The following is a 144179-nucleotide window of genomic DNA, read 5'->3' as shown; positions in this document are numbered from 1 at the left end:
TGCTTCCCTTAAATGACTCAGGAATCCAAGGATCTCCATCTTGGGGTCTCAGGTCTTTTGTGACCTATTTTTAAAAGTTCCGTTCACTTTCCATTGAAATCAGTTGTAAGTTAAAACCATATTTCTCTTCCAGAGATGAGGTAAGGATTCACGACTAAGCTGTACTACTTAGCATCCTTTTGATGCTTCAGATGTAATTCTGTATGCAGTAAGATTAGCACAGTAGTTTGGGATTAAGGCAAATTTATTCTGCTCTAAAGCCCTTTCTATGTTAGATGGTATATTAGTGCATAAAAACGCTTTGCTAAACCCAAAGTAAACCACTGAACTAAGGGCCCCTTTTACAAAGCCGCAGTAGTGATGATGCTGCGATAAATGCATCAAAGCCCTTAGAAATTGAATGGGCTTCTGTGTGTTTTCCGTGGCAGCATCACTACCGCAGCTGGGTAAAAGGGGCACTAAGTGCAGCACAATTTGTTATACTGACTTTTTTGGGAAGTTAGCTGGTTGAAAGTCTGTCCCTCTCTACTGACCATGTTTTATCAGGGCAAATCATTACCTAGACATATTTACCTGGATTAAAAGAATCAGCGCTGGAGCCATTTCTGACATCATTGGAGCCTTGGAAGATAAGAATGCTGCTGCCAGGAGTGTTTGCACTGCAATGGAGTAAATATTACTCTGGCAGGCCTGGCATTGTGTGGGAAGTTTTTGGAAGCTGTTTCTACTATGCGTCTAATAAATTATTTGTAGTTGCATTGAGAAAATTAGCTCAAATTCCTGCAGCAATTTATCAATGATCATAAGAACATAAGACAGCAGACTTTAGAATTGGTTTCTTTCTATTTGTAATATTTCTTGTAAAATATATTTCACCGATGTTATTCTTTTCTTGTATATCTACTGTATATTTGATATGTATAATTGAAATTACTAAATTTAAAAAAGAAAATGGACATTTTTTTCTACTGGATTTTTTTAGACGTCCTATCAAAAATGCTTCTCCATGATTAGCAAAGAAAAATAAGAGTGCATATGTAAATTTCACTGCTTGACAAAAGATAAATTTATTTGGGAACAATTAAAACTACAAACAAGTTTAGTCAGATGGCATTTTGGAATCACTATCTGTAGCCAAAAATGGAAAGAATCAGCACTAAATTGAAAGAGTTCTTTTATATGTCTGTTCACATAAAGGGGCATTTTTAATAAGACATCTAAATCCGAGTTTAGATGTTTTTCGGAATGTGCACAGAAATCCAGTAGCAGGCCTGACCATTTTTCAAAACAAGAAATCATCCATCTTTTTTTTTATTCGAAAGTGACTATTTTCTCAGATGTATTTGTCTTCAGTGCATCTATCTTTTTGAACTATTTTCGGAAAAAAAAACATGTCCAAAAGAAAATCATACAAAACAAGCTATTGGGATGTAGGAGGCACCAGCATTTTTAGTAGACTGGCCATACAGACATCTCAGCAGAGCAATGGGGCACCCCAGGGTGTACCGCAGTGAACTTCACATAAAACGCCCCAAGTACACATCCAAGTTTCCAAGTTTATTAAAATTTGATATACTGACTATAAAATTTTCAAAGCGGTGTACATTGCATTAAAAATATAACATTGTGAAAATATTATTAATACTTTGTGTAGATACATGACAGACTGAGACATAAGGGAAGAAAGATAGAACTTCAATCATTTATAGGAGAGAAGGAGAAAAGGATAGCACAATAGAGGATGGAAGCTATGCTCTTCCTTAATTTTTTTTTTGGCAGTAGTCAATCATCTGGGTCAGACAGGAAGCCATAAATTATATGCATCTTTGAACATGATATTTTCTTCCTCTCTTAAGTAAGCTGGTAATGGATTCCAGTGCTCGGGTGCACTTACAGAGAAAATGCGTGTGTGGGTTGTATCATAGAAAAGATGTCTTAAAGAAGGGATATGTAAAAGGTGTTGACTACTGGATCTTAGAGTTCTTTTTTTATTATTTATATATTTATTCAATTTTCCATACACATCCAAGCATATTAATCTTGTACAGATAGTGTGGTTAACCAATTAAAGAAATTAAGGCATGGTTCTTAAACAAAACAACAAGGATACCATACTAAAATTTAAAAAATAGTATAGTTACAAATAATTAATCACACTCAAGTCCACTATCAGATCCAAGAATTAAAGAGTAACAACATTTCAAGAATAAGAATTATAATAAAACTTAAATGTCTGCTGCTAATCCAGGAACCCAAAATTTACTCATGAGTGATAGTTATAGTTCCTTCCTTTTCTGCTCGTTTTTGAGAAATAAATGATGTCAAATGGCTCGGATCAAGAAAAACATATTTGAATGAGTTATCCTCCGATCTGGATCACCCCAGGTTTTAACAAAATAAACTGATGATGTCTTTTTTGAGTTTCCTTTGAGACATCAGGAAATACTTGAATATTCAATCCCAGGAATTCTTTCCTCCTATTCTTGAAGAACATATTCAGCAGCTAATCTCTATCTGGGGATAGTGCCATTGTAATTAACAGAGTAGCAGGAGTAACTAACTCTCGATCAGAAGTTTCCAGCAATGTAGATCTATCTAATGAAGCTTGTCTTTGTTCATTTGTTTCTGTCTCTTGATTTTGCTGCAATGTTGGCAGGTAATATGCCCATGTAAGTGGGGGCAGGGATTCCTCAGGAATTTGCAGAATCTCAAGAAAATATCATTTTATCATTTCTCTGGGAAATATTGAGAAAATCTTAGGAAAGTTTATTAAACGTAGATTATTGATTCTGTTATGATTTTCAAGATTTTCAAGTTTTCTCCTCAATAAAATATTATCTTTGACCACTAAATCTTGATTTTGTTTTAATGTTGTAATCTCTTTTTCTATTTTTTGAATATCCATTTTATGCTCAATAGATTCATTTTTTAAGACATTAATCTCTTCTTTATGAGTATTCATTTCTTTTTCCAAAATCTTTATTTGGGGAGTAAAGGATTTCCCCAAATTCACAACTAAATCCCAAATAGTTTTAAGTGTTATTTCCTGAGGTTTAATAAGCTCAAAAGAAGAGCTTAGCATAGTTAGTGGAGGTATAGCCGGTGTTTTTACCTCAGAAACAACTCTCATCTCCCCTGCTTGTGATGTTCCAGCCACAGCTTCATCTCCGGGAGAAAACTCAAACCGGGTGGTCTCCAACGCCATGCTTACAATTCAGCCGCAGGAGTCGAGAGCACTTCCTCTCCGGATGTGTTCTCTTCTTGCGGTGAGTTGTCTCTCTGTGGTGTGAGTTGCGTGGGAGGCACTCTTGCGTCGGGGCTAAGAGTGACGTCGAGCTCAGGAACAGACGCTGCCGCGTTACTCTCCAGCAACGTGTTCAGCAAGCAACTTCCCGACAGTGAGGATTACGGATGCAATCTTCTGAGAAACTCATCAATCTTCAAAAGAGGAGCTTCTAAGCGTCGTGAGGCTCCACCGGCACTTTTGCCCCGTCTCTTCGGCATCCGCCTAAGTTCTCAAGTCGTTTAAAGAAGAAAAGACTACAAGGTACTCAGGAGCATTCAATAGCAGTCAGGCATCCGCGGCCATCTTGGATCCTCCTTCTCCACCCTGGATCTTAGAGTTCTTGATGACTCCCTTATATAGTGAGCCTTCTATAACCCACCTAAAACCTACTATCATACCAATACGGTAGCCCTTATGCCTGCAGGTGTCACTTACAGTATATATAGGTACAGTGGGATTAGGATGGGATTTGGAAGGCTCACATATTTCACCATAAGTGCAATAGTTAGAGTGGGATATGGGCCTGAGTCCCTATCTCTATAGTTCACTACATTGACCACCATGCTACTCCAGGAACCTGCTTGCTGCTCTAATAGGACTGGCCATAACATCTGAAGCTATCATAACAGGCAGGTATGTACTGTTTTCATTCGCATTTTGGGGGGCTGGGACAAGGTCACTGACCACTGAAGGAGTAAAGTGAAGTCATGCCTCAACCCTCCAGTGGCTATCTTGTTAGTTTGGGCACCTTTTTGGCATTTGTTCATTGTTAAAACAGGTCTAGCCTCAAACATCCAACCTGTGCCCTGGATGTACTCTACAATATTCCATTATAGCAAAAAAAAAAAACAAAAAAAAAAAAACACATCAAAATCATATGCCTACCCTAGTCTCAACCAAAACACGCCTCCAACATTCCCCTTGAGATTTAGACACACTGCAGACAATCTGAATAGAAATCCATCTACAAAATGGGTTTTGAAAATAAAGATTTGTAAGGTTTGGCAAAGAAAAATGTCCTTTATACTATTTTTTCAAAGTTTTTCTTTTTTGAAAACAAGCCCCTCGGGGGTCCTTTTACTAAGGCACGCTAGTGCGTCATAGCATGCGCTAAAAATTAGCACGCACTAAGTGCTAACGCGTCCATTATATCCTATGGACGTATTGCCATGCATTAGCATTTAGCGCGCGCCTTAGTAAAAGGACCATGTTTTAAGGATTTTATTTGTTTAAGGTTTTTTTTTTACATTTGCAGATATTTGCTGTTTTCTTGCTGGATAGCTTGCATGTGTAGCAAGGATAATACAGATTGGTGAGAATCTTTTTACTTACAGCTCTGTTTTTATTTATCATCAGGAATGCTGGTCACAAATGGGTTCCAACACAAGCTTATTAATGTTGGGTTTTACTAAACCAAGGAAGAGCTTCTTATTGCAGGCTAGCGAGGTAAATGCTCTGACACTCAAAGGAAATGAATGAGCCTGGGAGCATTTACCTCATGGCAGTACTATCATATGATATTGTGTTATTTGGTACATCAATGAGAGCTACGAGCCAAATGTCTTTTAATAATAATAAACTTTTACTTATTATGACAGGGGTTGCCATACAGCATATTACAAAAAAAAAAATTGGAAAAATTGGGACCGCCTGAGCTATAATTTTTGGTGGAACTCTTTATGCCATATCTTTAAAATGGAGCGACTACCAACACCTAATTTGGATGCCTAGTGATGCCTAAGCCAATCAAGCCTATTCTCTGCTCCTAACCATGCCTATTTTCAAGTAAGAATCGTCAGGGCCGGGAGATCGAGGGGGCGGGTCAAGATGGCGGCGATGTGAGGAGCTGTGAGAGACGCGTTAAGATCTCTCCGTGTTTAGCTTTTGCCTGAACTTTTTACCTCGTTTTTCATGCCTCATATGAAGAGAAAAGGGGTGGTCAGGGGACCTTCCTCGCCGGCCCTGGCGTCTACTCCTCGACAGCAAACGATGGACAGCTTCTTTTCGGCTCTTCCGGCACCTGCAATATCCGAAGTAGAGAGCCCGGCACTGGGCGGCGAAGAGAGGGAGTCGCTTGCCCTTTCAGGCATAGAAACATCTCTGTCTCCTCCAGTTTCCCTCACTCCTCCGTGTCCAGCGACTGCTGGAACGCTGTGGCGAGAGACACCCGATCCCGGAAGTGAAAACGCGGGGTCTCCCAACGAGGGCACAGCGTCTGGAGCGAGTCAGCTGATGGAAGTCAACGAGAGAGAGGGGAATTTGTCCTCTCCGACGGAGGTTTCCCTTCAAAGCATCTGGATTTTACTTCAGCGAATGGAGACAAAAGTGGAAAAATCATCTGAGGAGGTAACAAAAATAGTGGATAACTTGGACTCATTGACTAAAACTGTGGAAATAATGAAAAGGGACTCTAGTGCTCAAACTAAGCAGATGCAGGAGGATATATTGCATTTACAACAATTCAAGGTGGCTTCAATTAAAGATAGTTTCCTTATAAACAAGAAATTGGAGCAATTTGAAAATTTCAATAGACGTCTGAACCTCCGCATTTTAAATTTTCCTCAAATTCCGGGTATATTGCCTTTTGACTTACTGAAAAGATACCTGATTGAAAATTTAAAGATTTCGTCAAATTGTATTCCCCCTATAAATAAAATCTATTATTTACCAAATAAGAAGATACTCGGAAGAGAAGAAGGAGAAAAAGAGATTGAGAAAGAGATAAGGAGAAAAAATAATGAAATAGAATTTGCTAATGTGACTGCTCTTCTTGAACAAACAATTACTGCTGATACAGTTAGAGCTACGCTCTTAGTATCATTTGTTTTCGAGCAAGATGTGAACATGATTATGAAACTATTCTTTAAAAACTCACAGAAACTATTTGGGGAGCAAAAAGTTTGGATATATCCTGATGTCGCAAAGACTACACAAGAACGGAGGAAATAATTTCTTTCTATGCGTCAAGATATTATTAAATTGGGAGCAACTTTCTTGTTAGCATACCCCTGCAAATGCTTAGTTAGATATTTGGGAGTTAAATATACATTTTTCTCTCCTAATCATCTGAAGGAATTCTTGGATGTAAAGAAAATCATCAAGGACTGAGGGAAAATAGAAATTAATAGCTGGTGCTTAGAACATAAAGCCTAATCGTTTAATTAAATTCCTCTATAAATTCTTCTCTCAAAAAGTTTCGATTGACCATCCCCCTATTATAGTGGTCTAAGAAAGGAGAATCTATTTATGTCTATAAGTATGAATCTGTAATACTTCTGTATTGTTTTTCTTTCCTGTGTTTATTGTAACAAGATGTATTCTTGTAAATTTTGTTGAATAATTAGAAATAAAATAAATAAAAAAATAAAATGGAGCGTGTAATAGCCTTTCAGCAGGGGCATTTCAAGAAGTTTAGTGATGTTTGGGACCCATTAACAAAATATTGTACAGAATGAATAATTATTTTTTTCCCTTTGTACATACACGTCCAGGGTGGGGAGGGGGGGTGGGGATACTTTATGTTTTCTTATGCTTAAGAACAATTGTTGGGTATAAGGAGGGGAGGGATATTTGATATGTATTAGACTTTGATGGAATATTAAGTGATGTTTAAGTGTAAAATAATTGTATCTTATGTTGCACTTATTGAAAGCTTTGAAAATGAATAAAGAATTTAAAAAAAAAGCTCTTCCACAGTTTACTAAAAGAGCCCATTTAATATTTCTTAGTATTCACCTTTTATTTTTGTTTTCATTGAGTTTTACTATTTATGTTATTTACATTACATTACATTACATTAGTGACTTCTATTCCGTCTATACTGCGGATTGCAAAAGAAGATAACTGGACATTTCCAGGAAAAGTTACAGGATAGGGTGCTAATTACATAGTTGAGAATTTGCTTGGAAAATTACAAGATTGGGAATAGTTAAGATGTGTTAGTTTTTTTTGATAAATTTTCTGAATAGCAGGGTTTTAATTTCCCGTCGGAATATTTTGTAGTCGGTCGTAGTTGTCAGTATGTTTGAGAGGTGTTGGTCTAGTTTCTCCACATATTTATGGAATTTGAATTTATAGTATGTTAAAATGTATGATTTATATGTATTTTATATAGATACTTTGGGGCTGATTCTGGAAGTGGCACCTGCTGTGGCAGGTGCCTACAGGTGCCTGCCACTCGTCAATCACGGTTAGGCGCGGCTTCCAGAATCATGGTGAGCACTACCTTAAGTGCCAGAAATATAGGCCAGGGTTTAACAGGCCTACATTTCCAGTACCTAGGGGCTTGTCAGAATCGCAGCCTGAGGTGCATAGTGACGCCAAAGTTTGGCACCTACACACGCCCACTTCCAGGCTTTCGCATTGCTATGCACCGCTAGCTGCCAGGGACTTAGGCGCCAGTTCCAAAGGCCGAGTAGCGGCGGCTATTTCTTTTTTAATGAAGGTTTAATTGGGTTTTAATGGCACAACCAATTATTGTGCCACTTAAACCCAATTAAACCACTTACTTAGGTGCCGGTAGGTGCAATCTAGGTACCTGCCATCATCTAACGTATGCCGACTTGTTTTTGAATCTGAGCCTTTTTGTATAAATTTTTGTATTATTTTGAACAGACCCCTGACACTGGACTAATAATCAGTATGATTGCAATATTCATACCAAAATTTCCCCTATAGCTCCATGGGAAATCCTTCCTGATGTTTTGCCTTCTTAATCTTTTGACTCCTCTCCTCTATAGATTTACTCCAAATACTTTTTTGTGCAGGATACTAACCCTGTAAGTTCAAGGAAAATATTCCGGAACCCTGGTTAAAATTTCCTTGAGAATTCTTGGAATTGCAATCCTGAACCCTTGAGTGAAATTCTCAGTTACTATATACTAACACATGCAGAGCTACGAGTCACTCAACGACAGGATGGAGATTGTCAGCCAGTTCTAGATTTGAGCTTTTTTGTATTCTCATTTTTTTTAATTATTGCAAATCACCTCAGACAGTCACAGCAAAATGTGAACTCAAATGGTGGTAAAAAAAAAAATAAGTAAATAGTTGAGCACTTTAATTTCATTCAGTAAGAATTTAAGACATTTGAAAATAAATTTCTTCATGTACCATTTTTCATATAAGTAAATCTTTGATATTTCCATTGCAAACTACCACATCATTAATCCCATGATAAACCAGGTTAATACAAACCTTATGACCTGTTCGACTGCAGTTCCAGAGGACTACTTTGTAGAAAGTCATTTCCTTGTTCTCTCTGTGCAGTGGAATTTTTTTTTCCTTCTCCTTCGTATATTGCTTAGGTTTAAATCAGAATCCCTGAAAGAGTTTTCTTGATTCTGAATATATGATTATTCATTTTGACAGAGGAATCATATTGCTCGGTCCAGACTCTTGATTACAAAGTAAGTCAGCCTACTTTCCCATGGCAGTCAATCCCCAAGGGAGACAATGTCCAGTTGACATACCAGTAATTCAAAACACAGCCATGATCAGCAGGTTCGCTGAAAGCTTAGCTAAACAAACAGGTTTGCCTGTTGAGTTTGTTTAACAATTTGTTCAAATTATACTGGTAAACATTATAACTGGTGTGTAAAACCTTGGAATGATACAAGATAAGGAGGTCAGGAAATGGATGTAAATATTATGGCAAACTTACCTCTTTGTTCTCAAAATTGTTAAGGAAAAAGTCAAGTGGAAAGCAACTGAACCCTAAGTGACCTTAAAAGTTTTCCTGTTATAACTGTGAACACTCAATTTTGTTTCAGAAATAACAAGGTCAATAGTCAGCTGCATGGCCGTGTTTAAACATCTTTTTTTTTTTTTTTTTTTTAAATATCTTTATTCAATTTTAACACTTTCATTAAGTGAATACAAGAAAAATTCATTTTACACTTTATACATCACTTAAAATCCTTAAAATATATAAATACATCAACACATTTTCCCATCAAAAATGATTATATAGTTATTAATGAAATATATTCATATCCCTCAAATAGCATATTTTTCATCTTTATAAGGAAATACTAAGCACCTACATAAATATTTAATTATTCAAAACCCAAACCAATCCAACCCACCCCATCAATCAATAAAAAAAAATTCAAAAATTAAATTCAAAGAAAAATCTACCCCCCCCCCCCACCCCCCGGATGTGCATTGATGTCGTTTGTAGAATTATTATAGGTTCTTTTAAAAATTTGCTGTTTAAACATCTTAATCTCTACATTTATTTAAAATGTACAGACCACTAATCCTAGTATTACTGTTTGTTCTCAGTGGTTTACAGGTAAACAACCATAAGTATAACCACTCACATACATAAAATAATGAGTTATACTGATAAGTTATGTGTATTTGCAGTATTCCTGGTGATGAAAATTCATGTATAATTTGAAACAGGTGGTCATATGTGTCAGTTATATCTGCTGTTTAGATGTTGGTAAATAGTTATTTATTTTTTTGGTTTTAAATCTCGTCCTTCCAGGAGAGCTCAGAACAGGTTTCAAGTTTACATAAATAATAAATCCTGGTACAATATAACATGACAAACATGGCGCAATGTGACACAGCATGATGAGCATTGCACGGCAAACATAGGATGGCAGCTTAGCATGGCAGACAGTCATATATACAAGCATAGCATAAATGATAAGCATAGTATTACAAGCATGGCAAACAAAGCATGGTAAACATAGCATTATACTGTATATACAAATGTAGCATGGCAAAGATAGCGTGGCAAAACAGTATTCAAAACGTGTTTAACCTAGTATGACATGATAGTATGGCACTTAACATGGTAGAACCTAGCACATTGGACATGAGATAGCAAATATTGAGTAGTGGATATAGCACGTGAATTTGTAGCATGGTAGACATGGTATAGCTTATATAGTAAGAAAGATACAATGCATAGTAGAGTGGGAGAAAAAGGTGACATTATGGGCTCCTTTTACAAAGGCGCGCTAGGGCCTTAACACGAGGAATAGCACGCGCTAAATTGTCGCATGCGCTAGCCGCTACCGCCTCCTTTTGAGCAGGCGGTAGATTTTTGGCTAGCGTGCGCTAATCCGGTGCGTGCGCTAAAAACGCTGGCGCACCTTTGTAAAAGGAGCCCTATGACAAAATGTGGCAAAGCATTGTATAACAAAGACATGATGACATGGTAGGTTAGAGCATTATTTGATGGGCAATATAAAGTGCGACAGTTCCTGGTACGGTGGGCAAAGCGCATCCGTGTTTGAGATTTGTGAAAGCAGAGGGCTGGTGCTCTTCTTTGTTAGGTTTGGGATTTGAGTAGGTGCATGTAGAGGGTCAAGGGAAGAGGTGGGTTTTTATTGCCTTCCTGAAGTTCAGTAGACCTTCTAATGATTTTATGTGAATAGGTAGTTTGTTCTAAAGACGCAGAAGGTAGTGAGAGTACGATCTTTTTTGTGCGGTCTCAAGGTGAAGGGCATGTCCCAAGGGCGTGCATAATCGTTTTTCTTCTTGCATGCATAGAAGTCGATTTGAGGTGTATGATAGTAGTTCGTTACCCTGTGGTTTGTAGACCATTATTAGGCCTTTGAATATACATTATTTGTCAATCGGCAGCTAGTGGGCAGCGCTGAGGAGATCAGGTCTCATATGTGAAGGTTCTTCAAGAGTTGGATGGCGGTATTTTGTATTCATTGTAGTTGATGGGTATTTTCTGTAGTAAGCCCATTTAGGAGCAAGTTGCAATCGTCCATACGAAAAGGGACAACAGCATATAGTAGTTGAGTGAGGTCAGGCTTCGAGAAGTATCGTCTGATTTTCTGTAGCTGCTGGAGGTAGTAGAAGAAGGCAGATATAACTTGGGAGATATGGTCAGAGAGTGAAAGGTCACCATCAAGGATCACCCCCAGGTTGTATACTTTGGGCCTGATGCTATATAGGACGCCAGGTCTCAGCAACCACCTAAGCGCAATTGAGAATCGCACATGGGAATTGCGTTAGGCCTGATTTTGTAGAGGATGCTCAGTCTCAGCAACCATCTAAACAGCTTTTGAAAATGGCACATGGACATCCTATACAGAATCGCCACCCCAATTTTCTAACCAGCATCCATGTCACAGACGCTGTTTAAAGAATTGCATTGCTGCTGAGCTGATCACGGAAAGATAATCCCCCTGCAGTGATCAGTTGAGCAAAAACGGCAGGGAACTCGCCATCCCTGTGATGTTGGGTGGCAGGAGGGATGCACACTCACTCCTGCCACCACACCCCCCGAGCAACCCCTATCAGGAGGAGTGTCCAACTGCAATAGGCTGGAAGGATGCTCACTCCCTCCTGCCAGAACCTCCTCCCCCCCAAAAAAAAAAACCATTCCCCCCCCACACACACACACACAAACCCAACCGCAATAGGCAGGAAGGATGCCCACTCCATGCCAGAACACCCCCCATAAAACACCCCTCTACCCAACCATGATAAGGCCCTGATTGACTCAGATGCCTAAGGACCCTCCCATGGAATTGCTCGGGGGTTCCAGCAGGAGGGATTGGGCACTCTACCTGCTGGGGAATGCTTTGGGGGGGATATGCTTCGGGAGGGGTTGGCAGGAGGATGTGGCCCTGTACTTTTTTAAAAGTAGCAACTGATTGCTTAAACCACATCACAAACAAAAGGTGACTAGAAAGTCCTTATAGTAAAATGTAGTCAAAAGTTATTGTATGAAGTAGCAAATGATAAAAATTAGCACATAGCTGCAGTAATCGTTACTGGACCGACATGACAACACGTGCTAATTCATGCACTAACCCCTGGTATTCTATATATGGTGCCTAGATTTGTGTCTAAAAAACTGAGACTGAAATATTCTTTATTCACAAAGACCCGACACAGCCAGTGTTTTGGCTAAAAGCCTGAATCAGGGGTCTGTACAGTTGTCTCATAAATTCTTTCAAAATATTAAAGGTAACAAAGTCCCAAATAAAGACCAACCCGAATGTGTAAAAATGCAATCGCAAACTGTAGCTATCTCATAAATATTTCCAGATTGTTAAGGATTCAAGAACGCAGTTTGCATTTGCAATTGCATTTTTATACATTCAGGTTGGTCTTTATTTGGGACTTTGTTACCTTTAATTAAGTATTTATGAGGCAACTGTACAGACCCTTGATGCAGGCTTTTAGCCAAAACACTGGCCATGTCGGGTCTTTGTGAATAAAGAATATTTCAGTACCAGTTTCTTAGGCCTTTGTGCTGTGTCTTTTGGGCCCGCTGTTAATGCTGTTGCTGCTCCACAGGGAAAGGGGGTGGAAATGCTGCTGCACAGGGAAATGGAGGAAAAGAATGACAGACAGACAGCAGGAGGGAGGGAGACAGAAAGGAAAAAAAGACACAGGGGCAGGGAGAGGGACAGAAAGACAGACAAAGGGGGCCAAGGAGAGAGTGAGAGACAGCAGGAGAGAGAGAAAGACAGAAAGAAAGAAAGACAGACAGACATATATTCTAGCACCCGTTAATGTAACAGGCTTAAAGACTAGTAAAGAATATTTCAGTACCAGTTTCTTAGGCCTTTATGCTGTGTCTTTTGGACCCGCTGTTTATTGTGCACTTGTTAATCCCTTTCTTTGTAGTGGCCTACATTTATGCGTCAAAATTAAGGCATGCTCCCAAGATATGCATACAAATTAATTGGCGAATGAGACAATTAATATCAAGTAATCATGTATTAACATCCACTTTTTTAATGCTAAGTGGCACCCATAAAAATATGCCTGCACATTTGGCTGCACGCTATTCTATAAGGCAGTGCCTAGCCAACTTTCCGGCCAGCGGCACACTAAACCCAGTGCCCCAGCCGGAAGGCACCCAGAAGTATGCGGTTGTCGACATAATGATGATGTCACGCACATGCATGACATCACTGCGTCGATGTCCACGCATACGCGAAGGCCCATCTGGCTGCAAACCCACTTCGGTGGAGGGATCCGGGAGGAGGGGAGGTGCGGAGAGAGGAGTAGAGATGCTGGAGAAGAGGACAGTCATCTGCGCTACCTGACTATATACAGGACGTGCCTCTCGCTGCTAGAGGCATGTCCTGTAGGCAGTCAGACGGCACGGATGACTCTCCTCCTAGTCAGTATGTCACAGCACATCTGAAATCTCAGGAGGCACACTGACGTGCCGTGGCACACAGTTTGCGATACAAGGCATGGCACTTAACTGTCATAGTGCATACCTCAAAAGGGGGTGTGGCTATTGGAGAGGCATGAGCATGTCAGGGCCATTCCTGAAACGTTGCACACGTTCTAACACAACACTGCCTTAAGGCGCCTAACTTGGGTGCTGTGGTTCACACCAGGTTTCAGCAGTCATAAGTCTGGTGCCAAAAATTAGGTGTGAGAATCTGCGCTATGCGCATTTCTATAAAGTTTCAAGTTAAATTTAGTTGATATACCGCAAATATAAAAACCAGAGTTAAAATCTAATCATAAAAAAAGAGGAGGGGAACAAACAAACAGACCATTGACAAATACAGACTATACAATCATCTACAACAGGGGTAGGGAACTCCGGTCCTCGAGAGCTGTATTCCAGTCGAGTTTTCAGGATTTTCCCAGTAAATATGCATTGAAAGCAGTGCATGCACATAGATCTCATGCATATTCATTTGGAAAATCCTGACAACCCGACTGGAATACAGCTCTCGAGGACCGGAGTTCCCTACCCCTGATCTACAAGAATATGAGGAAAAAGAAAAATGGATTAATTACAATAAAATCTAAGGTATGGGAAAGAGGGAAAAGGATAAACATATAAGGTAAAGGGTAAAAATAAGATCTCATTTTCTTTAACCCGCACTATCGTATGCACCCTATATAGAATCACACTTAATGACAGGGTTTTTTTTGAGTTACTGATTTTTGAGTGTCATTTATTGAATTCTTCCCTAATTGTACTTGCCTTTCCCGTAATAGGGAAGGAAACAGATGGGTTATGGATGGACCGTGCCTTACAGTTAGTGAATGACAACATGTCACCAATGCAGAGAGTATGGATATGCCTCTCAGGTTCTGAGCTACTAGGCTGTACATTAACAGTATAGGAAGGGTTCGTTCCCTAAAGTGATCACACAAGTTTTGCAGGGACTGTGTAGTAATTTGGGCAATTATCACATGGTAAGCGCAAAACTTTACTAACTCCACTGTACTGTTGAAAAGGAATAAAACCACGGAGAGAGCGAATAACAATCTATCTGCAATGGTAGCAGGTAGAGAAAAAAGCCTCAGAATAAAGTGACAGTCATAAATGTAGGTGATATAGTACTAAAAATAAATAGAACCAAGGGAGGCTGTTAAATAAATCTATATCAACATGACACAACCTCAAAAATATAGGATAACAAGTCCAAGTGTTACTCTCTGTCTATATGGGTTGCTTTGATTTTCCCTATTAGGCACTGAGGTCTTTTCTCCCTTGAGAGTAACACTTGGACTTGTTATCCTATATTTTTGAGGTTGTGTTATGTTGATATAGGTGATATAGTACTGTCATGAAATCAGTCAGTGGCATAAAAAACACTCCAACCTGTATATTCAACCTTGCAGCATAGTTGAAACACTCACAGCTGGGTTAAAGGTGCATTAGAGGTCACTTATTGGGTATGGTCTTATATAGCTGTGAGAAGAAGCTGATTTCATGACAGCACTATATCACCTATATTTATGACTGTCACTTTATTCTGAGGCTTTTTTTTTCTACCTGCTACCGTTGCAGATAGATTGTTATTCGCTCTCTCTGTGGTTTTAATCCTTTTTAACAAGAAAGTAGAGTTAGTATTATTATTCTGTTGAAACCCTTTATTGTTTGCAGTTAAGCGCAAAAACTTTACCACATTTTAATAAAGGGGTCACATATTATTTTTCAGGAAGAAAATTAGAAAAAAAAATCATAAAATAATAATGAAACAATGGCAATGAGTGACCACAAACATTTTATTCATGTCAATTATGATGCAAAGCTAGTAATGGTGGTCACAGCATCGAATCACTGGATTTTTATCACCCTAGAAAAGAGGAAGCTGTGAGGTTTCAAAGAAGATATAGAAGGTTCTCTGAAATTCAAAGACACATTTATAAAGAATTTTTTAACAAAAGCACCTAATTGCAGGGCTTTTGGTCTAAGTTGCAAAACACAAGGGGTTTTTTTTCCTTTTTGTGTGTTGCCTTAGCAACATCTGCAAAAACTCTAATTTTAGAATTAATAAACATCCTCCATGTATCTGAATAATGCTCTAAAGAAAGCAATGAGAACAGTGGCAAAAGATATGTAGACTTAAAAAAGTGATGAATTGAGAAAATATGAACATTGTGAAAAGGGAATCTAGATCCAGAAGTCCCCTTGATTCATGCTGATACCTGGTGACCACACAGTGAGGGAATCCTTCCCCTTTGTGGTTTTCTTGGCATGATACAGGAGTGATGTGCCATTGCCTTTTTCCGAGGTACAGAATGTTAAGTGGCTTGACCAAGGCCACAAGAAACTGCTGTGGGATTTGAATTTAGGAATAAATAATACCAACTACTAAACAGTCATTGTTCAGCCTGCAATGATCAGCTTTTCTCTGAACTCTGACTACCACTGGCTTAGTTGGTCCCTGGTTATTTAACGCAGGAAATTATGTGATTACTAGCACTGAGTATCTTGGCACTTGTAAGCAGTCAAAATGGACTTGGTAGCCTAATACCTGGTTAGCTAACTGGTTAGTAGGCTGAATATCAAGGGGTCCTTTTATCAAGCTGCGGTAGGGGTTTAATGCGCAGAATACCACGTGTTAAACCGCCTACCGTGCTAGCCGTTAACACCTGCATTGAGCAGGCATTAGTTTTTAGCCGGCCGCGGGGGTTAGTGCGTGATGAAATGTCCGATGCGCTAACCCCGCTAGCGCGGTTTGATAAAAGGACCCCCAAGTTCCTCTGTTTTAAAAAAAACTGCACATACTCGATTGTTCCCCTCGACCCTGAAGAAAAATGTTGTTTGAAACATGCATGTCGGGAGAGGTGGCATTGATGAACGTTTGAGAGCTAACCTGGAAGCTAAGTACCTAATTAATAAGATTTAATTAGAAGAAAAAGACATTAAGTAAGGAAATGAAGTAAACCAAAATGAAATACAATGAAGAAATAGTTATGGAGTTATGAAACTAAGAATAAGTATGCAGTTAAATGAATTTTAGTTTTGAGTAAATAAAAAATAAAGTGGACTGATGAAGACAAGAGATTGCTGGGCACTATTTATGGTCCAGTTGATATCCGAAGGTCCGTACAAATGAAAAAATGAAAAAATAAAGAATTACCGGTAATATGTATATTCATAAACATATATAATGAAGTGTATGTTAGTATTAGACCAATAATCTCTTTACAGTGTATATGGAGCCGCAATATGTAAACAGGCACCATATAGCTTTATAAGATTAGAGATTTAAAAAGAGTACAGAGAATAGTTAGTGTTTTAGAGAGAAGTGACTAAGAGCGATTACTGCAGCAGCAGCAGCCGTTAGCGCAGCTTTATAAAAGGGGAAGGGTAAATGGTTCATTCCTTCTTTCCAAATTACTACTACTACTATTTATCATTTCGACAGTGCTGAAAGGCATACTCAGCACTGTACATTTAACATGTAATAGATGGTCCCTGCTCAGAAGAGCTTACAATCTAAATTAGACAGACAGACAGAACATATAGGGGTTGGGAAGTTCCTTCCAAATTAATGCACAGTGCATCTTGCTTACCTGGTAAGCCTTACTATTTTGTAGGAGATTGATTTAAGAAGTTGGTGCCCATAGGCAGAACTAGAGAACAGAGAGGAGGAGAGCATTCCTCCCCAGAGATCATAAATGATGGTCATAAAGAAAGCAGAATGAGACACCAATGGGGAAATTCTATAAGAGGTGCCTAAAGTTAGGCGCCTAACTTAATTGGTAAATTGGCTTCAATAATGAGCTTTAACAAACTCATAATTGGAAAAAATAAAATTGAATTGCCTGTCTTCGAAGGCGCAATTCTACATAAGATGGGCACCTATCGCATGGTGCCTAGCAGTGCCTAACACCAAAGTAGGCGTATTTAGGGGTGGAGAAAAACTTAAGCACTGCTAGGCGCGATTCTCTAAAGCAGTGTTCTTCAAACTTTTTACACCTGTGGACCGGCGGAAATGAAATAATTATTTCGTAGACCGGCAAACTACTAAGACTGAAATTTTTTTTTAAAAACCATCTCCGCCCCATCCCCGTGAGCTCGGTCCCACAAACCATCTGATCCCATCTGCACAAGCCTCAAATAGTTATGATTTTATATTGAACATATTTTATTAAAGTATAAAAAGAAACAATATTCTATACAATTGTCATTTTATAAATACAAATAATACAGGGCAAAGATCAACAAAACCCCTGTCTCCCCTCCCCTTCACATATATCCCCTCTACTATCAAGAAAACTGAATAAGTTAAATTATTACAGAATACCCCAGTCACACATGACAGGAATGGTGTTAGGGGAGTGGAACTAGGGCAACTGCCCCCTGGTCAGAGAGAGCCCTAAACCAGTTGGAAGCTAAAGAAGCAGTGCCTGGGCTTTGCACTCCCCAGTTATGTCTAGCAAGATACATACTTCAAATCTGATATATTTGAATCACAAGATAGAAATAAAATTATTTTTTTCTACCTTTTGTCGTCTCTGGTTTCTGCTTTCATTGCCTTTTTACTCTCTTCCATCCAGCGTCTGCCCTAAGAACATAAGAACATAAGAATTGCCACTGCTGGGTCAGACCAGTGGTCCATCATACCCAGCAGTCTGCTCACACGGCGGCCCTCTGGTCTAAGACCAGCACCCTAACTGAGACTAGCCCTATCAGCAGGAACTTGTCTAACTTTGTCTTGAATCCTTGGAGGGTGTTTTCCCCTATAACAGCCTCTGGAAGAGCGTTCCAGCTTTCTTCCACTCTCTGGGTGAAGAAGAACTTCCTTACGTTTGAACGGAATCTACCCCTTTCAACTTTAGAGTGCCCTCTTGTTCTCCATACCTTGGAGAGGGTGAATAGTGTTTTTCTCTACTAAGTCTATTCCCTTCAGTATCTTGAATGTTTCGATCATGTCCCCTCTTAATCTCCTCTGTTCGAGGGAGAAGAGGCCCAGTTTCTCTAATCTTTCGCTGTATGACAGCTCCTCCAACCCCTTAACCATCTTAGTCACTCTTCTCTGGACCCTTTCGAGTAGTACCGTGTCCTTCTTCATGTACGGTGACCAGTGCTGGACACAGTACTCCAGATGAGGGCGTACCATGGCCCGGTACAGCGGCATGATAACCTTCTCTGTCTCTTCAGTCCAGCATCTGCCCCTTCTATCTCTCCTCCTGCCCCCCCCCTTCCCCCCAATTTGGTCTGGCATCCATCATCTTCCTTCTGTCTGGCATCTCTGTCCTTTCCTCCCCCCTGTGGTTTTTAGCATCTCTCTCTTCTCATTTCCTCCACTCAGATCTGATATCGTTCTCTGCTCTCTCTTCCCTTTTCTTCTCTGGTCTTCCTTCTCTATTTTCTGCCTCCATCTAAATTAAATTCTTTCTTACTATTTAGTCCTGTTTCCCTCTTTTCACTATGTCTACCCACAGCTTGTCACCCCTTTCCCTCACTCCTCCATTATCTTACTATTTTCTTCCCCCTTTATTTATCTCCTCCTTCCATCCAGTATGTGTTCTTTCCCCACTTCCATTCAGCATCTGCTCTCCCCTCTCAACTGACATCCATCTGCCTTCTGCTCTCTCTCCCTTCTCACTTCCATCATCTGTCCCCTTCTCTCTCTCATCTCCTCCATTCCATCATCTGCTCCTTCTCTATCCCCCCCCTCCAACTTCCATCATCTGCCCCCCTTCCCCTCACCTTTGCGGGTCACTTTCTTTCCCCTGAGGGTGTCTCATGTCAGAGGGGAAGCTTTGGCCGAGCAGAACCGCTTGCAAGGAACAGTGGAACTTACTTGATTGATGTCGATGCTGGGGCCCGTTGCCGTTTGAAGGAAAAAAAAAAAAAGGGACCTGCAAACTCTCAGGGAGGAAGGGAAACCTCCAGGACAGCTGCTCTTTGCCCTCCTTCAGCGGCCCAAGAGTCCAAACCACCAGCGGCAGTTCTGTGTGCTTTTAACTTCGGCACAGAGCTGGCCCTAAGCAGTAGTTTAGCCCGGTTTCATGAGGCAGCCTCGGGGCCTTTGCTAGGCCGGCCCGCTTTGATAAAGCGATGTGGGCCGGCCTAGCAAAGGCCCCGAGGCTGCCTCGTGAAATTGGGCTAAACTACTGCTTAGAGGCAGCTCTGTGCCGAAGTTAAAAGCACACAGAACTGCCGCTGGTGGTCTGGAGGTGCGGAGACAAGGCAGGAGGCAAACGCGGTGTAAGGCAGGAGTCCCAGCGAAGGCAGGAGTCCCGGCACAGCGACTTCAACAGGAAGTTGCAAGTCAGCTGACGCCGGCCTTTCGTTGCGGCGGGGACCGAATCCTTCGCGGACCGGCAAGATTTTTTTGCGGACCGACACCGGTCCGCGGACCGGCGGTTGAAGAACTGTGCTCTAAAGGACTTAGGTGCTTTAAAACCCTGGTCTACATTACAGATGCCTAAGTTTTAAGTTAGGTGCCGCTAAGTGCAATGCTATAATGGGTGCCTAAGTGTGATTGATATGTGATAGGCACCTATTCTTTAGGCACCTATATTCTTAGGTGCTAATTACAGAATTTGGCCCCAGGTATTTGGTGTTTACTGTGTTGCCTAAGCCTAAATCCAGGGTTGCATTCTGTTGCTTTAGTATTATATTTATACAGAAGCAAGATTGAAGAGTGGGTTGGGGGACTGTTGGGATAGGGGAAAAAGGGCCTAACTCCTCATCAATGCATTGATTTCAAACAATATTATTACCAAAAATATAAAATTAAATAAAAAATTAAAAGGTACAGATGGAGTAGAAAGAGAAACTTAGAAACATAGAAACATGATGGCAGATAAAGGCCAAATGGCCCATCTAGTCTGCCCATCCGCAGTAACCATTATCTCTTTCTCTCTCCGAGAGATCCCACATGCCTATCCCAGGCCCTCTTGAATTTGGACACAGTCTTTGACTTCACCACCTCTTCCGGGAGACTGTTCCACGCATCTACCACCCTTTCTGGAGGAGCAAGGAAGAAAAAGAAATTAGAAGAAATGAATATCCATAAAAAACCGCACAGAGTGGAACCAGAACTTGGAGCCAGAAAATAAAATTAGCAATGCTTTTTTGAAAAATATAACAAAACACACACTGGAATCTTGGCCTAAACCTTGATCCTACATGGGCCATATTTCTGCAAAGATTGCCTTCCTCAGGGGTCCTATGTCCATGCTGACGCGGCTGAGGTTCCGTGGGGGTTAGATGGAAATCCAATTGGAAAGCTGAGGAAATCGTTATAGAAAAACCCACAAATTTTCGCTGCAGAATGAAGACTTCCAGAGCAGGCCTACAGCAGCAAGCTCACTTGTGGCTGCTGACAGCTGCACGAAGATTTCAAATGACAGCGGCCAGGGAGGAGGTAGGTGGGAGAGCCGAGAGCCAGAGAGAGAGGTCTAGGGCAGAGCTTTTGCCACCTCCCCATTCCCCCCCCCCCCCCCCACATAAAACAAAAGTGTTCCGCTACCTATGAATATAGTTATGGTTTTTTGTTTACTTTAAATTTTTTTTTGTTAACATTGTAAACCACTTTGTTATTAAAAGTAAAAAACAGTACAGAAAGTATATTGAACTAAACTATGGTGCAATTTTCAACCTGCTAAATATGCAAATAAATATATAACTTAGGAGTGGCCTAGTGGTTAGAGCAGTTGTGAGTTCAATTCCCACTGCAGCCCCCTCTGACTCTGGGCAAGTCACTTAACACTTCATTGCCACGGGTACAAAATAAGTACCTGTCTAAAAATATATAAACCACTTTGATTATAACCACACAGAAAAAGCAGTATATCAAGTCCCATCCCCCCTTTTAAATGCACCACAGTCCACAGGAACTGAATGGGCTTCAGTATGTTTATCATAGAGCATCGCTAGCGCAGCTTTGTAAAAGGGGCCCATAATCATCACATCTTCAATACCCCATACCAAGAAAATAAAATCTAAGAGGTTCATAATCGAAATGAAAATACATCTAAAAACCCACCTAAATCAGCACTTGGATGATCAAAAAGACAGGTCATCCATGTGCCGATAATCAAGACGGGTTTTAGACGTATCTAAAAAAAACTTAGGCCTTTTCACTGCCCCTGTACGTCCAGAGTGAAAAGTGGCATTTTTCGAGGCGTGATTAGGTTGGGAGGTGGGCGGGATGTGGGTCAACTTAGTCTTAGTCATCCTGCAATGATAATCAGAAGTTTAACGAGACTGTCTAGACGGAACTTATATGTTGTGACTTAGGTGATTAAAAACAGGTCTAAATGCCCAGAAGGTATCCAAAGTGATCAAATAACCACTGTAGACACAAAGTACAGACCCCCCACACATTCCCCCAGTGATCACTGACTCCCAACACTGCCATAAAAATCGAAATAAAAACGTACATACCTGCCTCCAAAACATCAGCACCTGGCATAGGAAAGCCTAGTAGAGCTGCACAGAGGTGGCTTAAATAACTGGGGGTGGGCTAGTGAACCATAGAGAGGAGGACCCAGGCCCATAAGCCACTCTAACCACTGCATTTATGGTGGAACATGTGCACCCACCAAACCCCCCCCAAACCTTACTGTACTGCCATATAGGTGACACCTGCAGCCATAAGGGCTATTGGGGTGGTAGACAGGTGGGTATAGTGGGTTTGGGGGGACTCATCATGACCTACAAGGGAGTTGTGGTGAGATGTTTATGTGGCACCCTTTTGTGAAGTTCACAGCAGTGCCCTATAATATGCCCCACTACTCTGTTGCCATGTTTGGGTGGCCAGTCCTTCACTTTGCTGACCCCTTCCACATCCAAAAGGTCTTGTTCTATGTGTTTTTGACTTGGATGATTTTTTGGATGAGAACGGGGTATAAATATAGACGACTTAGCAATCTGGATGATCAAACAGCTGGACGTAGTAGACAATTCTGAAAAAATATATATATTTTGGGCGTATTTTTCAAGAATGGACTTTGGACTAGAGAGTTACGCGGAGACAGAAATCCCACCGCCAGGATCCTTTCTGTCTCCGCCAGGATCCTTTCTGTCCCCACCCGTCCCCACCAGGATCCTTTCCGTCCCCACCCATGAGGAATTCCCTCCATCCCCGCCTGTCCCCATATAAAGCAGCAATTACTTCTGACAGGATCATCAATTCCACAGTTTCTTTTGTGTTTGCGCTACTGATTTCCTTGTGGAATCTCTTTGGTGGAACCTTTTTTTGTTTTCTGTTCAGGTAATTAACTTTTATTCCCTCTCTTTTACTAAGGCATGCTAGCCGAATTAGTGTGCATTAAATGCTGACATGTCCATTATATTATATGGATGCGTTAGCATTTAGCACATGCTAATTCAGCTTGCATGCCTTAGTAAAAGAGGAGGAATATAAGTTAATTACCTAAACAGAAAACAAGAAAAGGGTTCCACCAGAGATTCCACTAGAAAAACAGCAGCGCAAACACAAAAGAAACTGTGGAATTGATGATCCTAATGAAATCTTTATTTGAAAAAGGTGCAGATGAATTCAAAAATAAAACACAATATGAAAATATATAACACAGTAAAAGATTTCATCAAGATCATCAATTCCACAGTTTCTATTATGTTTAAGTTAATTATCTGACTGCCAGCTGCCGAATCCTCCTGCCTCTCTGAAGACATATTGGATAATGGGTGTGAAGGGGAGGACAGCAGGAAGGATGGAAGGAAGGAAAGATGGGGGCAGGAAGAAAGAACTGGGACAAAAAGATGTTGGCAGGTAAAGGGGAAGAAATAAGGAAATGTAAAGCTACTAGAGAAGGAGTGAGGAGAGAAGTGGAAATGATAGAACTATGTGGTTATTGGGGGAATAGAGTGAGAGGAAGAAAGCGAACACAGGTGGTAGAAATGTGGTAATGGGGAATAGTAGACCAAGTAAAAGTGAGACAGGATATGGGAGAATTAGAGCATGAGAGAAAGAGAAGGAAAGTTGATAAGCACCTCCTCCTGCCTGCTGTGCTCACTGCTGCTCTGTCCTCAGCTCAGGTCTGAAAAAAAAAAATTGCTCGATTCCATGTCTCCGGCATCCTCGGGTCACCCTCTTCGAGTTTGACTCTCGCCAGTATCAGGGTCTTCAGGTTGCTGGGTAGATCACTAAATATATCCTATGTCTTCCCGCTCTAGCCTTGCCGACCAATCAGCAAGCAAGGCTCTCAGTTGTGTACATGCTGAGCAATGAGCTAGGCACATAAGCAGCTGAGAACCTTGCTTGCTGTTCCTGTCCCGCCGCGCCGCAGGACCAATCAGCAAGGCTTTCAGCTCTGTGTGTGCTGAGCTCACTGCTCAGCATGGCTGTTTCTGCCACGGCACCAGATCGGGCTTTCAGCTGCATCAGAATTTAGGTAGGCCTGCTTCCATCCCCATGGGAGTCCCGTGGGTCAGAGGGCAGTCCCCGTGGGAGTCCCGTGGGTGGGGGGGATCCCTGTGGGATTCCCGTAATCCCCATTCCCATGCAGACCTCTACTTTGGGCGTTTCTGACTTTGGGCGACTAGTGTTCTAGGCCAAAATGGACTTAAATATTTTGTTTTGTTTTTTATTATGTCGCTCCACGTACAGTGGTAAATTCAATCTTTTTTTTTTTTTCAAAGTAAAGACTTTAATTTCTTAATAATCCAATCTTATCTTATTTACATGACTATAACAACAATAATGTATTTGTTTGAAATATTAACATCCTCATTCTTACTAGGGTTGCCATCTCATCCAGGTCACCTCCAACAGGTTGATCCATTTGTGGGTTTGACACATTTAGAATCTCAAGATGTAGTCATGTTTTCTTAGGAAATTAGAACTACAGCTCCAAACGAGGAACGGGACAAATATCAGGCCTTCACCAGCCTGTTTAGATTGATCTAACAAAGGTGTTAACCCTAGTTCTGATTGTCTATAAACAGTTTTAGCTTCTTCTTTGTTCATGAAGATTGGTTAGATAAACTAAAAGTGAACCAATACTTCTCAGGGTGTGTAAGAATATCATGAGAAGCAAGTCAGGTTTAACCAGTTACCAAAAAAATAATGTGCACTTTGATGCTGGATAGCATGCTTAAAGAAAATATTTACCTTTGCTCCATACCTACACATTTGAAATATTGTCTGTTTCATCATGTTTAGCACAGGCATCCCTATGTATGACATTAGTATATGATTTACATTTATTGTCAGATGTAACAGAAATAAAACACCAACCTCAAATGAAAGTAGGTTATAACACATACACCACAAACAGGCAAATATTTCCAGGATCCATATGAAAAACTACTTATGTTCCACCCAAAATTTATCTTTTTAGTAAACAGAGGGCCATGATTGATGCTTTTTTCAAACAGTAGCAATACTCACCCACCCTATAGATAAATTTATCTTAGTGGATTGCATAATTAGCAGTTCCAACTTTAAACATCACAGTCAACCAAAGTGTAACTCAGACTATACCTTCAGGTAGAACAAGAACTTACAGAGAAAAATTATACATCATTTCTTCTTAGTTAACTAGATTAAAACAATAAATTATATCTTGGGGAAGTGGCCAAGATGATGGCATGACTCTGGCATTGTGAGCTTTGTATTGGATCTCTGCTGCTCTTTTAGATTGTTTTACTGCCTTTTACCTGTTTGCCTCATACAAAGAAGAATGGGGTTGTAAAGGCCATTACCTTGCTGGCCAGAAAGTCATCCCCTGTTCAGCAGAGAATCAACCAGTATGCCACTGAGACCCCAACAAATAGGACTAGAAAGGGTGGCCCTACTACAAAATTAAACAAAGGACCATCAATTTCCTTGAAGCACCATACATCTCTTCCAACCCACCATTTTGTCAGGCATGAGATGTCAGAATCCACAGCACTGATGGCTTCTGGTGAGGGTAAAATGCCATGAAATTTCAAAATGATCAAAGTAGCTGGTATGGTGCCTGCAGGTCCCACAGTGATTAATTTGGAAAATATCTGGAAGGTCTTTCAAATACCTGACTCCACAGGCATTAATGGAGAAATTCTGTAACAGCACCTAAAAAGATAGGTGTCTACATTATAGGTGTCTATCACTTGTCAATCAAGCTTAGGCGCTATTTCCAGAATCACGCCTAGCAGCGCCTAACTTAAAACTTAGGTGCTTTTAATGAAGGCCAGGGTTTTAATTGGATATACACCATTTGCATATGCAGATGAAGTCCAACTTTTGTATCCTCTAGATCTAAATTCTATAGAAGAAATCTCTTCAGTCAATGAGAAATTATTGAAAATTTACAAATGGCTACACAACATACTAGCTCTTAATACATCCAAAACAGAAGTCATGCTATTCCCATGGAGGGAAGGGCAAAAATTAGGATCACACATAAACATCAATACAACAATAATAAAGGAAGTTCCAAAGGTTAAAATACTAGGGGTTATTCTGGACCAGAAATTGAATTATCATGAGCAAATAAGTTCATTGATTAGAAGCTGTTTTTACAAGCTAGGGATGATTAGATCGCTATCCCCATTTCTCGACGAATCATCTTTGAATATTCTAATACACTCGCTAGTCATATCAAAAATAGTCTACTGTAATGCCTTGTACAAGGGAATCTTGTACAAGATCTTGTACAAGATCTTCGCTGGTCTATTATTGAACAGGTTTATGAGAACTATCAGGGGGCCAAACTATCCTGGTTACAACGGAGGGAGCAGTATTGGATTTTTGAACTCCAAGCGTTGGCCCCTATTGGACATAATGATTATATCGAATGGCAACATACTTTTTGATTTTTTTACCATCATCATTCTTACTTTTTCTCTGTTTTGATTTTCAATACATATACATATGTTTTTTTGCAGCCCATATTTTAGCTTACCTGGGGTCCTTTCCCTTTGGTTTTTGGGAGTCATGTGACTTGTTTGTCCAATGCTGTTCCAGTGTCTGCAGTATAAATTGGGATATTTTGGCCCCCTGGATACGGGGTAGAGACAATTGCAGTGAATGGTAAAGTGTGTTTTTTTGATTTATTTATATCTTTTTTCACACTTAGCACTGTTGGGTGCACTTTATCACTAATACACGGAGTAGAGCCCGGGGATGTTTCACAGTTAACACTCTTCTGGGTGTAAGCCAAGTGACAGCCTGTACCGCTGGGAATTTCCAGTGGGTGGCTCTGTGACTGAGGGCTCTCCCGTGCACACATAAAAATTATTTATAGATTGTGTTGTGTAGTTTGACCATTCCTGCTCTTGTCTCTCCCCCTTATCTGGTTTGACTTCTTGGGGTCTGGGAGGTTTTTGCTTTTCTTGTACAAGGGAATAACATTAAAAGAAATACAAAATACTGCAATAAAAATAATTACCAAAAAGAAAAAATTTGATCATGTCACTCCCCTCTTAAAAGAAGCACATTGGTTACCTATAAACTATAGAATCATCTATAAAATAGCACTTCTGACACATAAAACGTTAATGAACAAAGTTCCTGCATTCTTAGAAAGACTCCTAATTCCATATGCTCCTACAAGATCTTTAAGATCTGAGAAATCTCTCCTCTCAGTCCCTTCATTAAGATTCATTTACACACAGAGGGACACCTCAAACTTGGAACTTGCTTCCAATTTATATTAGGGAAGAAAAATCACTTAGTAAGTTCAAGGGTCTTTTAAAAAGCTGGCTCTTTATGGACGTTTTCAACTATGCTGCTTGAATTCTATAAAACTTAAAATATTCTACACTGGACTAGAATCCCTTAAATGAAAATTGAATGGGTAACAATTCTCTATCCTATTGTCTTAACCTCTATGTTCTCTTTATTCTTTTATGCATTGTAATTAAACCTGTCCCTTTTTTTTTTTGTTGTTCATGTAGTGTCATAGTTTTAAAGTATGTGTATTTTTGTATTAAACCTAAAAAGTTGATGAATATAGAGGAGTTCTTTGACATAAACCCACAGTATTTATATATGCTATTATCAACCTGTGAATATAGTGTGAAAATTTATGTTTTCTTATAGGCTGAAAGACCTCAAGTGTTCACAGCTGACTTCTGTGGTAAGTAAATTAATGGAAACACTTTTAAAACAGAGAATAGTGACGTTTCTGGAATCCAGTAGATTACAGGACCCGAGGCAACATGGATTCACTACAGGCAGGTTTTGTCAGACAAATATGATCTATTTCTTTGACTGGGTTACCAGAGAATTGGATGAAGGGAGTATACTTTAGAAATGTTTAAATACGTATGTGGCATAAAAATATATGAGGGGTGTCTCTTTCAATTGAATGGAGACTCGAATGAGGGGATGTAGGATGAATGTGAATGGTGATGGACTCAGAAGTAACCTCAGAAATACTTTTTTTCATAAAAATGGTGGTGACTTTGTGGCACAGCCTCCTGGTGGAGGTGTGTGGGGTAGATAGGATAATGTTTCAGGGGTGCCCACAGATGTTCTTGTTTCCCTTGGGAGAACAGTGAAAGAGAAACACATATTATAAAAAATAAATGTAATTTATTGTAAAGCATGTGGCAGTAGCAAGTGGTTCTGACAGTTTAATGAGAATGAGACTTATGCACTGAGCAATTAGGATGCCCAGGAAAAATATAATAAAAACCCTTTTTGCACTAATGCATGCATTTTACTTCAGCGTGAGCACACAGTTACCCGATAGGCCATAAAATGTGCCACTAGGTATAAAAGAGCTGTATAGAACCTGTTGGTGAGATGTCTTTCAGAGGAATCAGGCAGAGGAACTCTGAAGATGCAGTGCAGAGCTGAGGCAGGTGAGGCAGCCAGGCAGTGTGTGGTATGAGCTGCTGAATTCTTTGCAGCTTGGGTCAGACCTCTAGGGATCAGACAGAGAACAACCTCTGTGCTCTCTGGGGATGCTTCCTTTATAACCCTCTCACAAAGAGCATACCTGAAGTTAAGATGTTCTCTCCACCTCATGTCTGAAGTGGAAAGTCTCTCTTGCATCATTTAGAGTCACAGTCTCACAACCTCTTGCTTTTCTCCCAAGGAACTTGAAGGTTACCTCACTCGTTTATAGCTGATTTATCTTGCTTCTTAGGGGCTGGAGGAACTTGAAAGCCATCTGGCTTATTAATGGCTGAAGACCATCTTGCCCTCATTACTTTCCCAGGCAAGGAGCTCATGTTGCGATACCACTCAAGTGCATCATCACTTAGGTGAGCCATAAGCTGCTCTTGCTAAGGTAAAGCAAAACAAATAGTCTAAGGGTTCTGAGAGTGCAGAGTGCAAACAGAGCACACCTAAATTAAATAACAATACTAAATAATCAATAATGCTGGTGATAGAGGCAACCTCAGTGTGGAGAATCAGCGAGGGGAGAAAAACTCCAGCGCTTCACACTAAGGGACAAAGATGCAACACCTCTGCCTGAACACCATCATCAGTAGCCTCACGTGTGTAAAAATCAAAATAATTAATAAGTGCCAAACCACAATCAGGTAATAATAACACTAGGTAATATAGTAAGTGAATGCAGTTTACAGAATTATATGGCGCAGGACCTGCTTATATTGGAAAGTTGGTCCTCAACCTGGCAGCTAGGCTTCAATGCTAAGAAATGTAAGGTCATGCACCTCGGAAGCGGAAATCCATGCAGGACGTACTTCTTGAACAGAGAAACTTTAACTAGGTCTTCAGCAGAACGAGATTTAGGAGTAATCATCAGTGCAGACATGAAAACTGCCAATCAAGTGGAGAAGGCTTCATCTAAGGCAAAGCAGATATTGGGTTGTATCAATAGAAGTTTCGTCAGCCGAAAGCCTGAAGTCATAATGCCGTTGTACAGGGCCATGGTGAGACCTCATCTGGAGTACTGTGTGCAATTCTGGAGGCCACATTACAGTAAAGATGTGCGCAGAATTGAATCGGTTCAGCGGACGGCCACCAGGATGATCTCGGGGCTCAAGGGTCTCTCGTATGAAGAGAGACTGAACAAATTGCAGCTCTACACTCTCGAGGAACGTAGGGAGAGGGGAGACATGATCGAAACATATAAGTATCTCACAGGACGTGTCGAAGTGGAAGATGATATTTTCTTTCTCATGGGACCCTCGGCCACAAGAGGGCACCTGCTCAAACTCAGGGATGGAAAATTTAATGGCGACACCAGAAAGTATTTCTTCACAGAGAGAGTGGTTGATCATTGGAACAAGCTTCCAGTGCAGGTGATCGAGGCAGACCGTGCCAGACTTTAAGAATAAATGGGATACCCATGTGGTATCCCTACGAGGGTCAAGATAAGAAAATTGGGTCATTAGGGCATAGACAGGGGGTGGGTAAGCAGAGTGGGCAGACTTGATGGGCTGTAGCCCTTTTCTGCCGTCATCTTCTATGTTTCTATGTTAGGTGTGAAAAATAGCAAAAAACACTCTGAGAACCCTCCCCAGCCAACTCCTCCCCCAAAAGTATAACAAAAGGCCACAGCTGTCTTATCTTCAAACAGCTGTGGACAAGATGCCGGGTTTAACCAAGCCCGGTTTCGGGAGATTAATGTCCCTTCATCAGGAACCCTCAGATGGAAACAGACAATGTCATAACATGGAGCCAACAAAGTCCAATATAACATCAAGGTGCAACGCAAAATAAATTGAAAATTACATGTCAAAGATGATGAATGTGAAAAAGTCTCAAAGAATGTAGCTGCTCTATTATTTTGAAGCAGTCAATAGGGCCTTTTCACTGAGTTGTGCTAAATGTCATGCTGCCCATTTTATACTTATGAATTGCCTGGCATTTAATGCACACTAAATCCATTGGTGCCCCTGACCTATGCAGTATAAATCTCAGTTACTCCCTTTATTGTGTAATATTTACCCCCTCTTCTATTAAACTACGCTAGTATTTTTTAGCGCAGTGAGTCGCGCTGAATGGCCTGCGCTGCTCCCGACGCTCATAGGAACTCAATGAGCATCAGGAGCAGTTCGGTCCATTCAGCGCAGTGCCCCACGCTAGAAACTGCTATCACAGTTTCGTAAAAGGAGGCCTTACCCCCTCTTCTATTAAACTGCGCTAGCAATTTGTAGTGCAGAGGGCCGCGCTGAAGTCCGCCTGTTATTACAGCCTATGAGCATTGGGAGCAGCGCAGGCTATTCAGCGCAGCCTTCTGCGCTAAAAACTGCTAGTGCAGTTTAATAGAAGAGGCTCTAAGTGAGTAAAAATTCAAAAACGTACGATAGGTCTAATATAATAAGCAAATACATTTAAATGTCACAAAATCTTTCAGTAGCAACAGAGACAAAGGGGCTCATAATAATTTTTTTAAAAAATGTCTAAAAAGTGGCCTAAATGGGTACTTGGACGATCAAAAAGCCTGATCGTCCAAGTACTCATAATAAAAGCTGGTTTTAGACGTATCTAAAACCAGCTTAGGCCTTTCCCCTGCCTCTAAACACACAGAGAGAAAAGAGGCGTTTTTAGAGAAGGGGAAAGGGCGGGGGGTGAGCGGGAGGTGGGTCAACCTACACCTAGACGTACAACAGGTATAACCAAAACTTTAGGCAGGTTGCCTAGTCAGCACTTATATGTTTTGACTTAGACTAAGTCAAAACAGGTATAAGTGCCTTAAAGGGGCCGCTGAGCTGTTCACGTCTGGCGTGATCAGCTCAGCGGCCCGGCAACCTACCCACCCCCCACCGCAACCGTCGGGGCAGGAGAGATGCCTCATCTCCTCTGCCGCAATAGCGATACGACTAAGTGCTGCCAAACGTGGCACTTGGGATCGCTAAAGCGGCAGAAGAGATGACCCATCTCTCCTGCAGCGATCCACCTCTCCCCCTGATCCGATCAGGCCAGGAGAGAGCCCAAGTCCTCCTGGCCCCGTTGACAATGATCGGGGCAAGAGGGAGCCCAAGCCCTCTTGCTCCGGCAGCACCCACCTTTCCCAACACAATTGGTTGGGCCTTTGTGCCTAAGGCCCCGCCCACAGGAGGGGCCTAAGGCTACTGGGTCAATTCCGGTTGGCCCAGGCGCCTCAGGCCCCCACCTGTGGGCGGGGTTTGAGCCGCCTGGGCCAATCAAGCCCTAAGGCCATCCATTCTGGGGATGGCACCTGTCTGTCCGACCAACAATTTTTAAGGTACAGGGAGGGGGATTGGGGGTGGGGGATTGAGGGGTCAGCAGGGGGGTTCACAGGTCAGCGGGGGGGCCAATCAGCGGATTGGGGGGTGGTCGTGGGGCGGTTGCGTCAAGGGCAGGAGGGCCTGGGATCCTCCTGCCCGTATCTTAGTGCGAGTGGGGGGGTTCGCCTGGGCAGGAGGGCTTGGGATCTCTCCTGCCCAATTGTGATCGGTGGGTGGGGGTGCCACCAGGCAGGAGGGCTTGGGCTCCCTCCTGTCCGATCGTGTTGGGGGAAGGTGGGTGCCGCCGGGGCAAGAGGGCATGGGCTCTCTCTTGTCTCGATCGTAGTCGGGGGTTCGGGGAGCTGTGGGCCAGGAGGGCTTGGATTCCCTCCTGCCCAGATCGTTATGGGGGGGGGGATTCTGTAACCGGTGTTGTTTTTGACAGACACTGGTTACAGAATCCAGCTTTTAGGCGAAGAACTGGCTCCTCCTTCACCTAAAAGCCCTTGTTTTGGGCGTTTGGGACTTAGGCTTTTTTTAGGTTGATTATATGGTGTAAGTTTAGACGTAGTGGTAGTCTGAGCGTTTAAACAGCTGAACGTAGAGGCAGGCCATTATCAAAAAAAACCTCCTTTTGGACGTTTTTTTGATAATGAACATTTTCCCTGCTTCTACTTTCAACGTTTAAGGCTTTAGGCCAAAAGGGGACTTAGATGTTTTTTTTTTATTATGCCCCTCAAAGTGTTCAATTACTATCAAAAACAGCTTTTGGTATATGTAATATTTATGAAATAACAAGAGGTACTTTTATCAGTAGAGTCTGGTTAGTTTTCAATCAGGTGGTCACCAATCCTGTGGACATTGTACAATGTGTATTATGTGTGTTAAAGACTAGAATCATATGTCAGCCACAGAAAGTAAATTATGTTATAGTCCACCCATGCAAATTGTGTTATATGGGTCAAACCTCTAGAAGTTTGTACACTCACTTAATAGAATATTGAAGCTGCTTGAACACTAGGAAGTCATTGGCTCCATTGGTAGCTTACTATACAGAGCATGGTCATATGTTTGAAATGCTGAGATGTGTAATAACTGAGAAGATACCAGATTTCTTATGACGAGGGGATATGAGGAAGCACTTAAAAGCAAAAGGAACAACAGTGAATTTTTCATCTGGATTCTTTTGTCTTCAGGGTTTATATGTCATTTGAGTGGGAGTATTGCTGTTTGATGACATCATATAAAGCACTTTTAATAGTGGTGTCTTGTGGGTGCCGCAGCCATATTGAAAAGAGCCATGTGATGTGCTGGGTGGAAGATGTAGTGAATTCCCCTGATGCAGCTTGGCAATGTAGGCAAAACAGCAGACTTCCGGGGCCGGCGCCGCGGTGTTCCCTCTAAGCTGAGCAGGTGTCCTCCAGCTGCATTGCTACCACTAGGGGGTGGAATATTTTCAGTCGCTAAGGACAGGTATGTTCCCTGGAGTCCTGCAGAACTTGCATGTCCCTCACAATTGAAAAATGTGACAGTAAAACAGCACCCTCTATTGGTGAGACTGTGGGTGGAGGACTCCTGCTCAGCTTAGAGGGAACAGAGAGTCTCGATGAGAATCAGAAGATCGTCATGGATTTGTAGCAGTGCAGCACTTTCAAATGGCATACAAGATAAGTACCTGTTACAAAAATGTACTATATACTGATTTCTGAGATGGTGGATTGGCTTTTCCGTTTGATCTTTAGACACACATTAGAAGTGGCATATTGTGGACAATTGCCCCTTTTGACCATATGAATAATTGAGAGATGTTTCATTATCTTCCTCATAGTGGAGTTTCTTTTATGATCAATGATAAGAACTCCAAAAGATTTGGATATGATCTGAGAGTTATGTTATTGAGGTCTTTTCTTCTCTACTAGAGATTAATTGTATGTAGTGATTAGGACAGTTGTCCATACACAGTGTTTGTTAATTTGTTGATACTAGTTTTCAAATAGCTCATTTATCTAGTTTATGAGCATAAGGCTGAAAGTTTGCCTAAGCCAGCTGATACCCTTGAACCAGCCTTACTTTAAACAGTGCTCAACCGATTATTCAGACATATACACATTGCTCTGAGCTGAAGAATCTTCTGAAAGAGATCAATGGCCAAATCTCTGAGGTGATTTTCATTAGGCTATAATTATAATCAAAGCAAAGTAGCTATGTATTTTTACTGTGATTATTATGGAAACGCTCTAGGTAAAGCATACCCACAGTGTTTGTACCTAGGCACCAGGTTTCAATTATTTATCCATGAATGTCCATCAGTAGCATTCATCACCTAAGGAAACAATGCCCAGTGCTGAGGAGTTGTTATGGCACTGCAATATCACAAGTGAAGGGTAGAAAACAGGCTCCTACTGTGCTTATTGGTAGACAGGTCTTCCATATTCAGTTAAAATTCCAAATGACTGATTCAAAACTAATTCTTCATTAATAGTGCGTACATAGTCAATGGGAAAACAGCTAAATTAATAATATTAAACTATTATATAAACTTGTAGGATTATAATTATGCAGTACTGACAATATAGTCAGCAATGTACAAACTACAGTTTATCTAACTGTGTCAATACAGGAAGCACATTAAATCAACATGTCACACAGAAGTTGGAATCATGTTCCCTCCCAAAACTGGATTACAATCTAGAGATGAAATGGAAATCAATATCAGACCAATATATCTATATACTAAAAAGAAAATGGTTGCAAAGAGACTATATATGGGCTGAGTTTTGAGTGAGTGGTATTCGTTTAACCATAAAGATTTCTTCATGTTCTAATGAATTTTTATCAAAACGTGATCATATCAATATTGGGAAACCTTTTAGAAAATAAGACCTCTTTGAAGATAATTAACTTTGGAATTTTGTGAAATATTCTTTCTGAAAATTACTGAGTTAGAACATAAGAATTGCCGCTGCTGGGTCAGATCAGTGGTTCATTGTGCCCAGCAGTCCGCTCCTGTGGCAACCCTTAGGTCAAAGACCAGTGCCCTAACTGAGTCTAGCCTTACCTGCGTACGTTCTGGTTCAGCAGGAACTTGTCTAACTTTGTTTTGAATCCCTGGAGGGTGTTTTCCGCCACTCTCTGGGTGAAGAAGAACTTTCTTATGTTTAACCGGAATCTATCCCCTTTTAACTTTAGAGAGTGCCCTCTCTTTCTCCCTGCCTTGGAGAGGGTGAACAACCTGTCTTTATCTACTAAGTCTATTCCCTTCATTATCTTGAATGTTTCGATCATGTCCCCTCTCAGTCTCCTCTTTTCAAGGGGGAAGCGGCCCAGTTTCTCTAATCTCTCACTGTACGACAACTCCTCCAGCCCCTTAACCATTTTAGTCACTCTTCTCTGGACCCTTTTGAGTAGTACTGTGTCCTTCTTCAAGTACGGCGACCAGTGCTGGACGCAATATTCCAGGTGGGGGAGTACCATGGCCCGGTACAGCGGCATGATAACCTTCTCTGATCTGTTCATGATCCCCATTCTTAATCATTCCTAGCATTCTGTTCACCCTTTTCACCACCGCCGCGCATTGCGCGGACGGCTTCATCAACTTGTCGACCAGTACTCCCAAGTCTCTTTCCTGGGGAGGTCTCTCCAAGTACTGCACCGGCCATCCTGTATTCGTGTATAAGATTTTTGTTACCGACATGCATCACCTTACACTTATCCGTGCTAAACCTCAGTTATGATTAAATATAGCATGAATGGATGGATGGATTATACCACTGAGTTGGCCACCGACTCATGGCAACATGCACAGTGAAGAATCCACCCTGTGATGTTTCATGGCAGAGTACAGGAGTGGTTTGCCATTGCCTTCTCCTGCGCAGTGCAGCTCCACTATATTGCTGCTGCTCAACATAGGGCCCCTCAGCCTGGTATTCCCAGGTAGTCATCCATCCAGGTACTAGCCAGGTCCAACCCTGCTTAGCTTCTGATAGCTAGAGCAGGCCTACATAGCATGAATATGGACACTTTAATATAATTTGTTGATATGGACTAATGATGGAATGATGTTTGTAAAGCTTACTGTAAGTTATATAAACAACAGCACAATGAAGTCCATGTACCTCACAATATAATGGTGTATGCAGAACTTTAATGCCATAGCGTTGTTTTTTAGAGAGAGAATTAGCCTCAGTTGTTGATATTTGAGAGCAAGCTAACCTTATTTGAGTAGAGCATATTTGAATTCCAAAGAGCAAACACCAAGTTTAAGATTTAGGTATACAGTAGTATGTATAAATCTATATCAGAGGTTCTCAACCCAGTCCTTGGAACACACCTAACTATTCTGATTTTAAGGATATCCACCAATGGATATGCATAAGCTAGATTTGCATGCACTTCTTTCATTAAATGCAAATCTCTCTCATATCTATTCATTGGGGTATCCTGAAAACCTGACTAGCTAGAATGTAGACTTGGTGAGGCCCTAAGCTTGGAGGCTCTTTGTTAATAAGTTACACCATATCATATACCCTAAAAACAATGTGTAAATGGACTTTTTAAAAATAATTTTAGTGTACATTCATGTATATATATAAGGGTAAATAAAAAAGTAAAGGCAAAATACATTTAACAACTTTAACAGAAGTAACTGTGAGCAGCTGAACATATCACTTTTCCACATGGTCCCCATGCAAGACAATGTATTTGTTGTATCTTCATGAGTAAGGAAAACTTGTATTGTAAAATCTTGCACTGTAACTATGGCAAATCCAACCTGTAAACTGTATATGTGTGCCAACTAGGATAAAACTTATACTGGAAAACTTGCACTGTAAGGATAACTATGGTAAATTGTAACCGGTAAACTGTATATTAGTATTAGACCCCCTAGTATGTGTCAAGTTAGGATAAAAACTTATATCGTAAACTTGAACTGAAATTATGGCAAATCCAGTGCAAATCGTAACCTGTTAACTGTATAATATGTATGTTTAACCTGTAACTCGTTCTGAGCATTTTGGGGACAATGGGATAGAAAACCAATTAAATAAATAAATAAAATAAATATTATAAATATTATTCAGCTACCTTCTGCATTCCTGCAGAGAAGTTGTTTTTCAGGTTTTCCCAAAGCCAGGTGAGCACCGCTTCCTTTACTTCATCATGCTTTGTCTTTTGTTCTCCGGGTCACAGTGATGCACCCACGTCTCGTTGCCAGTGACAATTCTCTCCAAAATACTTGGATCTTCTTCATACCGTCTCAGGAATTGGCTCACAAGCTCCACACGCTGTTGCTTGTGCAAATCAGTAAGCTGTTTGGGAACCCATCGTGTGCAGACTTTCCTGTATCCCAAGTCATCATGCATTATGGCAAATGCAGATCTATAGCTCATATCCAAATTTGCAGCCGAGACACCGTTATCTGTTGGTCTTCTCTAGTTAAGGCATCTGCCCTGTCAATGTGCTCTTGTAAGTGTGATGTTGATGGACAACCAGAACATCTTTTGTCAGTTACACCTGTTCTCGCTTTAAATCTTTTTACCCACTTATAAACATTTCATTTATTCATGGTGCTATGGCCATACTGAGTCAATAGCTGATGGTGAATTTCCACAGATGCCCAAAGAGAGTGCAGTACTGCATGTTGTTCTTTGATGGTGAAATCTTACAATGGAGCAACCATGTTTCTGACCTCATGGCTGCCACACGACTAAAGACCAAGCACTGCACTGTGCATGGACGAACTATCCAACAGGCAATGAACAAGTACATATATATATGAGGAGGTGCTGAAAAGTTCTCAGCCCAACCATCTTCCTAAATTCTAAGCATTATTTTTCCATCATAGCTGAAAGTGTTATTGTACTTTTGTGTCAATTTGCAGAATTGTAATGCTATGTTTTGACATTGCTTCAAATTATTGATTTAGCCATGTCAATGAAAAGTTGGAATTTTCAAGTGTGGAACTCCAAGCCGTTATGAAGTTCCTATTCCTGCAGAAGAATATTCCAAAGGAAATCCATGAATGAATGATGCAAACATCGAGTGATAAATGCCCATCGTTCTCCACAGTGGTGTGCATTCAGTGTGAAGATTTTGAGGCTGAAGATGCAGCAAGGTCTTGGAGGCCTCAAATGGTGTCGACTCCTGAAATTGTTGACCATGTACATGAGCTGATTTTGGCAGATCAGTGAATATTGGCTAAAACAATTGCTGAGACACTACAGCTGGGTATGCAGAAGCTGTCAGCCAAGTGGGTGCCCAAATGTTTGAATGCTGATGAGAAACGGTGCCAAGTAGATACTTCCAAGTTGATTTTGCAGCATTATCAGCGAGTTCGTGCCAACTTTTTGGAATGACTAATTACTGCTGATGAAACATGGTTACACTGCTATGATCCTGAGACAAAATGTCCATGCAATAGCAGCACTCAGGTTTTCCAAAGCCAAAGAAATTCAAGACCCAAAACGCAGCAGAAAAGGTCATGGGATCACAAAGGTGTTGTAATGACTATCTTTCAAGGCACCAAACAGTTATTGCAGAATACTCTGCAACTTGTTGTGCTGATTAGAGGATTGAAATAAAAAAGGAGAGGGAAACTGCAGAAAAATGATGGATGTTTTGACACAGTTAGGGTTTCAGTGTGTAGACCATCCACCCTACTCATCAGATTTTGCTCCATCTGACTATTTTCTGTTTCCAAACCCTAAAAAGAGTTTGAAAGGATGACATCATTCCCTTCTTTGTTGGACTGAGACCTTTTCAGCATCCAATTTGGATTACTTTTATTAATATAAGTAATAATGAACTTGCTTGCAAAATCAGAAAACTGATAAGCCTGAAAATATAAAATTTATGCTTAAATATTACTTAAATTCATTATGTATGAAGCCATTCTAAAAATACAGATGAAAGTAATTCCATCTCTCTAACATTTAAATAAGTTTGATTAAAGGCCCCATAAAATTTTCAGAGCTCCCAAAAAATTCTAAATTTTTGTGAGGCCCTAAGCTGCAGCTTATTTAGCTGATAGGTAAATCTGGCACTGGTATGTCCCAAGGGCTGGGTTGAGAATCCCTGATACATAGATATAATTTATGATGTGAAGGCTCATTTTAGATAGAATGTGGTAATTGGACTTGGGGCTCCTTTCACAAAGGCACGCTAGCGGGGTTAACGCGCACAACTTTTCATCATGCGCTAACCCCTGCGCTGGCCAAAAACTACCACCTGCTCAAGAGAAGGCGGTAGCAGCTAGCGCGTCTGGCGGTTTAGCAGCGCCTAAATTTAGGAGTCATTGGGCACCTTGCTGATGCCTAAGTAATTGAGAAATGCAGTCAGAATGGCAGGGTTGAAGCGCCTACCGATACCTAAATAAAAGACGGCTGAATGGCCACTGGAATCACGGCTAGGTAGCTGTGGAATGCCAAAGTAGACGTGACCGTCAGACGTGGCGTTAGACGGACTAAAGCAGCTACCCAGTCATGAATCACACCAATATAGGTGGCTAAACTGTAGACCTGGAAACCCTGGCCTACATTTCAGCCGCTTATCTTTGCCGCTAGACTACAGCAGCCGATCACAGCAGTTGAATTTCCACCCTTCCCCATCAGCTCAGTAGCAGAGATTCCCCAAACCCGCGATTCTGTAACCGGTGCCCAAGTCGAATTGCCTGTCAATCATTCTAGGGCACCGGTTACAGAATTGCATCTTTGGGGAGTCCCTGCTACTCAGATGATAGGGAGGGGGGAATTCCCCTGCCACGATCAGTTGAGCAGCCATGACAGGGAACCCCCCTAATACTATCTGACAGGAGGGATACCCACTCCCTCCTGCTGGCACCCGCCGCAACAATTCCCAGCAGGAGGGATGCCCACTCCATCCTGCCAACACCCCACACTTAGGATTTAAGTATTTTAAATAAATAAAAGATGGTTAATAAATTCCAATAAAAAATAAATTCTCATATGAAATATACAGCATCATAGTATAGTGAGAAGCATGAGCCACAGAAGTGTTAACACCGACAGAACTGATAAGACAATGAACCATGACCCTCCTTTCTTCAAATCCCTCCAAGACAACATCACAGTTAAAAAAAAAAATTCTAGTCAGTATTCTAATTAGATTGTGAAGTGTGGATTTGTTCTCAGATGAAAGAACAGAAAGTTTTTTTTGTTTTTTTTTTTTAATCTCCCCTTCTTCACTACAGGAAGATTACAGAAAGAGAAGGTAAGGAAAGGAAGTTTGAGAACATTTTGGTCTCTTAGACAATGTAATGCTCTTAACAAGTCTTCACAAGTGCTAAATGAATAGCAAAGGGCTCAGCAAAATGTCAACAGACATGAAATCTTAGATCAGATAAAAGCTGCCTCAATGTTTACAAAAAAGTGTGCAAATAAATATTCTATAAAATTTTCAGGAATATTACTGAATTTGAAAACTTCCATGGTTCCAACATAGAGGTCTTTTGATAGTAAATAATTCAAATTTTATTTTAAGTATAGGGCTCAGTTGACTTCTAGCTGCACCAAACAGGTTAGTAGCAGCACAAAACTGTATTACTCTTGCCCTCAGCACCCAAAACCAGTTTTGCAAGGGGCTTGTGTGCCAGGCTATACTACCAGTCAGTAAAAAATTGTGGAATGAAACATTAGGCAACTTTCTTGTACAAGCAAAAACATCCCCCACAGTACCACCCTGAATTTTATTTATAAAATAAGGAAGAGACCTCAATAGCCCAATACATGTGGTCACTGGATTTTATACCTCTGTTGGCTTTTTATGATCTTTTGTCATTCCTTGGTCTGAAAAACCTGTAAAACTTTTCATTTATGTGATGCATTACAAACTATAATCTAATTTAATTTTATACTGTATTGAGCATTAGTATTTCTTAAAAAAACGAAAGCACTTATCTTGTTAAACTGTTCATTCCCTTGTAATGAAGGCATGCTGTTTGGTTGTGGTTTCATCAGGAGATATAGAGATAGCAAGTGCTTGCAAATCAATTGTGCTCACCTAATTTTATCAAATTGCTAAATTCATTACTGCTTTTAGGCTTATGAACCTTAAGGACCTATTTGAACCTATTAATTATATTTTCTCAAATAGCTGACATTCCCAAGTATAAATACCAACTGACACACTGAACCCATGTTTACATGGGGCTCATTTTCAAAACAGAAAGAGGGGCATTTTCAAAAGAACATCGAAATCTGAGGTTGTATGTTTTGGGAAAGACATCCACAAACACAGCAGAAAAAACGTCCATCTTCAAAGCTGCCAGATATGTATCTTTTTTTTTTTATAGCCCTATTTACGTCTATCATTTCTTGGCCATTTTCAAATAAACATAAGCCCAAGTTAAACACACAAAAGCATGCTTTTCAGACGTCCAAACAGCTAGCATGTGGTATCCAACTACCTTGTCCGAGCGTCTTCCCTTCAGCTGATCGTAGCATAGAAATCCCAATCAGCTGAGCCAGTTTCATGGATTCCTGCTGGCTCAATTCATTGGGGATTCCCTTGCCAGGATCGGCAGGGAGAACCGTGATTCCTCTCTTCATCCCCCATAGCAGATTGGTGTGGTCATGCATTAGTCCTAGAATAATGCGGATACAAATAATCAAGAAAGTACCGTATTTGAGATGAAGAGTACGGTAAATACAGAAATGTCTACATTTGTGATTGCACTGGGGAGTGTGTGTGTGTGTGTGTGTGTGGGGGGGGTTATTATTGCTTGTGGCAAGCTGATGGAGAACTTAATATTTGTTTTACTTTGGGGCCTTTGTTGGGTATATGAATTGAATGTTGGGCTCTTTAGCTTTGAAAAGAGACAGCTGAAGGGAGATATGATTGAAGTTTACAAAATCCTGAGTGGAGTAGAACAGGTACAAGTGGATTGATTTTTCACTCCGTCAAAAATTACAAAAACTAGGGGACACTCAATGAAGTTACAGGGAAATAATTTTAAAACCAATAGGAGGAAATATTTTTTCATTCAGAGAATAGTTAAGCTCTGGAATGAAGTGCCAGAAGTGTGGTAAGAGCAGATAGCGTAACTGGTTTAAAGAAAAAAGGTTTGGACAAGTTCCTGGAGGAAAAGTCCATAGTCTTATTGAGACAGACTTGGGGGAAGCTACTGCTTGCCCTGGATCGTTAGCATAGAATGTTACTACTCTTTAGGTTTTTGTCAGGCACTAGTGACCTGGAGTGGCCACAGTGAGGACCGGGCTACTGGGCTAGATGGTCCATTGGTCTGACCCAGCAAAGCTATTATTATGTTCTTACTAAATTTCTGGGGAATCAATGATTGTATATTGATGTAGTATAGGGGTGCCCAATACGTCGATCGCTGCCTGACTAGCCCGGAACTCCTCTCCAACATCAGAATTGACGTCAGGGAGCAAAATGCTGGTCAGTGCGATGCTTCTACAGAGCTTGGGGCAGCGGTGGCTTGGGGGCCTGTTCCCCGATGGTGGCGGTGGCGGCAAACCCAGTGGCTTGAGGGCCTGTTCCCCGATGGCGGCAGCGGAAAACAGTGGCTTGGGGGAGGGCAGGGAGAAAGAAAGAAAGGGGGCAGGCAGGGAGATAGAAAGAGGGAGGGGCAAGGAGACAAAGAAAGAAGGGAAACAGAAAGAAAGGGGGCATGGAGAGAGAGCGAAAGAAAGGGAGCCAGGGAGACAGAAAGAAAGACGGGGGCAGGGAGAAAGAATTAAAAAGTTGGGGAAGAGAATGAGGTCTGGAGGAGAAGAAGCATACAGGAGGCTGAAAGAAGGGAAGAAATATTGGATGCACAGTCGGAAGAAGAAAGTGCAACCAGAGACTCATAATATCACCAGACAACAAAGGTAGGATAAATGATTTTATTTTCAATTTAGTGATCAAAATGTGTCCGTTTTGAGAATTTATATCTGCTGTCTATATTTTGCACTATGGCTCCCTTTTACTAAACCGCAATAGCGGTTTTTAGCTCATTCAGCCTATGAGCATCAAGAACAGCGCGGGGCATTCAGCGCAGCTTCCTGCGCTAAAAACTACTATTGTGGTTTAGTAAAATGGGAGGGGGTATATTTGTCTATTTTTATATGGTTGTTACTGAGGTGACATTGCATATTTTAAAGTCATCTGCCTTGACCTCTGATAAAAACCCCAAATACAAATGATAATTAACATTTTCTCTGCGTACAGTGTGCTTTGTGTTTTTTTAAAAAATGTTATTGTTGGTAGATCATTTTGACTTGGTCATTTTAAAAGTAGCTCGCAAGCCCAAAAAGTGTGGGCGCCCCTGATGTAGTACTATACTTAATGTCAGATTTATATTTTCACTGTTTTTGTACAGCTGGACACTTTTATATGCTGCTGTGAACTGTAAGGCTCAGCGGACTATAAATAAAGTTTTATGCTATGTTATCATGTCCAAATTGCATGGTAATTTCAATACTAAATATCTGAATAGTATTGATTCCATTTGGGGTTTTTATTTATCATATAATTTTAAGATGTCTATGTGGGAACCCCCCTCCCCATAGCAGAACAGGAGTGGACAAAGGAAGGGCACCCACCTAGGCTCTATAGCTAGCTTAAGTGAGCACCTAAATATTAGGTGCATTAATAGCTGGTTATGCAAATATTCTATAAATAAAAGTAAGAAAGCAGACATAGCATGATTGTGGCTAGGTAAGTTACAGACTCAAGTGGCACACACCAATTTTACATCTGCAGGCCTGGATTCGAATGGCAGCCAGTGCAACTTGTGGTAGAAGGGGGATATGTGTTCCCATTTCTTTAGGCCGAAGATAAGGTGGATGGCGGTGTTTTGGACCAATCTCAGCTTTTTGGTCCAAAAATATCATGCTGCTTGCACTGATATACCTCTTATGCTAGACTCTCCAAATATTAGTTCAAGCCATTGTTTCCTGCTCCATGGATTCTACAATATGGAGACTGCTTTTCTCATCTTACATTGTAGGAATGCATTATGTGAAATATATAAGCTTAGATAAGATATCTATGAGTGCTATCATGTTCTCTTCAGTTCAAAGGCTAGATTCACAAAGGACACGGATCGGATTGGATTGGATCCATGTCCAGAGGGCTGATTCACGAATCACCCTCATGCAAATGAGGGCGATAGAAATCACGCCCCCCATTCGACTGTTGGAATTGCTCTCTAGCGATCCTGACACATGCGCAGACTATCTGTAGATGGTCTGTGCATGCTTAAGAGCAGTGACCTATTTTTAGCTTTATTTTTTTTACTTTTTCTTCATGAGCCTGTGGTTTTAACCCACTTTAAACCCACGGGTTAAAACCACAGGCTTGTAGTACGGGGAAGGGCAGGAGAGTTGGGGAGAGAGCAGGGTGGCCAGTCGTGGCGGCAGGAGAAATTCGGGGCAGGCAGGAGAGAGCAGAAGATTTGGGGCAGGCAGGAGAGAACAGGAGATTCAGGGGAGGCGGGAGAGAACAGGAAATTTCGGGGCAGGCAGGAGAGAGCAGGAGATTCGGGGCTGAGCAGAGAAGCAGGGCAAAGAGCAGGGCGGCAGAAGGCAGGGCAGTCGGAAAAGACCTCAGCGACTGGTCCTCAGCAGTTGCTTATTTTTGGATTGGCCATCCCAGTCGGTGTTGCTTCTTTATTTTAGGGAATCTCTTCCTGCCTGCATTTGAATGCCATTCCCCCTCATTTGCATGCGCGGATCGGAGGATGATCGGGACAGAGGTTAGTAAATCAGGTCGGAGGGAAATCAGGTCATAAAGGGGTCACTAAGTGGTCGGACGTTAATTGGTAGGCTTAGTGAATCTAGCCCAAAGTGAAGAAATATAGGATCAAACTTGCGAGCTTCTCCCCTCTGCATACCAATTAATCACACATTGTCTAACTGATGAATCTCTCCCTAAAAGCTGGAAATCTGCAGCAGTCTGTCCTTTATTATAAAAATCCTAATCTTGATTCATTGATCCCTAAAATAAAAATAAAATAATAATAATAATCATCATAGACATCTCATTTTTTTTCAAAGGTTACTGAAAACAGTTTATTCACAGCTTCTTGTATATGTCTGCATCATAGACTTTGTATCAATGGCAAACGGGTTTTAGATCAGGGTACAGTATAGAAACAATCATTACATCCTTAAGTGAACTTCACATTAGACAATAGGGGGCTCATAATATTAAAAAACCATCTAAAAAGTGGCCTAAATGGGTACTTGGACGATCAAAAAGCCTGATCGTCCAAGTACCCATCTAAAACCAGCTTAGGCCTTTCCCCTGCCTCTAAACGCATAGAGCGAAAAGAGGCATTTTTACAGGAGGGGAAAGGGCGGGCAGTGAGCCTGAGGTGGGCCGACCTAGACCTAGGCGTGCAGCAGATATAACCAAAACTGTAGGCAGGTTGCCTAGTCGGCACTTATACGTTTTGACTTAGACCAAGTCAAAACAGGTATAAGTGCCCCAGCAACCTGCCTACCCCCTACTGCAACGTTCGCTGCAGGAGAGATGGCTCTTCTCTCCTGCCGCGATGGTGATCGCCCACCCTCCTCCGAACCGCGGCACTTCGGGGTGAGCATTGTGGCAGGGCATCTCCCCTGCCGGCGATCCTTACCCCAAAGTGTCGTGGTTCAGAGGGAGGTGGGCGATCGCCATATCTCCTGCAGCGATCAGCCGTCACAAGGCGATTACAATCGGGCAGGAGGGGGCCCAAGCCCTCCTGCCCGGCAACACACCAAACCCCCGACACCATCGGAGCAAGAGGGAGCCCAAGTCCTCTTGCCCTGCCCATCTCCGACAGCATTGGGGGCAAGAGGGAGCTGGGTTGGTCCTAAGGCCCCACCCCTTATTCAGGGGTTCAGGGTGCTGCGGGGCAGGAGGAGGGCTTGGGCTCTCTCCTGCCCGGATCATTGTGAGGGGGGGGGGTGTGGATTCTGTAACCGGTGTTCTTTTTGACAGACACCGGTTACAGAATCCAGCTTTTAGGGGAAGGACTGGCTCCTCCTTCACCCTAAAGCCCTTGTTTTGGGCATTTGGGACTTAGGCTTTTTTGGGGGTTCATTATATGTAGTAATTGTAGATGTAGTGGTGGTCTGGGCGTTTAAACAGCTGAACGCAGAGGCAGGCCATTATCATGGTTTTTTTTGATAATGGACATTTTCCCTGCTTCTTCTTTCAACGTTTAAGGCCTTAGCCCAAAAGGGGACTTAGACATTTTTTTTTAATTATGCCCCTCCACGTATATTGTACTTTTAGTCTCATTAGATTTATCTGCAACTTTTGATCTGGTAAGTTATTCAAATTGATTAATAGTTTAGTTCAATGTTTTTCAACCTTTTTACACCCGTGGACCGGCAGAAATAAAAGTATTATTTTGTGGACCGGCAAACTACTAAGACCAAAATAAAAAAACACATTTCTGCCCCATCTCCGCAAGCTTGGTCCCCACAAACCATCTGATCCCATCTGCACAAGCCTCAGTTATGATTTTATATTGAACATATTTTATTAAAGTATAAAAAGAAACAATATTCTGTACAATTGTCATTTTATAAATATAAATATTCAGAGCAAGGACCAACAAAACCCCTGTCTCCCCTCCCCTTCACATATATCCCCTCTACTATCAAGAAAACTGAAGAAGCCAAATTATTACAGAATGCTACACAGAAATATCATGCTAACAATACTGCAGTCAACACATGACAGGAATAGTGTTAGGTTTTGCAGTCCCCAGTTATGTCTCTATCAAGATATATATTTCAAATCTGATATATTGTAATGACAAAATAGAAATAAAATGATTTTTTTCTACCTTTTGTGGTCTCTGCTTTCATCTTCTTTTCACTCTTTTCCTTCCAGCGTCTGTCTATTCCAGCCAATGTCTGCCTTCTCCCCCTTCCATATGTATCTGACTTCTTTCTATGTTCCTCTCCCCTTTCCATCCAGCCTGTGCCTCCTCTCTCCTTTTTACATCATTCATTCCAGCTTCACTGCTTTCTTCATTTTTATCTCTCCTACACCAGATCTAGCATCTTTATCCCTCTCTCATTTCTCTGCTGACCCCCTTTCCAGCATCAGTCTCTCTCTACTTTCTCATTCCTCTCTCCCCTTTCTCTCATCTGATCTCTCCATTCCACCATGATCCCCTTTACCCTCCTGTAATCTCCCTGCCAGCTGTTTCCTTACTTTTTTCCTTCTCCCCCTATCCAACAATAGCTCTCTTCCCATCCCTTTCCCTCTTCCCCTCCCAGCAGCATCTCTCCTTCTACCTCCCTCCAGGTGCAGTAGCAGCTCTCCCTTTATCCAGCAGCTTCCCAACCTCCAACAGTGGCTTCCTCTCCTTCCAGCAGCTGTCAGTACTTGCCTGCAGCAGTGATTTCCTTAGGCAGCCTTGGGTCCGTTGCCGCCTCTGAGGAAAGGGGAAGTTGCCAAAGTGAATCACTGCCCTGGTAAGTACAGAGCTGCTAGGAGAGGAGACAGCCACTGTTGAAGGCTCCCTGCACATTCGCAACCCCCCCAAGCTGGCAAAAAACAGTTTTGCACCGCAGGCCCTGCCGCCCAAGATGAGCCGGAGACCCCTACCCGCCGCATTCTGCACGTGGGCAAACTCTCAGCACAGACGCTGCTGATGGCCCCAATCCACACGCTGAACCCCCCCCCCCCCACGCACGCTGACCATCTCCTTTCTACCTACTCTTTCCCCGCAGCCCTCTTCGGCGACTCGGAATGGGCAGCGATCAAGATAGGCTGCAAGATAGGCTGCCAACATCGGGATCTTTCCTCTCTGAGTCCCGCCTATTTTGTTTCAACTTCCTGTTTCCGCATAGGCGAGACTCACAGAGGGAATGCCCAACGTCGGCAGCCTGTCTTGATCGCCCGAGGCTGGAAGGAACAGATTTCTGCGAACACCACTGGGGCAGGAAATTTAACGGCGTCTATCTCGCCGGCCCTACGCGGACCGGCATGAATTTTCTGCGGACCGGCACCGGTCCGCGGACTGGCGGTTGAAGAACTGTGGTTTAGTTGATATGGGTATCATGGATATGGTATATGGTCTGGTTTAGTTCATTCCTCCATGATTGCTTCTTCAAAGTAAACTTATCTGGCCAAACTTCTTCTTCGTGTGGATTGAAAGATATATGGCGGCTTCTTCATTTTAATGCTCATGAATTTTCCTTCTGCTTTCATTCTGAAGAATTGATTATTTTTTGTCTCAGATCATTTAATTCAACAGGTTAAAAAAGCTAGCATAGACCCAATCATTTTGTCGGATCATGCTGGAATTTGGTTTGAATTTCAGTTTACTGAAAAAGACTATACTAGACCTGTTTGGAGATTTAATAATACATTGCTTGCAGATTCAAACTTTCTTGAGGAAATTCAAATAAAAATGAATGAGTATTTTCAGCTCAACACCTCAGAGGAAGTCTCTTTGAAAATATGGGATGCTTTCAAAGCTACGAGAGGGCAAATAATTTCATATTCGGTGCGCATTAGGAAACAACTAAAACTGGAATTTTCTAATTTGGAATTATTTTGACTTTAGAGTCACAATTGGCTTCAAAATGGGAACAAATTACTTTGCATGCCCTTTTGAAAGCTAAATATAAATACGAGATTTCCTCACAATTGATTAGGAAAGATTTGTTTTCTCAACAAGCTCTGTATTATGGAAACTCGCATAAAGCTGAAAGATTATTGGCTAATTATCTCAAAGTTAAAAAAAGTGTGTGTGTGTGTGTGGGTGGGGGGGGGGGGCAGAGCTTGGCCATGAGTGAAGATGGCAGCATAATCTCATTGCTCCTCCCTGCATCACTTAATCAAACATTCTGGAGGATTGAAATATCCTATTTCCTTATTTTTTGTGGAAAACTGATTTACTAAAGCTTAAGGCTCCTTTTATCAAGCTGCGCTAGTGGTTTAATGCACATAATAGCGCACGTTAAACCGTATAGGAATATCACACAGGAAACACACACATGCAGTCTTAGATTTGGGAAGGAGGCGCTCCAAATGAATGGTCTCTCCCCTTTTTATTGAGAATCATAGCTCCATTAATTACTTAGTTAATGCTCTACAAGGTTATAATTTCATAATGCATTTACAGTGAGAATCACTGGCAACCAAGGCAATTCATTTACATATTTCATGTGTTTCTCAAAGCTACTATCTCACGTGACATATGAATACATGATAACAGTTACAATAAAGTGATTCCCAATGTGTACATTTCTGATATGTCTCAAATCTTACTATAGCATATGACAATCCAAAGGTTATAATGCATACTCCTTAAGCTCTCTTGATTAGCCTTAAGTCAAGGCCTGCTCAGGCAAAGTCTGATTGTTGCCCATATAAGGGATGCTTAAACAAGATAAGAGATAGGATAAGGGTAAACCTGTGTCAGGTTAATATGTGGCAAGAGTCTTGTGACAAAAGGTAGGGGGGAATGCCTCAGCATTCTGTCTCAAGGTGCAAACCTTTTTCCTTGCTTTTACAAGAGGGAAAGGGAAAGAGAAAGAATTCATATTTCTACACAGGGCCTCAAAGCCTTACTCAGGGCCTAGATCCGCACACAGGGCCTAGATCCGTGTGCCGACCTGGCCTGGTTCAGAATTGTCTATGTGCTGACCTTGCCTGTGTTCTGATGTCCTGGATCAGAACTTATCAGACCTCCATCCCTACAAAACCACTAGCCACTACCGCCTCCTCTTGAGCAGGCAGTAGTTTTTGGCCAGCGCAGGGGTTAGCATGTGATGAAAAGTCACGCACGTTAACCCCGCTAGCGCGGCTTGATAAAAGGAGTCCTTAGTATGGCTTCAGGAAGGAAAGACAAGGTGGATGCTGCCTGTACTTCAGGGGGAAATACTAAAAGGCTGAAAGCTGATACCCTTACATCTTCAAGGATTCCTTTGCCAAAGGAACCCACTGAACTTATGGAGCAAGTAATAGCTGACCTCCAGATAATAAAAGAAATGCTCAAGGAGACAACTTTGCAGTTAAAAATGAGGTTGCTAGTCTGTCTCAGCAAATGGCAGTAAGTAATACCAGGGTTGAGCAGTTGGAGCAGAGGATGGTGGCAGTGGAAGAGGTAACTTCTCAGAGCCATTTGGATCATAAACTGATTGCACAGATGTCTGCTGATCTGAAGGAGATGGAGATCCGATCTAGAAGGGATAATGTTCGAATATTAGGAATACCAGAGGGATTGGAGGGGAAAAATCCTGTATCTTTCCTTACCTCTCTCATCCCAGAGGTTTTATCCCTTCACTTTGAGGAGCAGTTTGAGATTGAGAGAAGGGGTGCCTTTCAGGATCTAGAGCAATTAGAAGGGGCTAAGACCAATTTTAATTAAAATACTGCAGTTTAAACATGTACTGCAAATATTTGAGGCTGCTAAACAGAAAATAACAGTGATGTGGAAGGATAAAAAAACTTCACTTCCTTCTGGATTTTGCTAAGAAGACTGCAGCTGTCAGAAAACAGCTATTGAATCTTCGTGGGGGGCTCAAGGATTTAGGAGCAAGATATAGGTTGTTTTATCCAGCAGTTATGAGGGTCACATTCAATAAGAACACACTTTAATATCGAGATCCAAAGAAACTTGAAGATTTTATTGAGAACCAAAAACACCGTATGGATTTGTAACTGTGTGATCTGACAATTGGTGAAACAGTTAACCTTCTGTTATAGTTATACCTTCAAATTTAAGTGATCCCACAATATTTTTTAGGGTATGTTTTGGTAGGATATTGATATTTTTATGATTAAATCGATTTATTTTTATTGGAAACAACTTTATTTAATGTGGATTCATTAGTTGGAGAGTTGTGGAAATGTGGATGTTCCTACCAATAGGAACAAAGCTTTCTTCAGAGAGAACCTCTCTTTTTGCTCTACTACTGCTCTAATTGGAGAAATTCACCTTTCCTCGTCCCTTTTCCTCTTCTCAGCGCTGTAAAGGGCTGGAGGATAAATATGAGGAGTTATTGTTAAAACAGGAGGATGGCGAGAATCGGGACTGGCGCTAGAATCTGAGGACCCGAGGAGTTCCTGAACAGCAGGCGTTGGCGCCAGAGTAGCTGTTGAGGTCCCTCTATGAGCGGTTCCTATGAGAGGCTGATCCTGAGAGTGAGATGCCCTGCATTGAGTTTGAGTAGGTGCGCCAAGCGGTGGGAGCTGCGACTGCAAATCTCCCCTGTGACCTTATTGCCTGCTTTTATTGTTTCCCTGTGAAGGAACGGGTACTGGCCTCTACTCCAAACATACAGTGAAAACCACAATATCTGATATAAAATTATTTGTATTGTAGTCTGAATTCCATTCCAATAAAACATATAGGTCACTAAAGGATTCTTTTTTGCAAAGCTTTTAACATGAATATCAAACCTATTCTGTAGGATTTACACATGTACAAATGTAAACTGATGCACCTGTATGTCAAGATACCATGTTCCTGGAACTTAGAAACATAGGGCAATCACTGTAAAGAAACTTTTGTCCCAACTACAAATTTTTATTTGCTACCACAAAAGAAACATACCTGCTTTTTGTTTTGGTTTTTTTGCCATCAATTAAAGGGCAGGGAGAAAAAAGGGGATTTTGAATCTAACTTCTTCCTTTTTCAACTGGATGCAAGTTGCAATCAGGTACAATAGGTATATTACTGTCCCCAGAAGGCTCACAATCATCTAAGTTTGTATCTAAGGCAATGGAGGATTATGTCACTCACACAAGATCACAATAAGTGGCAACAGGATCTAAATCGGGCTTCCCTTGTTAGAACAGAGTAGGATGAGAAACAATCTTCTTTGATTTCCAAGTTCCTGCTAAAATAAGTAGTCTGCATCTTTGCTTTTTATGATTGAGGTTAATAGTCAGTAACCCTATTATGAACTTTGGTTCCGTTTATCAAACACACATTTGTGAACAAATACTAATAACTGCTTTTACAAATAAACGGGCCAATAAGTTCAATTATTATTACATTTACTTCAGCCTCATAAAAGCAGCAGTGTTTAAAATAATATTACTACTACTATTAATTTTCTATAGCGCTACCAGACCCACGCAGTGCTGTACAGAGTCACAGAGTAAGAAACAATCCCTGCTCCAAAGAGCTTACAATCTAAACAGGCAAGACAAACAGGATGTCATTGATACAGTTAAAGGGAACGGTAAATCAGCTGGGTGGGTTGGAGAGCAAAGGAGTAGAGTTAAGGATTGAAGGCTATATCAAAAAGGTGGGTTTTCAGTCTGCTTTTAAACGCTATTTTAAAACAATAAAAATATTGAACAAAAAAACCCACAAAACAAGGGAAGGGAAAGGGCTTGACGAACAACCATTTAAGAAATATGGGGTCATAACCAATGAACAATAGACTGCTGATATTTTTAACGTCTGTGATCTCCGACCTAAGCAAGGCGCATTATAGATCTAAACCTGTGAGACGCCCTTTTCTGTCCCCCCCCCCCCCAATTCTCGTGGCAGTTAAGTTTATTTCCTGTTAATGAACATTTGGCGGGCGGCCACAATGAACGCTATGGGAGGCTGGAACTTTTTAAACTGCAGGTGTGAATCCCACACCCCTCCTTCTCGCAGGGCCGGAGCAGGAGCACGCGAACTCTGGCACGTTTTCTTGGAACATCCCTCACCAGCATCTAACCCCACCTTCCCCCACCCCTTCTTGGAACATCCCTCACTAGCATCTACCCCACCCAGTTCTTATCGAGTCTAAACCTTCATGGATCGGGAAGTGAATCAAACAGTAGAAGTGGCGGCGGCTACCGATAAGCCAACAGACAACCAGATGAATCAGGATTGGTGATGGCCAGAGGCAGGGGCGCGCGAGCGATCTGGCAAGCTGCTCCCGCAGCGTCTGTAAGGCAGCTCATAGGTGATCTCACCGGTGCCTCGCAGGCTACAACACAATTGGCTGCTTTGAGGTGACGGGGGCGCGGCTTGTGCGCAAGGTGACTTGAATGTGCTGGGAGTGGGAAGCGGCAGACAGGAAAGGGGTGTGTGTGTGTGTCGGCAGTAGATTGCCTACCTGTGCGCAGCCCGCCGCTGTGACGGAGACTCCATGGCCCCCGAGAGCCTGTGATTTGGAAAGGGAAACGTTTTTCCCTCCTGCTTTGTGTTTTCGGTCGTTGTTGTCATGCCTGCGGAGATTGGGCACGCCATGAGGATGCAGGCGCTGTCCGGCATGCAGTCGTCGCCGGCGGTGCGAGTGCTGACCAAGGGGCCCGACTACCTGCGCAGACAGCTGGAAGGCACGGCTCGGGCGAGGATAAGCGCTGTGGAGAGACTGGCCGCAGACAAGGCCAAGTACGTGAAGAGCCAGGGGCCGACAGTGACCGCCGCCAGACCCGGCTCGACGTCGGAAAGCAGCGGCGGCAGTAGCAGCGAGGGCTACTCGGGCAGCGCCAAAAAAAGCCCCCCGCGCCCGCCTCCCACCACACCCCAGAGCTTCGTGAGACGCGGTAGCTCCAAGAAACAGCTGCGGCCCGACTCGCTGGTCATGTACCGGCAGAAGTGTAAGGGTCAGACGGGTGACGGCGACCAGGGCAACCTCGCCAGGAGAGTCGCGCAAGGCGCTGTGAAAGACAAACTGCCCGACGCTTTCCACTGCAGCCTGAAGGAAGCCGGCGGGGAGCGCAAAGCGAGAGCGCCGGCAGTGGGCTGCGGAGACCCCTCTGCGGACAGCGGGCTCCGGCGATCCAAGGCGGCGCTGCACCGCTCCCAGTCCGACCTGAGCTCGCGCTACTCCAAGACCTTCGGCGAGTCGGACGCCTTCTTCAGGTACTGCGGCCTCGACCCCGACGTCATCGAGGACCTGGGACGCGAGAACTTTGCCGCCGTGGCCGAGCATATGGCCCTGCGCGGGCGCAACGTCAGCGTGGCCACGTCCGAGGGCGGCCTGAGCCGGCGCAGCTGCGAAGAGAACGGCCTGCTCGAGGAGGAGCTCGGCGAGCAGCTGCCCAGCTGCACATCGGTCGTCGAGCGTAACGCGCGCATCATCAAGTGGCTCTACAGTTGCAAGAGGGCGCGTGAGAACAGAAAGGTATTACAGGAGCCGGCGTGACCCTGGCGCCCCTTGCTCTTTCCTCAGCGGCCTGACTGTTTCACATGGGCTGGTTGGGGAAGGAAATTTAGCTCCAGACAGTTATTATACCGTCTGTATTTAGACACCACCAGCGTTTCAATTCCTGTGGCTTTTGAGACTCCTAAAACCAGCAGCCTGAGGCTCAGAAAGAAGGGAGTAGTAACTAATACTGTGGTAGCATTACAGGTGCTGGATATGCTGCCAAGACGGGCTGAGGTAATTACTGAAAGCTGTGTTAGGGAAAACAGACAACAACAACAACAAAAAAAAAACCCCGTCTGCTGACTTTTATGTAGGGATGTCACCATTTTCCACATTTTGGCGGCTGCAGATTTTTTTTGAATTGATAGTTACTTTCATGAAAACGTCAGTTGCTGAGAGAACATTAGCCAAATCTTGTGATGCCGCAGTTGGTACTTTAGAAAAACAAAACAAAAAAGCCCCACAAACTTAAACGCGCTATTGCATCTGATTTTGTATACACTTGTCTGTTGAGTGCTGCTCCAAGTTTATATTTATATATTCCCGCTGCATGAAAAGCTTTCAGTAAGGACCATGGTCGGAAAAGTCTTTTCCTGTGCTGTGCCTACGAAAAGTCTTTCGTTTTTAATCTTTGGCTTTAAGTTTCCATCTCTACTAAATAACTACTGCAAATGTTTAAAGTACCAGTATTGTCCTTTTATTTTACATTAAGAAGTTTCCCGTTTTTATTTTTGTGTGTATTCAAATAGTTTGTTTTAATTCCTGACCTATTGCTGGAATATGAGAGGCTTCTTATTTGCAACTCCAGAAAACTGGAACCATAGACATAATCTAGAGAATATACCATTCCTAAGTGTAAGTTATACAAAAATAAAATATTTAGATAAAAAGCTTAGAGAGATAGAAAGGTGAATAAAAAAACAGCCTTGCTATTTAAGGAGCTCCTGATACTGTTGCTTTAAAATATTTGTGGTTTGGTAATTAAACCTTGCATTTTTCCCCATCATGGTTATTTTCTTTTTGAATTTGATTTATATATTTACTTAAAAGGCATATTAGGAGCCTGCATTTTTATACATTCTTTTGCAAATGTAGCTGAAAAGCTTTCAAATCTTATTTTCTCATGTCTTTTAAAATAGTTGAGTGGATAAGGTACAGCCTGCAGACTTCTTTTACTGCTTAGTGTCTTGGAATGAGTTATGTGCTGTATCCACACTATAAAACCACACAACTCATTAGGTCTAGTTGTAAATTGGTACTTTTAACTAAGGCTGTATTACATTTACAAGAACAAGATAAACCAGAACCACGTCATGTCTAGTTCCTGTACCTGTGGGCATTTGCTCAAGTTTCCCTTAACGGCATAGAAATTTATCCTAATTCAGTCTTACATAACACTAGAAACCCAGGGAATATAAATGTCTGTTGTATTCATTGTGGATACCTTGAAAATTAAATCTGTTAAATGAGGTCCCAAGACTAAGAGCTCATATTACTAAGGTGCGCTATGCGTTTTAGCGCACGCTAAGTGCTAATGTGCCTATTATAAGTGTATGGACGTGTTAGCATTTTGTGCGTGCTAAAATGGCTAGCGCGCCTTTGTAAAAGGGGTAAATTGGAAAATGATGGCTACCTCGATTCTGTGCACATAAGCTATCAATTTCATCTACTATTATCAAGCTCCTTTTAATTTTTAAGAGGTCATTTAACTAAGCTACAGTAAGCACTAATGCATACTTCAGGTTAAAATGTATTACCATGGGGCATGCTTAGGTAGCCTGTGGTAATTTTTGCATGTGCGGGTCTGGGTATTACATTGCCGCACACTAACTGATTAGTTCATGGTTGGAGTGTGAGCACTTGCTGCCTATAAAATAGGTGTCAGTAAGCGCTCACACGCTAATGGCCATGTGCTAATGGGAAAATAGCGCATGGCCATTGTTGCTAATTGCTTTAATGTTGCACTTTTGTGGTGGAAATATTTAGGAAGATGCAGTTCCTATTAGAAGAGAGGCATAGTTCTCAGAGAAAATATATTCTGTACTTGGGTAGCTCCAGTGAATGCCTGTTTAATTTCATCTGTTGACTGCTAGTTGTCTTAGGCAAGAGTAGGGCAAAATGTCTTGCTGGTATGTGGCACTTTAACACACTGTGAATTTCCATGAAGCACATATCCAGATAACTTCCCCAACCATTATCATTCATGTAAGATAATAATGGAAAATAAATTGGTAACAGTCTGGACTATTAATCCCCATACTTATCAGACTTAAGCAGCTTGTGTTTGTTCTGCAATATGCTAGTGTTATATATTCTACAGTTATTTGTTCATGCAGGAAGTTAATCGTTAAGGTACCTACTGTGAAAACTGGAGTGTTTAATTCAGTGATCGTTTCATTTTGGGTAGCTGCCTAAAAAGGTCAACTAGAACTTTCAGCAATGCAGTCATACATTTAGGACCACAGCTACCAAATCCCTGGATTGTTTACAGCATGGGGAAAAATCTAAAAATTATGCTCATAGTTAGGTGCCGGGAAGAATCTACACTAACCACAGGGTTGGTATTAGACATGCTGGGGCCCAGAACAGAAATTTAGGAGGGGGCCCTCCAATTTCTCTCCTCTCTGCCGCTTTCCCCACCCACTAAATGCCCTCCCATCCAGTATCTTTCTCTTCCTCCTTACTGCCCTCCCACACCTCAGGATCCACCACATGCCCTTGCATCCAGCATCCTTCCCTTCATTTTAAAATCAGCTGCTCTAGGAGGCCCCCATGAGCCAGAATGTCCTTCACTTCTCCCCACCCCACACCCTGTTCCAAAGCCCCTCTCGCCTTTTAAAATGCAAAGGGGTAACTAGCAGCAATTCTCTAGCGTTTCTCGCTGTTTCCTCTGTGCTGATCACCCCCTTCTGATGCAACTTCCTGTTTTCACTTGGGCAGACGGGGAAACAGTGCTAAGGAAGCTGCAAGCAGCCATCAGGATCTATTTTGCTTTGACTGCAGCAGCTCTACCCCAGTTGACCACTTAGTCTGCATAATGATTAGGTCGGCCCTGCTTGTGGATATACTTCTGTAACCCATTTAATTAAAAAAAAAGATTTGACTACAGAATGTAAAACTTATTGAAAAAGCAAGCTTAAAATTAAATCTTTCTGTCCGTTTGGTCTAAGTTTTCAGTTCGGGTGTGTATCTGCTTTATTATACTGCAGCTATCTGATAAAAATTGTTTTTCCTTAACTCTGCTTACATTACACTACAACCCATGAGCTGATGAGCTCTATGAAAAGAATCATGTTTAATAATTAACTGGTATTCCTTGGAAACTCTTTCTCCTTGCCACAGATGGTGAGGAGTTTTGCAGAGTAGATGCAACCACTGTGTAGCCTATGCAGAATGCTACTACAAGCAGAAGCATATAGGTATTGCAAGATGTACGTGCACATTAATGGGTACACAGTGCACAATGGTTTTAGCATAGGGTTTAACTCACAGAGGACACATGAGTGCAGAGTATATTAAATTTGAATGGTACTGAGGTCATTATATATTCCATCACAATGCACAGAAGTAAATAGGGAATTTTTAACACATACACAATGTGAGAAATTCACTGCTGGGTCCAAGGTAGCTTAGGAGGGTCAGTTGAGAGAATTGTATGCTAGCTTTTAGGATTTACTGTCAGTTTTATCTATTTTTTTCTGCAGCCATAGCAAGTGCATGCAACTTTAAAAGGCAGAATGGAAACAGCTGTGTGTAGAGGTAATAGCTTCACTGCGCACATGTCTGAAGAAAACCAAAGGAGCCACTTTATGTGCAAGAAATCTTTGAGACTAATTGATGCATAGAATAACATGTGCAGATGTGATAACACTTTGGGGGAGGAGGCGATTTGGTCATGCTCCCAATTAAACTGCACTTTTTGCAGTATATTTGTGTTCATGTGTCTGGCAGCCTGTCCCGATTAGTGCTCAAATTCTGTGCACTTTGAATTTGCATCTCATTTAATTTAACTTCATCAACCTGGACTATTTTCTCATTATTCTTGCATGGAAGCCATGTGCCCAGCCATCACTGTGTGACTGTCCGCATGGCTTTCTGCATCAACAGTTGTCAGTGCAGCTGCTATGGTCTCTGAAACTAGACTGAAACCACCTCATTTCATACCAGAGTACTGACCCAAGCTGGGTTTGAGCTGGTGCCACGTTATTCTGTTTTTGTTTTGAATTAATCCAGTAACGAGTTTCATTACAAATTATTGTGTTAATTGGAAACTAGTTTTTTGGGGTTTGGTAATTAAGTAACAATCTCAATGGATAGGGCATTTAATGGTGATTTAGTCCCTGCCTTGGAATATGAGTTTAAGATCAATGGGCTTTTTACTCCAGAAAGGCAGTATCTATCCAGAGAGGATTACTGTTGTTAGCTTAGATTTACTGTAATTTTCAGATATATTTTGAAAATACAGGTGGGGCTTGAAACTACAATAAGTCCTCATTTAACACTCCAACAAATTCTTCTGAAAATAATTTAACTCCCAAGGCATTCTTATATCTCTCACTTCAATGACTGTTTTATGTATTTATAGGTTACTGAAACAGATTGATGGCAGGGAGCTAAATTTAGCATTTGCTTTTGTGAAGCTTCTAATATGTTGGATATGTATTTACCAAATGTAATTCTCTTAAAAATGTACACTAAGTGGAGGGGAACGGATTGACTCCATTAATAGGTAGCTAGCTTTCAAGGACTATTTATCAACTGCAAAGCTTGTTATGGGATCCCAAATTACATTTGTAAAATCAATGGACAGAACAGAACAACCTGCTTTTTGGGGAGGACGGGATAGAAAACAAATTAAATAAATAAATGTATGGCATAGGGAATATCTACTTGGCTGAACACACTCTTCTGTCCTAGAGAACTCTGTCTATGTAAGCATAATCCCTTTGAGAGTTTGAGGCCACGCTGCTTATTTTTTAATCTATTTCAGTGAATTCATACCATCTGGTAATCCTTCCTGGATAACCTGTGGAAGGAAATGCCAAATCCTGAATGATTTATTGTACCAGCATATAAAAAATTTATCTAAAAGATCTTAATCTGGGTTGCCAAAGCTTCAAATGTACTAACAAACATTTAACTGTTTTGTCACTTTTCTTTCAAAGCTATGCATAATACATGTGAAAGATGTTCTCTCACCATTCCCCTTCCAATAGACAAAGGATATAATAGTACATTTGAGTCTTATGCTAGATATTTCTCTTCCAAGTTAACTGCTAGCTTGATGACTGCTCTGCATTGAGTTATTGGTGTTAATGTGCCACCTTCCAGAAAAGTATTTGAAGCTATTGGATGAACTGAATATGACACCGATAACGAGGAAGCAAAAGCAACTTGGTCTCTTGGCATGTTTTGAAATGTGTGTTGTCATCCTTTGTGGTTTTTATGCATTAGAAGATATTTGTTTGAATTTGAACAGAACTGGATGTTTCCAAACATTCAGTATAGAAACCTGAATCTATTAATTTGATTAGCTGATTTCAGTATTTTCTAGCAACTAAAAACCCTGTTTTGAATGAGGCTATATATTGGAACACCTTTCTGTTTTATATTACCATTGATCATGGCTGCTTCAAAAAGGAATTAAAAGAATTCACATAAGTACTACCAGCATGAGTTAACTTTCAATCATGTAAGATCTGAATTCTAAAATAATTGTGGAATTATATTTACACCTCTGCTGCTACTAGTTTAATTTAACTGCTTAGTAGTAGAATATCATTGGCTAAGAAAATTAAGAAGAAATGCTTTTTGTAAAAAAAATTTAAACAGTTGAAAGTACTGAATGTTCATAGTTATGCTTTCACTGTAAAAAAAGGGGTAACTTTCAATGTTTGTATAATAAGCAAGTTACATAGTCCTGAGTTCTCATGTGGCAGGACACTAGTGTTTGTATTACAGACAATGGTTGTACAGTATTTGTATCTTGTAAATAGAAAATGTACAGATATTTCCTTGTAGTAATGTGTGCAAATTGCTATATATTTTATATGTGTGAATAAAATTGTATTTTATTGCACAATGTTCAAATAAAACATACAACTGGTTAATTTGTGATTTTGATTTAGATGAGCTATATGCTTGTGTTGATGGATCAGATGTCTTCACCATGGACTCTTCTGTCTTTTGGTTTATTGCTTGAAAAGTTGGTCAAAATGTACATACGACATATTTATAGATTTTTCAAATGTTTTGTTAACACATTCTTCAGTCCCTTGTGGGTTTCCTCCTGCTTCGGTAGTCTTTGGCTTTGCTGGCAATGCTGCCGAGATGTCTTTCCCCTAAACACAACCCTGAAGAATCTGTGTAGTAGAAACCAGTATCCAAGGCAGGCCCAGAGGGCGGGTCCCACTGCTCGGCTCTGTGACCTGCTGACCGCCCCGGCGGCTCCCACATCTGCCAGAGCTGCACACCGCGACGCCAGCAGCCTGCTGAGGGGGTAATGGCATGTCTAGAAATAGAAACCACTGCATGGCAGAGCTTTAGCCCAGATCCTGTGGGCGGCAGGCATGGGAGCGTGTGGGGGAGGGGAGGACTGTGGTTTGCAGATGCACACCAGCCAGGTCCGAAGCCCAGCAAAAACAGAGATGCAGGGTGACAGCCAGTCAGAAATCTCAAGGCCGGAAGAAGCTCTTATCCTTCTAGAACCGATATGGCATTACTGATGGGACAGGCGCAGGGCTTTCCACCATGTCGTGGACTACCCATTCCTTTCACTCACCAACCCTCACTCTTTCTCCTCTGTATATAATAGATCACTACAGGTCACTGACCTGGGGGGCCGCCGCGGGAGCGGACTGCTGGGCATGATGGACCTATGGTCTGACTCGGCAGAGGCAATGCTTATGTGCTTATATAGAATCAATTTTTCTGTGTTTCGTCAAATGTACTACTTAAGGCTAGATTCACGAACCTGCCCGATCGGGCCTAATTTGGGCCCAATCCGGACAAGTCCGATGAATTCTCCAAAGCCCAATATGCAAATGAGGGCGATAGGAGAAACATTCCCATCTGCTTGCCCAGATCGCTGTAAAGCGATCCCAGCGCATGCACTGGACCAGCGAGAGTCCCAACAAGAGGGTTTTTTTCCCCCCTTTTTTAAACTTTGGAACCCGTGGTTTCAAGCCCGCGGGTTAAAACCATGGGCTTGCACTGCAGGGAAGGGTGGGAGAGTTGGGGCCAATAGGCATTCAGGGCAGGCAAGCAGCTTACGGCTATGAGTTTCAGTTTGCCGAATAGGAAGAAAGAAGCTGAATTTTAGTACACTTTTCATGTAGCTGGATATTAAAGCAGCACAAATGCTGTTGAAGCATTTCATCCCTCTACTCTAATGGGAAAAATTGCCCAGTAACTGATCGAGTCAATGGCGCTGACAGGGCAGAACGCAGGGCAGACGGAAAGGCCTTCAGCGAATGGTCCTCGGCAGTCACTTGTTTGATCGGCCAGCCCAGTTGGTGTTGCAGGGTTTTGGTTTGTGAATCGGGTCCCTGCCTACTTTGCATGCAGTTGCCCTCATTTGCATGCGCGGATCGGAGGATGGTCGGCAGAGAGGTAAGTGAATCGGGCCGGAGGGAAATTTGGTTGCTAAGGGGTGGCAAACAGATCAGTACACGATTGGTTTGCTTTGTGAATCTAGCCCTTAGATTTTACATTTGTCTCAAATTTGTTTTTTTCGTTCAACTATATTTTGCTGTTGTCTGTTATCAGGATCATTGATGAATCTTGCAACCAAAATTTTTTTTCTTGATAGCCTTTCTCTTTTGAGAGATGTCAAAGCAGTGAATCTACAATTTTCATAGGCATCCATATCTTTGGGACCCTTTTACTAAAGCTTAACAGGCATTACTTAACAAATCAATTTCTTCTTTTTTTTTATTTATTTATAAGTTTTCATTATTACATACCAAGAAAATAAACACTTGTACAGAAAGTCTGAGTACAACTTCGTGAAATGTAAATCATACCTTAATACAATTTACAAAGAAAAATGAAAAACTAAGAAAAATTTGACTAAAGTTGCTCAAGTCCTCAACCTAGGATTCCAAGATTACACATAGACAAAAAATAAAGGGGAAAAATACTACAATATAGCAAGATAAACTACAGGTAGTGCTGAGGTAGGAGCAGCTTCTAAAACTATTGAGCACTTGATTTTCCTTCATCTAGCCGGGACATTACCAAAAAAGCACTTAATTGTTGGGGTTCAAAGTAAAGATATTTAACTGAACGGTGGCAAATAATACACTTGCAAGGATGTCTCAGATAAAATGTTGCCCCCCGTGAAGTGACTCCTAGTCTCAGAAGAAGAAATTCTCTACGACACTTGAGTTTCCCTTGAAAGATCAGAAAACATTTGAATTTTACATCCAAGAAATTCTTTCAGTTTGTTTTTTGAAGAAAAGCCTCAACCACATTTTATCAATTGAAAGAGCTACTGTTAATATCATCGTAGATGGTATAGCAATATCTCTTGTCTTTCCAAAATTTCCAATGCATTTAATGGTGCTTGATCAGTTATTTTAATCTGTAGTTGGTTCCCTCCTTTGTTAGGCAAATAATACACTTGGGGAAAAGGTGGCAATGTTTCCTCTGGAATTTATAGGATTTCACCAGGTATCTCCTAAGCATTTCCCTAGGAGTTACCATTGTTAATCTTGGGAAATTAATTAATCTCAAATTATTATTCCTTGCATTGTTCTCAAGTGTTTCTAACTTCTTCCTAAGATTCACTTGATCCTTAACAAGGGACTGTTGTACTTGTTTAGGTAATGATAAATCCTGATCAAGCTTTTGAATTGAGGATTTTGAAACTGTCAGATCCTCTTTTAAAGCCTTAAGCTCTTTAGTATGTTGAATCAATTTTGCTTCAACATATTGGAAATTGGGACTGATAGTCTTTGTAAAGTTTGTAATTAAGATAAATCAAATTCTTAACCACATTACCTTTGAGTTCTATGCGGTTTGCAAAAGATACAACAAGAGATGAATAAGGAAATTAAGAGCCCCAAAATTTTGAAAACAAGTTCTCAATTGTTTTCTAAAGTGAAAATAAAACTGAAGAAAATAACAAAGATTTAAAATCCTTATCCCACACTGCAACCTGGCAATAAAGCATGCGATCATGATATCTTTTTAAGTTTACAACCTTTCACCGCTGGGAAAATCAATAAGGCTTTAGACCAGGGGTGCCCAACACGTCGATCGCGATCGACCAGTAGCTCAGGAAGGCAACTCGAGTCAATCGCGGAGCCCATCCCGGGCTCCGTGATAGACTCGTGTTGCCGTCCTGATCTACCAGGCCGATCAGCCTTCCTCTCCAATGTTCTCTCTAGGGCAGGGGTGTCCAATGTCGGTCCTCGAGGGCCGCAATCCAGTCGGGTTTTCAGGATTTCCCCAATGAATATGCATGAGATCTATTAGCATACAATGAAAGCAGTGCATGCAAATAGACCTCATGTATATTCATTGGGGAAATCCTGAAAATCCTACTGGACTGCGGCCCTCGAGGACCGACATTGGACACCCCTGCTCTAGGGCCTTTTAGCTGGGCGGTCCGCCCAGCTGTCATCTGCTGCTGCCGCCGCTGCTGAACATTAAAAAAAAACGGCTTGGAGATTTCAGCCCGTAGCGAACTTATGCTCCGTGGCTCTAACGTGTGCGTGCCGGTTTCCCTTCTCTTCCCTCCGAAACCGGAAGTTATGTCCGGGGGGGGGGGGGAAGGGAAGCCGGCACGCACATGTTGAGAGCCCTGAAGCAAGCGTTCGCTACGGGCTAAGGCAGGAGACAGGTTAATGAAGCATTTCCTCTTCTTGCTGCCGGGTCCTGCCTACTTTCTGTTTCCGCGAAGGCAGGACCCGGCAGCATTTCCCCCAACAGCTCAATCGCGATACTGGTCGACCGAAGCAGGGAGAGGTTGGGGCGGCGTCGGCTTTCGGGCCTGTTATTGGTGGCGGTTTGGGGCCTGTTATTGGTGGTGGTTTGGGTCCTGGTCCCCGATGACAGTTTGGGTCCTGGTCCCCGATGGAGTAGCAGTGGCTTGGGGGAGGGCAGGGAGAAAGAAAGAAAAAGGGCAGGCAGGGAGACAGAAGGAAAGAAGAGAAACAGAAAAAAAAAAAGGGAGGCAGAGAGAAAGAAAGGGCAGGGAGAGAGGAAAGAAAAGTTGGGGGAGGGAACGAGGTCTAGAGGAGAGGAAGCATACAGGCTAAAGAAGGGAAGAAAGATTGGATGCACAGTCAGAAGAAGAAAGTGCAACCAGAGACTCATGAAATCACCAGACAAGGTAGGAAAAATTATTTTATTTTAAATTTAGTGATTAAAATGTGTCTGAATTTATATCTGCTGTCTATATTTTACACTAAGGTCCCCTTTTACTAAACCGCAATAGAGTTTTTTAGCACAGGGAGCCTATGAGCGTCGAGAGCAGTGCTGGGCATTCAGCGCAGCTCCCTGCGCTCTAAAAACTGCTATTGTGGTTTAGTAAAAAGGGAGGGGGGTATATTTGTCTATTTTTGTATGGTTGTTACTGAGGTGATAGTGCATAGAGTCATCTGCTTTGACCTCTTTGAAAAACCCTGGAATAGGAATGATAATTAACATTTTCTATGCGTACAGTGTGCGTTGTGTTTTTTTTTAAATTTTATTGTTGGTAGATCATTTTGACTTGGTCATTTTAAAAGTAGCTCACAAGCCCAAAAACTGTGGGCACCCCTGCTTTAGACCTTTGAGAATGTTTGTTTTTGAATGGAGAAACTCAATCATATAAGGCGGGGCTTCACCCGCTATTACTCGATAATAAATGCAACCTAACTTGAAAATAACCTGCGCCTCAACCGGCAGCCAGTGTAGTTCTCGGTAGACACAAGTAACATGATCAAACCTTTTTCAACCAAAAATGTCCGACAGCCGTGTTTTGAATTGATTCTCAGTTTGGAAAGCTTTTTATTAATACCAGCTCAGCAAACAATGTTGCAGTAGTCCAAATGGCTTAGTACTAAAGACTGTATCGACAGTTTGAATGCCAAGAAATCAAAATAAGCTCTTAGTGTGTGTAATTTCCAAAAATATGGAAGCTTTTGTGGACCACACTAGCAACTTGATTACGCATGGTTAGATTTTGGTCAAGGATAACACCCAAAATTTTAACAGTAGAGTGAATCAGATATTGTACGGTTTGAGTTAAAGAAGTCTTTAAATTCTGACTAAAAGTGGCAAGAAAAATTTTTCAGAATTGCACCAAGAGGGAAATTCTATAAGAGGTGCCTTAAGTTAGGGCTCCTTTTACTAAATGACACTAGAGGCTTTTAGCACTAGCCAGTGAGGTAAAAGCTCCCACATTCATAGAATTCTTATGGGCATCAGAGTATTTACCTCTATGGTCTGTGCAAAAAAACTTCTAGTGCCGTTTTAGTAAAGCCCAGCTCATAATTGGGAAAATAATAATTGGGAGATAGGCGCGATTCTACAAAAGATAGGCACCTAACACTAAAGTAGGCATGTTTAGGGGGTGGAGAAGGACATAGGTGCCACTAGGCACAATTCTCTATGATGTAGGCCTTTAATAAAACCTTGGCGTATATTAAAGGCACCTAAGTTTTAAGTTAGGCACTGCAAAGTATGATTCTGTAATGGGTGCCTAACTTTAGGTGCCATTTACAGAATCTGGCCCCAAGTGCCATAGGTATAAAATTGGATACACATCATTTAGTGCACTCTAAGTTTTAGTGAAAAGGCCCTATTATGTTGTTTTAATATAACTATATCTTGACTACCAAGAGATTCTCAAAAGCTTTGCATTTTTTTTTTAATATAAATATCTCTAGATATTTATATTTTTATAATCCAAAGAAGGTAAGTAGCTGTTTAAAACCTAGGGCCATATTTATTAAAGTGTGGTAAGCATTCATTTTATGAACTACTATGTGGTAACTGTTACTACACTAGCATGCCAGTTACCACTTGGTAATTTATACTATAAAAGGGGGGTCCTATATGTGCTACTTCTGCATCAGATTTTTAGTGTGAGAAAGCTTTCTCATGGATGCAAGTTGCTAAAACAAGGTGGAAACAGTCATGTGAAAACACACTTATATATCCAATTATAAGTGTATGTGCATAGAACTGCAAAGGGCGCATGGCTATGGGCACATCAGGAGTGCTGCCTTAAAATGCATGCAGTGTTATTGAATAGTGCTGAGCCATGTACAAATCGCATGCCTGGTGTAAATCCTTGCACTCTAAGTGGATCCTGGCACCAGAGGCTAATTGTTAAAGAGCCCCGCTCCCGGAACACCCATCCATTAGAGAACATCATTAAAGGCTGATTTTTGAGCACCCTTTACTGAATTTACAGCGCTATATAAGTGATAAGAAGAAGTAGTAGTAGTAGTAGAATGGGTGTGGACTAAACAACTGAAAGCCAGCACAAATGTACTGTCCCTGTTGCTGTTGGCTTAGATGCATTTTCTGCCTCCTAAGTAGACGACTTGAAGAGCATTCACGCTTACCATCACTACACATAAGGGGAAGTTCTATAATTTGATACCCTCTTTTATGTGCCCACAGTGCTGTTATAGAATACTCACCATATAGCATTTGGGCGCCTATGTTACAGAATAACCAGTGTAATGTGGCATCGATTCACCTAATATTTACACGCCTACAGTTATACCAGCCATAGACCTGAACATATGTACAGCAAGGTCCCTTGTACTTTACAATATAAGTTGCACCTTTACCCATGTCAGCACCCCTTACATGAGCCCTTACAAAACAATGCACATAATCCAATCTTGATGTAAGCCACTTACGGTAAATACATTATGATAAGCAGTATATAAAGTAATTAATCCAATCTTCTTTGCTGTTATGTATGCATGTAAGTGTATGCTTACCCATGATAATGCTGGAATTATATATATTATCCCAGGATAAGCAGGCAGGATATTCTCAATATGTGGGTGATGTCACCAACGGAGCCCCGCAGCGGACAGCCTCGCAAGCAGACTTGCTTGAAGATCTTTTAAGAGCTTATGAGTACTGCATCGCGCAAGTGCCTTCCCACCGAGGTAGGGCGCGCGTCTCCTGTGAGATACCTCAGTTCAACGTTTTCTGCAGAGCCGAGAAGTCCCGTTTCTTTCAGCTCTGCAGTTCTTCGTTGTCTTCTCGCACCACAGTTTTTTATTGTTTTCTTGTTTTCTTGAAGTCGCTGTGCTGGAGCGTCTTCTAAGTTTTTTTTAAAAAAAGAAGAAGAAGAATTTTCTTTTTCTCCGCAGTCTTGGCACTATGGAGCAGTCTGCAGACAAGGCCTTTACCTCAAACTCGGGGGCGGTCTCGACTTCCAAAACCTTGACCTCAACCCCCGTAGTGGCCTCGAGTAAGACCTCGACCTCGACACCCTCGTTCTCGAAGGCCTCGTCTGTGGTCCCTTCTAAGGTTTCGTCTATGGATAAGCCTCCTGTTTCTCCTTCAGGTACCCTTCCTAAGAAGCCTCCAAAGTCTCAGGCATTCCATGCAGTGAGTACAGTCCTGCCAGCCTCTATGAGAACTCCAGCTAAGCGTGCCTCCAAACATAGGGAATACTCATCCTCGAGGTTGCCCTCCTTGGAGCGCACTACTGCACTCCTAGACCGGATCCCTTGGTCTCGGTGCCTATGTTCGAGGACATGTTAAAAGCCATCTTGACCACTCAGATTACCTTGGTCTTGGCTCAACTGTGCTTGGGTTCCAACTGCCAAAATCTCTATTAAGACTTACTCCAGGGTGTAGATGGGCTGGAGTAAGTCTTAACAGAGATTTCGGCAGTTGGAACCCAAGCACAGTACCAGGTAAAGCTTTGGATTCTTGCCCAGAAATAGCTAAGAAGAAAAAAAAATTTAAATTGAATCAGGTTGGGCAGACTGGATGGACCATTCGGGTCTTTATCTGCTGTCATCTACTATGTTACTATGTAACTTGTCCCTGCCTCGACCCTGCTTCCTTCGAGCCAGCCTGAGCCTTCTGTCGAAGCATTTCGAGGCAAGCCTCGTAAGTCTTGTCGCTTATCCTCCAAATGCATGTTAGAGGAGGAGTCAGAGAGTGTTTGTGCTTCAAAAGCCTCGAAGGAGAAGTCCCCATAGTCCGAGGGATGGAGTGACTCGAGGTAGGCAGAGAAGGTTCCCTCACAGATGGTCTCGATGGAAGGGTCCTCGACCCTTCACCTCCTCCTTCCAGGTCAGAGTCTCCTGCACAATCGAAGCACCACTAGAAGCACACCTCGACCTCGAGGCACCTTGCTTCCAAGCGGAGTCGGGAGTCTTCTCTCAAACAAAGGGCCTCGCCTCCTCAGAGTACTGAGTCTTCAATGCCTCGTTTATCGAAGGCCGTTGAGGCTTCTTCGAGGCCTAAGCATAAGCCTCGGTCTCGCAAGCCTTCTATTCCTGCTGTTTCACCTCGAAGCCCATCCAAGTCGAGGACCCTTCCATCGAGACCATCTGTGAGGGAACCTTCTCTGCCTACCTCGAGTCACTCCATCCCTCGGACTATGGGGACTTCTCCATCGAGGCTTTTGAAGCACAAACACTCTCTGACTCCTCCTCTAACATGCAGTGGAGCTTCATCAGTGACCATGGCGCTAGATTCTGAGATGCCTTCTCAATATTCCAGAGAAGCTTTGCCATCTTATTCTGCTGTTCCCAAGTCTCGGTCTCCTCCTGAGGAACCCTCCACATCGAAGTCCACCTCTTTTGCAAGGTTTGTTTTTGACATGGGTAAAGCTTTTCAGCAGGATCTACACTCTGACTCTAAGTACACTCCTGAGTACTTGGCTGACATGGAGTTACCTCATCCACCCAAGGACACCTTGAGGCTTCGCATGACTCCTGTTTTAAAACAAACATTTCTCAGGAATATGGAAACCCCTTACTCTATTCCACCATACCCTCTAAGATGGAATCCCGTTATCGCACGGTTCCTTGCAAGGGATTTGAGAAACCACAGTTATCTCACCAATCCTTAGTGGTGGAATCTTTGCTAAAGAAAGCTCAACCCTCTAAGGTCTATGCTGCGATACCTCCAGGCAGGGAAGACCGCACCATGAACAAGTTTGGCCGCAGGCTCTACTAGAATTCCATGATGGCAAATCAAATTCTTAACTACAATTACATCTTTACCTCTTATTTTAATCATTACCTCCAAGTAATGCCTAAGTTTTTTCCCTGCAATGTCTTCCAGAGTTCGAAAAGATTCTCCACACTCTGTCATAAATTCGCCTGTTCATGCTCCAAGCCACGTACGATGCCTTTGAGTTGTCATCCAGGGTTACCGCTTTTGCTTTAGCTATGCATCGCCTCACTTGTCCTCCGCATTGTGAACATGGACTCCAATTTGCAAGACCGGCTCGCAAATTTACCTTGACAGGGTAATGAACTTTTTGATTCCATTGAGGCTGCTACCAAGTGCCTCTCTGAACATGAGCACTCCTTTGCCTCCCTGGTCAGGCCAAAGGCTAAGACTCTACCTGTTCGGCCTTACAAACCTCTGCCACATCGTAATCCTCAAAAAATGACTCCACCTTTTTCCAGGCCTCCGCCTAGATGGCCACCAAAGCAGCAGAGATAGCAAAAACCTCGGACACCTGCTGCGGATAAGCCAGCTCAGTCTTTTTGACATTTTCAGTCTGAGCATACCAACCTCCGTTCATCATACATCTCTCATACCCATAGGAGGTCGGCTTCACTACTTTTATCATCAGTGGGAACTGATCACCTCAGATCTTTGGATTCTCAATATCATTCGAGAGGGATACTCACTTCACTTTCTTCAAGTACCTCCAGATCTCCCTCCAAGAGAATTTCCTTCCAGTACGTCACAACTTCCCCTTCTTCAGAAAGCTCAGGCTCTTCTTCGCCTTCGAGCTGTCAAGGAGGTTCCTTTGAAACAATGGAACACGGGGTTCTATTCCCATTATTTTCTAGTCCCAAAGAAGATGGGGGATTTGCGACCAATTCTGGACCTTAGAGTAGAGAGCTGAACGGGGACAACGGGAATCCCGCAGGGTAATGGGGATTCCGTGGGGATGCCTCCTATGGTCGCGGGGATCCTGCGGGGTTCGATGCATCTCGAGCCGCGAGGCTCATCTTCTTTTCTTACCTGCCCTGCCACAGCATACATAGCTGACTGGAAGTCTTCCCCGATGTCAGCGCTGACGTCGGAGGGAGGGCTTTGCTTAAGCCCTCCCTCCGACATTAGCGCTGACATCGGGGAAGACTGCCGGTCGGCTATGTGCTGCGGCAGTACAGGCAGGAAATAGAAGACGAGCCTTGCGGCTCGAGCTACATTTGGATAGTAATTTGCTGGCAGATGAGGGCTGGGAGGCGAACACAGAACACAAAAGGGGGAGGGAGTGCGTTTTTGGACACAAGGTATGAACATGGGAGAGAGAATGGAGGTGGGGAGGGAATGCGTTTTTGGATTAATACACAGACACATTATGCTTTTTAGGGCTCTTTTACTAAGTTGTGTGAGGGGCACCAGCATTTAACACAGCAAAAATTGCCTGTGGGATATGCTCAAGGCCCAGCAGAAGAGGAGTCCAATCTTCGGGCAACGGCACCAAGCACAGGACATGCCGGTGCTCGTGCCCAGATGATGGTAAGAAGCAGCAGGGGGGGGGGGGTCGGATCGCATCGGGGGGGGGGCCGGATCACAGGGGGAGGGTGCTGGATCACGGGGGGGGGGGGCACTCGTAAATCGAGCCACGCTCGGTTTCCGAGGCGCTGATTTTGCAAATGTTTTGCTCGTCTTGCAAAACACTTGCAAACCGGTGCACTCGTAAACCGAAGTACCACTGTATACTCATATCCCAATTCATCCAGCCTCTCACAGATTCTTAAGATTTTGGGTGGGGAATCTTCATCTTCAGTACCGAGTTCTTCCTTTCGGACTCGCCTCATCCCCCAGAGTCTTGACAAAGTGTCTGGTTGTGGTAGCTGCAGCCCTGCGTACCCAGGGTCTTCAAGTTTTTCCATACCTGGACGACTGGCTCATCAAAACCCCCTCTCAATAAGGGGTTATAACAGCGACCCGACAGACTATTACATTCCTCCAATGTCTGGGGTTCAAAGTCAATTTTCCAAAATCCCAGTTGCACCCCTCTCAAACGCTTCAGTTTATCGGGGCCATTCTGGACACTATCCGGCTCAGAGAGTTCCTGCCTCAACCATGCCAAGATGCTCTCATTCGCCTTTGCCATCAAGTGTCTTCCCTCGCATCAATTTCAGCGAGACAAATGATGATTCTACTCAGTCACATGGCCTCTACAGTTCACGTGACTCCTTTTGCCAGACTTCATCTTCGAATACCTCCGTGGACCCTGGCATCTCAGTGGCAGCAAGTTTCTGACCCACTCTTTCAACACATTACAGTAACTCCTTTGTTGAGACAATATCTCCACTGGTGAATACTCTCTTCCAGTCTGTCCAGAGGTTTGCTTTTCCACACTCTCACTCATCAGAAGGTTCTCACAACAGACTCTTCAACCTACGCTTGGGGAGCCCACCTCGATGGTCTCTGGACTCAAGGCCATTGGTCCTGCACAGACTGTCTCTGCCACATCAATCTGTTGGAACTTGGAGCGATTTTCAATGCTCTTAAAGCTTTTCCGCATCTTCTTCACGACCAAATCGTCCTTGTCCAGACGGACAACCAAGTCGCCATGTACTATGTCAACAAACAGTGAGGCATAGGATCCCTCTCCCTTTATCAAGAAGCTCTGAAGCTGTGGGATTAGGCAGTTCTTCACAACATCTTTCTCAGAGCATGTCAACCCACCATTCAAACCGCCTCCAGTGGTCTGGGATCTCAATGTCCTAGCTCAATTGATGAAGCCTCCATTTGAACCAATTTGATAAGGCTCATCTGAAGTATCTCATATGGAAAGTGGTGTTTCTCATTGTCCTCACATCTGCTCGAAGAGTCGGTGAGTTACATGTTTTAGTTGCGGGTCCATCCTTCACAGTTTCCCACCTTGACAAGGTGGTCCTCTGTACTCATCCAAAATTCTTACCTAAAGTTGTTTCAGAATTTCATATTAATCAATCTATTGTTCTTCCAGTATTTTTTCCAAAGCCTCATTCTCACCCTGGATAAATAGTGCTTCATACTCTGGACTGTAAACGTGCATTGGCTTCCTACTTGCACCGCACTCATCCTCGCAGAACAGCCCCACAACTTTTCATCCCCTTCGATCCAAATAAGTTGAGGCATCCTGTCTCGAAGCGAACCATATCCAACTGGATGGCTGCTTGCATCTCTTTTTGCTACAGGGTCGAATCACGGGCCACAGAGTTCGAGCAATGGCGTCGTCTGTAGCTTTCCTCAGATCAACTCCTATTGAGGAAATCTGAAAGGCTGCCACTTGGTCCTCGGTTCATACGTTCACCTCTCATTATTGTCTGGATACTTTGTCCAGGAGGGACGGCCATTTTGGCCTGTCAGTTTTACAAAATTTGTTTTCCTAAATTGCCAACACTCCCTCCATTCCATTATGCATAGCTTGGAGGTCACCCACATGTTGAGAATATCCTGCCTGCTTGTCCTGGGATAAAGCACAGTTACTTACCATAACAGTTGTTGTCCAGGGACAGCAGGCAGATATTCTCACAACCCTCCCACCTCCCCTGGTTGGCTTCTTAGCTAGCTATCTGAACTGAGGTACCTCACAGGAGACGCGCGCTCTAACTCGGGCGGGAAGGCACTCGCGCATACACGGTGCACCCTCGTAAGCTCTAAAAGATCTTCAAGCAAGTCTGCTTGCGAAGCTGTCCGCTGCGGGGCTCCGTTGGTGACGTCACCCACATGTTGAGAATATCTGCCTGCTGTCCCTGGACAACAACTGTTACGGTAAGTAACTGTGCTCTTGTGCTGGCAAGAGTCACCATAAATGCAGGTGACTAAAAAATTGAGTGCTAAGGGCTATTCTCTAAACAGCATTTTGAGTTGGGCACCATTTAGAGCAGCAGTCTCAAACTCAAACCCTTTGCAGGGCCACATTTTGGATTTGTAGATACTTGGAGGGCCGCAGAAAAAATAGTTAATGTCTTATTAAAGAAACTAGCCTTTAAGCCCGTTACATTAACGGGTGCTAGAATAGATGTGTCTGTCTGTCTGTGTTTCTTTATCTCTCTCTCCTTGGCCGCTGTCTGTGTCCTTCTGTTTCCCCCCCCCCCCCCAGCCCGAGCAAAGCTGTCTGCCCCCAGCATACCCTCCTCCCAAAGCAGCCCCCTTTCCCTCTCCCTAACTGTCTCTCCATGGCCCTCTTCTGTCTTCCCCCCAGAGCAAAGCTGTTTGCCCTAAGCACACCCCTCCCCCCAAAGCAGCCCCCTTTCCCTCTCCCTGTCTCTCCATGGCCCCTTCTGTCTTCCCCCCAGAGCAAAGCTGTCTGTTCCCAACACACCTCCCACCCAAAGCAGCCCCCTTTCCCTCTCCCTATCTCTCCATGACCCCTTCTGTCTCCCCCAGCACACCCCTCCCCCAAAGCAGCCCCCTTTCCCTCTCCCTGTCTCTCCATGGTCCCTTCTGTCTTCCCCCCAGAGCAAAGCTGTCTGTTCCCAACACACCTCCCACCCAAAGCAGCCCCCTTTCCCTCTCCCTATCTCTCCATGACCCCTTCTGTCTCCCCCCAGCACCCCCCTCCCCAAAGCAGCCCCTTTTCCCTCTCCCTGTCTCTCCATGGCCCCTTCTGTCTTCCCCCCAGAGCAAAACTGTCTGTCCACAGCACACCTCCCGCCAAAAGCAGCCCCCTTTCCCTATCTCTCCATGGCCCCTTCTGTCTCCCTCCAGCACACCCCTCCTCCAAAGCAGCCCCCTTTCCCTCTCCCTGTCTCCATGGCCCCTTCTGTCTTCCCCCCAGAGCAAAACTGTCTGTCCCCAGCACACCTCCCACCCAAAGCAGCCCCCTTTCCCTCTCCCTATCTCTCCATGGCCCCTTCTGTCTCCCCTCAGCACACCCCTTCCCCCAAAGCAGCCCCCTTTCCCTCTCCCTCTGGCCCCTGTATTGATCCCCCTGCTTACCCTCCCTCCATCCCGGCGTCTTCTGGCCTGCTCCTCTTCAAAGCAGGCCGCGATCGTGGTGGCCGGCCCCAGCGAACCTCGCAGGCCGCTCCCCAACCCGGAAGCACGCTCCCTCCCGACGCGATCCCGTGCGTCAGAGGGAACGTGCCACCGAGGCCGGAAAGCGGCCCGCGAGGCCCGCCAAAGCCGGCCACGATCGCAGGCTGCCCCGAAGAGGAGGATCAGTGGCAGCACGGTGAGCGAGGGCGGTAGGAGGCTTGCTTTGGGTTGGTGAGCGAGGGCGGGAGGACTGAGGCTTGCTTCGGGTTGGTGAGCGAAGGCGGGAGGAGGCTTGCTTCAGGTTGGTGAGTGAGGGCGGGAGGAGTGGCCAGAGTGATCCCTGGCCGGGTTCTAAAATGGAACACGGCCACGAATCACACACCAAAGCTGCAGGGATCACGCTTTTTTAAAAGCGCATGCCCGCTAACATTTGCATAAATCTTTCCTTAATTCTGATAATTTCAGCTGAAAGCAGTGCAACATGCAGAAAGTGAAATTTAGATAGTTCTTCACTTTCTGCATGTTGCCCTGCTTTCAGCTATGTATAGCGAAAATTATCAGAAGCAATTAAGGAAAGATTTATACACTATAGTGTTTAAGCCCGTTACATTAACGGGTGCTAGAATATATGTCTGTCTTTTTTCTTTCTGTCTCTCTCCCTGCCCCTGTCTTTCTTTCTGTCTCTCCCTCCCGCTGTCTGTCTGTCTTTCTGTCTCTTTCTCCCTCCCTCCTGCAGTCAGTCTGTCTTTTTTTTTTCTTACTGTCTGTCTCTCTCCCTCCCGCTGTCTGTCTGTGTGTCTGTCTTTCATTCTTGTGTGCTGAGACGCTTCAGCTCCGGCCCCCTTCTCCCACCTACCCTTAAATCACTCCTTTTGCCTCCTCCCCAGCTTGAACAACCGCCAACCACAGTCTGGATGCTGAGCATCGGTATGACTGCTTCTGTTATTTTTGTGCTCTCCATGGTCCTGTTAGTTAGACGGAGTGAGAGCAGGAGGGGGGGAGTCACCGCCGCCTCCTCCACGTGTCCGTGCTTAAGGTGTCTCCACATGCGCAGTAGAATGAGCCAGCGTCACTGAGGAAGAGCGATGGGGAAACCGCCGCTAGCTCCTTCTACTGCGCATGTGTGACACGAAAGCACGGATCACAGAGTTTGAAACACGCATGCGCGCTAAGAGTTTTATTATGATAGATAAATAGTTTTACCTCATGCAAAATTGTGATTTAGATTCTAATCTAAAGTATCAATTTCAAAAGACAAGATTTTGGTGTAGTCTTCCAGGCTTTTTTGTAGAGGGGAGAATCAATATCTGACTTGTGCCTTAAGTGGTCGCGTCCGCAACCGCCTTCAGCTCAATCTCCTCCAGCACCAGATACAACCGCCATCATACATCAAGTAGTCACCGTCAGGAGAGGTGCCGAATTATGTGAGAGTTCACGAGATTACGTTCACACCCACAAGCTGCACTGCCTCCAATGGTTACATTCTGGAATGTTGCCCTCCTCACTGCTGGAACCTCATGCAAGTGCTTTCCGGTGTCTGTACGCAATTGTACTCTCCACTTCACCTCACAATCGCGTACAGATGCCGGAAAGCACTTGCGTGAGGTTCCAGCAGTGGGGCGGGCAATGTTCCAGAACAATGGTAACATACCGAGGGCCTCAAAATAGTACCTGGTGGGCCGCGCATTTGAGACCACAGATTTAGAGAATAGCTCTTAGCACCCAGGCTCCATGCCTAACCTGTAGGCCTGAGAATTTGTACATAGTGTAAATGCTCTTGCCTAAAAGACTTGAATCAGGTATATTCTATAACTGCTCATTCTTGCAATACCCATGACCCACCTATGCCCTTCCCATGGTCATACCTTATTTTCTGATCTAAACATAAAAATGTCAATGCACAGCTTGATAGAAAAGTGCCTAGCAAGATGCATGTATAAATTCTAATTGGTGCCAATTATCGCTGATTAATGATAGTTCCCAATTATTTATTGCTAAACAATTAAATTGTGTGCACAATTTAGGCGCACACCCAAATTTGTGCATCTAGAAGGTCATTTTTGATAGATGTCTAAGTCTGAGTTTGGATGTTTGGAAATTTTCTCCTCTGGATTTATTTCTCAATTCTCAAAACAGCAAGTCATCTATCTTTTTTTCTATGTATATGTTTTGGTCCTAAGTACATCTGTTTTTTGACCATTCTCCAATATAAATATGTTCCCTTGAAAAATGCACAAAGCAAGTTTTGCTCTAGGCAGCCTGCATTCTTAGTAAACTGTTCAGACAGTTAAGCATAGCAGAGGGGCTCGTCTAAGAACTACTGTACACATTAAAAGTCCCAGGTACAGATGTCACTATATCTTGCTTATATTGTATGAAGAACCCTCGAAAACCCACCCAAAACTTAATGCTCCTGTACACCACAGCACTAGCCCTTATGCCTGCAGGTGTTATCTTAATGTAGGTTTTGTAGGGCTCACCATACAATCTAAGCAAAATATAGTGACATATGTACCTGGAACTTTTAATGTATAGACTCAAATATCTGTGTTAACATCTGATTCTGCTTGGGCTGAGAATTTTCAGCGCCCCCTCATAATACAGGCTAGAATGTATTGGGGTTTTTTTAAACATCTTTGGGTGGCGGTAGGAGGTAAGTGACCACTGGGGGAGTAACAGGGTTCATGCTTTAATTCCTCCAGTTGTCAACTGGTCAGTTTGGGCACCTTTTTAGCATTTAGATGCTTTTAAAACAGGTCTAGCTCCAAACATCTAAAAATAGTCCAGGACTTTTTGTTACAGGTTTGTTTATGCCTGATGAGCATCCAAGTCCTCAGTCCACCCAAAATATGCCTCTAACACCCCCTCCCCCTTAAGATTATTATGCATTGGAGACAAAACAACTAGAAAGGTCTGTTTTGAGAATGCCCACTTGCATGTTTTGACTAGTAAGACGTCCAAGTGCTGTTTTTGGATGTCTATCTCTTTTGAAAATGAGCCACATAGTTTTGAACACTATATATATTTTATTTATTTGGTTCTCTACTGCAATTCCCTTGGTCAAAGCAGATAATAGGTATTAAAGAACTCTGTAAACACTAGAGGACAGCATAAAGTCAGCATACATACAGACCAGGATGGCATGTGCCTGTCTCCACAGGGGCACCGGTCAGTCATATACTAATTAGGTAAATTTAAGGCTTGATTTTAAAAAGTAAGTTTTCAGCTTTCTTGAATCCTTGCAGTGTTGGAATGTTGAATGTCTGGTAGCCTCATAGTAAGCCTTAGAAAGGAGGAAAGGACCAGGCAGGGCCGGATTCTGTATAGGACGCCCGATCTCAGAAACTGCCTAAGCAGTTCTTGAGAATTGCACACAGGTGTCCTATATAGAAACGCGTCTGTCCTCATGGATAAATGCCTAAGCCTGCCTAACACCGTCAATGTCACAGGCGCCGGTTAGAGAGTTGGGTTGCTGCTAAGCTGATTGCAATGAGGGAATCTTCCTGCTACGATCAGTTTAGTGGCAGGAAACCTATCCCCCCCGGAGGCTACCGGTAGGAGGGATGCTCAGTCCCTCCTGACGGAACCCCCAAAGCCTCCCTACCCCCGAATGTCTGTGTTTCGTTCTTCCCTTTCCCCTTTCTTTTAGTTTCATGCAATGTATCCTCCCCACTTACCCTTACGTAGCATGTTATGTCTGTATTGTTTATGTAAGTCTGTGTGCTACCATTTTTATATTTTTTAAAATTTCTGTATAATGGTAAGCTGCTTTGCATGATATATCAAAGCCAAATAAACTTGAGTGCCCAATTCCTTCTGCCGCTGCCACCTCCTCCTCCCCCCCACTCCCCCCCGTGACATCCCCCAACAGGAGGGATGCCCAGACCCATGGGGGTGGTCTAAGGGATCTGACCAATCAGAATGTTAGGCCACTCCCAGTGCATCCCAGAATGCACTGGGAGAGAGGCCTAAGATTCTGGTTGGCCCAGGTGCCTAAGGTCCCTCCTATGGGAGGGGCCTTAAGCGCCTGGGCCAATCAGGACCTTAAGCCCCTCCCCGATGCATCTCATGATGCAATAGGAGGGGGAAGGCCCGCTATTCAGTGGAGGCAGGCCTGCCTGCCGGAGGGAGTAAGCATCCAGCCAGCCAACTCAATAAGGTACTTGGGGGAGGACCCGCTTGGGGGGGGGGGTCAGGGTGCCAGTGTCTGAGGGAGGTTCTGGCAGGAGGGTCTGGGCATTCCTCCTGCCATGTCTCGTGGGGGGGTGGATTCCAGCAGAAGAGACTGGGCATCCCTCTTGCTGGAGGATGACTTGTGGTGGCGGCAGGAGTAATTGGACACGCTTCCTGCTGTGTACATATAGAGGGGTGGCTTGGGGGTTCTGGCTGGAGTAACTGGGCATCCCTCCTGCAAGTAGTCTTTGTGGGGTGGGTCACAGGGCCCTGCCACGACCTCTAATCTGATCATGGTATGGAGATTCCTTTGCCGCGATCAGATCAGTGGCCGTGTTTATCTGAAATGTAGATCAACATTTTGCTGGCCTACATTTCAGGCATCTATCGCGGTCCTAGGGAGATGCCTAGAGCCACCTAAGCTTGCCTAAGGCCATTTCCGGACAAAACCACGCCTAGCCTAGCCTAGCCTTAGGTGAGCTTAGGTGGCCCTACGCTCCTCCCTAGGCTCACGAAAATGACTACAATGTAGGCGAGGCTCGGTTTTTTTTTTTAAAAACATGCGTCACGATTGGCTAGACAGCGGTAGGATGCCTACCGCCACCTACAATATGGACACCGTTTATAGAATTTGCCCCTTAGCATCTAAGCAGTAAATCCTAGTTGGTCTGTAGGGTAAAATCAAATTGGAGAACTAAGAAGGAGTTCCTTGATGGAGTACTTTATGAACTAAACAAAGAATCTTGAATTGAAAATGGTGAGAGAGGGGTAACAAGTGAATCTGCTTCAGAAAGGGGTTCAATTATCGTGTGGACCTGCATTGCTGGAGTCTAGCCGCAGTATTGTGAATTAGGGGATTGGTTTCTGGTAGAGAACTTTCCTATATAATTAACCACTGTACCTCTAACCCGGTGGTCTCAAACTCAAACCCTTTGCAGGGTCTTATTAAAGAATATTAAATAAAGAATTTTGCAAGCAGTAAAACTCTTTATAGTTTATAAATCTTTCCTTTTGGCTAAATCTTAATAATAATATTGTAATTTATAGCTAGAAGACATGATCAAGAAACTGTTTTATTTTACTTTTGTGATTATGATAAACATGCTGAGGGCCTCAAAATAGTGCCTGGCGGGCCGCGAGTTTGAGACCACTGCTCTAACCTGAGCAGGAGTACAACTGCTTTGTTGCCAATATTGTGTTAACAGGCACTAGCGGCAGGCAGGTTACCTCAAGTCTGACAGAGCTTGCCTGTCCTTCATTATTGAGAATGTGATTGTGAAACAGCATCCTCCACTGGCAGGACTGTATGTGGTGGACTCTCAAGCTTAGAGGAAATAGTAGTGGTAACATATTACATTGAGGATACAACCTTGCCACAGGCACAGATCTCGATTTAGTTTCAAAAAAATAACAATTCAGAGTAATAAAGGTACTATTCATCCTGCAAGGTTTTATTTGATTTTTTTTTATATGAAGAACTGCCACTCTCACAGCTGATTATAAAAAGTAGATATGCAGATTTATATCTTGAAGTGCAATGAAGAAATTCATTCAGGAACACAAAATTTAAGAGCTCCTAAATTGTAATCCACTTTGAGGCATAAAACAAAGGTCTTGTATAATCCCACTTTATTCCGAGACCAGTGGGTTGTTTATCTCCTCCTGCCAGGGCTCTTTAGGAAACTTCAAATATATGAAGCTTTTACCCCCTCCCTCTCACACTCTACTACTGAGCATGCACCTTCTGTACCTTCAGTCTTAAGTCCTACATGCCAGGCTGTCAGAACTTATGTTTTCTGCTCATGTTTCTTTTAGTGATTTTGCAGTAATTTTGGTACTTTTTGGTCACTGTTTCACCCTCTTGCTGTGGAGGTTCCCTGCAGGGACATTATTGTGGTGGGAGATTGCAGACTGTTGGATAAAGTCTCCTTTGGGGGGGGGGGGAGGTTCCCTGCTCTGTAGTAGGCCCTCTGGATGGCTTGCACATCAGATCGGGGCTCTGGGACTTTTCCCTTCGGAGGTAGCTCACCCCAGGTTTGTCCACTAGTGTGTGTAGCGCAGGCTGAGCGGTTGTGTGGAGGTGCAACCAGGATCAGAGCTAGACTTCATTCCTCCGCAAGACGTCTGCGCAGCGTGTCCACGGATGGCAGAGGTCTCTGGCCGTGGTGGTCTGGCCGATGGGGCAGTCAGAAGGCTTGAAATCCAGATTTCCAGTTCCCTGAGGCTCAGGATCTCCATGTATACTGTGTTCAGCTTTGCCTGCAGCTTCTATTTGGGGTGGGGGGGTCTTCAAAAGGGGTTTTTGGGTGGTTTCCATGCATGCCTTACCCTTCCCCACCTCTAAAATCCCAAAATTGCCATTTTCTGAAGGTTCCTGTACTTTTCCCGGGTGATTTTTCTTCAAAATCGGCACCTGCGGCAGCCATCTTTGATTTTTCCTGATTGGAATTTTTCATACTTCTGAGCTGTTGTTCAGCAGTGATTGTCACGTTGTTTCACAGTAAATGGAAGTCCACGGTGGCAGCCTACGCGAAGGCTTGGCGGTGCTACCAAGCATGGTGCACGCTCCGGCAGGAGGATCCTTCTCTTCCTTTGATTCCTCGGGTCCTGAATTTTCTGCAAGATGGCCTGAAAAAGGGCCTTGCAATGGATTTACTCCATGTTCAGACTGCAGATCTTTCGTGTATGGGCCCTCTTGCATTGAAGGGCTCCTTAGCTGTTAATCCAGATGTGGTCCATTTTCTGTGGTGCACAGTTCAGCTGAGGCCTCCTTTGTGTCTTCCCTGTCCGACGTGGAATCTAAATCTAGTTCTGCATTCTCTGGCTCGTCCGCCATGCAAGTCTTTGGAACAGGCATCTTTGATGGATCTCACGGTCAAGACGGTCTTCCTTGTGTCTTATCACTTCAGCCCAGAGGGTTTTCAAGCTTCAGGCTCTTTCCTGCAGGGATCTCTTCCTGCATATTACAGAGTCCCCGGTGATGCTGTGTACTGTTTCTTCCTTTCTTCCAAAAGCGGTTTCCAATATCCATGTGGATCAGGAAGTCCAGCTCCTTGCATTTGCTTCCTCTGGCTCGAAGGTCCAGGACCGAGTGCTGCGGTCCCTACACATGCACAGGCTTTTGTTGCGGTACGTGGAAGTTACCAATGAGTTTCGTCTTTCAGACCACTTGTTTGTTCTGGCGGTTCCTGCTTGCAAAGGTAGGCCTGCCTCTAAGGCTAGCATTTCCAGGTGGATTCACTTGGCCATTTCTGCGGCTTATGTATCAGCAGGGAAGAAGCCACCCCTAAGGGGTGAGGGGGCTCATTCGACCAGAGGAGTTTCCTCCTCTCTGGCAGAGTCATCAGATGTGGCTCTAGATGAGATTTGCAGAGCTGCTACATGGTCCTCCTTGCACACTTTCACCAAGTTTTACAGGATCAATGTGGCCAAGCAATATGCCAGTTTTGGTTCCTCTGTATTTGCAGCAGGCTCATCAGTCCCACCCTGAATTTTTGGGACTGCTTTGTTACATCCCAAAATAAAGTAGCATTATACAAGAATGAAAAATTAGGTTTTTACATCTGCTAATCTTCTTTCTTGTAAATCCTCACTTTATTCCGTGAACCCACCCTATGCCTTGGTCAGTTTCAAGTTTCTTTTTATTTGATATACCATTTATCAAACAGGCATCTAAATGGTTTAAAATAAAATGACATGTATATATCAAAAAAATATTTAAAAAATAAAAACTTATCTAAACTAAGAAATTGGGGAACATTTGCACATAGACGTACATGATACATTAGGAAACAATGGGAAGGAGAGGTTAAATACATCGAAATAAGAATAAAAAGATTAAAATGGGAAAGGGAAGTACAGTTAGGTTGGGGAGGTTGCTTCATAAGAAGCGTTTTGTTTATCTTAGGATTTCTGCAAAGGAAGATCAATTTTCATAGATAATGGAATTTACAGAGTGAAGGCATCTTTAAAGAGGAATGTTTTAAATTTGGATTTTCTAAATGAAGATCAGTGGGAAGGGCATTCCACAGTGTGGGAGCTGTGACAAAGAAGATGGATTTGCGAGTGGTGTCATAAGAGTTCTCGTATAGAAGTGATGGTGAACAGGTTTTGATTGCTAGATCGAAGGGTCTTTCAAGATGCATATGGGATTAAAAGTTTATCAATGAAAGCTGGTTGATGGTAGTGTTTTGTTTTGAAAGCAAGAAGTAGTATATTATAGGAGAAGCGGTGTGGGATGGGCAACCAATGAGTTTTGCAAAGAAGAGGAGTAACATGATCGTATTTTTTTGCATGGTAGAAAAATTTAACAGCAGTGTTTTGGATTAATTGGAGGCAATGGATTTCCTTCTGGGTTATTCCTTGGTAGAGAGCATTACAGTAGTCTAGGGTCGAAATGACGAGGGAATGAATCAGTATATTGATTGAAGGGGGGTCGAGAAGGGAGGAAATAGAATGAATGAGTCGTAACTTGTGAAAGCATTTTTGTGTTACAGCACTGATTGTTGATGGAATGTAAGATCTTTATCTAGGATAATGCCAAGAAGTTTTACTTTATTGTCCATTTGGATGGGAGAGGAATCAATGCTAATGGGGGCTGCAGAGATGTTCATCTGTGGAGGTCAGAAAAAGACCGCTTGTAGTTTTAATGATGTGTTGTGCAAGTTTATTTTGTTGGAGCCAAGAACTAATTGGGTCAAGTTTGAAGTTTAGTGGATGAAGTAGTTGTATGTCATCGACATAAGTGAAAACAAAGCCTATAGATTGAGCTAGAGTAAGTAGAGGGGTCAAGAAAATATTAGAGTAAGGGGGAGAGAATCGAGCCTTGGGGAACCCCATAGGTTTGGATGATTGTAGAGGAGATATAGTTGTTGAAACTAACTCTGTAGTATCGATTATTCAGATAAGAGTGGAACCATTGTAGGGCAGTGCCTGATATGTCAAGGGTTTCTAGTCTATTGAGGAGAAGAGGATGATCAATGGTATCAAAAGCGGATGTAAGATCTAGGGAGATCAGAATTGAGGATTTACAGTGATCTTTGAAATAGAGAATTGAGGTAAACAAGCCGATGAGAGATAGTTCAGTAGAATAGTTTTTTTTTTAAACCCTGTTTGGTAAGGATGAAGAGCGTTAGTTTTTTCTGCAAAATGGGATAGTTGGTTAAAAACCAGTTTCTCGGGGGGGGGGGGGGGTTGCCAGGAGAGGTAAGTTAGCGATTGGCGATAATTAGTAATTTGGTTTTGTAGGATGTTTAATTGGTTGAGTTTCTGGTAAACAAGAGCGGATTTCCATGAAGAAGGTACAAGGCCTTATGAGTACTGGTAAGCTAAAGTTCTGTTTCCTGACCAGCCTTTATAAGAGCGCCATCTGACTGGGTTTAGCACTAATTTGGGGGGGTTCCCTAGTTCAGGCAACCCCTTCTGATAGTGCAGGCTGTGTCGCCCCTTAGCACTGTTTTGTTGTTCAGGTTTTCAGTGTTTCATAACATGTTGTTTCGTTTTCACATTGTTATTGCATTTGTTATATGAGCAAAATTGATTTGCTTATTGGGAAGTTCCCCTTCCTCTCTCTTGTTTGTTCTCCTCTACAGATGTTCCTGGCTGCTTTAAAGACTGACTGAAGATACAGAAGGAGCATGCTCAGTAGTAGAGTGTGAGAGGGAGGGGTAAAAGCTTCATATGTTTGAAGCTTCCTACTGATCCCTGGCGGGAGGAGATAAACAACCCACTGGCCCCAGAATAAAGTGATAATTTACAAGAAAGAAGATTAGCAGAGGTAAGAACCTAATCTTTCGTTAAAAGCTGAAAATTTAAAATAAATATTGAAGGATGTGTTAATACACTATTGTGTTTTGTGTGTAAATTTCTACACATATAAGTGAGCTCTAGAAAATATCACATTAAGGAGATTATTTTAAGAAACCCTGTTTACAGATGTAAATTCCAATTTTATAATGATGCTATTTACATGTGTAACTATGATTAGAGATTTATAAAAACCCTGAATGGCGTGGAATGGGTAAACAAAAATAAATTTGTTTACACTATCAAAAAACTACAAAGACTATGAGGCACTCTGTGATTTTATATGATATCGTATTTAAAACAAATATTTTTTCATTCAAGATGTTGTTAAGCTCTGGAACTCAGTACCAGAGCTGGTAGTAAAAGTGATTAATGTAGCAGGATTTCAAACAGGTTTGTACAAATTCCTAAAACAAAAGTTCATAAACTGTTTGTAGTCCTGGGGAAAGCTAGGTTAAGTAACATGGACTACATTTTGGGACTTTGTCAGATGCATGTAATCTGGAAACAGGATACTAGGCCTGATGGACCCTTAGGCAGACTCAGTACAGCAACTTTTATGTCCTTATATACTACAGGAGACACAGATCTAAAAGAACTGTGCTGTATGTGGTGCAAAAAAAAATAGGTGTTTTCTTGATTTTTGCATGGGCAACCAGTCATGTGAAAACAGGACTTTAGAGGAATGATGTAGGGGACAATTGTGTACTGTATAACCCTCTGGTACTTAAATGAACTTAAAGTTTGGGACTTTAGGAACTTACCCTTTTAATTGGTTGCTCTTATACCTCATTTAGTTTTCTGACATAGGGTGCATATACATGCAGTTGGCAGTCCCTTGACACTGATTCATGTAAGTGCTGGTATTTGTAAATATTGACTGCAACTTTGGGCTCTTATGAAGAAACATAATTACTGAGGGATTTTCTTGTCAGTCGTATTCAGCTAGGTTCTATCATTGAAAGTTAATGAAAAAGTAATTATATCACTACTTTATTTTTCAGAACAACTTCATTTAGCCTAAATTAAAACAGCCTATCTGCTAAACTATTGTAACATTTGAAACTTGTATTTTGCCATATCTTATGCACTTAAAATTCTCAATGTTTCTACTCATTTGTCTAATTTTATGATTTGTATGGCTATTAAATGGGAGAGAGTTTTTATTTCTGTCTCGGTTTTATAAATCTATTTTTGATTTGAGAAACCATGTCTTTATTTTGCTCTTTAGCTATGGCACCCCATCAACCCATCTGTTCTTTATGGGGACATCGACCTCTTCAGTCGCAATGAAATAACTTTTATCAGTCAGGGGTAAGGCAGTTAGCATTTATTAATACTTCTCCATTTGAATTTTCACAGACCGCTTATAGTCAATCAACTACTAATTTTTCTCTCTGGTTTGAATGTTTGAACTTGCATTCTCTTAAAACTAAGACTCATCTTATCTCTGACCTTATTTTAAACTATCAGTATAACCTTGTTATCCCAGGACAAGCAGGCAGCATATTCTCACATGTGGGTGATGTCACCAACGGAGCCCTGGTACAGACACTTTAAAAGTGCATCGCCACTTTAAGACTTTCAGAAAGTTCATGATAGCCTGTTCCAAGCATGCGTGAGTGCCTTCCCGCCAGAAGTAGGTATGCAGTCTCTCAGTTTCTTAGTTTTCGCGGAGCTAAGAAGTTGAGTTTCAACGGCTGTTGATCCTTTTTTGCCTTCCCGGTCTCACGGTTTTTGATTTTTCTAGTCATATTTTTGTTTATTTCTTTATTTCTTTCGTTTCTAAATAAAACTAAAAAAACAAACAAACTTTTTTTTTTACTGTCTGCGGGTTTTGGCCCGGCGGGGCCTTCTCCACCTCGGCCATCGAGTTCAGTTTGACTGAGGCGGTGTTCCCATCCATGTCACACCCGCTGGCAGGTTTCAAAAAGTGTGGTTGCTGTGCTCACACTATATCTCTCATGGACACTCACAGCTGGTGCCTCCAGTGTTTAAGGCCCAAGCACCATGTCCAAACATGCAAGTGCTGCTCTTCTTTGCAAAAGAGGACTATTAAAAATCGTCTTTTGCAGTAGCAGAAGCTTTTCGGTGTCGTCATGGAAGGGGAGCCTGCATCGACACCAACGACATCGAAGGTGCCACAACCGAAGACTTTGACACCGATAGAGGCACCGACATTGACCCCAGTGTCACAGTACACCATCCTTTTGGGTAAGCAGGCTAAGAAGCCTTCTCCTTCCCCATCAAGGAAGCAGGTCACAAAGGCATCGAGCCTAGTCATGCCAACCTCGCACAAGTCACACAAGCGACTAGCTCATTTATCGAGGAGTGCCTCAACATCGGCGTCTTCCTCGCTGGACCGTATTGTAGCATCTACAGTATCAGCAACAAAGCCCTCCTTTACCGGTGCTTACTTTGAAGCAAAAAATTGATGTTTTGCTTCGCGAGGAGCTCGGGGGACATTTTCAAATGTTAGTCCCGACACTGACTCCTCTGATGCTGGTCCAGTCTGAGCATGCACCCAGGACCATGGACACCGTCAGCACCGCATTGTAAGGAAGCCTTACAGGCATCGAGCTTTCCACCTTCGACACCGAGGCATCAATCTTTTTGACATCGGTCTCAATCTGCCCAACGTCACACATCCTCTTCCAGGTATTTGGACAAAAGTCCCGTCAACTCGGGGAAGGTCTCTTGTAATAGGAAATAAAACTTAGACCCCGACACTAGAGCGGCACCAATCCAAGCACCATTCCCCTTCGATGTTAAAAGACTCTGACTTGCAGGAGGACTCTGAACCCGATCCCTGTTCGTCTGACGCCAATGATGATGACTCTCATGCATCGGATTCTTCCAAAGGTTCTCAAACTCGAGCAGCTTCTCCCACCGGAAAACTCTCTTTTTCAAAGTTTATTTGACAAATGGGAAAGGATCTCTTGGTGCAGTTGGAGGCTGACTCGAAGTATAGTAAAGAATATTTGGACACCCTAGACTACGATCAGCCTCCAAAAGAGATGCTTAAGCTCCACCTACATGGGATTATCAGGGAGACTTTCTTTAAAAATCTGGAATCTCCATTTTCCGTGCCGGTGGCACCTCAAAAATTGGTCTCTGTAAGATTATTGCTCTACCAGGGTTTGATAAGCCTCAACTTCCTCATCAATCCCTTCTCGTGGAGCCTACTCTGAAGAAGTCTACCTCTTCTAATGTTTATGCGTCGGTCCCTCCTGGTAGGGAGGGCCGCACCATGGACAAGTTCGGTAGACGTCTCTACCAGAATTCAATGTTGGCAAATAGAGCTGTCAACTATAATTTCTATTTTTCCTGCTACTTAAAACATCTAGTTAAGCAGTTCTCTGGATACAAGTATATCCCGGCCCAGAAGTGGAAAGGTTTCAAGCACCTTACCAGCACAGTCCTCCAACTTCAAAAATATGTGGTCCGCTCAGCCTATGATATTTTTGAATTGACATCCAGAGCCGCCTCCATGTCAGTTGGCATGAGGAGACTAGCATGGCTGCGGGTCTCTGACATGGACTTCAGTCATCAAGACAGGTTGACCAACATACCTTGTTTGGGGAACGTGCTCTTTGCAGACTCGGCAGACAGTGCAACTCAAAAGCTGTCCGCTCATAAGACCAGGTGAGATACCTTGGTGAAACAAGAAGTCTCCGCAATGGAGACCTTTCAAGCCTGCTTCCTCATATCAGAGGCACTTTTCAGCTAAACATCGGCCCAAACATGACCTCCTCCCAAGAAGCAAAAACAGCAGCGTCCTGCTAAAGCTCATCCCACAGCTCTCATCAAGGCTACCCAGTCTTTTTGACTGATTTCTGGAGAGCATAGTCTCAGTTCACTTGAATCACCCTCTTCTCCAGCCAATCGGAGGGTGACTCCAACTTTACATCAGTTGTTGGGAACTTGTCACCTCAGACCTTTGGGTCTTGAAGATCATTTAGGGGGGCTACTCTCTACATTTCACTGCCCTTCCCCTAACTCATCCTCCAAGAGAGTCTGCTTTCAATCCTTGACAGTCCTCTCTTCTCCTGCAGGAGGTTCAGTCCCTTCTCCTCAATGCCATCAAAGAAGTTCCCGTCGATTCTTAATCTAGGGTTTTAATCCCGCTATTTTCTAGTACCAAAGAAGATGGGAGGTCTGTGACCAATCCTAGATCTCAGAGCCCTCAACAAGTTTCTAGTCAAAGAAAAATTTTGAATCCTCTTTCTAGCCACTCTGTATCCCCTCTTGGCTCACAATGATTAGCTATGCTCTCTGGATCTCAAGGAAGCCTACACTCATATCCCAATTCATCTGGCTTCCAGGCAATAGCTCAGATTTCAAGTGGCTCATCACCACTATCAATGCAAGTCCTGCCATTTGGCCTGGCATCTTCTCCCAAAGTCTTCACAAAGTGTCTGGTTGTGCCTTGAGATTTTGGGGTCTTCAGGTATTTCCCTATCTGGACAATTGGGTCATCAAAGACCCTTCGTGCCAAGATGTTGTAGCAACCAATCACACCATCTTGTTTCTCAAGAGCTTGGGATTTGAGATCAACTTCCACAAGTCTCAGCTTCTTCCGTCTCAGCATCTCCAACTTATAGGGGCTTTTTTCGACACCACTCAAATAAGAGCATTCCTTCTCCAAAATCGTCAGGATGCTCTCATTCAACTTTGTCATCAGGTAGACCAGCTTCATTCCATATCAGCCAGACGAATGGATGGTTCTTCTCGGGCATATGGCCTCCATGGCCCATGTCACCCCTCTGGCGAGACTTCATCTCAGAACACCTCGATGGGCTCTGGCCTCTCAGTGGTCCCAAGTGACAGATCCTCTTTCACAGCACATTTCTGTGACATCTCTTCGACAGTCGCTGCAGTAGTGGATGATTTCATCAAATCTCTCCAGAGGTCTGCTTTTTCACACGCACCCATCACAAAGTTTTGACAACGAATGCGTCCACTTATGCCTGGGGAGCACATCTGGATGACCTTCAGACTCAGGGTCCTTGGTCTCTCCCTCCCTATCCCCCCCCCCCCCAAGGAACAGAAGTTTCAATCAATCTTCTAGAACTCAGGGCGATTTATTATGCTCTCAAAGCTTTCCAACATCTCATCCACAATCAAGTCCTCTTGCTGCGCACGGACAATCAAGTAGTGATGTATTATATCAACAAGCAGGGAGTGACGGGATCTCTTCTCCTTTGCCAGGAAGCTCAAAAGATTTGCCCATGGGCCTCTGCTTGGCATATCTACCTCAGGGCAGTTTACACTCAGGGGGAACAGAATTGCTTAGCAGACAAGCTCAGCAGAATTCTTCAACCTCATGAATGGACGCTCAACTCTAGCTCTCCATCCCATCTTTGCTCAGTGGGGCACTCCTCAAGTGAATTTGTTTGCATCTCCCCACAACAACAAGATGTCCCAGTTCTGCTCCAGACTATACTCACCTCACTGTCTGGAGGCAGATGCATTTCTGCTGGATTGGACAAGCAAGTTTCTCTACGTGTTTCCTTCTACTCCTCATTCTAAAGACTCTTTTCAAAGTCAAACAGGAGGCTGCCACCATGAGTCTCGTTGTCCTTGGTGGCCCAGGCAGCCTTGGTTTTCCCTTCTACTTCAACTCAATGCCAGGGAGCCAGTACCTCTGCCGATATTTCCATATCTTCTTACGCAGAATCAAAGTGTACTGTTACATCCCAACCTTTAGACTCTACACCTGACAGCTTGGTATCTCTCGGACTGAAAACATCTGAACTTCGCCTCTCTTAGCCAGTTAGACTTATTCTTAAAGCCTCCAGGAAACCAGCCACTCAACAATGTTATCATCAGAAGAGGACTCGTCTCTTCCTGATGTCTTCTCTCTCACTACGATCCACAATCCATTTCAGTCTCATTGGTGCTGAATTACCTTCTCCATTTGTCTGATTCTGGGCTCGTCTACATCCTATTAGAGTCCATCTCAGCGCTATTACAGCTTTTCACCATCCCGTGGAGGGTAAACCTCTCACTGCTCATCTACATCCAGATTAATGAAAGAATTTATCAATGCGAAACCACCTCTCAAACCCCCTCCTGTAGTCTGGGACCTTAATGTAGTTCTTTCCAGATTAATGAAGCCTCCATTTGAACCAATGTCTACGGCTCATCTTAAATATCTTACCTGGAAAGTTGTCTTTCTTATATCACTTACTTCTGCCAGAAGAGTCTGTGAACTTTAAGCACTGGTAGCAGATTCACCTTTCACAGTGTTCCACCACGATAAAGTGGTGCTTCGCACACATCTGAAGTTTGGATTGCAAGCGTGCTTTGGCCTACTATCTCAACAGAACAAAGCCACATAAGACATCTCCTCAACTTTTCATCTCCTATGATCCTAACAAATTCGGGCATCCTATTTCCAAGAGAACGATTTCCAACTGGTTGACTTCATATATATCGTTCAGTTATGCTCAGGGTGGACTGTAACTGGAGAGTCGTGTCACAGCCCACAAGGTCCGAGCTACAGCAGCTTCCGTAGCTTTCCTTAGATCTACCCCTATTGAGGAAATATGTATAGCTGCCACCTGGTCCTCGGTTCATACATTCACCTCGCATTAATGTATGGAATCTTTTTCCAGATGGGATGGGCACTTCGGACAGTCTGTATTTCAAAATTTATTTTCCTAAAAGGCCAATTCTCCCACCATCCCATTCTGGTTAGCTTGGTGGTCACTCATATGTGAGAATATGCTGCCTGCTTGTCCTGGGACAAAGCACAGTTATTTACCATAACAGGTGTTATCCAGGTACAGCAAGCAGATATTCTCACAACCCACCCACCTCCCCGGGGTTTGCTTCTTAGCTGGCTTACTAAACTGAGGGACCACTCGCCTATGTCAGGCGGAAAGGCACTCACGCATGCGTGGTGTGGGCTATTGCGAACTTTCTAAAAGTTCTTATAGTGGCAATGCACTTTTAAAGTGTCCGTACAGGGGCTCCGTCGGTGACGTCACCCACATGTGAGAATATCTGCCTGCTGTCCCTGGACAACACCTGTTATGGTAAGCAACTGTGCTACGTGGTTTACGTGGCTGAAACTAGCTGTTTTAGACTTTGAGACTTAGCTTTTTGAATCTGAAATTTCTTATTTATTTCAGGCTTGCCTATCAGGATATTTGGCCCACTTTGAGCAAAAGAGGTAGGGGTCTTAGAATCATTTATGTAGATTACTTTGAGATTAAACTTATAGATTACTTTCTTTTGAACATGTGACTCTGCTGTTGGAGGCAATTCACTAGTTTCTAGTAAAAGCTCTTATAATGTACAATGCTTGATGTTTTAGATATTGCATGGTCTAGGACCTTACATTGTTACAGAATTGATTTAAATTACCTCGGATAGAAGAGCATCCAAGTTACAGTCTACTTTGATATTTGATTTTCTCTTCATTTAAGGGAATTAAAAGTAGAGTTATTGGAATCAGCATTTTCATATAACATTGTAGAGGTTAAGAATGGTCTCCCTTTACTAATTACGAAAGTCTTACGATTGTAAGAACATAAGAATAGCCTTACTGGGTTAGACCAGTGGTCCATCTAGCCCAGTATCCCATCTTCACGGAGGCCAATCCAGGTTACAAGTACCTGGCAAAAAAACCAAATAGTAGTGGCATTCCATGCCACCGATCCAGGGCAAGCAGTGGCTTCTCCCATATCTGTCTCAAAAGCAGTTTATAGACTTTTCCATCAGGAAATTGTCCAAACCTTTATTAAAACCAGCTACATTAACCGCTTTTACCACATTCTCTGGCAACACATTCCAGAGCTTAACTATTATCTGAGTGAAAAAATATTCCCTCCTATTGGTTTGAAAGTATTACTCTAACTTTATAAAGTGTCCCCTAGTCTTTGTAAATCTTGATGCAGTATAAAATCAGTGCACTTGAACCCGTTCTACACCGCTCAGGATTTTGTAGACTTCGATCATATCTCCCCTCAGCCAGCTCTTTTTCAAGCTGAAGAGCCCTAACCTCTTTAGTCTTTACTCATACGAGAGGAGTTCCATCCCCTTTATCATCTTCTTTGAACCTTTTCTAGTGCTGCTATATTTTTTTTTGAGATAAGGAGAGCAGAACTGAACGCAGAGCTCAAGATGAGGTCATACCATTGAGCGATACAGAGGCATTATAACATTCTTAATCTTCTTTAGCGATTGTCACTCCAGTTATCAGCTCAAATTTAATCATGTTATGATCACTGTTTCCCAGCGGACTCAACACATTTACCTCCCGTACTATGTCCTGCATTCTACTAAGGACCAAATCTAAAATAGCTCCCCCTCTTGTTAGTTTTTGGCCCAGTTACTCCAAGAAGCAGTCATTTATTACATCTAGGGATTTTACTTCCCTAGCTCTCCCTGATGTAACATTTATCCAGTCAGTGTTGGGGTAGATGAAATCAATACTATAGGCAAAACATACTCTATAATGAAACCTCTAGGGAACCCCCTTTTTTGTTTGTTTGGGGAAAACAGTTTATTAAAAAGGGAGTTCTCTAGAGGTTTCATTATAGAGTATGTTTTGCCTATAGTATTGATTTTTCATACTCTCTTCTGAATTTATACTGTACTTGAAATCACCCATTATTATACTGTTGTCTAATTTGCCAGCTTTCCTAATCTCTGAAGACATTTCTTCATCTGTCTGCTCATTCTGTCCCAGTGGACGGTAGTATAATCCTAACTTTATATTCCTTCCCTTCACATGTGGAATTTCTATCCATATGGATTTCACACTGCTATCTGTGTTGTGCGGAATGTTTATTTTGTTTGATTCAATTATCTCTTTAAAATATAGCGCAACCCCACCCCCTCCAATTTGATCTACTCTTATCATTGTGATATACAGTAATTTGTACCCAAGTAATACAGTGTCCCATCGATTATCATATTTTCACCAGGTCTCTGATATGTCTTTATTTTTTATATACCGTAATACCACAAACAGTTCAGAGCGGTTTACAAAGGAAGAGGCTGTATACAGACAGCGATATTACAAAAATCTTAAATCTTTCAAAATTACATTAACATGGTAATATTAATCAATTTTTCCTGGAAGTGTTTTAGAAGTACATCATGGTAGAAATGGAGTCAGAGAAATTTGTCAGAGATAAGTTTTGATTGACTTCCTAAAAGTTTGGTAAGAAAGAGCGTTTGAAATAAAGTTAGTTAAACATTTATTCCATTTGCCTGCTTGGAATGATATTGTTCTATCGAGGAATCTCTTGTAGATACAGCCCTTCAAGGATGGGAAAGTGAACACGTAAGCACTACAGCCCTGATTCTGTATAGGACGCTCGGGAGAGGTGTTCTATACAGAATCGGGCCTACACTAACCCCGATTCTGTAACCGACGTCCATGTTACAGACGCTGGTTAGAGAATCGGATTAGAGTAGACGCGGCCGCTACACTTATCGCGGCAAGGGATAAGTATAGCGGCCGCCTGTCCAATCGCCGGCAGGAGGGTGCCGAACCCCTCCTGCCGGAACACTGCCCCCGAAACTCCCATTCGCCAGCAGGAGGGTGCCGAACCCCTCCTACCGGAAAGCAGCTCCACCCAAACTCACAATTGCCGGCAGGAGGGTGCCGAACCCCTCCTGCCGGAACACCCCCCCCCAAACTCACAGTCACCGGCAGGAGGGTGCTGAACCCCTCCTGCCGGAACGCCGCCCCCCCAACTCACAATCACCGGCAGGAGGGTGCCCATCCCCTCCTGCCGGAAAGCCGGACCCCCTCTGAACCCCCCATGCTAACGACCTCCCCCCCCATGACTCCCCTAACCTCCCCCCCAACCAACCTTTAAAAGTTGGTCGGCTGGACGGGTCTTGCTGCCGTCCAGCCGATAGGCCCGCCTCGTCGAAATGAGACGTGCCTGCCCCATCCCGGCCTATCCCCGTTAAGTCTAAGGCCTGATTGGTTAAGTCTAAGGCCTGATTGGCCCAGGTGCCTAAGAGCCTGGGCCAAACACACCTTAGAGTTAGTGGGGATGGGCGGATCCGCTATGCCTAAGGCCTGATTGGTCCAGGCTTCTAGAGTCTGGGCCAATCAGGCCTTAGACTTAGCGGGGATGGGCCGGGAAGGGGCGAGCCCATCTCATTTCGACGAGGCAGGCCTGTCGGCTGGATGGCAGCAAGACCCGTCCAGCTGACCAACATTTAAAGGTTGGTTGGGGGGGAGGTTAGGGGAGTCATGTGGGGGGAGGTCGTTAGCATGGGGGGGGTCCAAAGGGGGTCCGGCTTTCCATCAGGAGGGGTTGGGCACCCTCCTGCCGGTGACTGCAAGTTTGGGGGGGCGGCGTTCCGGCAGGAGAGGTTCGGCACCCTCCTGCCAGCGATTGGGAGTTTCAGGGGGCAGTGTTCGGCACACTCCTGCCGGTGATCGGACAGGCGGCCGCGGCCGCTATACTTATTGCGGCAGGAAGATCCCTTGCCGCGATAAGTATAGCGGTCGCGTCTACTTACAATGTAGGCTAGCATTTTGCTGGCCTACATTTTAAGTGTCTCTTCCTCTACTAGGGAGACGCGTAGAGCCGCCTAGGTTCGCCTTCAATATAGGCGGCCTGCCTGGGGAGCATTTTTTAAAAAAACGTGCATCCTGATTGGTTGATTAGACAGCTGTAGGACGCCTACAGCTGCCTAAAATCGGGACGACACTTTGCATAATCAGGGCCTACGTGTACAAGTTGTACCTGGAAAGTCGAAAGGATGAGATAGATAGATTGGGGATGAACCTGTTATGGTTTTGAAGCAAAGGCAAGCAAACTTAAAAATAACCTTTGCTTCCATGGGCAGCCAGTATAGTTTTTTCTAATATGGGCTTATATGATCTGATTTTTTGAGACCGTAAATGAGACAGATTGCAGCGTTCTGAACGATTTTCAGTCGTTTGATGGTTTTCTTAAAAGATCCCAAGTATATAATATTGCAATAGTTTAAGATACTTAAGATCAAGGATTAAACCAGCAGTCGAAAAGAGAAGAAGTCAAAATATTGTTTAATGGTACGAAGTTTCCATAAGGTGAAAAAACATTTTTTAACCTGAGAGTTAGTGTGATCTTTCAAAGTCAAGCTTCGGTCCAAGATGACACCCAGGATTTTGATGGCAGAATTAATTGGATGGTCTGACCAGTGGCGTACCTAGCATATGTGACACCCAGGGCCCATCATTTTTTGCCCCCCGCCCCCATCTGTATGAAAAACATGATTTTTAGTAACAAGCCACACGTCACACATGAGTACTTAGGAAAAGGCAGCATCTTACATATTGCAGTGAGCAGTACATCAATATACCCATTGTAAAACTAAACAAGCCAGACCAGTACAGATCAATCCTACACCATCAATCCTAACAGAAAACCATGTCTTTCGAACACACAGAACACAGAAAACACCTTCGCCTAGTATGGAATATGTCATCACAAACTAACCCCTCCCCCTTTTACAAAACTGTAGTGTGGATTTTAGCCACGGTGGTAACAGCTCTGACGCTCATAGAATTCTGAGCATCAGAGCTGCTACCACCACGGCTGGCGCTAAAAAAACGCTCCACAGTTTGTAAAAGGGGGGATAAAATAGAAATACATAGACAAAGATTAAATTGAACCAGCAAGAAGCTGGACTCTGCATAAAATGCAACACCACAGAAACAGTGACACATGTCTCCAAAGCAATAAATAAATAGAAAATTTTTGTTCTACCTTTGTCTTCTCTGGTTTCTGCTTTCCTCATCTTCTTGTTACTGTCTTCCTTCCATCCACTGTCTGCCATCTCTCTGCCCCTCCCTATATGGCATCTTCTCTCCTTCTATGCCCCTTCCAGAAACTGTATGCCTCCCCCTTCCATCTCTCCTCTAGACTCCCCCTTTAGTCTGGCATCCATCATCTTCCCTCTGTTCCCTCATGGTCTGGCATCTTTCTCCTTTAATCTCTCTTTCCCTCCCCCCTGTGGTTTTTAGCATCTTTCTCTTCTCATTTCCTCCGCTCAGATCTGATATCTCTGTCTCCTTGCCTGATCTCTGGCATCTCTTCTCTCTCTCTTCCCTTTCCTTCTCTGGTCTTCCTTCTTTATTTTCTGCCTCCGTCTAAATTAAATTATTTCTTACTATGCAGTCCTCAGTTTCCCTCTTTTCACTATGTCTACCCACAGCATGCCACCCCTTTCCTTCACCCCTCCACTATCTCACTAACTCTATCTTCTTCCCCCATCCAGCATATGTCCTTTTTCTTTATCCCTCCTTCTATCCAGAATGTGTTCTCTTTTTCCACTTCCATTCAGCATTTGCTCTCCCTTTTCCCCCTTCCATCATCTGACCTCTTCTCTCTCCCCTTTCTACCCACTTCCATCATCTGCCCCCTTCTCTCAATCTCTCCATCCACCACAGGCCTATCTTTCTCCCTTCCTCACCTTTCCGATTTTGGCAACAAGATCCGCAATGCCCCCCCCCCCCCGGACAACAGGCCCGGTCCGACAAACCTCCCTGCCCTGTGGCCGGCGATGTCTAAACTGCCTTCTTTCAGCAGCCGGAGTGTTGTAGTTGCATATGGCTGCCGTAAAGGTCGTCTCTGATGCAACTTCCAGTTGTATCAGAGATGACCTTTACGGCAGCCACACGCAGCTTCAATGCTCTAGCTCAGGGGTGCCCACACTTTTTGGGCTTGCCAGCTACTTTTAAAATGACCAAGTCAATATGATCTACCAACAATAAAATTTTTAAAAAACACAAAGCACACTGTACGCTGAGAAAATGTTAATTATCATTCCTATTCTGGGTTTTTTTCAAAGAGGTCAAGGCAGATGACTCTATGCACTGTCACCTCAGTAACAACCATACAAAAATATACCCCCCTCCCTTTTTACTAAACCACAATAACAGTTTTTAGCGCAGGGAGCTGCGCTGAATGCCAAGGGCTGCTCTCGACGCTCATAGGCTCCCTGCGCTAAACCGCTATTGTGGTTTAGTAAAAGGGGGCCATAGTGCAAAATATAGACAGCAGATATAAATTCAGACACATTTTGATCACTAAATTGAAAATAAAATAATTTTTCCTACCTTGTCTGGTGATTTCATGAGTCTCTGGTTGCACTTTCTTCTTCTGACTGTGCATGCAATCTTTCTTCCCTTCTTTTAGCCTGTATGCTTCCTCTCTTCCTGACCTCATTCCCTCCCCCAACTTTTTCTTCCTCTCTCCTTGCCCTTTCTTTCTTCTCTCTTCATGCCCCCTTTCTTTTTATCTGTTTCCCTTCTGTCTCCCTGCCTGCCCCCTTTCTTTCCTTCTCCCTACCCTCCACCAAGCCACTGCTGCCACCATCGGGGAACAGGCCCCAAAGCCGCCGCAGCGGCTGCCCCAAGCTCTCTCTGCTTCCCAGCGTCGGGCCAACCAGCATTCCTCTCCCCAACATCAATTCTGCCGTCGGAGAGGAAGTTCCGCCCAGCCAGGCAGTGATTGGCTGGCCCGAACTTCCTCTCCGACGGCAGAATTGACGTCGAGGAGAGGAAGGCTGATCAGCCCGGCAGTTCGCCAAGGCAAAGTGAGTCTATCACGGAGCCCGGGATGGGCTCCACGATCGACTCACTTTGCTTTGGCGATCGACCATTTTCCAGACCTGGCTGGCTGTGCACCCCCCTAAGGCTGTACCCGGGGTGGACCTCCCCCCACCCTTGGTACGCCACTGGGTCTGGCCCATTTAATCTCAGAGGTATTCATGATCTTGCTATTAGGACTTGCCGAAAAGAACTTAGTTTTATCCAAATTCAGTTTTAATTTAAATTGCGTGGTCCATTGTTCTACCTTAGTAAGGAAAGAGGAGATGAATTGTTCTGTCTCTTGAGTCAGTAAGGGTATGGCAATAATAATTGTAATATCATCCGCGTATATATATGATTTCAATTTTAAATTGGATAACATTTTTCCCAATGGTGCCATATAGACATTGAAAAGTGAAGGGGAGAGTGGGGAGCCCTGTGGAACTCGGCAAGGATTACACCAAGCCTGAGCAAAAGTTCCTTCGCTGTAAACCTGATAAATACCTTTTTTTAAGAAACCCATAAATCAATTTAGTACCTGTCCGGAAATGCCAATGTAATCAAGGCATCTGAGCAAAATGTCATGATCAACAAGGTCAAAGGCACTGCTCAGGTCGAACTACAGTACCAGTGCACTTTTTCCCAGGGAAAACAGATGGAAAAGATGATCAGTCATGGAAGCCAAAATTGTTTCGGTACTATGATTTGTATGAAAACCAGACTGAGAGTCATGTAGGATGTTGAACTTCTCTAAATATTTCATGAGATTGATGTTAACCAGTCCTTCCATTAGTTTAAGAAAAAATGGTATGTTGGCAATAGGTCTGTGGTTGGCAGTAAAGGAGACAGACTCCTTAGAATTTATAATAATAGGAGTCACAAGGATATGACCAAGTTCTGCCGGAAATATGCCAGTACACATGCAAAAAGAAACCAAATTAAAGAGTTCAGCCTTGAAGGAGATAGGGACTGATTTCATAATAGTCGGTGGACAGTTATCCAACAGGCAATTGGATTTTACATATTTTGAATACAGCTTAAAGAATTGGTCCAGTCTGGATTTTCAAAATGATTCGAAATCATATCAACAGCTGAACTTTCTTTTCATAAATGAATTAAAGTGATTGGTAAATCTAAGCTTGAACCTACAAGAGACAATCTCAAATTATGAATTTTATAGCTGCCTCTTAAAACATGTATTTCAGAAAATTTTAAGATGAATTTGAATGGAATCTTGTCTTATAATGGTAGTATATTAATGGATTTAACTTATTTTCTTTTTATTAACCATTCTGGACCCTAATGGGCAATAATATGGTATAGAAAATCTAGATTACATTTTGATCCCTATTCATTTATCATCTTTCATTACTATTTCATCACTGCACCAATTTCTATGGACAGATTATTATTTAATTTCATTTTGTTTGACATCCTTTTTAAGTATTTTTTTCCTCCTTCTCCTCCTGTTATTTTAAATCACACAATTTAAAATCAGTTGATGCCACTAAATTCTTTGTGCATTTTGATTCCTTTCCAGCCATTTTTTTATGTTATCCCTATCTGTACAGATTGCATGTTGGGATTCTGTCCTAAGTTTTGCTTTGTTCAGCCAAGTATCTTGATACTAAAGCAGTTCATTCCCAACAGATGGCTTTTAAAACTCATCATTCTACTGAACTCACTATGCTGGATCTTAAATTCTTTGTACATTATGATTCCTTTTCAGACATTTTTTTTATGTTATCCCTATCTGCACAGATTGCATGTGGGATTCTGTCCTAAGTTCTGCTCTGTTCAGCCAAATATCTTGACAAAACTAAAGCAGTTCATCCCCAACAGATGGCTGTTAAAACTCATCATTTTACTGAACTCACTATGCTGGATCTTGTAGATAGTATTTGTTTATTTCTTGATCCTAGTAATTATGTTTTGCTTATTCCTGCTACTTGACAACTGTTGTTTTAGTTTATCATGGTTTACTTGTTTGTCGTCTTTCAGAACTGAGTATATGTAACACAGTTTATTCTTGGTTTCATTTTTATCTTTCTGATGGTCTCAATCACTTTCTGCATTGAAAACACTTATAACTGGGGTACCTCAAAGCTATCTTTTTTGATCTATGCTTTTTAGTATCTATTTTTCCGCATTGGCACTTCTTATTCAGATTCTTGGGGCTCCTTTTACAAAGGCGCGCTAGGGCCTTAACGCGAGGAATAGCACGCGCTAAAATGCCATGCGCGGTAGCCGCTACCACCTCCTTTTGAGCAGGCGGTAGATTTTTGGCTAGCACGTGCTAATCTGGTGCGTGCGGTAAAACCCAAGATTTGTAAAAGGAGCCCTAGGTTTTACTTTTTTTCATCTACACAAATGATCTACAAATGATTTATCCAGTAGAAAATTATTCTAGTGAAACTATTGCTGTAATTTCTTCTTATCAAGTAGCTTCTTAGTTAGTAGACAATGGTCTTAAAATTAATCATTCCAAATGTGAATTTATGACCTTGACAGGAAATATGCCTATTCCTTCTCTGGTTGTCCCTTCTATTGATGGTATCCTTCATTCTATAACTTGAAAAATATATATAATATGATGGGTGTTCAATAATTAGGAAAGAAAAGAGTTTTCAAAAAATTTTTGTTTTATTTTTCAATATAGTCCACTGATAGCTCATACACTTCATCCACTTTCCTGCAATTTTAACCCCTTTGAAAAGAATTTTTCTGTTTGACCTTCAAACCAGGACATCAGTTTCATTGACTTTTTCATCACTTGAAAACTGTTGTCCATGGAGAGATTTCTTCAGAACAGGAAATAATCTGAGAGAGCCAGGTCAGGACTGTAGGGTGGATGGTGCAACTGATGAAATCCACATTCTTGGATGGTAGCCTTTGATTGTCATGACATGTACACCGGTGCATTGTTGTGAAGAAGCAGCATGCCTGCTGTGAGTTTTCCTCGTTTGGGGACTGGAACTACCTGCCTATAACTTAGCTCTGTGTAATATTTAAGAAAAAATACTTATAGCATTTAAGGAAGAGCTAGAATTTTATTATTACAGTTTTTTTTGCAAGATTATGCAGGCAATGCAGTAATTTTAGTTACAATTTAGAGATCTTTAAACAAGGGAAATGTGCCACAAGATAAAGTATTGTTAAACTGGATTAGAAGTAACTCACTCTGATAAAGGCCCAAAAGTATTCTTTCTTCTTATTTTTGCTTCTGTTTGGAAGGGTGAAGGAGGGCTGTTTGTAGAGAGTGGCTGGAAGAGATGTCCTTGCTGGAAGAAATGTTCTTCAGTTGTAGAATAGCTGGGAGTGGAGCATGGAGATTTAGGTGCAGAAAAAATTCCAGCAAGGTATGTTGCAGATGTCCAGCAGCAATCCAAAGAGGCGGAGCTTAGATGAATCCCCCCTGTTTATGGACCATAAGAGCTGGAAGTCAGATCCAATCACAAATCAGGAATAGTGCGCTGTCACATCAGGAATTGTGTCCAATCACAAGTCAGGAATAGTTCAAAACTGGTTTCTATTCTGGGTGGGTGATGTCATCTGAAATCACAAATTGATGAACTCTCATCTACCTATGTACTGAATTGCACTTTCAAGCTTACACAGATGAATCTGACCTGAAATTTAATGCAAGAGTGGGAAAAATTGTTGGACCTTCCCACACTGCTCAAAAAACTGGAGTTGATGTCATACAAACAGGAGGCCTTTCTCCCCTCATCTATCTACCCCCTCCTACTGTTCTAGTACCTCATCTACCTGTCTTCCCCCAAAACTCCCAAGCCTCTTGTATCATATCCAAGGATACATGAGAGCAAGGGAGAAAAAGGTAAATTTCCATCTGCCAATTCACTATTGTAAGGGATAGAGGTGTCAGAAAGATAAAGCTGATTTTAGGGGAAGGGGGAAAATCAATTGCTAGTGCAAGGACTGTTCTGGAAAGGCGTTTTCTTGAAAAAGGAACTGAGGTTTCTGATAGCTTTTGGGTAGAATCTGTTGGAGGGTGGCATCAAGGAGAGGAATCCATTTCCTGGAAAGAGGGATGGAGAAGACATAAAGGTCTCAGCCTAACCAGACCAAAGTCACAGGGCTACTAAGCACAATGTCTGCTAACATGAAGAGTAAAAAAGATCATGCTGGGTTGTTAACATGCCTATTATTTTTGACCATGCTATGCATATCATTAGCTTTAATACACTAGTCCAGGGCTGCCCAATTCCGGTCCTCGAGATCTACTGGCGGGCCAGGTTTTCAGGATATCCACAATGAACATGCATGAGAGATTTGCATACCAAGAAGGCAGTGCAGGGAAATCTCTCTCATGCATATTCATTGTGGATATCCTGAAAACCTGGCCTGCTAGTAGATCTCGAGGATCTGAATTGGGCAGCCTTGCACTCGTCACTCTGTTTAGAAGGTTAGCATGATTAACCTTCTAATGTTTAGTGCACTTTAATGTATCTGATTTAGCCATTATGGATACTCCATTTCCTACTTCCTAATGGTTTTTATATGGTGTACAGGGGGGGGAGGATCAATCAAAAGGTGATTAAAAAAGTAAACAAATATGCAAAAGAATATGGCTTTTTCTAAAATATATTTTATATTATTGTTTTCAGGTCATTCTTGGCCATGTTGACGAGACAGGTGGAAGATTTCCTGAATTACGATGCAGAAAGTATGGCAATCTCCTGGCAGGAGCTCCTATGGCAATAGAAACTGCTGGCATCAAATCTTTACTTGCTGGGCTTCATAGGAGATCTCTCTAACCTACTTCCTAATTGTTCCCTGTTCTTTGCCCCTGTTTTAATCAAGCACATGTAATACAAATATAGAAGAACCTGTTATTTTCTCCTTTGACATTACAAATTATAGATAGTGCAGACTGGTGATGGAGCTATTCAAAAGGTGATTAATCAGAGGGTATCTTCTTTCAAAATTATTTGTAACACATAAAATAATTTGATGATGGCAATATGTGTTATTTTTTGCAGTTCATGCTGAGAGGTTTAATTTTGGAGAAAAAACCCCCATCAAAGATAAAGCTCTGTTTTAAATAATTTAACTCAGAATGAGGTACTAGCACTGGTAAGGGTGAAAGGCATCATTCAGGGGTTAGAATGGGATAGAAATAAAAGGTTATTGATGGCTATTACAGTTTTCAAAAAGCCAGCAATGCATAGCTTGCCACTTACATTTTTTGCTATGATTTCCAATTAATATTTTACAGATAAAAACACAAGCTTACACTATGAGGCCTGTTTATTAGAGTTTTGCAATTACCATGCATGCATTAGTTGGAAAATGAACACATGGTAACTACAAAACCTGCAGAGTAACTGTTGGAGGTGTAGCCTTATGTGGCAACTTGACTCCTAGTAATAGTCCAGTGTAGGATTACCATATTTGTGAAGCCAACCCCACACAAACTGAGCCACACATATGCACCAGATCAAATGACCACAGTGGCATACCAAACATATTTAACTCCACGGGTGATCCCCTCTGCCTCTTCATTGATTTCCCCCCACCTCAGAAGGTTAAAAATTAGGCTAGACTAAGAGAGTCCAAAACCCAGACAAACTGATGGGCTGTAGAAAAACATCTGAACACCCAGACAGTCATCTAAAAAGAGAACATGTCCGGATTAATCTAGACATATAATAATAACTCTAGTCTGGTGAGACTTCTGCTTGGCCTGAGCTGCCATTTTGAATTTGGCCAGTGATGGGACAGAAGCCTTCAGGAGTCTGTTCTGTACCCTCTTCCATTACTTACCAGGAATTCCCCAGTAAATGCTGGAAGGAGACTGAGGATGGCGGTTGGGGATGATGATTGAGGGAGGGGTGTTGGATACTGCCTGAAGATGCTGATTGGGAGGGGGCAAGATACTGATTAAGGTACTGGTTAAGATGCTAATTGTTTACATTTATTAGGCATCTGATAAATCACTTTTCAGAAAAGACCATCAAAATGGTTAACAATCAATAATATAAACAAGAGAAGGAGGTGAATTACAATACCTCAACCCCACAAGAAAGTTCTATTCCATCTTTCATTCACTAAGGTTTTTCATTTTCTTCTGCTAGTCTTGACTCCATTGGCCAATAACCTTGCCTTGTTTTATGTGTCCAAAATTGCCCTACTACAGGCACCTTATTTGGATCAATGTCTTCCTAAGCAGTTACCTATAGTTCATATCACTGCTATTGTTTCTACTTCAGAGAATATATTAACTTCATTTGTAGGAACTATAACCTGGTCCTCTTTTCAGCCTCAATCAGTTCATTTACTAAGTTTCTTTCTTCAATGTAACTTACCACTTGTATTATAGATTCTATTCCATTGTCTTGGATTAAACTTCCAGAATTTGTTCTTTCCATGATTAATCTAAATCCGACTTTAGGCCTTATACCTTCTCAATGGAAGCATGCTATTCTCAAACCAGTTTTGAAAAAAAACCTTCTCTGGACCCAACTATACCAGCTCCCTATAGTCCAGTATCTAATTTATGCATTTATTCTAAAATTATTGAAAAGTTTGTATTTCTTCAATTAAGCCAATTTGTGGAACAGACTTTAACTCTCGCTGTAATATGGAAACTGTAATAACTTCAGTGCTTAGTGAGGTTCATGTATATCTGGATCAAAATCAAATAACTTGCCATTTCTTTAGATTTATCTGCTGCTTCTGACCACTCATTTCTTTACCATCTTTCTAGCTTAGGTTTCCAGACACTGTTCTCTCTATTTGTTTCAATATTTTCTTCAGGATTGGACCTTTACTGTTCTTACTATGGCTTTCACTTCAATGATTCAACACCCGCATTGTAGAGTCCCACAGGGCTCCATTCTCTTCCCCCCTCATGCTCAATTTGTTTCTAAGCCCACTGGCAACAATAATTCAGGAATCTGTAAATTCTTTTCATTTTTATGCAGATGATATTCTTCTATTTCATTCTGAACCAAACAAACCCGATATCACATCACTTCAAATCTGTACAGAAAATTGTTCAATGGCTCTTGGAGAATCTTCTTGTCCTAATTCCAGAGAAAACCTTAGCCTGTTGGCTAACAGGGGCTTTAACCCATCCATTATGCAAATTACAGCTTTTAGGAATGACAGTAACTCCAGTAGATTCTTTTCACTATCTTGAAATCATTTTTGGCTATCAACTATCCTTTGCTCCTCAAGTCTTCAGCTCCGTGTGAGACAAGATTTTATATTTTGCATCAATTACAGGTTGTACATAATTTTTTTTGATCATGATGCTCCACTCTTCCATGTTTGATTATTGTAATATTGTTTACTCTGGCATGTGACATGCCAGAGTAAACAATTGTGACAATCTCTCTTGAAAAAACTACAAACTCTTCAAAACTGTGCTATCCAACTCCTTTCTAATGCTCATTTAATATCTTTGTTAAAAAAAAAAAAAAAAATTACAACTCCATTGATTATCTGTAGAATTCAGGATCAAGTTCAAGATTCTCCCCTTACCATTTAAAACCTATCGATTGGGTTTTCCACCTACATTGCCTAACTATACTGTATGCACCACATCATACATTGCAATCCTTAACAATTGCAGATTGGTCTGCTCATTATGAATCAACACATCATTGTGCATTCTTTATTCAATTTTCTATATCGTTCTCCCAAGGGAGCTCAGAATGGTTTACATGAATTTATTCAGGTACTCAAGCATTTTTTCCATATCTGTCCCGGTGGGCTCACAATCTAGCTAATGTTCCTGGGGCAATGGGGGAATTAAGTGACTTGTGCAGGGTAACAAGGCATAGCATGGGTTTGAACCCACAACCTCTGGCAGCGGAGGCTGTAGCTTTAACCACTGCACCATGAAAGATATTGTCAGCCATTAAAAAACTTGCCTTTTATCCAGGCTTACTCGGACTGATTTAGCAGGTCTTTGGGGATGTTGGGCCCTGGATCCTATATTGTCTATTGGATTCTCTGTATCTTGGTATGCTGTTATGAGTGAAATATTTTATTGTCAATTTTTTGTAGTTCCTTTACAAATAAGAAGTAAAATACACACCAAAAAGAAGGGAACTGGTGAGGATTGCTGCCACACTGTTCTTTCCGATCAGGTGGCGTTCTGAGGATTCCTGATGTGAAAAGAGTTCAGCATTGTATTTACTGTATTATGATATATGTACTCTTAATAATTCAAGTGCCTTTAGTAGTTTGATTTGTATTAAGAACACCTTCATTAAAGGGGGTTCTCGACCCAGTCCTTCGGATACTCCAGTCCAGTCAAGCTTTCAGGATACCTACATTGAATATGCATGAGATAAATTTGTGTGCACTATCCCTATTGTATATAAATTTATCATGCATATTCATTGGGGATATCTTGAAAACCAGATTGGAGTGGTGTGTCCCCACTTATAAAAAAATATTAGAATTAAATTGCAAGTCAAAATCCTAAAAATGTAATTAACTTATAGTATAATATACAGGTATCAACTTTTTCCCTATTGATTTTTCATTGTAAAGAAATATATCTAATATAATAAAATGCTAGGCCGCGCAAGCGCACTCCCATCTGCGTGCGTCCGTTTTCCATGAGATGTAGGGCACCTTAGGTAGGAGTGCGCATGCACGCTTACGTCACCAGCCGCCGATGCCTCCACAAGCCGGGACCGCAGCCAGCCGCCGATCTCCGTTCCTCCAGCGGGCGAGCAGGCAGGCGAGGGGGTGTCTCAGAAGAGGGATCGCGGCCGCTCAGCGCCCTCACTGAGGAGCCCAGCAACTTTCCGCCCCAGCTCGAGACCCGAGTCCTTTGCCGTCCCCCCCCCCCCCTTCCCTTCCTGCGGATCCGACTACCTTGGCGATTCAAGCAGCGTGTGCAGAAGTCTTCACATGCTGTTTCGGGCCCTTCTACTGCCCTGATTTGCTCTGTCGCGTCTCTGATGATGTCATCACTGACGTGCCAGAGTAAATCAGGCCAGTAGAAGGACCCGAAGCAGCGTGTGAAGACTGTTGCACACGCTGGAATCGCAAGGTTCGTAGTCTGTACCGCGGGAAGGGAAAAGGGGGTAGAGGAAACGCTAATGTTGCTGCAGGGAACTGGTGTGGGGGGAGGGAAATGGAGGGGGAGGGAATGCTGCTTTGGAGAGACAGACAGAGGGAGGAAGGGAGACAGAAAGAAAAGAAGACACAGGGGCAGGGAGATACACAGAAAGACAGAAAGACAAAGGGGGCCAGGGAAAGAGACAGACAGAAAGAAAGACAGCGGGAGTCGCGTCAGGAGGGGTGCGGGATGCGGCAGAGAGAACTTTTCCAATGGGTGCAACTGGCCGGCTGTCAGGAACCTCTGATCAGGGGCAGGGCAAGGTAAGTGTATCATAGGGATAAGAAGGAGGAGGGGAGGGGGGAGAAAAAGGAAGGGACGCCTACTGCTGGACAGAGGGAGAAGGAAAGAGGTGCTGATGGATAGGGGGGTGAAGAAAAAGGAACGGAGGCCTAATGTTGGACAGGGGAAGAAGGAAAGAGGTGCTGTTGGACAGGGGGGAAGTAAAACAAAGGGAGAAGGGCTGCTGCTGCATAAGGAGAGCAGTGAAGGGGTGGTGGTGGACACAGGGGAGGTAAAACAAAGGGAGAAGGGCTGCTGCTGCATAAGGAGAGCAGTGAAGAGGTGGTGGTGGACACAGGGGAGGTAAAAGGAAGGGAGAATGGACAGGGGGAGCAGGCAAGGGGTGGTGATGGACAGCCAAGGAAAAAGAAAGACAGAAAGAAAGCGGCTAAGGAGAGAGAAAGAAATAAAGACAGATACACACACATATATTCTAGCACCCGTTAATGTAACGGGCTATAACACTAGTTCATTATAATATGTTCTCATCTGGGCCCTTTGGGCTGAACATGTGAATGAATAGAAGAGCGCCTTCTGTGAGAAATTTCCTAACCCCTATTTGTCTTGTGATTGCAAGCTCTATTGAGCAGAGATTATCTCTTACATGTTTTATGTACAGTGCTTTGTAAGTCTAGCAGCGTTATAGAAATTAATAGTAGTAGTCCTTGTAGCATTCAGTGATTATAATTTTGTGACCAAGCAGTTATTGTTACTGTTAAAAATGAATGCCTCTGCAAACTGATGTGGTACTTTGAGAAACTGGAAACGTTTCATCCAGTCTCTCCACCGGAGGAATGTTGGTTTTAGTCTTTTGGAATCACTCAACCTGGTAGCAATGTCAGGAATCCTAGCCACATAATTCCTCCTGCAGAATTTAGACACCTGACTGTGTGTAAAGGGATCTTGACTGTTTAACTTTCTGATACACAATCTCATGTTTTTCGTCAGTTTTCTGGAGAATGAATTTGTAAGGGTCACATTTCACAAGCAAATCCTATTGTTTATTCTTCAGAATGGCATAAGCACTGGGCACTTAGCAAGATAAAGATGAATGCTGTTTAGCTCACATAGAAAAAGAAGCCTTTTCAAAGTTAGTTTGTTACAAAAGCATTTCAACACCTGCTAATCTGAGATCCTAGCTTGCCTTTAAAAATGTGTGATTATATCAGGTGCAGTTATATTTATAACTATGTTAATTTTAACTCAAATGCCATGAGAATTCTTATCTATAAAGTGCAGTATATCTATACCAGTGGTCTCAAACTCACGGCCCGGGGGCCACATGCGGCCAGCCAGGTACTATTTTGAGGCCCTCGGTATATTTATTTATTTACTTTATTCAATTTTCTATTCCGTTCTCCAAGGTAAACTCAGAACAGTTTACATGAATTTATTCAGGTACTCAAGCATTTTTCCCTATCTGTCCTGACAGGCTCACAATCTATCTAATGAACCTGGGACAATGGGGGGATTAAGTGACTTGCCCAGGGTTACAAGGAGCAGCGTGGGTTTGAACCCATAACCTCAGGGTGCTGAGGCTGTAGCTTTAACCACTGCGCCACACTTTATCATAATCACAAAAGTAAAATAAATGTTTCTTGATCATATGTTTCTTTAGCTATAAATTACAATATTATTATTATTACCTCATGCAAAATTGTCATTTCTTTAATAAGATATTAACTATTTTTTCTGAGGCCCTCCAAGTACCTACAAATCCAAAATGTGGCCCTGCAAAGGGTATGAGTTTGAGACCACTGATCTACACAATTCTATGTATTTTTGGAAATTTTCAAATAGCTCAATAATATTAACAGGATTTGCAGTAAAACAACTAGAGATGTGATTATGACTTACAGACTGGAATGCCAGGCATTAAGTAGAATGCATTTAGCCCCCATTTTACAAAACCATAGCACAGTTTTTAGCGCTGGCTGCGGCGGTATCAGCTCCAACACTCATAGGAATTCTAAGAGCATCGGAGCTGTTATCACCACGGCCAGTGCTAAAAACATGCTACGGTTTTGTAAAAGGAGGGGAGTAATTCTGCTAGCACACACTAAGGGTTCCTTTGACTAAGGTGCGCTAGCATTTTTAGCGCACGCAGATTAGCACGTGCTAACCCCGCGCTACGCAGCTAGAACTAACTCCAGCTCAATGCTGGCATTAGTGTCTAGCGCGCGTTAATGCCCTAACGCAGCTTAGTAAAAGGAGCCCTAAGCTTTAGTAACAGGGCCCATATGTACTCTATGGGCCTCAAAAAAGTAAAGCATAGTATCATTTATAGTACAGTCAAGAATTGGACCCTGTTTTTTTATTTGCTTTTTGTAATATATTTTATCCCAGGACAAGCAGGCAGCATATTCTCACATGGTGACGTCATCGACGGAGCCCTGGTACGGACACTTTAAAAGTGCATCACCACTTTAAGACTTTCAGAAAGTTTGTGATATCTTGCACCGCGCATGCGTGAGTGCCTTCCCCACTGACCTAGATGCACGATCTCTTAGTTTCTGCGGAGCTAAGAAGTTGTGTTTCAATGGCTGTTGATCCTTTTTTTTGCCTTCCTGCTCTTGGGGTTTTTGACTTTTCTAGTAATTTTCTCTTATATTTCTTTTTCCCTTTCATTTTAAAATACTTTTTTTTTTTTTAAGTTCTTTTCTTTTTGCCGTCTGCAGGTTTTGGCCTTCTCTTCTACCTCAGCCATCGAGTTCAATTTGGCTGAGGCGATGTTCCCATCCATGTCACACCCGCTGACAGGTTTTACAAAGTGTGGTCACTGTGCTCGCACTATTTCACTGATGGACTCTCACAGCTGGTACCTACAGTATTTGGGTCCCGAGCACCCTGTACAAATGTGCAAGCGCTGCTCTTCTTTGCAAAAGAGAACTATTAAAAATAGAATTTTGCAGCAGCAGAAGCTTTTCGGTATTGCCATGGAAGGAGAGCCCAAATCAATACCGACTACATTGAAGGCACTGACACCGAAGACTTTGACATTGATAGAGGCACTGACATTGACCCTGGTGTCACAGTACACCATATCTTTGGAAAAGCCAGCTAGGAAGCCTTCCCCTTCCCCATCAGGGAGGCAGGTCACAAAGGCATCGAGCCAAGACATGCTGACCATGCACAAGTCCCACAAGCAACCTGTTCTTTAATCGAGGAGTGCCTCAACATCGGCATCATTGGGTTGTAGCACCTTTGCTACTGGCAACAAAGTCCCCTCTACCGGTGCTTACCCTGAAGCAAAAAAAATTGATGCTTTGCTTTGGGAGGAACTCGGGGAACATTTTCAGATGTTGCTTCCGATACTGACAGTGCCGGTCCAGCCTGAGTGTACAGCCACGACCATAGGCACCATCGATGCTCCTTCGATGCATTACATGGAAGCCACGCTAACATCTAGTCAAGCATCTCCGGCACTGAAGCATTGACCTCCTCGACATCAGTCTCCATCGGCGCAACATCACACGTCTTCATCCAGACACTCGGATAGGACACCTGTAAAGTCTGGTAAGATCTTGTAAAAGAAAATACTCTTGAGACCCCTGACACCAGAGCGGCACCGATCCCCCTTGATGTTACAGGACTCCGATTTGTAGGATGACTCTGATCCCACATCCCCATCTACCAATGAAGCTGAAGACTCTCCTGCATCAGATTCTCTGAGATGTTCTCCCTCCACAGCTACTTCTCCCACCGAGACACTCTCCTTCTCCAAGTTCATATGTCAGATGGGGAAGGATCTTTTGGTGCAGTTGAAGGCTGACTCAAAATATAGCAAGGAGTACCTGTAAACCCTAGACTGACCAGCCTCCAAAAGAGATGCTCAAACTACCCTTGCATGGCATCTTGAGGGAAACTTTCTATAAAAATCTAGAATCTCCACTCTCCATACCAGTGGCGTCAAGGAAACTGGAGTCTCTTTACAAATGCTCTCCAGGGATTTTACAAACCCCAACTGCTGCATCAATCCTTGGTTGTTGAACCTACCTTAAAGACATCAGCTTCGGCTAATGTGTATGCTTTGGTCCCTTCTGGTAGAGAGCCGTACTAAGGATAAGATTGGTCAGAGGCTACTTAAAGCATCTCACCAAGCAGTTTCCTGCTTATCAAAAGTACCTTCCTGCCTGCAAGTTGAAGGAGTTTCAACAACTTGTCTCATCTGTGCTCCAGTTGCGGAAGTACATGATGAGCTTGGCATATGACACCTTTGAGCTCACCTCCAGAGCTTCGGCCATGTCTGTAGCTATGCGAAGACTATTCTGACATGGAAGCCAACCACCAAGATCACCTAGCCAACATGCCATCTTTAGGAGATGAGCTTTTCAGGGATTCAGCGGATACCGCGATGCAAAAGCTCAGCATATGAGACTCACTGGGACACATTGGTCAAGCCCAAGAAGAAATCAGCTCCCTCTTGACCCTTCAAGCCTGTTTCTTCCTACCAACACAGGTTTGCTGCCAAGGTTTCTGCTCAAGTGCGACCTCCATAAAAGAAACAAAAACATCAGCAACGTCCTCCTAAGACCCAGCCTACTGCTCAGGCTAAATCTTCTCAGTCTTGTTGACGTGTTCCTGGAGAGCATAGCCACAGTCCTATTGCTTCAATCTCTGCCTCAACCGATTGGAGGGCACCTACAGTACTATATCCATCGTTGGGAGCTCATCACCTCTGATTTGTGGGTGTTACACATCATTCAGGAGGGTTACTCTCTGAATTTCACCACCCTCCCTCCATATCATTCTCCAAGAGAGTCTGCTTCCAACCCTCTGCAGTCCTCTTTTCTTCAGGAGGTTCAGTCCCTACTCCTCAATGCCATCAAGGAGGTTCCTGTAAGGGGTTTTACTCCCGCTATTTTTTTAGTGCCAAAGAAGATGGGAGGTCTGCGCCCAATTCTAGATCTCAACAAGTTCCTGGTCAGAGAAAAATTGTGAATGCTATCTCTAGCCACTCTGTATCCCCTCTTGGCATATAATGACTGGCTATGTATCTCAAGGAAGCCTACACTCATATACCAATTCATTAGGCTTCCTGGAAATACCTAAGATTTCAAGTGAATCATCGTCACTACCAGCACAAGGTTCTTCCATTCAGCCTCACGTCTTCTCCAAGGGACTTTACAAAGTGCCTAGTTATGGTAGTGGCAGCCTTGAGGACTCACAGTCTCCCCTATCTAGACGACTGGCTGATCAAGGATCATTCATCTCAGGCTGTTACTCTGGCAACGAATCACACCATCTCGTTTCTTCAAACCTTAAGATTCATAAGATCATAAGAATTGCCGCTGCTGTGTCAGACCAGTGGTCCATCATGCCCAGCAGTCCACTCACGTGGCGGCCTTCTGGTCAAAGACCAGCATCCTGAGACTAGTCCTATCTGCGAACGTTCTTGTTCAGCAGGAACTTGTCTAACTTTGTCTTGAATCTCTGGAGGGTGTTTTCCCCTCTGACAGATTCCAGAAGAGCGTTCCAGTTTTCTACCACTCTCTGAGTGAAGAACTTTCTCACGTTTGTACGGAATCTATCCCCTTTCAACTTTAGAGAGTGCCCTCTCGTTCTCCCTACCTTGGAGAGGGTGAATAACCTGTCCTTATCTACTAAGTCTATCCCCTTCAGTTCCTTGAATGTTTCGATCATGTCCCCTCTAAATCTCCTCTGTTCAAGGGAGAAGAGTCCCAGTTTCTCTAATCTTTCGCTATACAGTAGATCCCTCCAACCCCTTCACCATCATAGTCGCTCTTTGGACCCTTTCGAGTAGTACCGTGTCCTTCTTCATGTACAGTGATCAGTGCTGTATGCAATACTACAGGTGAGGGCATACCATGGCCCAGTACAGCGGCATGATAACCTTTTCCGATCTGTTTGTGATCCCCTTTATCATTCCTAGTATTCTGTTCGCCCTTTTCGCTGCCGCTGCACATTGCGTCGATGGCTTCATCGACTTGTCGATCAGAACTCCCAAGTCCCTTTCCTGGGAGGTCTCTCCAAGTACCGCCCCGGACATTCTGTATTCATGCATGAGATTTTTGTTCGGCATAACATTCGCCACCTTCCAGTCCTCCGGAATCTTTCCCGATTCGATCTACAGATTGGCTATTAGTTGAAGCAGTTCAGCTATGGTCCCTTTCAGTTCCTTGATGACCCTCGGATGGATGCCATCTGGTCCCGGGGATTTATCACTCTTAAGCCTATCAATCTGCCTGCATACCTCTTCTAGACTGACCGTTAACCCTGTCAGTTTCCCATTTTCACTCCCAGCATATAGCCTGATGGGTTCCGGTATGCTGTGTATATCCTCTTTGGTAAATACAGATGCAAAAAACGTGTTCAGTCTGTCGGCGATTGCTTTGTCCTCCTTTAGTGCTCCCTTTATTTAGTGCTCCTGTAGTGCTCCCTTTATTCCTTGGTCATCAGTTTCCCCAAATCGAAACTTCATCCATCTCAAAGTCTGCAGTTCATTGGGGCCATTCTCGATACTGCTCTCATGAGGGTGTTTCTTCCACCAGATCGACAAAATGCTCTGCTTCAGCTTTGTCAGCGAGTACGTCCTTTAAAGACCATCTCAGCCAAACAAATAATGGTTCTCCTGGGCCATATGACCTCTACAGTCCATGTCACACCACTGGCCAGACTCCATCTCAGAACTCCTCAATGGGTCCTCGCTTCTCAGTGGTCTCAAGCGATAGATTGTCTCTCATAGAACATTTCTGTGACCTCATCTCTTCAACAGTCGCTTCAGTGGTGGGTGATTTCCTCCAATCTATCCAGATGTCTTCTTTTACACATGCCTCCCCATCAAAAAGTGATGACAATGGACGCATCAATTTATGCCTGGGGGGCACATCTGGATGGTCTTCAGACTGAAGGTCATTGGTCCACCAGGGAGTGCAAGTTACACATCAGTCTCCTAGAACTCAGGGCAATTTATCATCAAGTTTCAAGTTTTATTTAAAATTTGATATACCGCTTTAAATAAATTGTCTAAGCGGTGTACAATATTAAGACTATTAAAATCCAGGAGAATACATTAGACAAGACTTTACTGACTTACAAGATACAAATTGGATTAGGGGGGAAATACAATTTATAATAGGAAAGAAAGAACGTAAAAGGCCAACACACTGGGAAGGGGATATGCTCTTCCTTCTAAATGTGATCTAGCGTCTACTTGTCATATACATCTTTAAAAAGGAAGGTCTTTAAGTTATTTTTTAATTTGTCTAATGAAATTTCTTCTCGAAGGTGAGAGGGCAGGGAATTCCATATTGGTGCAGTAACCAAAAAGATTTTCTTTGGTGGCATCATAGGATAAATGCCGCAGGGAAGGGCCCACTAGAAGATGCTGGTTACTGGATCTTAGTGTTCTAGTTAGGTAGGGTGGGATAAGAAGTCTATATTTTTAAATCCTGGGGTATGTGTTAACTTTGTTTTGAAGATAAGTAATGAGATTTTATGTGATTCGATGGATTAATTGGGACCCAGTGTGATTTTATAAGCAGCGGGGTGACATGATCAAATTTTTTTGCATTATATGTTAGTTTAACTGCTCTCAAAGCTTTCCAGTATTCTCTGGGCAATCAAGTCCTCCTGCTTCACATGAACAATCAAGTAGCAATGGTTGACTTCTCGCAACATCTTCCTGAAACAGTCTACATTCAGGGGGAACAGAATTACTTGACAGACAACCTCAACAGAATTCTTCAACCTCACGAATGGACACTCAGCTTTGCAGCTCTCCATACCATCTTTGCTTAATGGGGCACATCTCAAGTAGACTTGTTTGCATCTCCCCACAACCACAAGTTGCTCCAGTTCTGTTCCAGACTTTACTCACCTCACCGCCTGAAAGCGGATGCATTCCTGTTGGACGCAAATGTTTCTTCTCATTTTGAAGACTCTTTTCAAACTCAAGCAGGAGTCAGCCACCATGATTCTCATAGCTCCTCGGTGGCCAAGACAGCATTGGTTCTCCCTTCTACTTCAACTCAGTGCCAAGGAACCAATACCTCTGCCAATCTTTCCTTCTCTGCTTACACAGAATCGAGGATCTCTTCTTCATCCCGATCTTCAGTCATTACACCAGCCAGCTTGGCATCTCTCGGCCTGAATGCATCTGGACTCCATCTCCCTCAGCCTGTCAAATGTATTATTGACGCCTCCAGGAAACCAGCCACTCAACAATGTTACCAGCAAAAGTGGACTCGGTTTTCTTCCTGCTGTCTTCATCATCGTGATCCAGGTGTCTTCATCATCATGATCCAACCTCCCTGTCAGTTGAGCTGGTGTTGGATTGTCTTCTCCATCTGTCTGACTCAGGACTCAAATCTACATCTATTAAACTCCATCTCAGTGCTGTTCACCAACCAGTCAAGGATAAACCTCTTGCTGCTCATCCATTGGTCTCCAGATTCATGAAGAGACTTTTCAATTTGAAACCACCTCTCAAACCTCCTCCAGTGGTCTGTGACCTTAATGTAGTTCTTTCCAGTTTATTGAAGCTTCCATTTAAACCAATGGCTACAGCTCATCTCAAGTATCTTATCTGGAAAGTTGTCTTTCTCATCTCACTCACTTCAGCAAGGAGAGTCAGTGAGCTTCAGGCATTAGTGGCAGATCCACATTTCACTGTGTTCCACCATGACAAAGTGATTCTTCGTACACATCCAAAGTTTCTGTCAAAAGTTGTCACTGAATTTCATCTCAATCAGTCAATTGTGCTTCCAGTTTTTTTCCCTAAGCCTCATTCTCATGCAAGAGAATGGCACTTTACACTGCTTTAGCCTATTACATCGACAGGACAAAGCCACAAAGAACTTCTCCTTTAACTTTTCATCTCATTTTATCCTAACAAGTTGGGACATCCTATTTCCAAGAGAACGATTTCCTGTATATTGTTCTGTTATGCTCAGGGTAGACTGCAACTGGAGAGACATGTCACAGCCCATAAAGTTAGAACTATGGCAGTTTTAGTAGCTTTCCTGCCACCACATTCACCTTACATTACTGTCTGAAATCCATTTCTAGATGGGATGGGTACTTCGGCCAGTCAGTATTACAAAATTTATTTTCCTAAAAGGCCAACACTCCCATCAACCCATTCTGCTTAGCTTGGAGGTCACCCACATGTGAGATTATACTGCCTGCTTGTCCTGGGATAAAGCACAGTTACTTAGATAACAGATGTTATCCAAGGACATCAGGCAGATATTCTCACAACCCACCTACCTCCCCAGGTTGGCTTCTTAGCTGGATTACTAAACTGAGGGACTGCGTGCCTACGTCGGGCGTGAAGGCATTCGTGCATGTGCGATGCGGACTATCACAAATTTTCTGAAAGTGGCGATGCACTTTTAAAGTGTCCGTACCGGGGCTCCATCGGTGACATCACCCACATGTGAGAACATCTGCCTGCTGTCCCTGGATAACACCTGTTACAGTATGTTAAGGTGCTATACTGTAGAGACCATATAACACGGATTGACTTATAATGTGTTTAAATATCTTACACCTAGGTTTACAATGTACTTGTAACTGAAGTTATTCCTTGCATTATTAGTAAGATCAATTTCTCTATGATCCTCTTCATCATCATATTTCATTTGTCCATTTCTCATATGCTCTTATAAGCCCTTGTAATATTCAAAGTTCACCATAGAGTTCCTGGATATAAACTCAGCTTGCACAATTCCATCAAGAACAAAAAAACACAATCATCACCTTGATGTTGGATCTTGATTGACACGCTTTTTATGTAGAAGAACTTGAGTGATTTTCATTGAGAACTCTGAACCTTGGTCTCAGGATCATAACTATAGACCCAAGTTTCATGACATTTCTTAAAAAGCTGGAATCTGAAGCAGCACGATCGTGCAACTCCAAAAAAAATTGACAAACGCTGTTGCTTTTGTTTATCCATCAAAATGGAAAAATGACGGCAAATAAATGCCAAATGACCCATCTAGTCAGCACATCCGCACTCACTCACCTTATGTTCAAATCTGTTATTAAAATGTTTTGAATGGAACAATAAGAGATGTTCAGATCCTCAGAAATTTCCCTAATAATCAAATCATTCTGCTTACACTTTCAACATTCTCTTGGGTTTTTGATGTTGAAGAATGTCCTGATCACTCCTTATCTTCAATCGATTCACAACCATTATGAAAATTGCTTGAACCACTTGTAAACCATCTTCATGGTCATTGTAGCATCACCATAAACAAATTTTAAAATTTTGTGTTTCATTAGCACATTTTTGCAGTTGAAACAAAATTTCATGTTAATGTGTTGTTCGTGATCCATGATTTATGACACAGTTTAAAGCACACCATCTCTCAACCATAGCTCAAAACTGACTAACTGCACAGAACAAGTTGAAACTTGTCACACACCGTTCCTAAGGTTTGATGTGCTGCTTCCTGTATTGAAGATCCCTGCAGCATTCACCATATTTTTTTATCACACTTCATAGACGGTGACTTGAGACAGGAATTGTGGCAGTAGGCAATGAGTCAAGTATAGCACTGACAAGCTCATTTGGGAAGACTATCAGACAGGCGAAGATAGAGCGTGTCCTCCTGCATACCTTCGGCCTAACTTGCCTGACTGTGGCCTGCTGAGAGCAAATCATAACTGCACTATGATATGGAGTGTTGAGGTGGATTGGTGGATTTGGAACTCTTGGGATTGGATTATTATTTGAAGTATTTTCAGAAACTTTTAATGACATATGTGAAGGTTTAGTGTTGGTGAGATTCAGGAATGGGAGTAAAAATCTGATGAAAGGCCCCCTTTAGCTTTTAAACTTATTTGAAATCTTTTAGCATTCCATAGACACAGTTACAGAATCAACCTAAAACCCAAGCAATTATGCTTGACACCTGATTGGTGTCTCCATGGAATCTCTATGGAAACTACATATGGGAGGGGGAAATATCAGTTTCCAAGGAAACTTAATTTAAAATTAGCACTGCCAAATGGATGTGTTTTGGTTTTACTATTGAAGGGGCACTATTATGATGAAATGAAAACTTATTTCATACTAGTTTTTTAGCCCATTACATTAACGGGTGCTAGAATAGATGTGTAGACTTAGGCATGTCTTTCTTTTTCTTTCTGTCTGTCTTTCTCTCTTCCTGCCCCTTTCTTTATGTCTGTCTTTATTTCTGTCTCTCTCCCTTCCTTTTACTTTTATTTCTGTCTCTGTCCCTTTTACCTCCCTCCTGTCCAGCAGCACCCCTTCCCTGCTCCCCCTGTCCAGCAGTAGCCCTTTTACCTCCCCCTGTCCATCAACACCCCTTCCCTGCTCCCCCTATCCAGCAGTAGTCCTCCCTTCATTTTACCTCCCCACTGTACATCAGCACCCCTTCTCTCTTCCTTTTAATTCCCCCCTGTCCAGTAGCACCCCTTCCCTGCTCCCCATGTCCAGCATCCACTAAGCCGGGCAATCTCGGGGATTTTGCTATGCCGGCTCGAATCGCATTATCGAAGTGGGCCAGCCTAGCAAATGGCCCGCGGCTGCTTGTTAAAACCGCGGCTGCTGCCGCTGCTGGTCAGGAGGTGAGAAGAAGTGGCGTCCTGGCAGATAGAAAGCAGAAAGTGAATCGGCTTCGGAGATCGGGACAGGAAATCAGTTGAAACAGGATCACAGATCCACCGAGTTTGAAGTGTGCATGTGCGCTAAGGGTTTTATTATAGCGGATGTGAAAAGCTGGAGCAATAGTCTGAGACTGTATGAATGTCTATTAGTTTTTGAAAGAGAAAAGCTGAATTTTTTTATGTTGTATCTGCAGAGGAGAAAGAAAATTGCATACCTGACCCTTTACAAAGGTAAGTAAAAGAAGCAGAGGCATTGTGAGAAATTCCTTGAGCAGAGGAATTGGTAAGTGCTATTGGGCACTGGAAGTACTAGCCAAAGGAGACTCCTGAAGTGAGAATACCAAAAGCTGAAGGGACAAAGAAATCTGAGGCTTTGTGCCTAAAGTATTCTCTTAAATACCAGCTTTACTAGATTGGAAGGGTTAATGTGTGTAGCTAATGAGTGAAAAAAAATGGAGAGAGCAACTGAAGAAGAAAATCTAATTTTTTTTTTTTTTTTAAATTAGCTAGGGAATTCTTTAATCTACGAGGGTTCTTAAAAAAGTTTCCACACTCATATTTTTGCAGGAAATAGTTGGGGTGGGAGAATTGGTAAGAGGGCGTGTTGTAGAATGTCTTGTGACTAATCAGGCAAGACAGCTCACTGATGTAATTTGCTTTTTAGATATTTAATAAATAGTGCTTAAAAAATAGATTGTGGAAAACCTTTTGAAGATCACTAGTAATTCTTTTTTACTCAGTTAAAATGCCCACTAAACATTCCTATAGTTCGCAGAAAAGGGGGTACATATAAGATAAGTGTACACATCAGTGTTGGAAAATAGGGTTTTCCTTTACTGAGTTAAATTTAGATCAGAGTGTAGCATGATATGATTAATTTAGCTGGATCTAACAATTATAAAAATATGGCCTGAACTAAAATGTATTTCTGGGGTTGACCTCTGAAAGATTGAGGCTGTAGCTTTAACTATTGTGCTACTCTAGAAATCAAAATGTAGCAGAAGTGAGCCAAGTATAGGACAATTAAGTCATTGTAAAATCACTGATGAGGTTGGCTCTTATTGGTGGAATAAGGTATTATGATGTCACAATACCAGCTCTGGTTATCAGAGGCTGAAACTTTTCATAGTATTTATTTATTCAATTTTCTATACCATTCTCTCAGGGGAGCTCAGAATGGTTAATATGAATTTATTCAGGTACTTAAGCATTTTTCCCTGTCTATCCTGGTGGGCTCACAATCTTTCTAATATACCTGGGGCAATGGGGGGATTGAGTGACTTGCCCAGGGTTACAAAGATCAGCATGGGTTTGAACCCTTAGCATGGGATGAGGTTGTATCATTAACCATTGTGCCACACTCTCCTTGCATAGTATCTGGCATAGAGGTGCATATGAGGTGGAGAGAGTCTATGAGATGGACTCATCACTCCCCCTCAGCACGCAGTTCCTCACGTACCCCATGGAGGAATTACTGTTCTCTGCGCAGGAGCCGGCCCCTTTTCATAAGAACATAAGAATAGCCTTACTGGGTCAGACCAATGGTCCATCAAGTCCAGTAGCCCATTCTCCTTAGATCTTCAACCTGGATAATTTAGAGAAAAGAGAGGGAAGGGCAGGATGAATGCCAGCTTTATGACATTCTTCATATAGCAGTGTGTCAACAATCTTACTCATGTCTTCACTTCTATGTCACAGGACAGTTCCCATAAAATTTGAGTATAAGATGTGCTGGCCTAGCGTACCAGTGATACTAGTTACTGATGGGTAATAGTAGAAGCCCCTTAAAATATGAATAAGAACAGTGTGGATTACCTACTATTCAGTGATGGGGCAAGGGTAACATAGTAACATAGTAAATGACAGCAGATAAAGACCTGAATGGTCCATTCAGTCTGCCCAATCTGATTCAATTTAAATTTTCTTCTTAGCTATTTCGGGACAAGAATCCAAAGCTCTATCTGGTACTATGCTTGGGTTCCAACTGCCAAAATCTCTGTCAAAACCTATTCCAGCCCATCTAAATCCTCCCAGCTATTGAAGCCCTCTCCAGCCCATCCTCCCCCAAACGGCCATATACATACACAGACCGTGCAAGTTTGCCCAGTACTGGCCTTAGTTCAATATTTAATATTATTTTCTGATTCTAGATCCTCTGTGTTCATCCCATGCTTCTTTGAACTCAGTCACCGTTTTCCTCTCCACCACCTCTCTCGGGAGTGCATTCCAGGCATCCACCACCCTCTTCGTAAAGTAGAATTTCCTAACATTGCTCTTGAATCTACCACCTCTCAACCTCAAATTATGTCCTCTGGTTTTACCATTTTCCTTTCTCTGGAAAAGATTTAGTTCTACGTTCATATCCTTCAAGTATCTCCCATGTCCCTCCTTTCCTCTAGGGCAGTGGTTCCCAAACCCTTTCCTGGGGGACCCCCAGCCAGTCGGGTTTTCAAGATATCCCTAATGAATATGCATGAGAGAGATTTGCATACCTGTCGCTTCCATTATATGCAAATCTCTCTCATGCATATTCATTAGGGATATCTTGAAAACCCGACTGGCTGGGGGTCCCCCAGGACAGGGTTTGGGAACCACTGCTCTAGGGTATACATATTCAGGGCTTCCAGGTTCTCCTCACATGTCTTCTGGAGCAAGCCTCCTATCATTTTCGTTGCCCTCCTCTGGACTGCTTCAAGTCTTCTTACGTCCTTCGCCAGATACGGTCTCCAAAACTGAACACAATACTCCAGGTGGGGCCTCACCAATGACCTGTACAGGGGCATCAACACCTTCTTCCTTCTACTGGCTACGCCTCTCTTTATACAGCCCAGCATCCTTCTGGCAGCAGCCACTGCCTTGTCACACTTTTTTCACCTTTAGATCTTCGGACACTATCACCCCAAGGTCCCTCTCCCCATCCGTGCATATCAGCTTCTCACCTCCCAACATATATGGTTCCTTCCGATTATTAATCCCTAAATGCATTACTCTGCTTTGAATTTTAGTTGCCAGGCATTAGACCATTCCTCTAACTTTTGCAGATCCTTTTTCATATTTTCCACTCTCTCTTCGGTGTCTACTCTGTTACAAATCTTGGTATCATCTGCAAAAAGGCACACTTTTCCTTCTAACCCTTCAGCAATGTCACTCACAAACTTATTGAACAGGATCGGCCCCAGCACTGAACCTTGAGGGACTCCACTACTCACCTTTCCTTCCTCCAAGTGACTTCCATTAACCACCACCCTCTGGCATCTGTCTGACAGCCAGTTTCTAACCCAGTTCACCACTTTGGGTCCTAACTTCAGCCTTTCAAGTTTGTTCAAGAGCCTCCTATGAGAAACCGTATCAAAGGCTTTGCTGAAATCTAAGTAAATTACATCTAGCATTTTTCCTCAATCTAGCTCCGCACCAATTGCAGCTTATAATATATATATATATATAATAGTTGCTTATAATTGCAACTTCTGCATCAAGTTGCAGCTTATAAAGGTTAAAGTGCAAGCGATTGTGTAAGATCTTTCCAACTGTTCTTTTTGGGACTTGTATTTGCTGTCATCTTATTTATAAACATATTCCAATAAGTTTTGATTTTGTAACCATTTAAAAATCAATGAGTGTTTTTGTGGGTACCTTGTATATAAGAGAAAAATTGAAAAGTGTGCAAGTAATCTGGTTAGAAGAGTGTTAAACCCAGATCTTGATAGGTATATAAATATTCATAATGATTCAAACATATAAGAACATAAGAAGTTGCCTCCGCTGGGTCAGACCAGAGGTCCATCGTGCCCAGCAGTCTGCACCCGCAGCGGCCCATCAGGCCCATGACCTGAAATGTGATCCTTCTCTAAGCCCTTTGATCCCTTTTATCCTTCTATCCATACTCTATCTAAAACCTATCTCTACCTCTATCTGTATCCCTCAATCCCCCTATCGTTCAGGAATTTATCCAATCCTTTGTACTCTGTCCTATCACAACTTCCGGAAGCGCATTCCAGGTGTCCACCACCCTCTGTGTAAAAAAGAACTTCCTAGCATTGGTTCTAAAATTGTCCCCTTTCAGCTTCTCTGAGTACCCTCTTGTGCTTGTGGTTCCCAATAATCTGAAGAATCTGTCCCTTTCTACCTTCTCTATGCCTTTCATGATCTTGAAAGTCTCTATCATGTCTCCTCTGAGACTCCTCTTTTCAAGGGAGAAGAGCCCCAGCCTTCCCAACCTGTCTGCGTATGAAAGGTTTTCCATACTTTTTATCATTTTCGTCGCTCTTCTCTGGACCCTTTAAGTATCGCCATGTCCTTCTTGAGGTACAGTGACCAATACTGGACACAGTACTCCAGATGCGGACGAACCATCGCACGATACAACGGCATGATGACCTCCTTCGTCCTAATGCCCTTCCTAATAGTACCCAACATTCTGTTTGCTTTCTTTGAGGCTGCTGCACATTGTGCCGTTGATTTCATTGTAGTATCTACCAGCACACCCAAGTCTTTTTCAAGGTTACTATCCCCTAGCACTGATCCCCCCATTTTGTAGCTGAACATCGGGGTTTTTTCCCCCTAAATGCATGACCTTGTATTTCTCTATATTAAAGCGCATTTGCCATTTACTTGCCCACTCTTCCAGTTTGTTTAGGTCCCTTTGTAGGTCTTTAAATTCTTCCATGGTTCTAACCCTGCAGAGTTTGGTGTCATCCGCAAATTTTACACTTCGTCTCCGCTTCTAGGTCGTTTATAAATACATTAAACAGCAGCGGTCCGAGCACCGACCCCTGCACAAGAATGAAGTGTCTTCATTACTGAAACAACTGATATTATCAGAAAACACACACTGTTGAATACTTACATGGGGTAGCAATGAAAACTAAATCATATCGTGAAAAGAATTCCAAATGACTAGCAAACAGCTTTGACCCTGATAATGCTGCAATTGTGTCCAAAATGAGAAAATATTCAGAAGAAAATGATTATAATGGCAAATTAACAACATGATTGCAAAGCTCATTTTGATTTACCTTTCAGCAAGACTTTGGTGTTCCAAAAATAACAGGTAATCCTGATGAAATTGAAAAAAAATAATTCCACTTAACCACTTTTCAGCAACTGCTCTGAAGAAAGTAGGCAGAACTAAATACACTCTCCCAGAAAAGGTCTCGTGAAACTTACTAATGGACTATTTTGAGTGTTATGTTCAAGAACTAATTAATTTGTAGGGATGTACATTTTGTATCATTTCATTTCATAATTACATTCAGTATTTCATTTGGTGTACAGTAAACTGCATACTGTACACTATTACAAAATAGTTTGTGCTATTACAAAACAACATCAAATTACAGAAACCAAACACAGAAGGAAGGCAAAATAAAGAGTTTGTTGAGAAAAATGTCCCTCTGCCCTTTTATGCCATTTTTCTTTTATTAAAAAAAATGTGCCCCATAGTTTAAAAAATATAACATTTAACAACAATGTACAAAAATCATGTAATAGAAACATGATAAACTAGTCTTTAAGCCTGTTACATTAACGGGTGCTAGAATAGATGTGTCTGTCTTTCTTTCTCTCTCTCGCCTTGGCCGCTTTCTGTGTGTCTTTCTGTGTCTCTCTCTTCTTGGCCGCTGTCTGTCTATCTGTCTTTCTGTCTCTCTCTCTCTCTCCTTGGCCGCTTTCTGTCTATCTGTCTTTCTTTCTGTCTCTCTCTCTCTCCTTGGCTGCTGTCTGTCTTTTTTTCTTTGTCTCTCCTATTTGGCCGCTGTCTGTCTTTCTGTCTGACTCTCTGGCATTCTTTCTGTCTGTGTCTCTCCCTGGCCCCCTGTCTGTCTGTCTTTCTAGAGATGTCCCCTCCTCCCAAGCTACCACACGCTCTTTCCCCACCCCCTCCTGCTGCACACATACCGCTTCCTTTCCCCTGTACCACTGTAATGTTCCTAGGTGCAGGTTCAGAACATGACCTCAGAGGAAGAGCTGATGCTAGCGCAACAGCAGCTTGAATGTTACTGCTCATGCCAGGTACATTACAGTGGTACGGGGGAAAGGAAGCAGCGCGCACATATGACAGTGCAGAGGGGGTGTGGGTGTGGGTCAGAAAGGAAGGCAAGTGCCTCTGTACTCACCATGACGGTGTCAAGGGCAGACCCCCCCCCCTTTAATATGTCACTGCCTGGGATATAGGGATTTGCAGGGGAGACAGATTTCGACCATGTTCCCTAGCAGCTGCATCCTGTAATGAATGCAGTCCACAGCTTCCAAATTTCCCTAGTCTCACCTTCATTGTGTGAGAGTGATTGAAGAATGCAGAGGCCAGAGGAAGCATTCTGGTCACAGATTGTGCTGGTGTGAGAGTAGTTTTGGAAAACAGCAGAGGAACTGGACACATGTTGAAGGTACATGTTTGATATATATCCTAGAGAAATGGCTATTTCAGAATCAAGAGAACATAAGCTTGGCTTTTGAAATGACGTGGTTTAATGCCTGGGTTGGGGGAAAGGGAAGGAGGGCAGGAATGGCTACCTCAAGAGTCTGAGGGTGCAAGATCAAATCACAGTACTGGTAAGTGTTTACCAAAAGGATATCTGTGAACTATTTTATATATGCTTTAACAAGAAGGTGTTATTTACATTATTATTTGTAGCACCATAGCTACAGTGACACCAGTAACATATACTTACAGCACGAGGGAAAGAGACAAGCCTATTGTATCTTCTTGCCAGTCTGTCCTAGGCATTTCTATATTGCAGGTAACTTCTTTTCTGGCCTGGGACAACAAAGAAATGGTGGTCCTTGGGGAGGAAGAGCCTGACCAGCAGCCTGGAGTCTGCCTGAGTAAGATTGGGCTACATCCTGCATGCCATCTTTCCAAATATAATTTTAGCGTAAAAAATCACCATTCTGATGACGTCAGGATGCTAAACCACGATTACATCATTAAACGCCACTAAGACGTCCTTGAGACACCTAAAGAGCAGATGCCTCTGGAATGCCTAAGTTGCATCCACTGAAATTACACATAAATAAAGCTCAAAAATCCTAGGGGTCCTTTTACTAAGTCGCACTAGCCATTTGAGCATGCGCTAAACGCTAAAGTGTCCATTATATCTTATAGACACATTAGCCTTTAGCACACACTAAAACGGCTAGTGTGCCTTAGTAAAAGGACCCCCTAGTTTTGGAATTGATAGGTGGTTTAATGGCTGAGTGTGTGGTGCACTGGTTAGAAATACAGCCTTAGCACCCAGATGTTGGTTCAAGTCTCCCACTGTTCCATGTCACAGAACAGAAATAAAATTAAAAAGGATTAAACAATAAATAAACAACATACAATCACCATTCTAATGATGTCATAATAATGAGACGTGATAAGATTATAGACATTGTGAAGGCATCTATGTGATGCCTAAAAGACAATTCTGTTAAGGACGCCTTAACTATTTAGATACATCTAGATTCGCTGAGCATGATTCTCTATAATATGTCTATGCATAGAATCGCACTCAGCATTTTCCCGCTGGACGTCTAAATGACACCTAACTTTCAAACGTCCTTTACAGAATTTGGCCCACAGTGTATATTTTCATGTTATAAGAGTAATAGAAAATTCACAGAATTTACTCTGCTGTGAGGCATGAGGATCCACGTGTAAATTTTACGTTTGACTCCAAAAAGAGGATGTGGGCATTGGCAGATCAAGACATTCCTGGAATTTGCATGCAACATTGGTGTAAATCCTTATGCCCAGAATTGGGTGCAGATCTCAGAACAAAATGCTGTTCTATAAAGGCACCCACTGTGGTCAGCAATTTTTGGTTACCACTGGCAATGTCAGACCATGTTTGGGAACTGGCATTGAATATCCATGTTTATGCAGTCAGCTTGGAATGGATTAGATTGCTTAGTGAATTCAAGTTTTAAAGTAGTTTACAATAAAAATGATAACCATCAACAATATACAAATTATGATTGACATATTAAAAGGAATGGGGGAAGCCACTGCTTACCCTGGATTGGTAGCAAGGAATGTTGCTACTTTTTGGGTTTTTTGCCAGGTACTTGTGACCTGGACTGGCCACTGTGGAAACAGGGGCTAGATGGACCATTGGTTTGATCCAGTAGGGCTATTCTTATGTTCTTATGTAAATCATCAAAAGTATTTTCAAAACGCCAAGTTTTTAAAGCCTTGCTATCTATTTTCCAGTTATGTACAAAGTTCAACAAGAACCGCCTATGTGAAACTAGATAGATAGTGCTGAGTTTTAAGTGGCGACTCCGCCTCTGAAATGCCCCGAAATAGCTGGCTACGGATTTAGCAGTTAGTGCCACTATTCAGACACACTATCTGGTTAAGTGCCACTGAATATCATCAGACAGTCCAGCACAAATGATTTAACTGGACAGGAGCCTCTTGCTGGCCAGGAGTCTGTTTAAATCGCTTTGAATATCAAGCCCTATATTTTAAAAATAGAATACATTTTTATTGTAGCATTTTAATATTTATTTTAATGATTAATTATAAAAATTTAGGGCTCTTTTTGCAAAGCCGTGGTAGAGGTTTTTACCATGGGCCGGCAAGATAAATGCTCCGACCCTCATAGGAATTCTATGAGGGTCAGAACATTTACCTTGCCAGCCTGTGGTAGAAACCTCTACTTCAGCTGTGTAAAAGCCAGTGTTAATTACTTAACGCCTTGATTTACTTTTATCAAATTATTTTCTTATGTGACTTTCTTTGGGCTCAAGGGAGAAATCCGAGATAACTGCTACTTGACCTGTGCAATTAACTAAAGGGAAACCCAAAGCAAGGCAGTTATAGAGGAGAACAGTAGTATTAATTAATCTCTCTCCCTTGCCCCGATCCCCCTTCATCCCCAGACTTCGACTCCCTCCCCCCCTTGGCTTCGCTCACGCACACACCAGCAGCTGGACTTTGCGCTCCGAGACGGATTTCGGGGGCGAAATGTGTGGGGGCGAAACATCCGGGGGGCGAAATGTGTGGGGGCGAAACATCCGGGGGGCGAAATGTGCGGGGGCGAAATGTGGGGGGCGAATTGCTGGGGGCGAAATGTGGGGGGCGAACCTTCCGGATCCCGGTATACAGTATATGCTTGCAGAGTGATGGCTGGGTCCGTGATCATATTCATTCAGGAAGATGTCTCACCCATTGAGTAGCAGGGATTTAGATTTAGCTCACTTTTTGATTTACTAGCTCAGGACAGGTTACATTCAGATACAATATGTATTTTCCTTCAGGTGGTTTACAATCTAAGGGGCCCTTTTAATAAAGTACTGTAAAATCTAGATTAGCACTTTCTAATCTGAAACATTCCCACATGCTAAACCCAGATTTAGTGTGGTGGAGTGGTTAAAGCTACAGCCTCAGCACCCTGAGGTTGTGGGTTCAAACCCATGCTACTCTTTGTGACCTTGGGCAAGTCATTTAATCCCCCCAGTGCCCCAGGTACATTACATAGATTGTGAGCCCACTGGAACAAACAGGGAAAATGCTTGAGTACCTTAATAAATTCATGTAAATAATTCTGAGCTCCCCTGGGAGAACAGTATAGAAAATTGAATGAATAAATAAATAAATTTATTGCAGCACATTTTGTAAGCTTTTTATTTCTTTGCAGGTTGTGTGCTAATATTCTCATTAGCATGTGGTACCTGCAAAAGATTAATACAGAAGCACTTACTGCCTTCCATTTAGAAAGTGTTAGGGGTGCTCTCATTATCCCTGCATTTTCCAGACTATCTTCTTATGAGTGGGACATGGCAAAGCTAAGGCTCCAAGGTGGCCAGAAGCAGGTTGAGCAAGGAGAAATGCTGAACTTATGGGGGGGGGGGATGGGAGAGGGAGACTGGGTTGGGGGAAAATGCTAGACTTATAGGAAGGAGGAATGGAGAGATTCCAGGCACATGAGTTGGGGGAATTCCAGAAATAGGGATGGAGAGGAGGAGATCCATATCTACAAGATGGGGAGGAGAAATGCCAGTCCCCCAGCGAGGGGGAAGATGAAGAGATGTCACACCTGTAGTGGGGAAAGCAGAGAGGGGAGAGATATTGGACAAGAAGGGGAGGGGGAAGAAAGGGAAGGGATAGAAACATAGAAAATGACATTAGATAAAAGCCATATGGCCTATTTAGTCTGCCTATCCATACCACCTACTATATCTTCCTCTCCCATGCTTGTCCCATGCTTTATTGAAGTCAGATACAGTCCTCATCTCCACCACCCCTACCAGGAGTTTGTTCCACACATCCACCACCCTTTCCATAAAGAATTATTTTCTTAGATTATTTCTGACTCTATCCCCTTTTAACTTCTTATGCCCTTTGGATCCTGGGGAGAAGTGGAGGAGAAAGAAAAAACAGACTGGATTGTGGAAGGAGAGAGAGAGGAGAAACAATGCTGGAGCTAGGGTGTGGGGGTAGTGAAAGGAAAAGAAAGAGTCCAGTCTGTGGGGTGGAAAAAGGGAGAAGGAGACCAACAGTGGGAGGGGGGTCATGCCAGACTGCAAAGGAGAGGGGCAGAAGAGAGGGAGGAGAGATGCTGGTTCCAGGGTGGTAGAGGGAGGGGAAGAGAGAGGTCATGTGGTGTGCAGGGGATGGAACAGGGATATAGAGAAAAGATGCTGGTAATGGAGGGAACATAGGGACAGGGACACAGAGGATGATGCTAGATAGAGGGAAAGGGACAGAAACACTGAGAAGACGAATAATGAACAAAGAGGAGGATAAAGACAGGGACATAGAGGGGAAATGCTGAACTACATGGAAAAGGGAGGCAGAAAGAAGAGGACGGAAGATGGATATCGAGAGAGATGATATGTCAAATGGACAGGAGACCCTGGCAGGAGAATTAGGGGGAAAACATGAGAAAAACAGGAAAAACATAAGAACAGAGTAAATGACAGCAGATAATGAACTGAACTGTTCATCCAGTCTGCCCATTAGTTACACACCTTATTAATTTATGATTAAATTGTCTTTTTTTAAATAAATATATATTTCTGGGCCATAGACCGTAAAGTCTGCCCGGTAATGCCTTTAGGTTCCAGTTGCTGACGAAGCTTGCTCCAGCCTATCCAACCACCTTGTCATTTGTGGGATACACACCATAAAGTCTGCCCAGCGACATCCTCAAGTTCCAAGTTACTGGAGTTTCCATCAATGCCCTCCCTAACCCATTCTACACCGAATTGACATATACAGGATACAGACTGTGTAAGTTTGCCCAATACCACCTCAGTTCTTCAGTTTATACCATTTATTTTCTAGTTAGAGATCCTCTGTGTTCATCCCATGCATTTTTGAATTACATTACATTACATTACAGATTTCTATTCTGCCATTACCTTTCGGTTCAAAGCGGATTACAAAAAGAGTTATGGAAGAAGGGTTACAACGTTAGATCAGAGAAGGTTTCCAAGAGAGGGAAAAGTAGAATCTGGGGTTAGGGAGAGGATGGTAAGAGGGGGGTTAAGCTTTATCATGGTATTAAGCTTTATTAAGGGATTTCTTGAAGAGTATAGTTTTTATTTCCTTTCTGAACATCTTGTAGTCTGGGGTTGTTACGTCACCATTTTCCTCTCCACCACCTCCCTTGGGAGGGCATTCCAGGCATCAACCACCCTCACCATGAAAAACAATTTCCTAACATTTCTCCTAAGTCTATCTCTCCACAACTTCAATTTATGCCCTCTAGTTTTACATTTTCCCATCTCTGGAAAATACTTGGTTCTTTTTAATACCTTTTAAATATTTAAACGTCTGTATCATATCTCCCCTGCCCCTCCTCTACTCCAGAGTTTACATATTGAGGACTTCCAGTCTCATCTCATACTTCTTTTGGCGCAAATCCCCTACTATATTCGTTGCCTTCCTCTGGACCACTTCAAATCTTATTATATACAGTACTTTGTCTGATATGGCCTCCAAAACTGAACACTATACTCCAAGTGTGGCCTCACCAACAACCTGTACAGGGACATTAACTCCTCCCTTTTTCTGCTGGTTACTCCTCTTTCTATACAGCCTAACATCGTTCTGGCTACAGCCATTGCCTTGTCACACTGGTTTGTCATCTTCAGATCCTCAGACACTATCACCCCAAGATCCTTCTCCCCGCCCATGCATATTAGCCTATCACTGCCCAGCGCATACAGTTCCCTCAGATTTCTACTTAAATGCATCACTCTACCTTTTTGCATTGAATTCTAGTTGCCAGACATTAGACCATTCTTCTAACTTTTACAGATCCTTTTTCATGTTTTCCATTCCCCCCAGGGTGTCCTCTCTGCTACAGATCTTGGTATCATCCGCAAAAAGGCAAACCTTACCTTCTAATCCTTTTTCAATATTGCCCACAAACATATTGGCAGGGCCAGTTGTAGACATGCTGGAGCCCAGGGCAGAAATTAAAGAGGGAGCCCCTGATCACCCTCTTTTCTGAACCCTCCCCCTGATATCCCCACCTTCCATTAATACCACACATAAAACAACTTTAAATGACTTCATTACACACAAAATATAGACAGACCTATACCAAATACAGAACAAGGGATCACATATAGATATAGAAATTGAACTGGGAACTCCAAGAAATTAAACTCAGCAAGTATTGCAACACTGGATAAATAAAAACAGATATGCACTTCTTTCTGTACTGAACACACAGGGATCCCAGGCACAGGTCTACCAAAAATTGGCCACCTCCCTTGCTGTGGCTGGTGGAGATCCCCAAATCCTGGCAGTTGAATACCACCTCCTCCAGTCTGGCAGCTAGTATCTCTGTCTTCTTCCCCCTTTTCTCCCCCACCCAGGTCTCCCTTCCCCCTCCCCCATGCTCTGGCATCTCTCTCCTCTCTCTTCCCTTTCCTCTCTCTCCCCTCGTCTTCCTTCTCAATTTATTTTCTGCCTCTGTCTAAATTAAATTATTTCCTTACTAGCCAGTCCTCAATTTCCCTCTTTTCACTGTGTCTACCTACAGCTTGCCACCATTTTCTTTCATCTCCAGTATCTCACTAACTCTTATCCCCTCCTTTCATAAAGTATCCAGCCACCTTGTCACTCCCTCCACCCTATGAGAGTGACTTTAGTATCTGGCTAATTGGAGTCTTAGGCCACTTCCAGTGCATCCTAGAATGCACTGGGAAGGAGGCCTAAGACTCCAGTTGGGAGGGGTCTTAGGTGCCTGGGCTAAACAGGGCCTTAGGCCCCTCCCCAGTGCTTCCCAGGATGCACCAGGAAGGGGAAGGTCTGCCATTTCTTTATTATGACAGCTTTTCTACATGTGGTTGTTTTTTGCAGTGATTGATTACTGATGCTCTGTTTTTGTTAGGAAAAGTTTGTGAAATAATCGTAGAACATAAGCACAGATGGCAGTTATTATTTTTTTTTTTTTTTAATTGAGATGGCAACCTTAGTGCAGATGTTTGTAGCAAAGCGAGGTGATGAAAATGATGCAACAGTAGGTGTGATGATGGACTTGGAGCAGGGCAAGGGAAGGGCAGGTGCTGGGCTAAAATGTTGGCAACCCTATTTCTCAGCATGCTACTTCTAGTTCCATTGTATTTGTAGCAGTTGTATTGGTTTTCATTGCTACACATTAGTTTTATGGAAGGCAGGTTATGGGTAGGGCTGCACAATTAGTATATTTTTAATGTGATTAACACATTAACATTTTAAGGCACATTAATCATTTTAACTTAACAGAAGGATCTTACCAGAAACAAATGGTTGTTGCTTCATGCGTGTCATCGCCCACAGACAAGAAGACTCTTACTGAAAACATTCACTGCTTCATGTGCATCACATAGACCAGAAGATTCTTATTGTAAACAAACATTTGAATCATTGCCCATAGAATGTTCACTGCTTCATGGGTGTCATTGCCCATAGATAGAAGACTGTTACTAGAAACAAATATTTGCGAAAGTCATGTCGGAACAAGATGGTGGCAGCGTGAGGGCATCTAGAGCTGGAGCTCCGTCTTACCTTGCTTTTCAGCTTTGAAAAATTTCCTTTTTCAGTGTGGTTTTAAAATCATGCCTCATACTAAACGCAAGGGCGTTATTCGGGGGGACCTCTCCACACCCGGACAAGCGCTGATGGACCGGTTCCTAACAAGCTCGCTGGTTACTGCAGGAGGGGGAGATCTGCCCACTGTTGCATCGCTGGAAGGAGCCACTGGAGCCTTGGGCTTTGAAATATCATCCCTCCCAACAGCCCAATCACCACTGAACCCAGCACAGGACAGCGTACAACCTGAGAGAGCTGAAAACTCTGAGTACGGCGTCCTCATGTGGAGAAGGTCAACACGCTGATCGGGACCTGAGCTAACATTCTTTGAAGGAATGGAGAAACCTGACTCCTCAGCGGCGATATTGGAAAATATATTGAAGACTCTCCAGAGACTCAAAACTGCGGCTACAAAATCAGCTGAAGATATTTCTAAAGTAGTAAGTTGGAAGATTTACACTTTTGTACAAAATATCCAAATTGAAACAATTAAGAAATTTTAACAAGTAGATAAAGAGATTTCATCGTTACAGACTTTGTCAGCTACCATGTTTAAGGACAGAAATTTTCTACAACGTAAAATTGAATAACTGGAAAATTTCAATAGAAGATTGCACTTGCGGGTATTGAATTTTCCTAAATTAAATTTGGTTACACCTATTGATGCCTTCAAAAGATATCTAAAGGAGATCTTAAAAATTTCTATAGATTTGGTACCACCAAACAACAAAATGTATTACTTGCCGAGAAAATCAGAAATTCTCCTCCTAATGAAATAGACTTAAAAAATTTAACTGGAATACTTGAAACATCTCAGGGAGAAATTCAATACCGAGGCACTTTGTTTCATTTGTGTTTGAGCAGGACTTAAATATGATAATGAAAACTTTTTTTTTTCATTTCTTCCAGAGCTTATTTCTGGGAAAAAAGATATGGATTTTCCCTGATGTTACTAAGTCCACTCAAGAGAAGAGAAACTTATTTCTATGAGGGAGGAAACAATAAAAATAGGTGATACATTTTTACTTAGCTATCCCTGTAGGTGTTTGGTTAAACATGCTGGAATTAAATACAGTCAAACCTCGGTTTGTGAGTAACCCGGTTTGCGAGTGTTTTGCAAGACAAGCAAAATACTCAGCAAACTTTTGACTCGCAAACCGAGTGTTGACTCGATTTGCGAGCACACACACACACATACCCCCCCCCCCCCGATAACCAGCATCGCTCCCCTCCGTTCGCAAAGGCCCCCTCGCTCCAACCAGCACCCTCCCCCGAACCGGCCCCCCCGCCCGAACAACTTAAATTTACCCCCCCCCCCCTCCGTCTGACACCGGCACGCAGGCACAGATCATGCCGGTGCCTAGAAGATCTTCCGGCTTCTGCCTGCCTTGAGCATGCATCTGCGCATGCTCAAGGACTTCTAATTCTCGATGAGAGGGAGAATTAGAAGTCCTTGAGCATGCGCAGATGCATGCTCAAGGCAGGCAGAAGCCAGAAGATCTTCTAGGCACCGGCACGATCTGTGCCTGCGTGCCGGTGCCAGATGGGGGGGGGGGAGGTTAAGTTTAAGTTGTTCAGGCGGGGGCCGGTTCGCGCGGGTGGGGGCCGGTTGGAGTAAGAGGGCCTTTGCGAGCGGGTGGGAGCGATGCCAGTTATCGGGGGGGGGGGGGAAACGTATCAAAGCGAGTTTCCATTATTTCCTATGGGGAAACTCACATTGATAAACGAGCATTTTGGATTACGAGCATGCTCCTGGAACGGATTATGCTCGTAATCCAAGGTACCACTGTATGTTTATTTTGTGCCGGAGCAACTTCGAATCTTTCTGGATGCAAAAAAGTTAACTCATATATAAAAGAGCTGTTATAGAAAAATTTGAACCGGATAAAATCATGTTAAGCCTTTTGCTTTTGGTAATTAAATAAGCATTGTTAGAGAGAGACCTCCTTATCTCATAATATTCTTGTTCTCCAGGTCTAAGAAAGAGAGAATATTTACGGCCTCTTTTACAAAGCCGCGCTAGTGGTTGCGCTGCACTAACGGCCCCGAAGCCCATAGAGATTTATAGGGATTTGGGGCTGTTGCTGCACGGCAGCCACTAGTGCGGCTTTGTAAAAGAGGCCGTTTCTGGATTATATTGCATAATTTCTTTAATTGTCTCTTATTGTATTTTTTTTTCTTTTTATTTGATTTACTTATTCATTATTATGCAATATATGTTTGTTTTTCCTTATTATTCCTCTGATTTTCTGTAACAAGAGGATTCTTTGTTTGTATTTGGAAATTTATAAGTAAAGGGAAAAAAAAAAGAAACAAATATTTGCTGCTTCTTATGGGTCAATAACTTAAATTGCAGATACTGTACATGGGTACATTAATGTAATTGCTGGTACTATAGTATAGAATAGGTGCCTGTTCTGGACTTAGACGCTGGTAGGCTCCTAACTTATGTATAGGTATTTAGGCTACGAAAACCTTGACATAAATTTAAGATGCCTAAGGCCGCTTAGGTGGCGCTAAGCATGATTCTATAAAGTAAGCTATACTTTATAGAATCATGCTTAGTACTGCACCAGTTGGTACCTAATTTTTGGCGCCATATATAGAATCAAGCTCTATGGGCTTCTGGTGACTTAACTTAAAATTAGGGGAGTCAACTAGAAAAAACAGCACTTCAATTTTTTTGTCTAGTCAATTACTAATTGATTCAAAGAGTCATTGAATGATTATGTTCTAGTGAGGCAGTTCCATTGCTGTTTATTTGCGATTTTTTTCCAGTTCAGAAAAGTTCCTAACACTGTGAACCTTCTTCATGTATGCCCTCTTCCAGCCTTGCCATCACAGTGCCAATTCTAGGTTAAGAGGCACAGACTGCAGCTCTTGTGCTGTATGGTTTTCATACGCCTACAATGGTCAGAGCTCTCTTTCTCCTACAGGGCTATGTGTATTCTTGCCTCTAACCAGCTTAAGAAGCAGGAGCCAAGGCTTTAAGGAGGTAATTCTATATAGGGCACTTACAGTACATTTACATATACAGTCAAACCTCGGTTTGCGAGTAACGCAGTTTGCAAGTGTTTTGCAAGACGAGCAAAACACTAGCAAATCTTGCCTCGCAAACCGAGTGTTGACTCGATTTGCAAGTACCCACCCCTGAGAATCGGCATTGCCCCCCCCCCTGAGAACTGGCATCACCCCCCCCCCCCCCAAATCCTTACCGCAATGGGGCACCGGCACGCAGCACCAACCCACAGGACATGCTGGTGCCCAAAGAGCCTCGGAGAGCGTGGGAGCCAGAAGGCCTTGAGCATGCGCAGATGCTCAAGGCCCAGCAGAAGCAGCGGCAGGCTCTTTGGGTACCAACATGTCCTGTGGGTTGGTGCTGAGTGTCGGTGCCCCATTGCAATAAGGATTTGGGCGGGGGGGGAGGAGGCGATGCCGGTTCGTGGGGGGCGATGCCGATTCGCAGGGGTGGGGTGGAAGCATGCCAGTGGCCTCTGGGGGGTAGGGTCTTTTGGGGATGTTGAACAAATCAAGCGAGTTTCCCTTACTTTCTATGGGGATACTTACTTTGACATACAAGTATTTTGGTTTCTGAACATGCTTCTGGAACAAATTATGCCCACAAACCAAGGTTCCACTGTACATTATGCACCAATGCCAGGTCATACATCAAAGACACCACACATTTTCTGTCCATTATTGAACAGTTCACTACATGCAGGACACATATATCCTAGTTACTATGGACCTGGAATCTTTGTATTCCAACATCCCACAAACAGCGGCTCTAGAATTAGTTTTGAGGATTGTCATGCAGGAGGTCCATCATGAACGTATCAGAGCCGACTTTCTTATCCAACTGGCTCAGTTGGTCTTGAACCACAACTATTTCCAATTTGACCAGCAATTTTTCCTCCAGACACACGGTGTGGCCATGGGCACTGCAGCGGCCCCAAGTATTGCAAATTTATATGTCTCTTCGTTTGAAGAAAGTTATTTGTATCCATCGATCTGGCAGCATTACATCAAAGTGTGGCTCAGATTTATCGACGATGTGTTCTGTATTTGGACAGGACCTTCTGAACTGTTACCTTATTTTTTGGAATGGCTTAACTCTTTAGATCCAAATTTGAGATTCATGATGTCACATAGTTTGTGCCAAATATCTTTTTTGGACGTTTTGGTTCAAAAATCTGACCACACTTTAGCTACCACCGTTTATAGGAAACCTGCTGAAGTGAATAATTATTTAAGCTATACTAGCTGTCATCCTACTAAACTCAAACAATCATTGCCTATAAGCCAGTTCCTACGGATCCGTAGACTTTATACGGACCTTAATGAATTTTGTGTTCAAGCTCGGAAGATGTAAAACGGTTCAAGGAGCGAGGCTATCCCCATAGGGTTTTCCACAATGCTTACAATAGAGCCCTATATGCAAACAGGACCCTTTTCCTCTCTAATGTTCCATCTCAAGAGGGTACTAAAACAATCTGTGTCCTATCTTTTTCAGACCACGCTGCCACAGTGGCCCAGAGCATTAGGAAACATTGGCACATTCTCCAACTACATTCTGGATTTAAAGATCTTCCTTGTATTGCGTACTACCGGGCTAAGAACATAGCAGATTATGTAGTCCATTCTAGATATATTTCGGACCGCAGGTATCACAAACGTGAAGGGAAACATCTAAAATGCAGTGACACTTGTGATATATGTAAAACAACTATTGAGGGATCAGTGTGGAGGCATCCGGGTACTCATAAAACATATGCCCTTAAATCAGTCACTAATTGCAAATCAATGTGGGTCATCTATGTCATCATATGCCCCTGCCACATGTTATATGTGGGACGGACACAAAGAGCCATCAAAACACGTTTTATAGAACATCGGTGCCGGATCAATACCCAATCCATGAGCTCCCCCATTGTGCCCCATTGTGTTCAACTAGGCCATTCTTTTCAGGATCTACGCTGGCTAGTGATTGAACAGATTTATGAAGATTATCAAGGGGACAAGCTATCATTGCTACAGCGGAGGGAACAATATTGGATTTTTGAACTACAGTCTTTATTTCCAACTGGACCGCAAGGTAATGGCGGAATAGAAATCACTAATGTAATGTAATGTAACATAATGAATGTATTGAATGGCAGCATACTATTTAACTGGTAGAAAACTGCGGCTTTGCAAAAGGAGCTCTAAATTAGGTAACAAGCTAATTAATGTCAATAATTTGGCACTAACAATCAATTATTTATGTTGACACCAAGTTGTTTATTTTATTTGATTTTTTTAGTCTATCCTCCCCAAGAAGCTCAGCACAGGTTACAAATCAGGTACGCAAGCATTTTCCCTATCTGTCCTGCTAGGCTCACAGTCTATCTAATGTACCTGGGACAGTAGAGGATTAGGTGACTTTCCCAGGGTCACAAGGAGCAGCGTGGGGTTTGAACCCACAAACTCAGGATGCTGAGACTATAGCTCTAACCACCACACCACACTCATCTTACATGCATCTTACTAGATGCTATTCTTTAAAAATGCACACCCGAATCCCATAGCATGCAGCCCAAAAGGGAGGGGCAAGGACAGATCAGAGGCATTCCAAAAATGTGGGCGCAGTGTTGCAGAATACTGCAGATGCGCATCCAAATTTGGTGCCAGGAATTGCACCTGGTTTCAGCAGGCGTAAGTCCTGGTGCCCAAATTTAAGCATAGGAAGTGGTACAATGCATTATTCTATAAAGGGCACTTAATCCAGCATGCCCTTTATAGAATAGCACTGGGTGCCATGTACTGATCTGGTCCATCGTGCGTAAATGTAAGGGGGTCGTATACACAGGTGGGGCTACCACTAGTGTGTACAACTTACAGAATGCTGTAAGTTTATGCTAGTATTCTGTAAAGGTAACTGGGTGCCCAGGTGCCAGTACAGAATAGGATCTCACCAGGCAGCGTCAGAGCACCTAAATGGAGGTGCCCACTTATACAAGAATTACCTCCTAAGCCCTGAAGTCTTATGTGCGATGGTGCAGCAATGACTCTGGGTCACCAGGTCAGCCCAGCTAAATTCATTTGCATTCCGATGGATTTTATTTCATGTTATTTATTCAGGAGGCTTTTCAGACTGTTGTATCTTTATGGAATACTCACACTTGTGAGCACTGTTTAATAATAAAGGTATATTTTGCCTATTTATACCTCTTACCTCTTGTAGGAATACAAGGCATCCGGTAAACTGGAATGATTTGTTTATGTGTGTACCTGCATTTTAAGTATTTTGTTGGCTCTAATCCTTAACTTATTTAATTCTCCTCTCTTCTGCCAGTTCTAACCTGCAGAGGAACTCCGACTCTTTAGTGGGAGGAATTTTGGAAGAACATCTCATTTACGTGCCAGTGGCTTCAGCTTGAATTGCGCAAATGTGGGGCACTTCCTCAACTATGATTCACTCATGGGAAAGACAGATGTCATCGACTCGTTTGCGTGGATAATTTTCTGTCTGAAAAGTGTCTTGTTACAAACTTCTGGCTTGTACTTAATCTGTGATTTATAAGCAGAATGCTCTATAGAAAATTTACATATTATAAAAGGATTTAAGATGTTATATAATATATGTGCAGCAGTGCTTGAAGGGGACTCTAATTGAAATAATAGCACATCCTTCAAGCACCAATGCATATAGATGACAGCCATTAAATATTATATATGGTTCTAAATCTTTTTGTAATAGTTTTTTACACTTTGGAATGTTATACATACTTCTCTAGTTCAAAAGATGAAGGGGGAAGTTATCAACGTTATCAACGTGAGCTACCATTAAGATGGGCTATTTTACCAATAACTTAAGTGTCATTTTAGCTCAGAGTCCCATTTTATGTAATGAGACCTAGTTACTAATAACCCAGAATAATGGTAAAACAACATGTCTTAACAGTAACTCCTCGATATTGTATTTTACACAGATTTTTACTGAAACATGGCCATGTCAGGCTTTATGTATCTTTTAAAGATGGACATTTAAACTCTGATTCTAAATATGTCATCTAAAAAATCGTCACTGACTAGTATGGTGCTAAGTGCGATTCTATAAAAGGTAGGCACGCTGTATAGAATTGTGCTTGGCGCCACCTAAGGGCCTTAGGCATCGCTATTTTTATTTATTTAAAACATTTATATTCCACATATCATAAAAATCTGTGCGAGTTACAATACATACCCAAATACATTAATAGACAGACAACCAGAAAATAAAACCATTAACAGTCCACATAGCAAACATCATCAATAAAATTCTGGATACAACAACCACTCTTACCACCCCTCATAAATAACCAAAAACATTCTGTAAAAAGTAATCCTTCAAAGTCTTACGGAAATATACAAACAAAGAAATCAGCCAAATATTTTCAGGCAGTGCATTCCACAACTGTGGGCCTGCTACACTAAAAGCCCTAGAATGAGTTGTGGCTTTAGCAATAGACCGCAATGGAGGCACTTCCAACAAATGCTCAGACCGCAGTGAATGAGAAGGCACATGTGGTGCAAGTAAAGTTGCCACTGCTTTTGGTAGCACATGCTGTATGACCTTGAACACTAACGCCAGGATCTTGAATTGAATCCTCCAAGAAATTGGTAGCCAATGCAACTTGGCCAACAGAGGAGTTGTGTGTTCGTTACGAGGAATACCTCCAATGACTCTAACTGCCACACTCTGTGCCACCCTCAGCGCCCTCAACACCTTTTTCAGAAGCCCACAAAAGAGAGCATTATAGTAATCCAAATAGGGTAACATAAAACATTGCATAACTTGCCGAAAGTTTTCTGGAGCAAGCAAGCTACGAGGACTCAGTACCAGACAAGTCTTAAAAAAGACTGTCTTAACCACTGAGGCTATGTGACCCCCGGAAAGTTAAGGAGGACTCTAACAACACCTCCAAACTTTTGATATCTTGCTGTATCGGGATCAAAACCCCAACATACACAATATTCAAAGGGGCATCCTGAGTTCCAGCAGTTGATAACCATAAAATTTTAGTTTTTGATATATTTAACAGAGTCTATTCATCGGCTTCCAAGTCACAATAGTATCCCGATAAGAAGACAACAATCGAAAACCCTGAGAAACAGGCACTTCAAAAAGAAATTGCAAGTCATCCACATACAAATGATATTGAATACCTAAATCCAAAAATAATTTACCAATTGGTGCCATAAACAAATTAAACAACATTGCTGACAGTGAGGAACCCTGCAGTACCCCACAGATCAAGGCAAAACATTCTGTCTGCACACCCATCAGTCACACAAAATTTCCTATTAGCAAGAAATGAGCTAAACCATTTGAGCACAGTTCCAACGAGCCCAAATGTACGCAAATGTTCTAAAAGTACCGTATGATTTACAGTATCAAATGCTGCAGCGACATCAAGGGACACCAATAAGTAGCATTTCCCCTTGTCAAACCTTTCCTAATCTCTTCACAAAGTAATAACAAAAGCAACTCTGTATTGTGACCCTTAAGAAATCCAAATTGAAAATCATCCAAACAACCATAAGAAGTTGCAAACATTTTTAAAATGGAACATTTCATGGCTATACAGCAAGGGCGTTACAGAAAGTTTATGGATGTTTGGGAGCCATTGGTGAAATTTTGTAAGGAAGAATAATTGATTTTATTTTATAGGCTTGTAAACATAGTTTGACACAGTGACAAAATTCATCACCGTTCCCGTCCCCGTGGATAACTGCGGGAAATAATCCCATGTCATTTTCTAGTGTCTATTTCAACCTCAATCCTTCTACACCAGCATTCTTCAAAGCAAAGCTTGCGGGTCAGTGGTTGTGGCCATTCATACTCTGATTCTTCCCTCTCTCCTTAGAGAATGACATGAAGATGGTTTCCCGCGGTTGTCCGCGGGGACGGGAACGGTGATGAATTTTGTCACCGTGTCATTCTCTAAAACATACACATCCAGGGTGGGTTGGGGGTGGGGTGGGGGAAGGGAGTTGCACTGGAACTTGATTCAGGGTATATACGGATGGTTTCCTGTGGGGTTTATTTTATATGAATATTGGGTGGGAGGGTGGGGGAAAATTTAATTGTATGTTAATGTCTGAAAGTTTGTTGTGCTTGTCTTGCGATATTTTATGTACAGTGGTGCCTCACACAACGAACTTAATTGGTTCCAGGAGCAAGTTTGTTATGTGAAACGTTCGTTATGTGAAACGCGTTTTCCCATAGGAATACATGTAAAAAAAAATAATTCGTTCTGCAGCATAAAATATGCTAAGATGACATAAAAAAGATAAATTTTTTGTTATTATTTTTATTTAGATACATCTAAAAACATACATCTCCCTGTCCTTTTACTTCCACTATCTTCCTATCCCATCTCTATTCCCTTTTGTCCCTCTCCCCATGATCAATCATCTCACCACCTCTCTCTGCCCTCACCCTCAGGGTTCAAGATTGCTTCCACTCTTTTTCCTGTTGTTCTCTCTGCCTGTCACCCTATGATTTAGCATCCCTTCTGCCCTTGTCCAATATTTCCCCTTCTCTCCCTCCCTCTCATCCCCTGCTCCAACATGTGCTTTCAGCGGCCTTCTCCCCCCTTAAGCGTCTTTTCTTCTCCACTCCACCTTTCCTCCCTCCCTGCCTCCACCTTTGTGGCGCTTTTGCACCCGACCGACAACAGAACAGGCCCGGTCGGACAAATCTCCCTGTCCTGTAGCCGCGAATCTAAATTACCTTCTTACAGCAGCTGGATTATTGAAGCTGCTGTAAGAGGTAATTTAGATTCGCGGCTACAGGGCAGGGAGGTTTGTCGGCCGGGCCTGTTGTCGGTCGATCGGGGGACCTGACCAGCTGTGCACATTCTTCGGGGCGGACCGCCCCCTCCCCCCTCTTTCGTTCGCCATTGCCTTCTTCCTACCTGCCCTGCCGCAGCCGCACACAGCCGAACGGAAGTCTTCCTGATGTCAGCGCTGACGTCGGAGGAAGGGAGGGCTTTGCTTAAGCCCTCCCTCCGATGTCAGCGCTGACATCGGGAAGATTTCCGTTCGGCTGTGTGCTGCGACAGGGCAGGTAAGGAGAAGGAGACTACCCTCGCGGCTCGACCAACCCCGCTGCGATCCAACCCCGCAGGAACCCCGGACTTCGTTGTGTGAAACGAAGTCCGTTGTACGAATTAAGACATAAAGTTCGTTGTGCGCAGCGTTCGCTGTGCGAGGCGTTCGCTGTGCGAGGCACCACTGTATATGAATTACTTGTTGCACAATTGTAGTTTGAAAATCTAATAAAGATATATATATACATAAATATACGGTATATAAACTTCTTTATATATAAATATATAAAAAGAAGTTACAAACTCTTCTAACTGCTGTAAAACCACCTTTTCCAATACTTTGGACATAAACATCAGATTTGAAATGGAACGGAAATGCTCCACCTGCATTTAGAGGGAAATTCTATGAGGCGCTTAAAGATAGGCACCTAAATAAATAGACGCCTTAACTTAGGTGCCTAATTTAACCCCCCCCCCCCCCCCCCCTTTTTACTAAGCTCATGATCATCAGAGCAGCATTGGCCTACATTAGAGGTGCCTCAGTTTTAAATTAGGTGCCACTAAACATGATTCTGTAATGGGCACCTAAGTGTGACTGACATGCAAGAGGCACCTAAAGTTAGGCATCTTATCTTTTTTAGGCGCCATTTATAGAATACGACCCTTAGGTGTACCATATTTATACCAGGGTTTTCTTGGCCTGTGTGCACCTAAGTTAGGCACAAATTGGCCTATATTCTATAATTGTGTGCATAACAAAAAAAAATCTACCCAAGATCCACACCCTAGTCATGCCCACTTTCAGACAGGCACTTTGGACACGATACCTAACTTTTATAGAATTGTGCCTACCAAGTTGTGCGCCTACCATTCAATTAATGTCAATTAGGTGTTAAGTGCCAATTATCGGCTCCGATTAATCAATTAAGTTAGGTGCCTACTGTACTTCAGCTAGGCAGGCCAATGTAGGCACCAACTTTAGACAGACTTTTTAGAAGTTGCCCGTTATTTAATACTTTGGCATAATTTCTTATCCTATAAGGTCTTTTCACCTTTTGATTAGTGATAATTACCGTATATATTCGAATGTAAACTGAGATTTTGGAGCCAAAAAATTGGCCCCAAAATGGGGGTCTCGGCTTATATTCGGGTTATCGCCCACTCACCCCCCACCCCTTCACGGACTTGTTGCAGGTCTCTGCTGGGCCTGCTGTATGGCTTGGTGGTGTTGGCCGAGAAAGGAGGGATCCCTCCTGTCTCCTGTCCCGGCTGACCTTGCCAATTTTTATTTTACCTCCCTCCCACCTCCCCCTGCATACCATTTTGAATTCCTGGTGGTCCAATGGTGTCTTGTGCATGAGCGACCTTTCCTTGCTCCTGCCTGGTGCTGAGCTGCTTATTGAATGGCTGCCCGAGTTCTTGTGGGACTCGTGAGATCTCACAGCTGCCATTCAGCGAGCGTCTCAGTGCCAGGCAGGAGAGAGGAAAGGTCAGTCATGCATGGTAAACCATTGGAAGCACTTGAATAATGGCTATGTTAGTTGTGTTATTCCAACCTTAATATCCGTCCATATACTGCAATGATTTAATGGTACCAGAGGCACCACGTTAGGTCAGAGGTGTAATTTTCAAAAATATGCATGATACAACAAGATAGTTGGAGGGCAACATAAGAAGTGTGGCAGGTGCCAATGGTGCACCTCCTCTGTAGAGGGAGGCTCCTGGAAAGTCCCTGGGAGGGATATTACCATGGACACCGACTGCAA

The 144179-nt window shown here is 42.8% G+C and overlaps 1 protein-coding gene across 4 annotated transcripts; it reads left to right on the top strand.

The window, feature by feature from the left end:
- The first annotated feature begins 51959 nt into the window (after positions 1-51959).
- Positions 51960-102316, top strand: FAM110C (family with sequence similarity 110 member C). 4 transcript variants are annotated; one of them, XM_033937430.1, is made up of 4 exons: positions 51962-53623; positions 85002-85084; positions 90910-90950; positions 101960-102316. In XM_033937430.1, exons 1-4 carry the CDS (start codon positions 52718-52720, stop codon positions 101977-101979), a joined length of 1050 nt encoding a protein of 349 aa, XP_033793321.1. In that variant the 5' UTR covers positions 51962-52717; the 3' UTR covers positions 101980-102316. The 4 variants fall into 4 exon arrangements, with proteins under 4 accessions (XP_033793319.1, XP_033793321.1, XP_033793320.1 ...); XM_033937428.1 differs by lacking the exon at positions 90910-90950 and having other exon boundaries at positions 51960-53623; positions 101960-102315; XM_033937429.1 differs by lacking the exons at positions 85002-85084; positions 90910-90950 and having other exon boundaries at positions 51963-53623; positions 101960-102314.
- Positions 102317-144179: the final 41863 nt, after the last annotated feature.

Source organism: Geotrypetes seraphini, chromosome 3 (assembly GCF_902459505.1).
Source record: "Geotrypetes seraphini chromosome 3, aGeoSer1.1, whole genome shotgun sequence".
Taxonomy (NCBI): domain Eukaryota; kingdom Metazoa; phylum Chordata; class Amphibia; order Gymnophiona; family Dermophiidae; genus Geotrypetes; species Geotrypetes seraphini.
Note: the sequence above shows the minus strand (reverse complement) of the source record. Positions and strands in the feature narration are given on the sequence as shown.

What these genes read in the sequence shown, in the direction of transcription:
- FAM110C (XM_033937428.1), top strand. Translation starts at nt 52,718, where the DNA reads ATGCCTGCGGAGATTGGGCACGCCATGAGGATGCAGGCGCTGTCCGGC. An exon ending in GGGCGCGTGAGAACAGAAAG is followed by an intron (nt 53,624 to 85,001) that starts GTATTACAGGAG and finishes TTTGCTCTTTAG; the next exon opens with CTATGGCACCCCATCAACCC. An exon ending in ATAACTTTTATCAGTCAGGG is followed by an intron (nt 85,085 to 101,959) that starts GTAAGGCAGTTA and finishes TATTGTTTTCAG; the next exon opens with GTCATTCTTGGCCATGTTGA.